Source organism: Acinonyx jubatus, chromosome B2 (genome assembly GCF_027475565.1).
Source record: "Acinonyx jubatus isolate Ajub_Pintada_27869175 chromosome B2, VMU_Ajub_asm_v1.0, whole genome shotgun sequence".
Classification (NCBI taxonomy): domain Eukaryota; kingdom Metazoa; phylum Chordata; class Mammalia; order Carnivora; family Felidae; genus Acinonyx; species Acinonyx jubatus.
In genome coordinates, this window is record NC_069385.1 from 117,269,294 (window position 1) to 117,408,724 (window position 139,431).

General features: G+C 56.1%; 1 protein-coding gene and 1 long non-coding RNA gene across 5 annotated transcripts; one reads left to right on the top strand and one right to left on the bottom strand.

Annotated features, from left to right (window-relative positions):
• Positions 1-206: 206 nt before the first annotated feature.
• GRM4 (glutamate metabotropic receptor 4) lies at positions 207-116,616 on the top strand. Of its 4 annotated transcripts, XM_053222923.1 has the most exons (12): positions 207-969; positions 11,894-12,791; positions 53,773-53,989; positions 79,696-79,831; positions 82,736-82,890; positions 85,098-85,238; positions 98,364-98,564; positions 98,798-98,934; positions 102,250-103,185; positions 109,403-109,435; positions 109,514-109,649; positions 115,643-116,616. In XM_053222923.1, the coding sequence occupies exons 2-12, from the start codon at positions 12,273-12,275 to the stop codon at positions 115,690-115,692; spliced, it is 2,661 nt and encodes an 886-aa protein (XP_053078898.1). In that variant the 5' UTR covers positions 207-969; positions 11,894-12,272; the 3' UTR covers positions 115,693-116,616. The 4 variants fall into 4 exon arrangements, with proteins under 4 accessions (XP_053078898.1, XP_026913766.1, XP_026913765.1 ...); XM_027057965.2 differs by lacking the exon at positions 115,643-116,616 and adding an exon at positions 112,981-113,233 and having other exon boundaries at positions 109,403-109,649; XM_027057964.2 differs by having other exon boundaries at positions 208-969; positions 109,403-109,649.
• On the bottom strand, positions 43,418-45,268 carry LOC113598905 (uncharacterized). Its single transcript, XR_003419666.2, has 3 exons — positions 44,769-45,268; positions 44,160-44,315; positions 43,418-43,668 (listed from the first exon to the last, which is right to left on the bottom strand). It is a non-coding gene; the product is annotated as an uncharacterized LOC113598905 (long non-coding RNA).
• Positions 116,617-139,431: the final 22,815 nt, after the last annotated feature.

Sequence of the window (139,431 nt, forward strand, 5' to 3'; positions counted from 1 at the left end):
CGCCTGCCCCTCGACCTTTGGAGTCAGGAGGGCCCCGCCCGCCACGTCCTGGGGTGGCTGAGCTGACACCCGTAGGGTGGGGGGAGGGGGCAAGGAAGGGGGTTTCCGGGAGAGGGCGCCGGTGGGGCGTGGTGGGAGCGGGGAAAGACCGCGGGGCGGGTGTGGCGGGGTGGAGGCGCGCTTGGAGAGCTCCGGCCTTCCCGCGGCGAAGGTGCGGGGTCGGAGGTGGGCTCCCAGGTGCTCTCTCTTTAAAAGGCCGGCGGAAGCGCCGCGCGCTTGGCCCGCACTTGCAGCGCAAACTTGCCGGGCTGGGCTCGCGCCTTCTCGAGTGCGGCAGCGGCAGTGGGCGCGGGGGCTGAGCGGCTGCGGTCCCCTCGCCCCCTCGTGCTCCCGGGCGCTCCCGCCCCCTCCCGCAGCCTCCCCTCTCAGCGTCTTCCTCGCTCCCCCTGTCTCTCGCTCGCTCTCCAGCGCGCTCTCTCGCTCGCTCTCATTTTTTCCTGCTGCTGCTGCTGCTGCCGCTGCCGCGGCGCCGCCAGGCGCCCGCATCTCGGCCGGCTGCGCTCGCCAGTCGGCTCCCGCTCCACTCCTTTCCCCTCCCGGAGCCCCCGGCTGCACCCCGCTCCCCGGAGCCGCCTCGCCCGCTCCCTTCGGCTCGGACGCCGGGCTCCGCGGAGCCGGAGCAGGGCTGGCCGCCGCTCCCTAGCTCGCTCGCTCGCTCTCGCCGGAGCGGCAGCAGAACGCCGCGCGCTTGGAGGCGGCTCCGGCCGGGCAGCCGCCAGCTCATCCCCGCCGCGTCCGGGACTCCGGGCGGCTCCGCGCCCGGCTCGGTCCGCAGCGTCAGCGCCGTCCGCCGCGGCCCCGGCTCTGGGCAGCGCGAGCAGCAAGCCGCCGCCGCCGCCTCTCTGCGCCCCCGGGGCAGGCGGGAGCGCAACCGACCCCTCGCCGCGGCTCAGACCTCGCCCGCGTGCGGTGAGTTGTGGCCCGCGGGAAACCGGCAGAGGGGACCGTGCCCTCCGGCCTCTGGGGCGCGGGCTGCGGCGGGGACATCGGGGCTCGGGGAGGTGGCCTCTGACGAGCTCCCGCGCTCAGGGCTGCCCGGAGGAGGGCCGGGGGATCTGAGCCCTCAGGGCTAGAGGGCGCGGGACCGAGGCTGGAGGGTCTCCCCGAAGGCCCCCGAGGGAGGGAACGGGGCAGCGGCTTTTTTGCGGGCCTGGGGGAAAGTGTCTCCGTGTAGGGGTGTTCTGTCAGGTTCTACCGGATGGGGGGGGGGGTCGTGCCAGCTCTCAGGTGGGGGCGGCGGCATTAGCGCGCCCCCTCTGCGGAGGGGCAGGGCAGGCGGGGGCGCGGGGCGTTATTTGCACCTCTTCCCCGCCGTCTCCCGGCGGGAGGGCAGCGCCAGCCTCGCGCGCCTCGGCTCCTTTCCCGTGCACCGCGTCCCGCTCCCCTGGCCGCCCCGGCGCCACCTTCGCCACCGGCCGAGTCCCCGCTCGCTCGCGGCCGCGGCGGGTTGGGACGGCGCTCCAGGGTCTGGGGTCTCCCCGTGGCCCCGGGACCTCAGGGTCAGGTTCTCCTCGGATACTCCCCACCGACCCTCTCCAAGACCCCGGTGAACCCCCGGCGGGGGCGGGTGGCCAGGCCCCGTGTGTGTGTGTGTGTGTGTGTGTGTGTTAGGGGGGGTCCCCTCCCGGGTCGGGCTTCCCCGGCGCCCAGGAACTGGAAGCGCCCCCTCCCCGCGCGGGGGCGGGGCTGGGAGGTGGAGGCCCGGACTGAGAGTGGCGCCCCCGCACAGGGGCGGTCTGAGGCTGTTTGTGCTGAAATGGGGCGGCGGTAGCGGCGGCAGGGAGTCCTGAGGCCCGAACGTACGAGCGCCCCCTGCCCCCAGGCCACGAGTGACACCCCTGCCTTCAGACTTAAGGTCCTTTTTAGAGGAGGCTCCTTGCCTCTTTACCCCCTCTCAGCTCCATCCCTGCCCATGGGTGCGGGTAAAGCTGCTTTGCGGGACTGGGCTGGGCTTGCCTAGTGGGGGGTCCGAATCCACGTGTCTGTTAGAGCCGTGGTTAGTCTTTCTGACCTTTGTCATCTGTCAGAAAGCTCTCCGTGATGGCGGGGTGGGGGGTGGGAGTACTGTGTGTGTGTTCCCATCGTAGTCCCCTATTCTGGGGTGACAGTGGGGGCTCAGGGCAGGCAGGGCGGCCAGTGTTCTAAGTCTCCATACTGGACACCCCCTTTCCACAGCCTGGTCCTCAGCCTCACATCCCTGGGGCCAGCTCATGGTGGAAATGAAGGATGTTCTAATTCCCATCTCCCCACTCCCCCAGGACGTGTGCTGGGTCTGCCCCACTGTCCCCCCTGAGATCCATGTGGAAAGCTGGGCCGCAGGCTCTGGGTCTGCGTCCTGAGCGCCCCAGAGGCCTCAGGGCCTGGGTGGGAGAGAACTTCAACGAAGAGGTGAAGAGGTGAGGATCCCCGGGAGGTCTTTCCTGGTGACCTTTCCTGAGGTAGCAGAGAGAATTCCTACAGAAGCTCCTGGGTGTGGTCACCTTTCCTGGGCAGGCTCTGGGGGCCAGTGGTGAGGGCCCCTGAAGAGGGCCTGTCTGCAGGGGAGAGTGGGGGTCAGAGCCCTGGTCTCCCTCCCTGGTGCCCCCAGAGGACCACTTCTGGGAGGGCCTCTCTAGCCTTGAGTCAGAGTCCTGTCCTTGGCATGGAGTGGGGGACTCTTGGTCTGGGTTGGTGCCCCCAAGCCTCTGCTTAGCCTTGGATGGGCATGCCTGCCCACAAATGAATTAAGTGACCACTGTTTTCACCTTCCTCCAACTTTTTGTCTTTTAGCCATAAACTTTCCCCCACCTGTCAACACCTTCAACCTCTCAGAGACAAAAACACCAGAAAGTTATAACCCTCTGAGATGTAGTCACCGCCAAGGGCTACCCCTCCCTGAGACATTTGCATTTAAGAGAGGCCCAGAGAGGGAGTTGGCGGTGCTTAATTCCAAAGAATGCTCTACTGGTGGTGATTCTCCGGAGAGAGATGTCTGGGATGGCTGGGGGGGGGGGGGGGGCGGGCACGCAGCATGGCTTCGAGAACAGGTCCCGAGCAGGCTGAGGGGGAGGAGGGGAGGCGGGAGCACGTCAGGAGTCGAGCTGCTTTCTCGGCCTCAGTGGCCTAGCGTAGGCCGCTCCTGTCTTCCTCCCTTATCCCTCCTCCCCCACCCTGCGTCTGGGCGGCTTCATTCTGTTGGAGGCGTGACGTCCCCAGGAGGAGCGCCTCGCACAGCGGCAGGCAGGCATCCTGAGGTAGGTGAGAGCACAGGGAGCCAGCGAGCGAGCGAGCGTGCTGGCGGGCAGGGTTGGGGATGGGCCCAGGCCAGAAAATCTCTGAAGGGTCCCCAGCCCAGCTTCCAGGATGCTTGGCCACACCCGAACCCACCGTGCTGCAGGGGGACAGCTGGCAGGAAAGGATGGGACCAGGACCCACGGGTTTCTGAGCTTTATAATTACAGCCGTTAGACGCATCCTCTCCCCTAGACGAGTGTGGAGCCGGCAGCCCCTAATTACTACCCACCCCACGACATCTGCCCACCCTGCTGTCCTCCCCTGCTCGGCCGAGAACCTAACTTTGCGGTGGGCAGGCCCCGCTGGCAGCCTGGGCAGATGGGCCCGCTGGCTGCTGGCTGGAAGGTTATCTCACTTCTGCAGAGTGGAAGCTGCCTTTGCTGCCCGGGGAAGGTGTGTGTGTGTGGGGGGGCAGAGCTGGCATCTGGACTCTGGCTCTGCTCACTGGGGCTGGCATAAGAGCTGCTGGCTGTCCAGGCCCACCTGAGGGAGGAGGAGGCCGAGGGGCTTCCCTTGGTGGGCAGCCAGCCTGGAGCCAAGGACGCCAGTGTTCTGTTGCTCCCACCCAGCCTGGTGCCGGCTCCTGGGGAGAGCAAGAAGGGCTTGTTTTCGTGTCAACTGTGCCCTAGTTAGCAGGGGACTATCAAAAATTAATTTAGAGATTTCACTGCCTTTGGCCCTTGCAGAGTGCAGGCTGCCTTTTCCCTGGCTCTTGGGAACTCTGTTTCTTTCTTGGCTGTGCACTGTCTCCGGCCTCCGTCCGTCCTCTCTGCCCTGCCTCTCTCCCAGTGTCCCCCCTGCTGCCTCTGGGCCCAACCGGAGGCTTGTAACTCTGCATTCTAGACAAGCTTCCTTCCTTCTCCCCCCCCCCCCCCCATCTCCCCACCCCCGCCAGTCCTCGAGTCAAGCTCCTGGACTTCTGACTTCTGCCTCAGGTCCTCCCTGCTCCCCCACCCCCGCCCCAGCCTGCTTCTGAGAGGGAAGGGTATCAGCAGAACTGGCTCGGAAAAGACGGGCCTACCCCACAGCCCTGCCCACCCCGCCTCCTAGCCTGGAGGCCTGAGAGAGCCTCTACCGTCCTGTCCATGTTTCTCTTGGCTCCTTGGAAAAACGAGCACCACAAGGATAGTAAAAATCACCCCCTAAATTAAAGCTGATGACTCCCGTCGAAATGTTTTATTATTAACCTCACCGTTTAGCAATCTCGTGGCAGCAGTGAGGCATAAATATATGTGTACACACGTATATTAAATAAATTGGGGAACGCGGTGCATAATGACATTATCTGGACCCCATTCAATTAAGGTAGATATTATCTGCGGTAATTGGGAAATGCCAGCCCATAATGACAACCCATGCCATTCTGGGCTGAGCCACGCTGACGAGCTGGCTGTGGAGTCTGGTTAGGCCTCCCTGTTCTGGAGAAAGCACTGGCTGCCCATTGGCTGTGTTGCTGGGAGTCCTGGGAGAACTCAGGCAGCTGCTGGTCCCAGGCTGGGCCACCCGAATGGGGACCAGGAGGTTGGGTCCTGTGCTGTCCCCTAAGCTTAGCCCTCTCGCCCCTCTGCTTCTTGGGGAGACAGAAACTAACCCCCGGACCTGTTTTCTGGTTGGGGCTGTGACTTCTAGTAAAAACACTGTCATTGCTACAGGGTGAGTTTTAGATTTTGAATATAGAAATAAAGACTGGGGAGTTGACTTGGTTTCTTGTTTCTAGTGAGTGATTACTTCGCGGGTGTCACTGCCCCTTCTCTGTGCCCGGCCTCAGTGTGGCCTAGGGATGGAAGTCTCGCCCACAGCCGTGGTTCATGGCTGTGCAAGACGGTAGGGTTTGGGCTTTGACTTGCTAAGCCAATGGGACCCAGCCTTCCGGGGCAGTGCTGGAGTGGGGTGGGGGGGAGCTCTGATTTAAGGAGGGGGGACAGGAAGAAGGAGGAGAGAGGAAGAAACCGCATTAGCCATGAAACCCACAATAGCAACAGCTGCAAACAAAGACACTTGCCCACTTGGATTGTGCCAGAAGCCTGGGGAGGGTGGTGGCAGGTGGCGGTGGGGCAAGTTGGGGCAGGAAGGAGAGGCCGGGGGTGCTGCATGGAAGTGGGATCTGGTGGGTGGAGGAGATTTGGACTCTGGTTCTGGGAGAGGGGGAAGGTCAGGGTTGGGCATTTCCTGGGCTGAACCGGTGGGACGAAGGTCTGATGAGATAGCCTGGCTTTGCCCTCCAAATGATGTGAGCTGCTGTGGCCTTAGCAGGCGGCTGCCTTTTGAGCCTCAGGTTTCTCTTGTCATGAATCCTTGCCTATCACTGGGCTCACAGCCCTTCAGTGGGCCCCCATTTCTCCATCCCCATGGGTTTTGCTTGATCTTATATTCAGTGCCCTCTCTGACCTCCTCTCTTACCTCTGCCCCTTCCCATTGCCGTCCAGGTAAGCTGGCTTCCTTGCAGTTCCTTGAACAATGAGTGCTAAACACAGGTTCAGGGCCTTTGCACTCTTTGCCTGGGGCAATTTTCTCCTGGAAATGGCTGACACCTTTACTGTTTTTGAGTTTCTGCTCGTGTGCCACCTTCTCAGAGAAGCCTTCCTTGACTCTCTTTTTCTGAAAAAGCCCCTGGGTCTTAACCTCCCCCTTACCTGTCTTAGTTTTCTTCACAACCCCTTGATTCCCTGAAGTGCCACACATTTTTGTGTAGTACGTGTATCGTCTTTCCTGTGCCACTGCCCCCCACGCCCCGTGGGATGTTGGCTCCCCAGGGCAGGTGCTGGTGTCTGTCACTCCCAGGAGTTTCCCCAGAGCCCAGAGCAGGTGCTCAGCACCTGAGTAGGTGCTCAGCACATATCTGAACGTGATGTTGAATAACTGAGGGGTCATGGCACAACAGATTGTATTCTATGCCTGACCACACAAGGGGGTTATAAGAATTCAGTGCAAGGTCTGAGTCCTACTCTGCGTCCACTGCAGCCCCTCTACCCTGGGCTGCCTGCTGGCTCTGGGCAGGGACCCGGCTGTGTCTTGTTGTTTATTGAGAATTTCCTGTGTTCTGAGCCTTGGGCTAGGCACAGGGTATACAGAGATGAGGGTAGTCGTCCATGCAGGCCCTTAAAATCTTCCAGGCTCATCATTGCCAAATAGCAACAGAGAGAGAGAGGTGTTAATGTGGAAGAAGGAAGAAACAGGAACTTGGCTAATCAGGGCAGGCTTCCTGGAGGAGGAAGGGTCTCAGTTGATACCTGAAGGGTGAGAGTCACAGGGAGGGAATCATAGAGTGGGGGAAGCACGGGCAATGGATTTGAAGTTTCCTCCTCCTTAGTTTCTGTCGGCATTAAGCTAAGGAAATGCTTCCTCTTCCGTCCTGTCTTCCCTCCTTTTCTTCTTACCTTCCACATATATTTCTCCACTGTCTCAGTCACTTCTGAATCTGGCCCTTGCTGTTTTGGTGGAACAGGGAAGGGATGGCCTGTGGAATGAGATCTGGGGTTTCTGTACTTGGGAGGGTTCCTGATGCAGGCTGGTGGGCTGGAGCTGCTGGGGGACATGGAAGGAAGGGGGCAGGGGGCCCAGACGCCCACTGTGCCCTCTTCCTTGCTCTTAGAACGCGGCCTGGCTCAGGGAGTATCTAGGAGTAGGGCTGCTGTTTCTATTAATATTGAAATTGATGACCCGGGAGAGGGGGTGGGAAGATCCCAGAATCATTCACTCCCATCACATCATTCCTTCACCTTCCCAAACTTCCACTGTGCCAGGCTGGGGTGCAGAGATGTCAAGACGAGTACAACACGATCCCCTCCAGTTGTGGTCCCTGTGGGGAGAGGGTTGGGCTGCGGGGGTTTGAGGGAGCTCATTGACCATCCACCTTTCCCCACAGACTGGGAGTCACACGGGCGGATATCAAACCACAGGGCCTGTTGCTGGTGCAATTGGGGGCGGGGGGAAGGGGGTTGCAGCTTCCTATTACCTGCTCCTTGGGTCTAAGCCTTGTCCATATGGGAGGGGACCATCCAGCAAAGCACACCTCTGTGTGGCCAGTGCGGGGTCCCAAGGGGGATAGGAGAGAGGTGGCCGCAGAGGTGGCCTGCCGTCCGGTGTCTCGGGTCCTCATGGGCTCCTGTGGGCACGGGGTGGTACAGGAAGGAGCGGGGAGGCCTCTGGTTCCCCCTCACCTTTTCCGGCCGGGGACCAGAGCTGCCAGACCCTCCTGTGGAAATGTGAGATACTCATCCATTCCCAATGCCCCAGCTTTTCTGAGCACCTGGGCTGGGCTGGGCCCTGCTGAGGCAAAGGTGAATTGAGATGAAAAAAACGTGCTGGAGGGACCATGGAAAGGCCGAGGGGAAGGGGCTGCCAGCAGCTCTGGAGGCATGGCTCAGAGGAAGGCACAGGACAGGGGGCCTGGGTCTCCCGGCTGAGCCTGGAGGGGTGAAGAGCCACAGCTTGAGGGTCCCCTCAAAGGCTGAAAGCAGGAATGGGTCGCTCTGGAGGTGTTCCCCCCCCCCCCCAAGCAAAGTGCAGGATCAGTCCCTCTGACTCTGCCCTTTACTTTGGTGTTTGGGAGAATTCTATTTCCTTAGTTTTGGGGGAATAAAAAGCAGCTTCGTGAAAAGTAAATCAGAGTAAATCACGGTGTGTCTCTTTGGATCTGGTCATTGTTCCGTGGTTTGTGGTTCTTCCTGGCTCAGGCCCTGGTTGTGGGAGGAAGGATTTAGGTTAGACATGAGGAAGCATGGGGTCCTGCTTGTTAGGACTTGGAAGGGGTCACTGAGGCAGGTTGGTGGAGTTTCTCCCTGCAGGCCCGCAGATAGCAGAGAGGCCCTCAGATGGTGGGGTGGCTGGGTTGGGGGGGGGGTCCACTGCAGCCACTCCCCGGCTCTCCTCACATCCCCTTTCCCTGAAGAGAATGTTCCGAAAAATGCGGTTGGCCAGTGAACTGTTGTGTGCGGAGATGACCGCGTGTTCTTCCCTCCACTCCTCATCCCTCCCTGCCTGCCTGGGGCCAGAGATCTGGCAGGGGGCAGAGGGGAAGGGAATACAGGGGTTGGCAGAGAGAGGTGGGGAAGGATAGAATAAGAGGCCCCACTGGGAGTGGGTGGGCACACTGGCATAGACCTTCTGCCTTCTTGGTGACTTCATTTGGGGAGTGATAGATCCCCTCCCCCCAAAATGTCTGAGGTGTGAGCTTTCCTGGCTCTTTTAGAATTCGGGGTGTGGTCTGAGGACTCCAAGCCTCCCCTGATGTGGCCCCCCTTCCCCAAGATGGAGCCGCCCTGTGGGGTATGGAAGGACGCCTCGCTCCCCCTCCTGCCCTACCCCCAGCCTCTGCTCTTGGTGGCTCCTTTCACCCTCAGAGTATTTTTACTTTTCCCTTGTTCCTGTTACAGGATCAAAGAAAGGAGGGGAGGCTAAAAGAGGTGGTGGTTTGCCCAGCTCTTTGGAAATGTTCAGAAAAGGCAGACCTGGCAGGGCTGAGGGGTGGAGAGGGGCCCACTAGGCAGGGGCTGGGCCCAGTGCTGGTGGAGGGAAGCCGGAGGGCAGTCTGGCCAGCCTGGGGCAGGGCCTGGGGCCTTGGGGTCTTGATTCTAACCCTGCAAGTATTTGTTTTTCTCCTCGCTGAGGGCTCCTTCCTCCATGCAGCCTCTGCCCTTCCCCATCGTGTATGTGTGTCTGTCTGTGGTTTCCGGTATGTTTGTGTGTGTGTGTGTGTATGTGTGTGTGTGTGTACATGTGCCTGTCTATGCACATCACTCAGTCTGAAGGGGCTGGGGCTTCAAGGAGAAGCCGGTGTTGAGCCCTCACGAAGAATCTGGAAGCCTGAGCAGGGCCTGACCGTCAGAAGCTGCTGTTCATTGGTTTCCCAGCCTGAATCTGCCCTGCTGTGGCCTCGGCACACAGCCTGTCACGATGCCAAAAATCCTTCCACTTTGAATTCAGGCAAACCAAGCCTGAACTTGTAGGCTGTGGGACTGGGCAGGGCCCGAGAGCCCCTCTGGGCCGGCGTGGTGGGGGCTTGGGGGCAGGGGCCTGCGTGGCGCTGTGTGCCTGGGCCGTGGGCCACTGTCTGAGGTTCGGAGCCTCGGCTTCCTCGTCTGTGTGGTGGGGACAGGAATACCGCCCAGCTCCCGGAGGCGTGAGCGTCACCTGGGAAAACGTAAGCGAGGCCCTTAGTGTAGTGCCTGGCACTTGGCAGTATGATGTCATTTGAAGTTATCTCTCCATGGGCATCAGAGAGCACTTGGACAGGACAGTGTTTCATTGTGTGGGCTGTCCCACCCAGGGGATGGATGCAGGCCCGGAGGTGACTCCTTCCCATCATTGTCACAACTGAGAATAGCCTGCAGGCCCGGAGGTGACTCCTTCCCATCATTGTCACAACTGAGAATAGCCTGCAGGGGCAGTATGGCCACTAGACTGCATCGTACTCCAAGCCTTCCATTTTATTTTATTTTATTAAAAAAAAAATTTTTTTTTACACTTATTAATTTTTTGAGAGACATAGAGACACAGAGCACAAGTTGGGGAGGGGCAGAGAGAGAAGGAGACACAGAATCCAAAGCAGGCTCCAGGCTGTCAGCACAGAGCCTGACGTGGGGCTCGAGCTCACAAACCGTGAGATCATGACCTGGGCCAAAGTCGGACGCTTAACGACTGAGCCACCCAGGCGCCCCAAGCCTTCCATTTTAGAGATTTTGAAATTGAGAACCTCTAGGGGATGGCAAGACTGTGGGCGTTCTTGAAGCCTTCTCCAGTTTCTCTTTTCTGAATTGCCCAGTCCTGGCATGAGCAGCTAGTACCCACATGGCCCTCCAGGAAAGCGAGCTGTTAAACTCACCCACATGAAGGTGTAGGTGAGGATGACAGGTCCGTACAGGTGTAGCCGTCCCCTCCCCGCATTTTAACAGCTTTCACTCTTAAGCCTTCCTCCGAGCACTGACCCCCAGTGTTCAGTCACTGGATCCTAGCTTCATGGGTGAGGGTGGTTATTAGGAAGATTTCTTGCAGGCTTCCCCAGGTCTCCCAGTATGACTGGTGCTGGCTTTGAGTCCTGACCCATCTTGCTGTGTGACTTTGGGAGAGTTATGTGATGCCTCTGGGCTATCGGTTCACCTGCAGAGTGAGAATTAATAGTTGTGTTCTTGGCCTCTGAGGAGCTAATGGGTGAGGGAGCATTTTGATGAGGGGTCAGGTGTGAGGTGAGGATCCAGAGGGCGCTTGCCAGAGAAGCCCAGGAATTGAGGCTGGACCCTTGGGTGCTGTACCCTCTTCGCTCCTCTCCTTTCCCCAGAACCGGAACAGTCAGTAATTCCTGTGTGGGGGGAACTACAAGCGGGGGACGGGTGGCTCCGAGACCCCGCCTGGCCTTGATGCAGGGACCACATCGCTAGGAAAACCTGATCCAAACACAAGCCCTTCTTCCAAATGGCTAGGGAAACTGAGGCATAGAAGTGGCTTGCTAGTCTTCATCTGACAAACCCCTTGCGGCTGGGGGGCCTTAGAGTGAGGCCCCCGGCCATTCCCTGACTCAGCTTCTAGCTCTTCTCCCTGTGGCCTTCTCAGTTGAGGGGAGGGAGGTTGCTGGCTTTGAGAGGGAGGCTGGGGCCAAGGAAGGAACCCCAGGGGAAATTAGCCCAAATTAGCAGCGAGAATGAGGAAGAGCTGGTGTTGTCTCTTCTACCCTTGCAGATAAATATTTAATCACAACAACAATAATAATGACAATGATCATGATAATGTGCAGTAGCTCAGGCCGTAACCTGAGCCCCACTCTCAGAGGGAGGAAGTGGGGAGAGAGAAGGAGCAGCAGAGAAATGGGAGAGATAAAGACCAACAGAAAGAGGGTGGGGGAGGGAGGCCAAGCACATGACAAGGAGGCTTGCCTCTTGAACTGGGAGCCCCTGGGGTTGCCCTCAGCCTGGGGTGGCAATGTGAAATTGTCATTGTTCGAGGAGGAGAATCCGGGAACCAACAGCCCCACCTTCTCCCTGGCCCTCAGAGTTAGCAGCTCTCAGCCTGATTTCTTCTGCAGGGGGCCTTACTGGCTTTCCTGGTCTCTCTCCGAGTCCCCAAGGAGCCTGAGTGTCTCTGGTTCCAGAGCTGGCAGCTGGGAAGCTGGGCTCTACACAGTGTTTCACTTCTCACTACCTGTGTGACTTGGGCAAAATGCTCTCTTGCTCTGGGCCTCAGTTTCCTCATCTCTAAAATGGGGTTGGGCCCTGCAAAACTGGTTTCTTGCTACTCCTTCATGTGGGTGAGCAAGACCTCTCTTCCGCCCAAGCCAGTTCCAGGCTGTTCCTGGGAATTGCGCTCTCTGATGCCTAGGTTTCTGATGGCAGTGGGTACAGGCCTTAAGAAGTCTTCAAACATGACCTAATTTCTGCCTCGGGCTCTCCCACTTGAACCAAAGTTGAGCAGCAGCTCCAAGAGCCAAGTTCAGAGTTGTGGAGCCTGTGGTGATAACCTCCAGTGTCTCCTTCTCTCAAACTCCTGATGAGCGATCAGAATAGCTAATGTCTTCTTTGGGCTTCTGTTTGATTCTCTCTCTCTCTCTCTCTCTCTCTCTCCCTTCTAAGGTTGATAGGAGGAGAGCATTGGAGCTGTTTTCTCCTTGATGCCAAGATACATCAAGCTAGGAGCACTCTCCTGTTTTCACATTCATCCATCAAGAACAGGCCTGCAGGACGTGGGGACCAAGACTGGAGCTCTGCTGCTCCCTGGCTACTCCCTGTCGCCCATGGGCATGGCCTGTGTCGGCAACTGAGCACTGCCTGAGTGGCGAGGAGCACCAGCATGGGTTACCCTGTTGGCCGTCCTTGGCCACCCTGCTGCTGAAGCTGCCCCAGAGAGACTTGTGGGGGCTGCCCTGCCCATGCTCACCCAGGCTGCGGGGCTAGGGGCCTGCCAAGGCTAGGAGTGGGGCCCGCCATTCATGGGTCTCTAGGGATTTCCGAGATGCCTGGGAAGACAGGCTGGGGCTGGTGGTGGGCCCGGCTGCCTCTTTGCCTGCTCCTTAGCCTTTATGGCCCCTGGATGCCTTCCTCCCTGGGGAAGCCCAAGGGCCACCCCCACATGAATTCCATCCGCATAGATGGGGACATCACACTGGGAGGCCTGTTCCCTGTGCACGGCCGGGGCTCAGAGGGCAAGGCTTGTGGAGAACTTAAGAAGGAAAAGGGCATCCACCGACTGGAGGCCATGCTCTTTGCCCTGGATCGCATCAACAATGACCCGGACCTGCTGCCCAACATCACGCTGGGCGCCCGCATTCTGGACACCTGCTCGAGGGACACCCATGCCCTCGAGCAGTCGCTGACCTTTGTGCAGGCGCTCATCGAGAAGGATGGCACGGAGGTCCGCTGTGGCAGTGGCGGCCCACCCATCATCACCAAACCTGAACGTGTGGTGGGTGTCATCGGTGCTTCAGGGAGCTCAGTCTCCATCATGGTGGCCAACATCCTCCGTCTCTTCAAGGTTAGTGCCTGGCTGGTTGGCCCCAGATGTGTGTTTGTACCAACAGCCCCAGCCCTCCACACCCAGGGTGCCAGGCCTGGCCAGCTTCTTTCTCCTGTTCCTTCCTGGACTCTGGGGAAGAGAGTATGTTTCCCAGGGAGCAATATATGAGAATTTGGGGGCAGTCCTATGGTTAAAGCCTAGGCTCAGCAGAGTGGAGGTGTCAGGGAGGGACCCAGTGCTGTGGTGCTGACCATGGTGCTGAAACAGCACACGCGGCCTGATCAACTGCACTCCTCAGTGGGGAATGCTGAACCAAGAGGGGAAAAGGAAGTGCTGAACAACAGAAGGGAGGAGGAGCTAGGAGGACAGATATACGTATATATAAAGACAGACAGATGGATACATGGAAATATAGGTAGATAGAAAGGTAAAGAGAGTAAAAGATAGAGAGAGAGATAGATAGAATCGAAATACAAATGTTGGAGATTGCCAGGGAGAAAAAGCAAGACTTTTGTTTTGACATTGTTTTCAAATAATTGCAATTCCCAAGAAAGATATGTTTTTCTTCTAGTAGCTGAGAGAGCCCTGTGTGGCCCTCCTACTCCACCCCAAGATTATGGTTAGAAAATGTGTCTTGATATTTTGGATGGGGCATTGGGCTACGGAACCCATAGAGAATGGATGAGGACAGGGAAAGGGCCTGGAAGGAGCAGGCAGTCTCTGTTTCTGTTGCCCTTGGCCCCGAACTAGGCTTCCCTTGCTCATTTCCTTCCACCTGCCCTTCTTCCTTGCACACCTTTCTCCCTTTTCTTCTGGAATCCTTCCCTGCCCCCTCCTTGCTACCTCCCTTCCTCTCTTCCTGGGGCAAGAGCTGCTGATTTGCAATTCAATTGGAGCCAAGTGCTTCGCTAAGCTGCTAAAACAACTGAAAGCTACCGGGTAGAGAGAAAAACATTACAAGCATTTTACCAATAATTATGAGCCGCTCTGCTCTCGGAGCCTGCCTTGTTTGCTCTGTGTGTTTGTGTGTGCGTGTGCGACTGCGTGTGTGTGTGTGTGTGTGTGTGTGTGTGTGTGTGTGTAAGGGGGGGGAGGAGGGAGAGAGAGAGGGAGGGAGAATGTGAGGAAAGAGGAGGAAGGAAAGCCCAGAGGAAGCTGCTGGGTCCCTCCTTCACCCTGGTGTTAGGCTCTCAGCCTTTGGAGATGGCCCCTTCTCTCCTCAGAGTCTCCAGAGTTAGGTGCAGTGGGCTGAGAGAGGCTGTCTGGGCCCATGCAGAGTGGGAAGTCTGAGGCTGAAGCTCTCTCACCTGGACCTTTTCTGGAGTCCATTTGCCCAGTCCCATGATGCATCCGTACTTGGGGGCATTTTGGGGAGCGTGGATAGAAGTGGGGGTGGATGGTATGGAAGGTCACCATGTTGGGGATGGGGGTGGGGACGAGTGGTAAAGAAAGGAAGCTAGAGTTGTCCCGTCACAGTGTGGAGTGGGGGTTGGAACTTTGTGGGGCCATGTGCTGTGCTGTCTCACCTATAGGCCTTTCTGGAGTGTTGGTTTTACTTGGTGGTTTTATGAAACACTGTCTAGGAACACTATCTTAATTTTCCAACAAATGGATGCATTACGAAGAATGCAGAATTAAGATGAAGGAAACTTTGCAATAGACAATCTGAACAACCTCTGGGGGGCTGTGCTGCCTGAGGTCATTCCTGGTAGATGGTTTGGGAATAGGTGGCCTGGTCCAGCCTTCCCACCTTCCCTGTTTTGCATTGAGGAGTGGAGACCCAGAGCGGAGGAGGAAGCCGGGCTCAGCTGCTCAGGCCAGGGCCTGATGATGGTGATGGCTTGGGCTAGCTGAGTCATCACTTCAGCCTGCCTGCCCCAGGCCTGAGAGGTGAGGCTACTTTGGTCATCAGCAGAGGGGACAAGCCCCAGACTCCTTGTCAGTCTGTCTGGATGGGGCCTAGACCCCCAGCCTTGGAGAAGGCCAGACCACAGATGGGACTGCTGCAGTTTCCTTATTGGAGCTTTTTATTAAACACTTTTGGTGACTCTGGATGTTTTGATTTTTTTTTATGTTTATTTATTTTTGAGAGACAGAGACAGAGTGTGAGTGGCGGAGGGGCAGAGAGAGAGGGAGACACAGAATCAGAAGCAGGCTTCAGGCTCTGAGCTGTCAGCACAGACCCTAACACAGGGTTCGAACCCATGATCCATGAGATCATGATCTGAACTGAAGTCGGATGCTCAACCGACTGAGCCATCCAGGCGCCCCTACTCTGGATGTTTTAGAAAACAGCCTGATGGGGCCCTGGGGGCTATGACCTCGGTGAGTGCCTCCCTGCCATCTCCCAGGGGCAAGCCAGTGCCCACTTTATAGGGAGGTAGAGAGGATCAAAGGAGTGGAGAGGTGTCACGTGACACAGGGTAAAGGCTCCAAGAATGGTGAGCATGTTCTTGGAAACATGGATATTTTGAGATGAGGCATCCAGTGACCCCACATGGGAATGCGCTGTGACCTCTGTGCTCACCCCTCTTTGGTTGGAGAAAGGTCTCTGGTGGGGTGAGGGTGCCTGGGCCAAAGTGCATCACCAGCCAGGGGCTCACAAGTGTTTCATTTTCCCTGCCTATCTGGTCACCTGTGAACATGGCCCAGGCCTCAGTTTTATCTGTGCTTCCTCCAATTACAGAGAGATGAATGGGTTGGGGCAGAGGGTCAGGAGTCTCCCTGGCTGCTCAGAAAGAGAGACGGGACAGGGGCGGGGGTAGAGACCTGGGAGGAGAGAAGGAATGGGGGACAGAAGGGACACGTTGGAAAAGGGAAGGGAGGGGGAGGGCACGGAGATGGGGACCGAGCCAGAAGAAGTCAGTCATCTGTGGTCTGCATTCCCTGGGTTCCTTTTAACAGCGTTAATGTTCCAGGCTGGCGACAAGAGGGCTCCTCAATAATTAAACTGATAGAAATGAGAGGCTGGGTGAGAAACTTAGAAACCATTTACAGAGGCAAAGGGAGCAGAGGCCCCAGGCTGGCGAGCATGAGGGAGGGGCACCCAGGCAGGGACAGCAGCTGTGTCAGGTGTCTATTTCAAAGGGCACCACTGCAGCCCTGCTCTGCCAAGGCCAATAAGTGGGGCCTGCTGGGAGCTTCCACCAGAGTCTGTGATTATAGCTCCCCTTCCTCCAAGAGGTGAATTTCCTGTGCACAGTTCAGAGAGGAGCTCTGGGCTTGGGGACACTAGAGGTGATTTCCTGCCTGGCGAAAAGCTAATGGGGTGCAGTCGGGGCCAGGGGGTGAGCAAACCTCCCAGCTACTGGAGCTGGAAGGGCCAACTCCCCTTCTATAGAGGTGGAATCTGACCCCTGTTAAGTGACAGGGCGGAGCTAGAAGGCAGGTCCCCAGCTCCCAGGCCTGACTCCTTCCAGATTGCTGTCCAAATAAACTGGGTTGGAAGTGAGACTCAGGCCTTTGTGGGGACCAGAAGCCCTGACTCTGAGTAGTCTTGGATCTGACTTGATAGCTTATATCCCTTACTTTCTGTCCCTTCATCCTCGTTTTGGCTCTCTTCCGGAGACAGGGAATACTGATAGGTGTAAAGCATACCTTTTGGAAGACATCCTAAAGCCTGAGGATGTGGCCTATGTAGTGCTATGTTGGGACAGCCCAGGTGTGGGTGCCAGTTAGGCCTGGGTTTGAATCTTCATGCCCCCAGAGTTCGCTCACCATATAGGGCATTTGCACCATAGGGTGAATAAGCCAATAAGATCTTTTCTTGAGAGCAGCCGTTGTTGGGGGGGAGAAGGAACATGTTAAGTGCCTTCAGAAGAAAGCAGTTTTCAAATCGCAGACTTGTGAGGGCTAGAAGGATCCAGAAGTCATTACACGGAGTCCCGCCCTCATTTGCAGCAGGCAAAAAAGCTGAGGCTTGAAGAAGGGGAGGCTAGCCAGTCCTTGCCATCTTGGCTAATTGTTTAGCTTGTTTGTGCCTCTGTGTATTTCCTCGCTTGTTAAATGGGGATGATAATGGTCTCCTAGGCCAGGTGACAGAATTAGGAGTTAATGTCCAGGGAGGGCCTAGCACGGTGCCTGGCACACAGTCAGCCCACAGGAAATGTCATTGCACAGCTTGTGGCTGGACCTGAAACCAGCACGAGAGACTCCATTGATGTGGAAGAGGCTGGAGCGGGTGGGCAGTGACAGACGGTGACCTTTGAGGCCGATCCTGGAGAGGCCCCACCATCTGCTGGGCCTCTTGTGTCTTCCTGAAGACTGAGCAGCCAACTTAACTTTCAGATAACGAGCTTTGTTTCGCTGTCACAACAGTGGCATGTGGGAGGAAGAAGCTGGGCAGAGTGGAGGGAGGGCAGAAGGGGGAAGGCAGGAAAGGGGGTGGAGGGGACACTGGTGAGCAGGGGAGAGGGTGGAGGTGGGCAGGTGCCCCAGGTTCCTAAGAGAGACCGGGCCAGGGCCAGTGGTGAGGCATACTAGCCCTTCTGGGCACCCCCCCACCCCCCCAGCCTGGCTGTGTGATGCTCTTGACCCACGTGGGGCTGTAAGTGCTGTAACGGTTTGTGGCTTGTTTCTGGAGAATGCTGCCTGCTTGGGGCTTGGCTTGTCTAAGCTCCTCCGCGCCTGGCCCAGGACTCCTGGGGAGACTTTGTGGCTTAGATAACGCAAGATGTTCTGTTGGCGATATGGCTTTGTGTCTTCAAAGTGTTTTCATTGCACAACTAGGAGGAGCTTTGGAGACAGTCCATCTACACCGCCCCCCTCCAACCCCCCCCCCCCCCCCGCAGCGTGCCCTTCTCCCTTGAAGACCACTTCATCCTTCCAGCACCCAAGCCAAAAACCTGGCAACAGTTTTGACCACCCTTTTTCTACAAGGAAACCCTACAGGCTTTCCTTTCAGAATGTGTCCTCTGGGGCCTCCCACCTCTGGGGCCTCTCATCCAGACCATTGCAGAAACCTTCTCTTCTTCCCGCTGCTTCTTTTTTTTCCCCCCATGCTTCTAAATGGGCCTACCACAGCCAGACTTCTGCTCAGTGGCCAGGGAGATCTTTCTAAAAGCTGAATTAAATCTACTCACCTCTGTTAAACCTTTTATTGCTTTTAGATTAAAATGCAAACTTCCAAACCCTTGCCTGTCTCAGAAGCTCTGTGCTACTTGGTGCCCAACCACGTCTGTTGTCTCTCCTGGGTGCAATCCACACAGTCACTCTATTTTCCTTATGGTCCGTCATGACACTGTGTTATTTTCCCCACCACAGGGCCTTTGCACCTGCGTTCCCCTCTGTATGGAATGTTCTCTCCTGACTCTATGAGGCTAGATCCTTCTCATTCAACCTTAAGCTTAAATGGACTCCCTCCCCTCTGCCTCTCCCCCCGCCCCAGTTATTCTATCTTGTTTCCTCATCTTTCCCTTTATGGCACTCATCACAGTTTGTACTCATGCCCATATTTGCTTGTTTTCCTTTTTGCCGCTGGCTTCCCCCTCTAGACTAGGGGTTAGCAAACTATGGCCCATGAGCCAAATCTGGCCCACCACTTGTTTTTGTATGACCCATGAACTAAGAATGGTCTTGGTATTTAAGTGGTTGAAGAAAAAGAATCAAAAGAATAATATATCACAACACAGGAAGATCACATGATATTCAAATTTCAGTGCCCAGCGATGAAGTTTTGTGGGTATACATAAGACCTACATTTGTGTATTGTCTAGGGCTATTTTTAAAATTTTTATTTATTTTTTTTTTTATTTTTTGAGGGGGGGCTGCGGTGCAAGTGAGCAAGGGGCAGAGAGAGAGAAAAATCCCATGAGGGGCAGAGAGAGAGAGAAGTGGGGCCCATCTGAAGTGGGGCTCGAATTCACAAACTGTGAGATCATGACCTGAGCTGAAATCAGATGCTTAACTGACTGAGCCACCCAGGTGCCCTACAGGGCTACTTTTTTAAAAAAAAAGATTTTATTTTTTTAAATGTGTATTTCTTTTGGAGACAGAGAGACAGATTGTGAGCTGGGGAAGGGGCAGAGAGAGGGAGACACAGAATCCGAAACAGGCTCCAGGCTCTGAGCTGTGAGCACAGAGCCCGATGTGGGGCTTGAACTCACGAACCGCGAGATCGTGACCTGAGCTGAAGTCGGATGCTTAACCGACTGAGCCGGCCAGGGGCTCCAAAAAGATTTTATTTTTTAAGTAATCTCTGTATCCAACATGGGGCTCGAACTCACAACACTGAGATCAAGAGCTGCACAGTCTACCGACCCAGCCAGCCAGGTATAGGGCTACTCTTGAACTACCGCCTGGGGACTGAGCAGATGAGACCAGTTGACCCTCAGCAGCACCCGTAGGACCCCCGGCTGGTGCCAGGCCCACAGTAGGCTCTCAGGAGTCTTGGCTGAATGGTGTCATGGAGAGTGAAGCGTCTGCTCCCCCATGTCCCCCCAAACTCTGTGATACCAGCAGGGATGCCATGGTCTGCACCACTCTGCAGACGGCCCTGGCCGTGGGGATGAGTGCAGCCCGGCCCATCGAGCCATTGGGTCAAACCAGTGCCAACCAGTGCCCATCACTCTGGTGAACTCCAGGACCACTTGGATCTGTTTCCACCCTCCCAAACACCTCCAGCGTCTCCCTGACTTACGGAATTGGAATTCCCTTCACCTACACCTTTTTCCCTGTTCGAGGGTAACCCCATGCACCATTTTAGGCTGTTATTAGAGATTTGTCCCAACAAAGCTTCCTCAATAGATATTTGGGGGTGAATGAGGGACCCTCCAGAAGAGGTGTCTGAGGTGGAATTATCACAACGTTTGCACGACACATATCCTGTGCCAGGTTTCGTCTTAACCCTCACGGCAGCCCGCGGTGGGCAGTTGTTATCCCCATTGTACAAGTGGGGAACTGAGGCACAGAGAAGCCAAGCAACTTGACCAAGGTCCCACCGCTAGCGTGGTGGAGCCAGCATGCAAACTGTGCGGCCCCGAATCTACCCATTTTGCCACTCTGCTCTCCTAACTCTTGGCCATCCGATAGACTCGGGTTTGAGACCTGGCCTACTACTGCGTGGCTTTTCTGAGACTCAGTTGATCGTCTGCAGCGCGGACACGATGGCACTCACCCGGCAGAGGTGATAATGTGGGCCAAACCCTTCGTAGGTGCTTTGGGGACGCGGGTGTTACCGGAACAATTTTGATATTGGTAGAATAGTTTTGATAGTGTTTGTGAGGGGCTAGGCGGCCGAAGGGGTGGGGAAGGAGGGGAAGAGGTGGGGGAAGTAGGTCTTGCTGAGGGTGACTCCCAGGGGCTGTTCTCAGGTGAGAAGTGCATAGCCCATGCTTTTACAGCGTCCCTCTTTCCCCCAAGCACCAGGTGTCCCTCTGTGGTGAGAGCCTGGGAAGGGGGACGTCAGGACGTCAGGGTCAGGCTGGAGCCTGCAGAGAGAGGGGAGGGAGGTGCGGTGGGGGGGGGGGGAATGTGGCACTGGGCTCAGAGCCCCCCACTGACCACTCCACTGGCTGTTCTCTCTGCCCTCTGTGCTCTGTCCCAACCACCTGGTTACTGTCTACAGTGGAGCGGTGCCCCCCCCCCCCCCCCCCCGCAATATAGTCAGATACCGGGGATGCAAGGCAGGGGGAAGGATGGGAGGGTAGGGCTGCTGGGGGAGACATTGCGTTGCCTCGGTGGTTCTCAAGCCTGGCACCTCATCACAGTCACCTGGGGAGTTTACTAGAGCATCGGATTCCTCAAGCTCCAGCAGGCGGATGAGGCCTGGGGGCCGGGCCTGTGGTTGGACACCTGCCAGGAGCCTTGGTTGGCCACCAGACCGTGTGGTCTGAGTCGGCCTAGTATTCCCATCCCACCAGGCTCTCCAGGGAGCACCCTGCCCCCCTGCTGCAGCCCTCTCAAGCCAGCGGCCTCGCAGGTGCACCCTGGGGTTGCAGACCCAGCTCTGAATACAGGAGGTTTGGGGCTGGAAGCCTGGGTTCAGCTCTGGTGACTGGATTGGCAAACAGGCTCATGATTGTGAAATTTCAAGGAGGCAGAGGGGCCTCTGGGGCCGCTTCCCAGAAATGCCCTGGAGGGAGGCCTGGTGCGCTCCTGGAGTCCAGGTAGGAGATGACAGGGCCCCGGGGCAAGAATTCATTCACTCATTCCACTCACGGACTCCATATCGCACGTCTTCTCTGTGCCTAGCACTGCTAGAGAAGTGTTCTCCATCTGGCTGCACCTTGGGATCACCCAGGGAGTTTAAAAAAATCCTAGTACCCAAGCCCCACCCCAGGAATTCAGATTAGTTGGTCTGAGATGGGGCTTGGGTTCCCCACGTGATACCCCTGTGCCGCCCAGGTGGAGAACCACCGCCCTAAGCAACTTTGTAAAGCAGGAAACAAAACGGAGTAAGGCCTTGTCCCGGTGGGCTTCTATGTTAGGGGGGAAAGCAGGCAGGGAACAGGTAAAATGTATAATACCTAATGGGGGGGGGGCAGTTCCCTGCAGAACAAAGCTGAGGCATGGCGGAGGGGTGCCGGTGTAGACAAGATGGTTGGGGATGGCTTCACTGAAGAGGGATTATTTCTGCATAAGCTCAAATAGAGCAAAGGGACTTGCCCATTGGATATCTGGAGAGTGTTCTAGGTAGAGAGAGGAGCAAGTACAAAGGCCCTGGGGCAGGGCTTTGCTTGATTGTTGACCTAGGGCCTCAAGAGGGAGGACCAAGATAGCTCTGGGGATGGGAGAGGAGGACCAAGGGAGTGCCCAAACCTACATCCTGACCCTTATTGCTGCCAAGGGTGTTGTGGGGGGGGGGTCAGCAGGAGTCTGGGGACCTTGGGCAATCACTGGGCCTCTCAGGACCTCAGTTTCCTCACCTGTTACATATGCAAATGGTCCCTGAACAGTCCTTGTGAAACCACAGAGGTGATGGGTGGGTGGGGGAGGAGATATAAGGGTGGAGCCTGTGGGAGAGGCTCACTCTTTCCCTCTGCTCCCACTCTGCTGGCCTCCTCCCACCCCTGGCCCCTTGGCCCTCTTCCACCCCATCTCCCTGGCCTGAGGAAGGAGAGCTTGAGACAGGAGCGAGGCAGGGCCAGCCAGATGGGGAGCCCCAAGAGGCAGTAGCATGCGATGGTTAAGGCATGGGCTCTGGGGCCAGATGGCCTGGCCTCAAACCCCTGCTCTGCCATTTATCACCTGGGAGTACCTCTCTGTGCCTCAGTTTCCTTGTCTGTAAAATGCTCCCCACCTCACAGGGCACGGTAAAGATTAAGTGAATACACGGAAAGTGCTCAGACCAGCACCTGGCATGTAGACTGGGGATATGTAGACTGGCCGAGTGCCTGGTTGCGGCGGGCAGCCCAGAGCGCTCACTGGCTTTGGAGGCAGCCACATGGTAGGTGGCTCAGATCTTGGCCCCAGATCCCTCACCCTGTCTGGACCTTGCTCATCTCATCTGTGAAATGGGTAGAATCACGTGTACCTCTCAGGGTAAGGATGTGGGATAATGTAGTGAGGAGCTGGTGGTGTGGGTGCACCGTAGGGCTCGGTAATGTTAGTCCACATCGCGTGCAGGCAGAGCATTGAAGGGGGGTTCAAGGGGGGAGGGGGAGTGATCTGAGCCATGCAGGCTGGGGAGCTGGGCAATGCGGAGGGGCAGACCACTGGCTTTTGGCAGAGGGATGATGGGTGAGTGTAGCTGAGTTCCCTGGGGCTCTCCAGGCACTCACTGTGAGGTGTGGGGGATGCTGGGTGATCTCTGGCTCTCCACTCAGGGGAGGGCTGTGGGTCCCCTTACCACTGAAGCCTCCCATAGCTCAGGGACCTGTGTTCTGGGTCTGGCTCTGCTGGCAACGCGCTGTGACCTTGGGTGGGTCGGCTGTTCTGTAAAATGAGGGCATCGGATCAGGTGGGCCAAGCCCACTCCTCTACCTGGTGGCCTCTCCTGGAGAAGGAGCACTGAGCCTACTCCCCAGCGGTCAGGTTACCGCGGTATTGCCATGGCCCCAGTGGCCTTTCTCGTGGCATCTCCAGTGTAGTCCAGCCTGCCTCGACCCTGCATATTCTGAGTGTGTGCTATGCTTTCCAAAACCTGCCTCGGGGATTTTCCTGGCCGTGTGCTCCTCCTGGAACTTCCCTCCTGATGCCCGACTGGCAGAGTCAGACTCCTTCTTCAAACCCTGACTCAAACTCCAAGACTCTCCTGACCCATGAAGGGCTGAGCTGTTCCTGGGGTACGTGGGGTCCTTTGTGTGGCTGTTGTGGGCCTCCCTGACGTCCATGGGCTTGTGGAGGGCAGGACTGGGCCTCCCTGGGACCCAGGGACCTGGGCCTGGGTCTTCCCCTTGCCCTCAGTGCCCCCGGCCCTGTCTGTCAGCCTTGGGAAAACCGAGCAACCCCGCAACCCCCCTCCCCCACCCCAAAGCAACCCCCCCCCCTCGTGGGAGCTGTGCCTGGGGCAGGGGTGTGGCCCATGCCTCCGCCTGTCTCTGTCAGAGGGTTAAGCTCATAGTACCTCCCCCTGCCTAGTCCTAAATGAGCTGTGTGCTTTTCCACTTCCTCCCAGTTTATTAAACTTGCATTTTTATGACCCAGACATGTTGGAAATGAAAAGGCGGCACATTCTGCTTTATATTCCAATTGACCTTTACGCTTGCCACTTACTTGGGGGCCCGGGCTGGGGTGAGGTGAGGAGATGCATGCCCCCGCCTCCAGGCTCTGGGCTGCCGTGGAGAATTGTATCCTGGAGCCACGTTTTGGGGGGCAGGGAAGCGGGGGAATCAGAGCCCCCCTTGGTCCCCAGCCCCTGCCTCCTTCTTTGGGACTTTGTGGATTTCTCTGCTTCCCTCTTCTGTTCTCCCCCCATCTCTCTCCTTCCTGCCTTTTATACCCTCTCTGGCTCTGCCTGGGCCGCTCTCTGGGTCATGTGGGGTGGCCTCATCATGGTTAAGGCCAAGAGGTAGGAGTGGCCCACAAGCTCACCTGTTTCTGGACAGGTGTGCCCCACCTCGTGGCCACTCTGGCCACCTGCCTGCTTCACACCTTGATTAGGGCCATTGGTACCCTAATGTGCTGAGCACTTTCCGGTGGGCACCCAACCCCTCCAGGTCCCCTTTCCGTTCTCAGATGGTCCTCTCCACCCCAACATAGCTCCAGAAATTTCCCCTTGATTGAAGATGTGGCCTGGCTGTGGGCAGATGCTGCTCGGGGCTGTTTTCCTCGCCTGTGGGATGACCGTGAGCGGGCTCTGCACGCGTCCCCGGGGGGTGGAGAGATGGAGTTGGTCTCAGGGGTGTGAAGCTGTTTCAAAAGGGGCCAATCCTGGCCCTGCCACTCCTGCCTGTGTGATCCTTGGGCGGGTCACATGACCTCTGAGCCCAGTTTCCAGATCTATAAGATGGGTAGGATGGTTGTATTAAACGGGACAATGAAAAGTGGCACATGACCCAGTTCGAGGAACAGTAGCTGTTGTAACGCGTGCTCATGTGAGGGGGGGGGGGGGGCTGGATTCTTCTCCCTGTTCCTTTCTTTCTTCGTTCCTTCATTCCTGGGCCTGAGTCCTCCCCAGGCTTCTGTTTTTCCTGGGGCCACCGAGAAGTGCCCTGGGATGACCCAGGAGGCATGAGGCACAGGTACCACGAAGATGGACCGGCCTGGCTGCCGGCTCTCTAGCCATCCCCGGGGGCCTAGGGGAATTTAAAACTCATTAGGGCTGAAATATGCTGGAGGGAGAGAGGGAGGGAGCCTGCTGAGCACCACCCCATGCGGGGCAGGAGCATAGGGGGGCCCTAAGGGTCCTTGGGTGTCTGGGCATCTCTGGCCGGGGCTGAGGAGCAGAGAGGTGACACTTAGCTCATTCTCCTGCCCCTGGGGCTGTGGTTCAGTGGGAGGTCCTGCAGGGTGTGTGTGGGGGGGCGGTATTTGTGTTCAGGGCTGCTGCCTCCCTGTCTCCCTCCAAGTTCAGGCCCTGATTGCTGTCAGGGAGTCCAGTGTGGCCCCCTCGTCAGAGCAGCAGGAAGAGGGCAAAGCTGGACCCTTAGGAACGAATTTGGGTGGCAACTCCCCTCCCCCACCAGGGGGGACATTTGAGGCTTAGGACTGGGGGGCCGGGTGTGTGAGGGGTGTGGCTTCCGGGACCAGGTCTGTTCTGAGGGGGGATGGGGATATGGGGTGCACACAGCTTTCACAAAGGAGCCTTTTATCAATGATGAGTGGTATCTTCCAGGTGGGCTTGACGGAAAAGGGTCTCTCTCTCTCTCTCACTCTCACAAGGCATCATGTATTCTATTACCCTCCAAACTTCAAGCACATGGAGAATTATAGAGACGAATAAACTGTCCTAGACTCATCACCTGGCTTGATCAAATATTGATATTTTGCCCTACTGGTATCAATGTTTGTTTTCATGCTAAGGAAGAAAACATTGCAAATGTCATCAGAGGGCCCGTGTGAGCGTCCTTGTGCTCCGCCCCTTCCTCCTCGGAGGCCGCCACCGCCCTGTCCTGTGCGGATTGTTTTTAGTTCTTTTAATGACTGTGCACATAAAAATAGTTTTGTGTGTTTTATTCATTTTTGAGAGTGAGAGAGACAGAGCATGAGTAGGGGAGGGGCAGAGAGAGAGGGAGACACAGACTCTGAAGCGGGCTCCAGGCTCCGAGCTGTCAGCACAGAGCCCAACGTGGGGTTCGAACTCACGAGCCTTGAGATCATGACCTGAGCTGAAGTCGGACGCTTAACCGACTGAGCCACCCAGGTGCCTCTAGTTTTGTGTGTTTTGAGCTTGATAAAAAATTGGATCATGTTGGGTGTCCTGGGGCTGGCTGCGTTTGCTCAGCTTGTCCCGTTCCTTTCCTTGGCCGTGTGGTTCCTCACTGGAACAGCGCCCTGTGCATTTACTCGTTCATTTCTTGGGGTCACCTGGGCAAGTCCCCTGATGATCTTCCTGGCTCGTCCCAGGGGTGCTGCCCGACCATCCTTGCCCGTGTCTCTTTATGTTCTTGGGAGAGTTTTCTTGTGGGTCACACTCGGGAGTGGAATTGCAGACTCATGGAGAATACACCTCCTGAACTTCCCCAGAGGCTGCCATGTTGCTCTCTACCTTTGATGCAGGGTGCTGGTTTCCAAACCTGTCTCCCCATTGGAACCCCCTGGGGCTTGTTAAAACACAAGTTTTCACCAGATGCCTGGGCCTACGTGGCCCTGCGACGGGGACTCTTTGCATGCGAAGTCTTGTTTCATAAGCTCCTGGGGGCTTCATGGACCTACATTTGGAGGTGCCTTGCCTGGATCTGCCAGTCACTTGCTGTGCAACTTTGAGCAAGTTGCTGGATCTCTCTGAGCCTGAGTGTCCTCCTCTATAAAATGAGGGTGATGATAATGGTGAGGACTCAGTCAGGGTTGGCCCTTGCCTCCTCTGGGGGTTGGCTTGGTGCTTTTGAGGTCTGTGAGGTGCCCAGGGTTGCCACGGCCTGACCGGGCTCTTGTGTCATCCAGAGGAGCAATGTACCTCCTTGACTCTGTCTGTGAAGTCGGTTTTGGATTCGTTGTGTTGGTCAACAAGCATGATGGACGACTGCCCCGTGCAGGCCATGCCATGTTTTAGAGACCTGGAGTATGGGCCAAGGACGCTGATGTCAGAAGTCAACGGTCAGTAATTCCATGACAGTGAGATGAGGGCTTTCACGGAGGTGGACGAGGCCCGGTTGGGGGGTGGGGTGTCAGGGAAGGCTTCCTGTAGGAGGACAACTAGCTGAGATTCAACAGCGAGCATACAGTGAGGTAGGTGGAGGGCTGTGCTGGCCAGTGGGGGAGGGCATTCCAGGTGGAGGGACCCAGGAGGCCAAAGGCCTGGTGGTGAGAGAGGAGAGGGAGAGTGGGAGCGAGCCTGGTGCTTGTGTGGGGGTTGGCCGTCTTGCTTCAGGACTGCTGAGGCTCCCGGTGACACAGGCATCTACCTCCTGGCGGCGGTTGCCTCTGACTGAGGCCTCAGATTGCAGCTGGAAGGGGGTTTATGGGAAGCCTGAAGTGTGAGGAAATGTTAAGTGCCTTATAAGTACTTTGATTATTTTAAATTGCTTAAGTGGTTTCTAAGATGGTCCTAAGTATCCCGGGGACACAGACACAAAATCAATTAGGAAAGTACAACAAACCTAATGAGGGGAGAGTAGCCCCCTCCCCCACGCCCACCTCGGCCTGGCTCCGGCCCTGGCCTGTCAGCCCGCACCAGGACCCCTTCTTTCACCTCCAGCATCGGGCTGGGGAGCCCCCAGCCTCTGCGCTGGGCCCTCCTGGCCTTGAGTCCTGCCTTCTCGCTCAAGTGTTTTGCGGGGTGGAGGGAGAGGAAGGGGTGTCTGGAGGGGTAGGGACGGGAGGCAGAGAGAGGGGTTGTATGTGGAAGTGCCTGAGAGGGTCTCCTTTAAAGATGCTTCTCTCTTCTGAATGTGCCTTTTATCCAGGGGCCCTGGAGCCCCCTAGCCCTGCAGTATTACCGTTAATATTATTATCACCATCATTGCTATTTACAGCATTATTTTTTAAGCGCGTAATACATTCCCATGGGCTTTCAAACATACCAAAGGACATACCCCAGCCCTACCGTGGAGGCAGCCGCTGCTCCCCGTGTGACCTTCCAAAGAGGGCTGTGGTCTGGACTCGGGGCTGTGGCGTTGCAAATTCCGGGGGCGCCATTCACCGTGGACCGTTCGCTGAATCTGGGGTGCGGGGTGGGGCGTGGGGATGTGTGCACGCATACGTTCTCCTCTGCTGTTTTCACGCGCCGCAGCACCTGCCTGGTGGCCGTGGGGATTGCTCATCAGCCAGGAAGGACCTCGGCCTTTGTACGGCCACAGAGTACGCCCTGCTCCCAGTCTCCTTGTGGCAGACACCAGGTGCTTCCCAACCTCGTGTGTTTGAGAACATGCCTTGTGCGGCTGACTTCGTGTCTCGGCCACGTTGCGTGTCTCTGTCCGGTGAATTCCTACAGAGCGCCGGGTCACAGGACCAGTGTATTCCTAATCTCTTGCCCTCCTGCCGGCCAGGGGTGGGGGCCGCACTTCCTGTGGCTGCGCCTCCACCTCTGCTGTCAGCTGGGCGGGGCCGGGAGGAGGCCCTGTGGCTGATGCTGACCCGGGCCCTGTGCCGCCAGCCTCGTGCAGCAGATCGTGGGGAGCAGGGACCCCGGTCCTTGACACAAGAGCTGCCCAGAAGAGTGAGTGGGCCCCGCTTCACTGTGAGTCTGTGTGGGGGGTGGAGGCAGGGGCAGGGGCAGCTCCAGGCCTCTGTGGGGGTCTAGTGGGAGCCGGAGGCCCTGGGCCCCTGGGTCTCCATCCCACACATGCTCTGAGAAGGTGCTGAGAACCGGCAGGGTGGATGACCATCGCTGGCCTGGCTCGGTTGTCTGCCCGCCCTTCCCTCCGCCCCCGCATCATTCAGGTGTGATGCTTCTGTGCCCACGTTCTGCTGTCTTTGGGCCCCATGGCTGCCTTGTGTGTCCATTTAACAGATGCAGCTCTGAGGGGCGGTGACTCCTTGGGTCCTGCAGCGGCTCGGGGGTGGAGTTTGGCTGGTCCCTTGCCTCCCTGGCTCCTCAAGGAGTGCTTCTGTCCCAGGTCCGCAGGTAAGGCTCATCCGTCCGTCCGCATCTCAGTTTAAACACTTCTCACTGCCCGCTGCCGGGAGGGCCCCCCTTCTGTTCTAACCAGCCTTGGGCCCTTGGCAAAATCACTTAGACTGTCTGGCCTCTCCATTTTCCCATCCGCACGATGCATCCAGATCCAATTTTACTGAATACTTTCTGAGGGTAGTGAGGCAGGAGATTCCCCCCTTCTTCCCGGAGGGCCTCAAAACTCTTCTTTTGGGGGACTTGAAACTGTTCTTGTTTTCCATGTGAATTTTCCATGCAATACCTCCTCGGAAGCACCAAGGAATCCGCTGCCTCCTTCCTCCTACCCCAAGGTACACAGTGAGATGAGTAAAGAGCCTTGTCACCTGGAGCACATTGTACATATTTATTATATTAATTTTGCATAATTCACCGAACTCTCTTTGAAAGAGATGTGGCTTCCCTTATTGAAAACTCTCTTTCCCATTCTGCACGTCCAGCTTCAGATGTCCTCCTCCCCTGAGACCCTTCCCGCCCAAACCAGTCCCCGCCTGGACCAATTCCCTTAGTCAGTGCTGGCCCCTGAGCTTTCATTCCCTCTGGTCTCTCCATCGAGAGACCCTGAGGTTAGGGACGATGTCACCCGTTTCTTTTGTGGGTCCCCACAGAATCTGGAGGGATGAGTCAAAAAATATTTTTAACAGAAAGCTGTCAATGTGAAGAACAAAAATCTCTGTTCCTCAAAGGAATCAGGCACAGAGCTTCCTGGAAGTTCGGCAGCTGGTACTTGATTTGACAGTGAACTTTCCCAGGTTCATTTCCCAATGACCTTTCATGAGAGGTCCGATGAGTGGGTGTTGCTACAATCTGTACAGTGGTCTTTGGTAACGTTTTGAAGGAAGAAGTGGAGTTTTCCTTAGCTTTTGTTTGGTTTCCAGTTTAATTAAAAATACGTATGTTTTATGTACAGTTTGCGAGTCAGCGTAGGAGTATGGCCCATGATTTTGGGGACTTTCAGACACCTGCTGTAGGCAGCTTCTGAGCATTTCTTGGAAACCGTGGTACGGCCTTAGGGCCCGGTGATAAATGGGAATAGGGGAAGCAGGGGTCACTCACAACCATCGGCAGGTGACGATCTTTCACATTTGCTTCTTGGTCATTCCACACAACAGCCCTACAAAGTGGTCAGGACAGATGCCCTGACTTTACATGAGGAGATTGAGACCCAGAGAAGTTACTGTGTGGGAGGCCACCTAGCTAGTCAGAATCAGAGCTGGGCTTGGAACAGGGGTCCCAGACTTCCAGCCCAGTGCTTGCCCTCTACACTCACCTGGATGTCACAGGCAGATCCTTTGAGGCCACCAGCTCTTAGTGTGAGTCCATGGGTGGTGGTGAAGGTGACTTGCAGGCTGGAAGCACGTTGGTCTTCCCTCTGCCCCACGGAGCGCGGGAGAGTCAGCCTTGGGCCCCTATGTGTGAGTGTGGCTTATGCCCCCACACTCCTTCCTGTTGGTGTTGTTATAAAAGCCAACATGTTCATTGCAGATCTGGAAGAAAACAGAAGAGCATAAAGAAGCAAATGAAAATTGCCCACTCATCCCACCATCCAGAGTGACAAACCTGAAACGTTTGTGTATTTCCTGCTAGCCTTTCCTGTGTATAATTTATGACGTTGCGACCGTAACATCTATGTGGTTCTGTAGCCAGCTTTTGCCCACCAGGCTGAGGTTGGGAGCATTTTCCACCATCCTTAAATAGTCTCTGAAACATGGTGGGTGATGGCTATGCAACCCCCCATCAGGGGGCCCTATCATCTTTTATGTGTCACATCTCTCTGGTGGCTGGTGGGGTGTGGGGTTTCTGGGCTGCTTCCTCACCATGTCTGGGCATTTGCAGTGGACTCTCCCTCCATGGGGGGATGTGACCGTGAAGGCTTGGGTGCTGGGTGGGTGGGAAGCAGGAGGTGGGAGGGTCCTGCCTAATTGGACCGGTAATCCTGGGAGAGACAGGTGCTCAGGTGAGCTCCCTGAGAGGGCGGACGGGAAGGTGGACATAGCAGGTGGAGTGTGGGAGGCAGAGCCAGGTGTCCTCAGTGATGCTGTGGGCGTGGGACATGGGGGCCTGGAGAGACATGCTCAGCTGAACTACCGGTGTGGGGCTGAGAGATTGTGGTTTCACTTTATTCCTGCCCTGGGTGAAAGCCCCCCCCCTCCCCCACCCCAGTGCTCCAGAAATTAAACTCAGGGATTCCAATCCAGGGCGGTGGCTGAAGGGGAGGTGGTGGGCAGGGGGCCAGGCTTGGCAGGGAGGGGAAATGACCTCATCTATACCATTTGCCGTGGACAGGTGGGACGCATGGCAGGGGGTACCTGGAGAAGGAGTTAGCAGCCCCTGGGTTCCCAGGGTGGCATTGTCTCTACAGGCCATCCGGCCTACCTGCACCCCAGTCCTTCCCTCTGGCTGCTGCCACTTCTCCGGTTTCTCTCCTTCAGCCTCCCAAGATCCCATCTGCTGGTTTCTCTCTCTGGTCTTTCCTTTGTCCACCTTTTCTTTCCTCTACATTAAAAAGAATTGAAGTATAACTTATATGTAGTAACGTGAACACATTTCAGATGTACTACTTGATGAGCATTTATAAATGTGTATATGTGTATGAACATCAAGCCAGAGAACATTTGCAGTACCCTAGAACGTTCCCTTGAGCCTCTCTTAGTCAATATCCTTGCTTCCCCAAGGCTAATCACTAGCCCAACTTCTAACAGCATGGATTATTTGTATCTGGCTTTGAGCTTGTATAAACAGAATCATACAGTAAGCCTTTCGTGGCTGGCATCTTTCACGTGATCTGGGAGATTCATCCATGTGCTTGACTATATTCCGGTTTTTCATTGCTCTGTACTATTCCATCGTGTGCTTAGTTCGTAATTTACGTATCTCCACTCTGCTTCCGTTGGACGTCTGGGCTGAATCTGGTGATTGGCTATTATGGATAAAGCTACTCTGAATATTTGTATACATGTCTTTGAGTGGACACAGGCACCCATTTTGCGTATATGTGAACACACATACCACATACACGCGCGCGTGCACACACACACACACAAATTGCTGGCTCATCGGCTACATGAATGATTACCTTAATGAGGCATCCTCCAAACATTTCCCCAAAAGGGTTATGCCTTCTCGCCTCCTTTTTTTGCTTTGGAAATTCCACCTGGGCTTCTAGGCCCGTCTCAAATGCTACCTTGCCCGTCATCTTGATGGATAACAACACCCATCATTCAGGTGTCAGCTCTACAAGGCAGGATTGTGTCTCGCCTCTTTACTGCTCTGCCTCCTGGCCAGGAACATAGTGGGTGCTTAATAACACCCGTGGTTGAATTTATGTGCCTGGCACTGTGTCAGAGCCTCACACAGATTATCTAAGGTAAGTGACCAGCCGGGAAATTCTACAGGTGAGGAGACAGGCTTGTCCAGGAAGCAGCAGAGGCCCGCAGCACCGCCTTTCCCCGAAGCCTGCGCTCATTCCACAGTTCCTGGCGGCATGTGTTTGCAATTTCTTGCTCTTTTTCAGCTCGCCCACTTTGATTTCACTCGGCCTCATATTCTAGTCCGGGGGTTGTTGAAGTAAATCTCGTGGGTGACCTAGTTAGCTTGTGACCCAGCCAGCTCTTGGAGGATCCGCCAGCTCTGTCTTCATCCTGAGTCTGTGCCCCAGAAGCAGGGAATTTCAGGCTGGGGTATGGGTGGTAAGGCTGCAGAAACCCACTCAAATGAAATCAAAGCCCTCTCTTAGTAGGGCCAACATTCGTATCTCATTTTTACCTTTTCAAAGCCCCTCTTCATTGATTGTGACTCCCTGGAGATCACAGCCTGGGCATCATCATTTGCATTTTCTGACTGAGAAGAACAGAACCCAGGGAGGTGGTGTGATGTGCCCAGAGTTTACCGTGTTGCTTGGAGAAGAGCCGGGGGGAGCCTTGAACTCTTGCCTTCCGGCCATGTGCTGTAAAGTGTGGCAGGGTGTGCTGGGAGCTGATAGAGAATCGGAGTTCAGCTCAAAACCCAGCCAGGCTTGTCCCAGAGCTGCTTTGGGAAACCAGAAAGGCTCTTTTAGGTCATCGATTTACTAAATGGTTTTTTAGAGCCCTGGAAGTTTTGCCAAGTGTCTCAGGGGCAGCTCCGGGTTAAAGGTCACAGCGGAGGCTTAGAGGAGGGGGCACTGTCCGTGGTGCTGAAACAGGACTTGGCTGTGGGGAGGTGAGGGAGGGAAGCAGTGTGGGCCTTAAGGGCGCTTATGGCTTCCCAGGAGGTGCTATCCTGCCAGTTTTGGTGGGAGCTGGGCATGTGGCCGGGCAGACGGTGCGGGTGCCTTGATATTTTAATTGAAGCCTGGAGACACGGTTGCTCTCTCTACTGCGCTAACAATGTGCGGAATAAATAATTCAGCAGTGGTTGTGTTGTGCCTGCTGTCCTCACCCATGGGGGTGGCCACGCTCGTGCTCATACGTGCAGGCTGCCGGGCTGGGCCAGGAGCTGCTATTATGGGCTGGACCATTTTAACAGGGCCCTGGCCACCTCTCAACCCTGGTGAATTGGTTTCCTCCCAGGCACCCCCCCAAGGAGAGGTTAGTGGAACGTGGGGCAACTGCTCCTGTGTGTCACGATTAAGTGGCACTTAAAGGTCCGTTTGTCCTCAGACTGGCCTGAAATGCCAGCAAACTGGAGGAAAGGCCCCTCTTAATGGGCACTCTCCCTGGGCTGTGTTTGAACTGGTTCCATTTGATTCAGCAAATATTTATGGAGCTCCAAGTTTATGCAAGATACTGGAGCAGGTGGTAGGAATGGGAGAGATTGCCAGAGTGAATTAATCTGGGTCCTTCCTGGATGGGGAGGTGTGACATACATGCAATTTTGTCATAGCTCAAGTTGGGGTGTAGGAGGGCTATGGTGGAGGTGCAGGTGAGGGTCTGTGGGGCCTCAGGAGGGAGAACTCGCTTTGGACAGGGCACGCATGCGGTGGCTGCCTGGAGGAGGTGGTCAGTGTCCTGCAGGCAGAAAAGGAGCCATGATAGTGCTCTAAGTGGAAAGAGCAGGCGTAGCTGGAACTTCGGGTGTGTCTGGTATGGAAGCAGTAAGGCTGGTGGCATGATGGCAGGAAGGTTGGGTGGTGGATGAGTGGAGACGGCTCGGATGAACTGGGGGTTTAGGCCAAGGGTGTGGACTTGATCCTGTAGAACAGTGCCCTGGCTAGATTTGGGGATTAGAAATATTCCTTCGGGTGTGGAGTGGAGGGTTGGTTGTAGGCTGAGGACTTAGTCTGAGAGAGTGATTGGGAGACCAATGAAACAGTTCAGATTAGAGGCAATGATGGCCCGAATGGTGGCCTTGGGCATAATGTCATTCATTCATTCATTCATTCATTCATTCATTCATTCATTCACCAATCAGATTAGTGAGCCAGATGTTGGGCTAGGCTGGAATACAGCAGTGAAGGAAAACACATACAGTCCTTGCCCACATGGAGCTGACCTTCTACAGGGGGAGAAAGATAGTAAACAAGATAAGCAATAATTCAAGTGGTGACAGGCGCTGGGGAGGAAAATTGCATAGGGTCGGAGTTTTGAAAGTGACGGAAGAGAGGAAGGGCTCTTTTCTTGTTTTTTTGGTTTTTTTTTTAAATTTATTTATTTATTTTGAGGGAGAGAGCACAAGCAGGGGAGGGGCAGAGAGAGGGAGAGACAGAATCCCAAGCAGGCTCCACGCCGCCAGGGCAGAATTCCGTGCAGGGCTTGACCCCATGAACTGTGAGATCGTGACCTGAGCCAAAATCAAGATGCTTAGCTTGCTGAGCCACCTGGGGGGCGGTGGTGGGGGTGCAGGAAGGGCTCTTTGAAACACGTGGTCAGGGAGAGTGTGTTTGAACATAGACCCAGGAAAGTAAGGAAGGGAGCCAGGTGGCTGGATGGTGTTTGGGTGGAGGGCACAGCCAGTGCAAAGGCTCTGAGGCACTCTCTGGTTGCCCTGTATAGACTGGATTTGCAGCATGGGCAGTGGCAGGCAGGCACGGAGGAGTTTGTAATAACCCTCCACCCTCTTCCGTCCCTCTCTCCTCCGTTCTTCTCCCCCCTCTTCTCCCCTCCTCCCAGGGAGACAATCAACCCCCAGTGTTCCTCCACAGAAAGCCCTGAGGTGGCTTCCCGGGAACCTGGCAATTCCCATGAGCCCTGCCCTGCCCCCCCTGGGCCCCAAATCCCAGCCCACCAGCAGCGAGACCCTCAGCCACAGCTAGATGCGCCCAGGGTCCTCTCTGAGCCTCAGCTTGTCTCCCCCTATAAAAGTGAGCACCAGTGACAAATACCTCCCTCACCCGGTTGATGTGAGGTTTAAATGGGAGAATGTATGTGGAAGCTGTAAATGGAAGGCAATTATTCTTACAGTTTTCAAAGCCAGAGGGAAAGACCAAAGAGAGTGGTCGAGGGAGGTCCCTGAGAGTAGTTATTTAGGAGCCTGTGACTCTAAAAGGTGGCCTGGCACAAGCAGAAGTGAATTCAAAAGCTGCAATGAAGAGAAATCTGGGGAGGCAGCTGCCCAACAAACTGCCGGCGGAAGTCGAGGGCGTGGGGCGCGTTCTTGGCCCAAGGGCAGTGCAGTGACCTGTGGTGCTCCTTCCCCTGCATGGGAAGTCCTTCCTCAGCTTGCCCTGTGCCCTGCGCCCCCTCCAGCTCCTTCCTCCCAAGGCGTTGTGGCCAGGATGGCGTTTCCAGCTGGAACCATGGGTATCAAGGTATCCTCATTTGGGTGAGGGGATGCTCATGGTCCCCACCTTCCACACCGAGGCCCTTCTCTCCCTCTCAGGGAAACTGGGGAGTCTCCCACCCAACCATAGGAACCTCCCTCTGTCCCATCTCTGGAGGGTGGTTGAGTTAGCTGCTGTTCATATTTTTGGCAGAGGGCTGGCAGTGAGACCCAAACTGGGAGTGCTCTAATTGAGGGGTTTCTTCTGGGGAAATCCCTGTGATTGGCATCCGGGAAGCATGGATCTGCTGTGGTCCTCCCAGTCGTCCTCCCAGAGGCACAGCTTATAGAGCTGTAAGCGGGAGACACCTCCTCCCTGGGGCGGGGGAGAGGACGAAAAGAAAAGGCCTGTTTAATTTAATTCCGTGTTTTATTGCTCGTTGGATAAATAACCTTCATTAAGATGGAAGGTGGGGGGATGGACAGGGAGAAGTTTGATTAATTTCGAGCTGGTTTCTCGTTTGTTAATTTTCTCCCAGTTCAGCAGGATTATTAAAACAAATTACAGATACTGCTCTCTCCTCCCTAGGCTGGAGCGGGGCTTGGCTCACAGGGAGTGATCCTGCTTCCCTCACCCCACTTTCCACTACAGTTATACATAAGGTGCAACTTGGGGTGAGGGAAGAGGCCTCCCCACCTCAGGGTCTCTGGGCAAGGCCCCCCTATTTCTTGTTGGGGTTTTCGTGTCCCCACAGCCTCATGGAAGAGCTCGACAATCAGGAAAAGCAGCATGGGGGTGCTGGCCAGGACACCCTCCCCGCAGCAGAGCCAGTGACCCGGGGAATGTTGGTGCCTGGGGCGGGGGGGGGGCTGCCAGCCCCAGGGCCCACCCCTGGTATCTGTGGGAGCAGGCCAGGCAGGCAAGTAGATTAGGCGGGCACACAGCTTCTGGGCTGCCCCACGCTGGTGCCCAGTCTCTCAGTCCTGCTCCACCCCCATGGCCCCCTGGCCACTGCCTGTTCAGACCCTTTCCTGGCCCATCCGCTTTCGCCCACCTTGAGCTCTGCCCCTGCCAGGCTGGATCTCCCACTGGCTCCATCCAGTCCTGCAGAAAAACTGCCACCTGCCGGGTGTTAATGGGGGATAGCAGGTCAGCACTTTTCCTGCTCACCCGTGGGCAGTTAAGAGTTCCAGCTGCTTGATGGGCACCTGGGCAGGGCAGTGACTTTTGGGGGGGTGGTTATCAACACTCTTTTGTGTTCCCCAAATGTACTGTGAATGCTGACTCTGCCAGTTTTGACTGTACCAAAGTGTGTGTGTGTGTGTGTGTGTGTGTACGTGGGTGTATGTGGAGGGGGCGTGGGTGAGTACTTGAGTGTGCATGCGTGTGAATGACTGAGCCTTTCCGGGATATCCCTGCAGCACGCACATATGTGCAGGTCCTTCCATTTGAATGGGCTGACTCTGAGCCCGCTGGGCCCTGGCAGGGCTGAGTTCTGGTGCGTATGCCTGTCTGTATGTGTGTTTCCTCCTTCCTGGCCCCTGCCACCATCAGCTGATACTCTGGAGCATGAGATTGGACTGTCCCGAGCTGTCCACCTGGCCATGGCAGCCCCACGGGTGATTGAAGAGAAGCCTGCCTCTACTTGGCTCCTTGCAGCCTGTGGGGCACAGGGTTCCCCTGGAGAGGGGCCATTTCCTGTGGGCTCCCGACTCTCCACACCCCCAGCCCACCCTGGAGGGCCTTCCTGCTGTCTCCCCCATCTCCAGGTGGGAGCTGGTGGGATGGGCCAGGGGAGGGGCAGCACCTCTGTCTCCAGCCCTGGGGGCCTTGGTTTGTGCGGCTCACAGTCTGTCGGGGCTGCCGATCCTGTGAGGCACAGCCAGAAGATTGAGGCAAAGAGAGATAAGGGCAAAGGGGATAAGGGCCACGGGGGAGGGGACGGGGCACGGGGTGGGGCTGCTTTAGGCGAGCTGTCCGGTGACAGTGTCTCTGAGCAGTGACATTTGGTCGGAGGCGTGGATGGAGTGAAAGAGCATGCTCTGTGGCTCTGTGGAGATAAACCAGCTAGGCAGAGGACACGCTGGTACAATGGCTGAGAGGCTGGGCTGCGCTTGGATGCTCAGGGACTGTTTAAGGAGGGCAGTTGGGGCGGGGGGGGGGGCGGCGGTAAGAGTGGAGGTTAGGGCCCACACAGGGCTTGGGATTTCCTCCCAAGAGGGAGGCCGGGGCTGGGGGAGGGAGTTGGGCAGAGAATGGTGTGGCCTGACTCCTGTGTTAAGTGGTGGTCCTGCCTGGGTGTGCCCCGCTGTGCCTCCTGTGTGTGCGTGTGTGCACAGTGTGTGGACCTAGACCACCAAACGAAGAACGGGCCAGATGGCCAAGCAGGGCTCTGGGTAGGGGTGTAAATGTAGTAGAATCAAGGAGCCCTGGGAGGCCTTCCATCTGGGGGCACAGGCTGGGGCTCTGTGGTTCCAGAGAACCACACAGAAGCACATGAAAGGACAGAGAGACAGATTTCAATTCAGGGTCTCGAGAAGCCTGGCAGATACTGGAGCTGGGATGGGCTACCTTGTGAAGTGGTGAGCTGCCTGTCCTAGGAGGTGGGTAAGCACAGACCCCTGTCAGGGGCACTGGAGGCGACAGTCCCACCCTCCTCATCTAAGAGTCTCTGGTTAAAGGCTCCCTCTTCCAGGTAACATGGGTGGCTTTGAAAGAACTCACTTTGATCCCAGCGATGGGGATTCTGGCCCCCGTAGCAGGTGTTGGGAGATGCTTGGGGAACTCGGGCTGAGCTTTGTGCTCCTCTCAATTTACCCTATGGATGCCCACTGTCTGCTGGCACCGAGGGGGACCCGACGTTCCCTGCTGTGATGGTGGCAGGACCCTCCTCCAGGCTCTGCTACCCGAGGCTCCCCCAGTGGGACCTGCTGAGGCCTGGGTTAATGGGCAGAGCTTTGTCAAGCCTGGGCATTCTGGGGCAGGGGCCTGAGTGGGTGAGACAGAGTGGAAGGGGCCAAGATCCACTCAGGGCTTCCCTTTCAGAGAGCGGTGTCAGCTCAGATTACCAGTTGCTGGAAACTGGATGCATCGGGCTGGGACAGGGAGGGCCTGTGGGCATCTCCTGCCTGTCCCCTCATTGTCTAGACAGGACCCAGACGTGCTGCTGGTTCCTGCCGTGGGCTCTGTCTCTGGCATTGAGGGGCCTGGGTTTCAATCAGTAAGCAGAGCGATTGAGGGAGGATGACTTCTCTCCCAGTCTCCAAGTTTTGCCTAAAAAATTCAGATAATAATGTCTACCTCGAAGGGTTTTGTTAGGAGTAAATGAAGGGAGGTAATGATAGAGAGCACTGTCTGGGGTCGGTCCGCTGGAGGTGACCTCGTGACCAGTGATGGAGGAGGAATGAGAAGAAGGGAAGGAGCCAGTACAGGTATCTTAAAGAACAGGTTTGCTCAGTGGGTGGCCAGGGCCCAGGCCACTGGGGACTGCTGGGACACTGCCTAGAGCAGGCCCTTGGTACCAGGCAGGGACCGTGCTATCCCCCACCGCATCTAATACCTGGCACATTGTGGGCAGGAGGAATGTGGTCGCGGGACTCAATGGCACATTTGGAGGTTTCTGCAGAAGGTGGAAATAGAAGGGTCTGGGGACAGACCCACCCCAAATCGCACCTGCTTTCCTTCTGGAGAAGCTGGGGCCTTCCAGGCTGGAGGCTGAATCTCCGGGCCGAGAATTGCAGGAGGCAGCCACAGCAGAGCTTGGAGGGTCTCCGAGACCGTTCAGTCCAGTCCTTATTTCCATGGGGAGGTAGGACAGCTCAGCTGTAAGGGCGCAAATCCCTGCTTGGCCACCTACCAGATGCCTGTCTTTGGGCAAGTAGTTTGACTTCTCTGGGCCTCAGTTCCCCCATCTGTAAAATGGGTGAAATGCTGGTATCTCTGTCTATGACGGGATTCTGGTGAGGACGAAACAAATTAATGCTAAGAACAGAGCCTGGCACGTAGTAAGTGCTCAGTAGATGTGACCTATTACTGTAGTTATGATTCTTAGATGAGAAACCTGGAGCACAGGATGGAAAAGCGTCTAGTGTGAGGCCGCGTGGTGAGTTGGTGACAGACCAGAATTCAGGTTCTTTCCATCATGGCAAGCTCACAGAGCTGCAGAGGGCAATGGAGGTGAGATGCAGGGGTGGCCTTTTCCTGCTCTGGGCCTCGTCCCTGGCCGCCTCCTCACCCTGCCTATGTCACTGGGACAGCTGGAGAATCCCCTGGGAGCCTGCTTATCTTGAAGGGACGGGCTGGGGTCGGAGGGGAAGCAGGCACCTGGAGACCTTATTTGCCTGTCTTCTGGCTCCTTTGGTTTTTTGGAGAGCTTAGGGTTTAGGGCAGGGCTCACGAAGTGTCACAAGGAAAGAGATACTTGGGAGGGCTTGTGGGGAGGTCATACTTGTCTCCATCTCCACAGGAAGCCCCTGGCCCAGCTGCCCTCACCTCTCACCTGGACTAGTGCAGTGGCCTCCCCACTGCTCTCCTGGGTCCCCATCTTGCCCCCAGGCCTGTTTTCTGTACAGGTGCAGCTCGGGTTCTATTCTCCCATCTTCTGTGTGATTTTTTTGCCTTTCCTTGAAACTGCTGTGGGCTCTTGGCCACAGGGCCTTTGCACTTGCTGCTCCCTCCTGTCCAAGATGCTCTTTCCTTTTCCCTCTTCACCTGGGTATTGTCTGTCCATCTTTCAGGTGTCAGTTTCCTGCCTGTCCTCAGGAAGCCTCCTCAGGTGCCCTGACCAGATCCAGGCCCTTATTCCAGGCTGTCACAGGCCCCTTGCCTCTTCCGGCACATCTGACGTGATTATGTGTGTGTGTTTCTGGTTAGAGACCATTTCTCCTGTTGGACTCAGCTCCATGAGGACAGATATTCGATGTTCACTATGGCATCCCTGGTGTCTGTCATGGTGCCAGACACATCGCGAGTGCTCAGTAAACATATTTTGCATGAATGCATGATGGGGTGGGAGGCCCATATCACCTCCACCTTTGCCAGGGGCCAGAGCCCTCATGTTGCAGGCTGACGTGGGGCTTCCACAACAAACATCCCCCAAGAGGGCACCCTGGGGTGGAACACCACCCAGAGTATACCCGCACGTGGGCCCCTTCCTGAGGGTGCCAATAGAAGATGATGGTTCAGATTGAGGGGCTGCTGGGGACAACGGTGGGGGCATCCAGGGATCAGAGAAGCTGTGGGAGGGTGATGACACCCCCCACAGACTGGGTGCTCAGCAGTCTGTTCACCCCAGGGCCCCACTGGAGGCAGTGCTGGGTCAATGGGGTGGGCAGGGGAGGGATGAGCCCTGTCAGTGGCCAGCCAGCGCCACCCCCTGCCCCCCCGTAGTCTTGGCTAAATCATTGCCACTTGGCCTGTCCATTCTTCAGTTTCCTCATCTGGCCCAGGCCAGTGGTTTTCAAACTCTTTAGAAGCAGATACATTTCACCAACAGAATCATGTAGAGAAACTCACTTATGAAAATTAGGTAGAAGCAGACTGCTGCTCTAGTTCATTTGTTTGTTCATTGGTCATTCATATTTATTTGCAGAGCCTGGAAAATCAGGGCTTTGGTGCCAGGCACGGTCCTAAGTCCTGGGGCTCTGGCAATGAGCGAGGCAGACAAAAACCCCTGTCCCCGTGGGACCGACACTCCAGTGGGGAGGTAGATGATCAGGAGGACGCGTGAATGAAACGTGTAGTGTCACAGGCAGTGGTGAGTGCACACCCTGTGCAAAGGTCCTGGGGCAGGCTCCTGCCTGGTGTGTTGGGAGGAAGAGCGTGTGGCCCAGGTGGCTGGAGCAGAGCAAGTGAGGGAGAGGGTAAGTGGGCGGTGAGGGCAGGAGGCTAAGGGGGCAGATTGCGTAGGGCCTAGTGAGCCATTGAAAGATGTTGGCTTTCACTCTGGCTGAGATGGGAGCCTCTTGAAGAGAGGAGGGACATGATCTAACTTGGGTTTTAGATGGGTCCCTTGGGCTGCCGGCTAGGGACTGGACTCTGTGATGGGAGGCGGCGGTGTGGGAGGTGGGGGGCCAGCGAGGAGGCTGCTGGGATAGTCCAGGCCAGAGATGCTGGAGCCGAGGCCCAGGGTGGTAGTGGTGACGGAGTTGAGCCGTGGTTGGGTTCTGGATTGTTTTTCAAGGTGGAGCCAGCAGCATTTGCTGAGAGAAAGAGGAATCAAGGATGTATTCGGTGCTGTGGCCTGAGCAGTAATTACCTGGCTAGGAAGGACTTCGGGAGGTTCTGGGGGCCCCCCTAGATGGCCATGGGGAGCAGGTAGTGGGCAGGAGCCTGGAGTTTGGGGGTGTGTTATCAGGTTATGGGGTGGCCTGGGGGTGAGTGGAGAGAGAGGGTGGAGGACCGAGTCCAGGGTTGCCAGCGTTCAGGACCAGCCGAGGAGGCTGAAGAGGGGCTGTCTTAGAGGGAGGAGGGCACCAGGGAGTTGCCAGGCAGCCAGGTGGAGGGACTGCACGGTCAGATGTCGCTGTGGGGCCAAGTAGTGTGAGAACTGGCTGGAGGGCTCAGGCCGAGAGCCCCCAAACCACAGCTTGGCACCGTGGCCCGAGGATCGCCTGGCTTTGCCTGCTCGGTCGCACGTTCCTTTTGCTCTGGTCTGGGCCCCCCTCCCCTACCCGGGGCTCTGGCCCCCTGTCCCCAGCGAGAGCCCTAGAGCCTCTGTGGGGCCTCCCCCCGCCCCTGCCAGCCTGGCTGTGGCCCAGGCAGTGATATAAATCACATGGAGTGATGGTGATGTGACTTTTATCGGCCTATGTGTTCAATAATGTTAATACATCCCATTATATCATATTATAGTAATACAGAGCCGTATATTACACATGGGCGCAGCACGTTAACTTGGGAGAACACTTGGGCAGACGCTGTGGTTAATTTTCCCTCCGCCTGGCTGTGCCCCCATCGGCGCTCAGTGTGCATGAGGAGGACAGCAGGTGTAGTTACGGACCCCTCAAGCGTGCCCCACTCACTGAGGTTGTCCCAGCCTTGCCTCCACTTCCCGCAGCTTGGGGGACAGATGTCACTCCTGTGCTGTGGAGGCCCCTCCCTCTGTCCTTACCTCCTGAGTCCAGTAGGCAGAGGTCATTAAACCCCCCCCTCCCCGAACAGATGTGGAAACTGAGGCTCAGACATGGGAAGCGGTGTGCTTACCGGACGTGGAGGGGAGAGACCTGGAGCGGGGACTCTTGACTCCCCATCCTGGCTGTTTCGCGGGGTGGGGGGATGGTGTGGACAAAGGGCAGGAGCCGGAAGTGAACATGGAGCGCGTGCCAGGTGCAGCAGGCCCTCAGGGGCTGGAGTCAGGTAGACCTGGGTTCAAGTCCCACTTTGCCACTTGTTGTGATTTTATTTCTGGATGTTCTAAGGCCTCTGTTTCCTCTTCTAAAAAACAAAGGCAATAAAGAGCATTCACTTCGTGGGGTTACTGTGTGGGGATTAAATGAGATAATCCCTGTGAGGTGCCCATCATGGGCTGGGTGCTCATTAAGCCACAACTACCACGCCTGTTATGATGACGACCAACACCTAAGCAGCCTCTCGCCTGCTGCACCACCGCCCCCCCCCACCCCAGCCCCGGCCCTCATGTCTCGCCCCCGCCAAGCCCGTTATACGTGCCCAGAGCACTTGAAGGTTGGCCCTCTGGGCGAGTCTGGAGCCCTGCCCTTACCTGCTTGGACACTTGGGTGTAGCCTAGCGCCCAGTGCTGCCCAGCTCCCTGGCTCACAGGGAGGAAGCCCAGCTTTGCCATCAGGTGGGCCTGGGTGACCCCGGGGCTCCTCAGCCTTCTGAGCCGCAGCCACAGCTTCTCGTTAAAATAGGCCTACGGTTTCCTGTCTCGGGCCTGCGGTGAGAATTAACACAGGGAGAGCCCGTGTCAGCTGACGGCCGCCCCCGGGGGTGTGTGCCAGGGGTATCGTCACGACTCCTAGCGTCTTGGATGTCCGCTGCTCTCTTTCTAAAATTTAATATCCATCTTCCCGCAGGAGCCTCAAAGTAAGGTTTACACTGTGCCCATTTGACAGATGAGGAGACGGAGGCTCACGGGAGGTGACTTCCCACAGGCCGCACAGCGAGGCAGGGGGCTGCTTCTCACCTCCGGGATCTTGGGCTTTGAGCCCCTCTTGGAAAAAGGGGTGCAGGCCTTGTGGCCGCAGGGCCCCTGCCGGGTCCTTGGCCCATCCTCTCTAGGCCTCTGGGCTCCTTTGTCCCCTAGCCTCCCCCGCCCATAAGTATCACTCTTGACAAGGTTACGGAGTCAGCATGTAAAACCTGCACAAGTGAGTGTAATTTATTGATCTACATTTTGCTTATGAAATAAGACAAGTGCTGATTGAGGATCTTGTTTGCTCTCGCCCTTGCACCGCGCGCTCCCCCGCCTGTGCTCTTATCGGCGGTAATTCCTTGGAGTCTGCATCCGAGCGGCTCCTTTGTCAGCCGGCCGAGGCCCTCCACTCTGCGCCCCCTGTTCTTCTCCAGCCTCCGTGCCTTATCGTGCCCCATTTTTTCCCGGGCTCCTAAGGAAACATATAATGTTTAAAAGAGTGAGACAAGGGACTGAATAAAGCACTTTCTCGGGAAATATTTGTTCAAAGTCCTGTTGCCTCATCTGTCTGGTTCTCTCCTAGAAAACATAATTCAGAACAGTCCTGGAAATTAATCCAAGTGTCCGCTTGCCTCCTGATAAGAGGCTGGGTGGGCCCCGGGGAAGGGGAGACAGAGGTGGGTGTGGGACAGCCCCACAATGATTGCCTTCGAGGGTGCTGCTGTGAACTCGGGGTGGGGGTTGGGAGGGGCGGGCACAGCAGGCCCTGGAGGTGAGGGACACCCCACTGAGCCCTGGGGAGGGAGGGGGGAGACCTCAGAGCAGCGTCTGTGTGCCAGGCACTGCTGTGGAGTGGCCAGCTTCCCCAGGCAAAGCGGCAGACCATGCAAGCATGGGAACTCGGCCACTGACCAGCTCCGTGACCTTGGCAAAGCCTAGGGCTCTGAGCTTTGGTCTCCTCACCTTGTCTGAGGTGCTTACGACCCCATGGAGCGTGTCCTCAGGCTGCTTGTGTGGCAAGAACGAAGTGGCCCCTTTGCTTATTGGGCACCTGCCCTGTGCCAAATCTGTGCCGGGCGTCCTGTGGGGAATGAAGGAAAGGTCCCTGGATTCATGGAGCTGCCGTTTTAGGAGGAGGTGGATATTAAGTGGAAAAGTAAACAAATGTTGAGCACGTCAGAAAGCGATCATTGTTCTGAGGAAAATCAAAGCAAGGAAAGTGGAAATGGGGTGCAGGGCAGGGAAGTAGGATTGGTCCTAAAAGGGGTAGTTGGGGAAGGCCTTCCTTGAGCAGTCTGTCTGTGAGGGAGGGGCCACACACAGATCTGGGGGAAGAGCATTCAGGCAGGGGGGAACAGCCAGTGCGGAGGCCCTGAGGCAGAGTGTGCCTAGAATGTTCAGGGTTCGGCAAGGAGACTGGTGTGACCAGAGCCAGTGAATGCCGTCAAGCTGGGAGTGGCCGGAGGTGAGGTCAGAGGTAATGTGTGGAGATGCTTTGTTACAGTGCCAGGTACTATGGATGATTTTGACAGACTGCCCTGAGCTGAGCTGTAAAAGGCATTTTATTAGCACCTGGCAGGGTCTCCCAAAGGGAAGCTGGCATGCGAATTTTGCATGAGGAGGGGAGGTCTGTTATTTCTCCTGTCTCCTTCCCACCTTAAACACCCCAGTCCTTCCTGCTATGAGATGATGTGAGTTGTCTCCAAGCTGTCTCCCCATTATGATGCCAGGAGAAGGAGGCCACTTGTGACTGTGGGGCCGTGTCACCCTGTGTGGGGTGGGACATGGGTAGTGGTCCCAGCGAGGGACCCCGGCCTGGCCAGTGGAGCTCTGGTGACACTGGAGGTGCCCACACATCCTGGCTCTGCCTGGGGCCTTGGGAAGAGAAGCAGGGGCCAGGGGCCCACTTTCTGGCAGCCTTGGGTGGGGTTGGTGATCCTAATTAAAAGCTTGGATCCAAAAGGCTTGATGGTGGAATTTCTAATTAAATCAATTTCATCTCGTCTGGGAGACAGAGGTTTGCATATGATAAGCATGAAATTAATAATTATGTTTAGAAATTAGCTGTTGCTCAAAGCAGAGCCATTTACACAACCCCTCTGGGGCCTCTGGCCCCCACCCCTGCCTGATCCTTTGTGTTGGAGACAGATGGGCCACTTCACCCCAGAGTGTGACAGCCAGGAGTGGAGGGGGGCACCGAGCTCGGTGGAGGCGGGTGGGAGGGGTAGTAGGGCTGGCTTCCTCTGCTGCTGCCCTAAGGACACTGCCCCACAGGAGATTCAGCGTGTGTGTGCGTGTGTGCCTGCACACGTCCGTGTAGACCCTCTTGTATAAGGGGGAAGCTGGGTTTTATGTGACAGTTAGTAGCATGGGCTCTGGAGCCTGTCCCTCTGGGTTCAAATCCTGCCTCGGCCACTTACTAGCTGTGTGAGCTTGGACAAGTGTCTTCACTTCTCTGTACCTCAGTTTTGGGGAACATGGGAAGAATAAGAGGGTCTACTTCCTATGGTTATTGTAAGATCAAAGGCGTTCAGGCATTTGTAACCACTCAGGACTGTTCTTGGCACATAGTAAACACTCAGTAAATGCTGGTTCTCATGATGATGATGATTGTGTGTGTGTGTGTGTGTGTGTGTGTGTGTGTGTGTGTGTGAATGTGATTCAATTCAGCCCCAACCAGCCTGTGCCGGATGTGAACCTGACACCTCCAGGCTCGTGAGTTGGAGATGAATAATAAGACGCTTTCCTGGCTGTCCCGGAGCTAGAGCGTAATGCTTACGCCTCCTGCGTCCGTCAGCCTTGGTGAAGTTAGATCGTGAGAACGAACCATCCTCAGATCTCCGTGGTCTAAAATACATAAACTAAATGCTTACTACCCCACATGTCTACGCGGGAGGGCTGAGTGTCCTGTCTCATCTCCTAGGCACCCAGGCTGGCCTGGGACATCGCTGGTCACGGTGGCAGAGGGAGCACATACCCTGTAGGGTCTCACAATGGCAATGAAACGCTCTGGCCCCGAAGGAAGGGCATTTTCTGCTCCCGCTTCGTTGGCCAGCGTACGTCACAAGGCCCCAGCCAACCACCGGGGTCAGAGGGTTGAATTTTACCACGTGCCAGGAAGGCAGGGAGCTGCAAGTGTCCCCAGCGCTCTAAGGACAACACCAATTGTGTGCGCCTCCATTTGTTATCAATTATCTCTCTCACTAGAATGTCTGTTCCCTGAAGGCAGGGATTTTTGTCTCTGTGTGTTCACCCCAGTGCCAAAGAGTGTGCAAGGCACCCAGTAAGCACTCCGTGAACCATTACCCAGTGGGTGAATGAACGAACAAATCATCAGAGTCTCCGGGGTGTGGGTGGGTGGGTGGGGGGGGGGTGGTGTGGGAGGGAAAGGCTGGGGGCCTCGGGAGCAGCCGAGGCAAAGGGACCACAGGGGCCTTGTGGGCAACTTTTACTGTGTTTTAAGATAGTATTTGCCTCCTGGGAGAGTCTGCTGTCCACTTCTCAGTCACGGTGAGGAGGTGCTGCAGGCCATGGTGTGAGAAGAAGAGGGGGCCTGTGTGAAGGCAGCAAAGGGCAGGGTCACCCAGTCTCCAGGCCTGGGCGGGGGCGGGGCGGGGGGCGGAGCCAGGGAGGCTGAGTGCCCTGGGCACCTAGACGCAGATTGGAGACTGTGGATGCAGCCCCCAGGCGGGGGCTGAGTGACTGACTGACTGCACTGGGGCACAGGCCAGCCCCGGGCCAGGCAGGGGTGCGTAGCGAGGCCCCCGAGTGATGGGATGCGTGGGGCTGGCGGTTGGTGGTGGATCCATGTCTGTAGAACAGGGTAGTGAGATCTGATTAATGAGGGCGTCCTGAAGTGAGCGGGGAAGTGGCCAGCGGCCCCCAAATGACCTACTGAGTGAGGAGAGGGGAGGCCCTCAGCTTGTGGGCCGAGAGGAGGCCCTGGGGTGGGTGGCAGACAGTCTTCCTACCCGGGGTCTATCCTCGTCCTTCCAAAGACCACCCGGATGCAGGGTCAGCCCCCTGCCCAGGGTGTCTGCCCACCTCCTGCTTCCTAGGCCTTGGGCCTCTGCTTCTCTGTTCCTTAGTAATTGGTGGAGGGGGCATCTCCGTGGGGAATGGGTGTGTGAGGCCTCCTCGTGGCTGTCCTAAGCTGTAGGGTCACTCTTATCCTCTGCTCTTAAACCCCGGGGTCCTTGTCAGAGGTGGGCCTGGTCAGGGTCAAGGGCAGGGGCCATCCGTGCCCCCTCCATGTGCTGGGTCCCCCCCCGTACTGCTCCTCTCGTGTGTCCCTGCACCCCCCCTGCCGTATCCCTGCTCTCTCGGTGTCACGACCCTGCCCAGCTGCTTTGAACCCCCCTTGACCCTGCACCCCTGTCTTTGTACCCCTTCAGTCTGTCCAAGCCCTCGTCCCCACACTGCCAGCATTTTCCCTCTCCACAGCCCCCCCTGCGAGACCCCCAGTGAATCTCTTGTCGCCCCAAACCTGGCTTGTCAGCCCGGATGCATGTTACCCCGAGACCGCCTTTCCCAGCCCCCACCAGGCTAGTTCTCTGAAGGTGGGTTATTTAAATGGGCCCTGAGCACCTGGCTGAGAGGAGGGGCTTGGTGCCACATGAGAGAGTGTGAAGTGCCTACTGTGTGCCCAGCGCTGAGTGAGACACCTCCTCCCCGCCCCTCCCGAGGCCCCATCGAGGGAGGAAGGGGAGGCTGGCAGTGTCTCCTCCGCTGGGCACTGTGTCTGCAGCAGGAGCCCCCTGGGAGATGACGGTGCACGGCTCAGGTGGCTGAAGGGGGCGGGGGCGGGGGACAGGGTCCCTCAGCCCTGACCGTGCAGGCCAGGCCTTTGGAAGCTGGCGTTCTCTCCTCTCACAGGCCCTCTGAACTACACATTCCTCCCCGTGCTGCTTTCATGTCCCTAAAAGCCTGGCTGCCTTTCATCTGTGAGGAAAATAGCTGATGCTGAGAGCCGGGCTGTCGAGGCCTCAAGCAGCCAGGATCAGAAGGGCGGGGAGCAGGCAGCCAATCCGGGGTCTGCCTGGCCCAATGCGGGGTCTCCCTGCTTCCCTGGTGAGAGGGGCTGCATCCAGCCACGTGGGGGCCCCGAGGTCTGCCTGGGGCCTGGCCTGGCCGGCGGCCGGAGGTGGCCCCAGGGTCCCAGCTTCAATCTGTGGCTGCCTGGTCTGGCTTGTGGGTGGGGCAGAAAGAGCAGAGTCAGCTGGGACGGTGGGCAGGGCTTGAGGCCAGGACTCGGGGATAGTGAACAGGAGGCAGAGCAGCTCAGTCGGTGCCTTCTTTCTGATGTCTCCTGGCTGTGATGTTCAGAGGGTACTTTCCTCTCCCCGAGCCTCGGTTTTGTCATCTGCAAAATGGGCACGTTGGTCCTACCCTTGCCTCCTTCTCCAAGGATAATACCCAGCAGTGCCCACGTGTTTGAAGCACTTTGCAAGTACTTGCTCGTGCAGTCCCTTCTGTTGTTACTGTGACTTCTTTATAGGGGAGGAAACTGAGGCCCAGAGAGGCTGCTCGCTTGCCTAAGGTCACAAAGCTGGATGACAAGGCTGGGTCATAGCACAGCTCTGCGCATGCGCAGACTGGCTCCGTAGTGTGCTAGAGCCAAAGCTGGAGCCGATGCTGTGCTGCGCAAAGCATTAGGGAAGAGGCAGAAAGGGGAGGTGACTTTAAACACTAAAGCTCACAGGAAGAGGGTTGGGGTTATTGTGGTGTGGCCCTGGGATATCCATGGTGATGGCCATGGGCCCCTGGCTACGTGACTCAGGGTGCTGCAGGCCTTGCTGAGGTCAAGGTAGAGGCTTCATCCCTGACTGTTCTATAAACAGCCTTGAATGAAGTATCGGCTTTCAGGGGACTGTGCTCTGGTTGGCTGTTACGCGCTGGGGGTGTCCCACCTCCTACCCCCTTCTCCTCCTCTGGACGGTGTGGGACGTGGACCAGCCACTCTCAGGGAGTCCCTAGATTCTGCTAGACTGGGAGCCAGTGACCCCGAGTCTGCTCTGTGGGCACCCTGGGGCACTGCCTGCGTGTCTGGCTGTTTTGCTACCTGTAGGTAGGTATGCGGGGCTGCTGACCTGGCCCGGGGCAGCCTGAGAGCAAGTTCAGGCTCTCAGCACACATATGCGCACGGGGCTTTGCACTGGCTCTTCCCTCTGCCTGAAATGCCCTCCCTCCAATTACCCACATGGCTCCTTCCTTCACCTCCTTGGGGTCTTGGCTCAGATGTCACCTTAACAGAGAGACTTCCTCTGGCCCCTCTAACAGTCCCCTGCCCTGTTCTTCCTTTTTCTCATGGGCCCTTATTCCCGTCTAACAGCTTGGTATCCCCTTTCCATTGCCTGCCTGTGTCTCGACTGGGAGCCCCACGAGGACAGATTGTCCACCTGTCCATCGCCAGCACTCAGAACTATGCCTGGCAGGCGGGCGGTGCTCAGTGACTATTGGCGGGAGGAATGAATGAATGTACTGTGCGCTCGTGTGCTCGGGGCACATGCCCCAGCACGTGCATGCACACGTGGGTGCACACGCGCACATACACACACACACAGACAGATGCACTTGGCATTCATCTTCATTGTTGCTCAAGCCCGGAAGCAGCTTTTGTCTTTCCCCACGTGGCGTGGACCTCCTTGTCACTCTAGAAGCCTGAGAGAGAGAGAGAGAGACAGACAGAGAGAGAGGGAGAGAGAGATTTTTTTCACCGCCTCCCTCTCTCCCCTCAGTCACTCATCCCTTCTGCAAGCAGGAGGTTCTGCCGGGTGCCAGCTCCAGACACACTGTGCGTCACTCTGGGGTGCCCCCACCTGCTCCTTCCAGGGGTGCAGTGGGTGTTGGGAGCAGTCCATTTTTCTCTGATGTTTCCACAAGTAGCCCTGCCCAGCATGATGGGGGCATCTTAAAATGCCTGCTGAGTTGACAAGACCAGGCATCCTCACCCCAGGAGGACGTGCCTGTTGCCCCTGGAGCAGCCCTACTCTGTGCTGGGGGACATCTGAGCAGGCTCTCTGGAGCTCAGGGAGGGCTGCCTGGAAGAGGTGACAGGGGCCCTGTGGGCAGAAGGAGCTAGGCAGATGGACCAAGAGTAGGCCAGCCGTGGTTGGTCAGGGGCTGCTGGAATCCAGGTTGTGGCTGACCCTTGTGCTGGCATTGGCAGGGGCGTGGCCGCCCCCTCCCCTGTCGTGCTGCTGTTGGGAGAGGAGAGGACTTCTCTGAGGAGAATGTTAATCAAATGCCCCTCTGGCTTCAGCAGTGCTGCTGAGACAGAGCTGAGGAGGCATCAGTCAGAGCGCCCTTGGGCCAGGTTGTCCCAGTCACCCTGTCCCGGGTGTCCGGTGATGGGGGGGGGTGGGGGGTGGGGGTGGGGGGGGTCCCTGCGTCTCCCCATGCACTGCAGGCCTGGGTGGGGCCAGGGGGGAGGAGGGCCTTGGAGAGCCTGCGGGTCAGCATTCCAGGAGGAGGCCCCCCACCGCCAGGAGCACAGTAGTAACAGCACTGGGAGAGAGCTGGGGGAGGGACCTAGAGGGGGGGCATGGGGATAGAGGGCTAAGGGAGGTGTAGCGGGAGGGATCATAGCCCACCTTTGGGCTAACCTTTTGAGTGCTTACTGCCTGCCCGCAGTTCCCGAAAATTCCCTCGTGTGACCCTCACGACCTCCCATTTGGCAGCTGAGAAAACTGAGGCCTGAGAGGTGAAGCAACTTGCTGGAGGCTTCCCAGTTGGTGGGTGGCTGAGCTGGGATTTGAACCTGAGCAGTTTAGCTTCCAAATCTCTGCTGAAACCACCCCGCTAGGAAACTCGGGTGGCCTGGAACTGAGGAGCCGTCAGACGGGGAGGAGGAGCTGGCCAGGGATTATCCCCTGACCCTGCTCAGGAAGCTGTCCCCTCCCTCCCAGCCACCTCAGGGCTGGATCCCTGTTCCAGGGTCTCAGGAATTGTTGGGGGCAGATCAGGGGCCCCTCCTGGGCTCCCAAAATCCGAGACCAGGGCACCCCTGCAGGCTGACTAACATGTACCCCGTGGGAACCCCATGCTTGGCCCTCCCACCCTTTGTGGGAATGGGGGCTCGTGGTGGGATAGGGGCCTGGGTCCTGCTCCCCGGACGTCCGTCTGTCTGGCTGCCATCCCTGCCCATGCAGAGTGCCTGAACCGGAGGGGAGGTGGCTTGGAAGGAGGAATGAAGGATGAGTGAGAAGTTGCCTGTGGGAGGGACCCCGAGACCTCCCTGGGCTTCGTGCCCCTCTGCTGGGCGCAGTCCCTTTTGACACAAGCGCTGTGTTGGGTGGAAACATCAGAAGCAGGAGACAAGCTTCTTCTAATTAGGAAGAGAGTGGGTTCCTGGGCCTGTGATTAGCACTCCTCGCTGAGGCCCAGGCCCAGGCGGAAGCTGACAAACACCCCGGAAGCTGACAGACAACCTGTCTTCTCTCAGGGACCTGCTGGGACGGCAGGCTGGTAGGGCAGGCCCTGGCCCCACAGTCCCCACCACCTGCTCCAGCTCCAAATTCAGGGCACTTCTGTTCAGGGGGATGATTCAGGGGTGCTGTCTGTTTTGTTTTATTGTTAAAAATTGATTAAATATGGACATTACAGATATGTTCAAAACAAATAGGGTGGTGAGCCCCCACGTACATGTGACTCAGAGTTGTCCGTTCTTGGCCATTATTCTTTCTTCTTGGATGTGCTCTCACTGCGATGCTTTGGAAACAAACCCCAGACCTCCTCAGATCCCTGCATCCTTCAATATTTCAGTACATATCTCTAAAACCGCAGGTCTCAACTGGGGACAGTTCTGCTCTGCTCCCCGGGAGGCACTTGGCTGCGTCTAGAGACGTTTTTGATTGTTACAACTGCGGAAGGCAGGGGCTTCTGGGATCTAGTGGGTAGAGGTTGGGGTTGCTGCTCAACATCCCTCAGTGCACAGAACAGCCCCCCAACAAAGAATTATACCCCCAAAGCATTAATAGTGCTGAAGCTGGGAGACTGCTCCGAATGACAGACTCTTAAACACCCAACCAACCCCTGCGGCTGTGATACCCTTAGCGGGCCTTAAACATAACAGACGTTTACAATTAACCATCAGCTATCTGGCCAGAGTCCACATTCTTGGGGGTGTTGTTTTCGTGCTCCGTGCTCTCCAAGGCAAGGAGGACCGGGCTAGTTTTCAGAGGCTGTTGACACAGGTAGGAAAGGGGGCGGATGCTTCGGCTCGGGAAGATTCTAGGCGGGAGGTATGTTTGCATGATTCTACATGCAAAACATACACGGGGTATGAGGGGGAAGGTGTCCTCCCAACCCTGTCCCCTAGCCACCTGGTTCCCTCTCTGGAGGCAACTTAGCTGTTTCGTTTCAGGGCGGCGAGAGTCTGTCCTGCCCCCTCACGTGATAATGGGGATGCTGTTCACACGCAGAACTGTGCCTCGTTTCTTTCTTTCCTCTGTGGGTCTTGGAGAACTGTGCAGAGCAGTGCATGGAAAGCTGCCTGGTTCTTTTTCACGGCCAAATAGTATTCCTGTGTGGCCGTAGCCTCCAGAGATTTGCTATTAGAAACAGTGCCACAGTGGTTAACGTAGCATATGCCATCTTATAAAGATCACAAGAACTACAATGAGAGGGTTTGGGGGTTAACCCTTAGTTGCTCAGCAAATCCAGACAACCAAACATCTGTTTTTCCCACCTCATCCTTTCCTTTTTCATGGATGAGCTCAGTGAGGGGAGGCAATGAGGGGCTTGCTGGGGCCCGCCTTGGGGGGGCATCACAGGGCATAGGCTGGGCCATGTTCTTTTCCTAATGGGCATCCTCAGTGGAAGGCAGACCTCCAGTGTCCCCGGGGATAGGGACACCCAAAGCACAGTCCAAGTGGGCAACCTCTTGTCCAGGGTGTGCCCCAAATCCTGCTGCCCCCGGAACATTCCCCACTCTCAGTTGCCACAGGCTGGCTGTGAGGTTTTTGTCCTTTGGGAATGGTCGGATGTCAACCACAGGAAGAAGGACAGCTTAAGGGCTCTGCATCTCACTTTTGCCTGGGGAGGGTCCAGGTGGGGGTCTGTGGGTGCGGAAAGGTGCTCTGTGGAGAGCTGGGGCAGGAGTCTGCTGTTGGGCCCTGTATCCCAGCCTGCAGAGAGAGGGACTTCCCCGGGGTGGGGTCCCTGTTCACTCTGTCCTCCTGCAATTCTATCTGTGGGGTGGTGGGGCCCTGTCTTCTCTGACGTGGGCAGGACAAAGGAGCCATGGGGACAGGGTCTGCTGGGTGGTGACATGAGCGGCTGCCTGGGGGGAGTTGATGAGCGAAAGGACTCTCAGTCTTTATGTAACTGGAGGCACCCAGAGGCTCTGCTGTGTGTTTATGTATGTAATCCTGTATGATTCCAGGGTGTGTGTGTGTGTGTGTGTGTGTGTGTGGTCCAACCCGTATCACAGGGTCTCGCCCAAGACAAGAGGAGGCAGTGCCCTGACCCTTCCCAAGGCGGTGGGGACGAAAGGAGGTGGTGAGTAGTGGTGTGGTGCTGGCTGGGCATGGTGGGGGTGCCAGCAGCCCCCATCAGCGGCCCCTCTCGCCTCCAGATCCCCCAGATCAGCTACGCCTCCACAGCCCCCGACCTGAGTGACAACAGCCGCTACGACTTCTTCTCCCGAGTGGTGCCCTCGGACACATACCAGGCCCAGGCCATGGTGGACATCGTTCGCGCCCTCAAGTGGAACTACGTGTCCACGCTGGCCTCGGAGGGCAGCTACGGCGAGAGCGGTGTGGAGGCCTTCATCCAGAAGTCTCGGGAGGATGGTGAGTCATGCTTGGGAACAGGGGGATGTCAGGGCACAGTGGCCAAGCGCCGCCTGAGAGCCACTCTCTGGGTCCTGCCCCAGGCCATTCCCTCGTGGGCCTCAGTCTCTCCCGGGAGCACTGGGGCACAGTCTGTGGCCTTGCCGGCCTGCTGGGTGACTCCCAGGGGGCAGGGGGTGGACGGAATGACTTCTGCAGACGTGGCCAGGCAGACAGAGGGACCGCCAGTATTCCCGGCGCGGGATCCAGTGGGACAGCTGCTGTTCTCAGACAGAGAGAGAAGGGGAAGGGGGTGGGGACGGAGGTGGTCTTGTTTAAGGGCGGGTCTCAGGGACCCAGGAGCTGGGAGATCAGCCAGCAGGTTCTTGGAGAAAGAATTGTTTGAGGAATTGAGCTGTGTGTGTGGAGGGGGGGTGTGGGGTGAGAGAAGGGGCCGTGTCTTACATGGGGCAGGCGGGGCTGTGCTTCTTCCTTGTGGCTGCAGGGAAGGAGGTGCCCCTGGGTGGGATGTGAGGACCTGCGAAGGTGATGTGCTCTCCTGGAGGTCTCCCCCATTCACCACCGGGCACCCTTCTCCCCATTAAGCTTGCTGCATTCCCTTAATTGTCCTCAAAAGCTCCAGGGATAAAGCTTTTAGGTATCAGCAAGCAGTAAGAGGCAGGCACAGCAAGGGTTAACGCTCTGCCAAGTCTGAAGCCTGGGCCACTTGGTTCCGATGGCCCCATGGCCCGGCTGAGGGAGGGTGGCCTGCATGGGGCTGTGGTGGTGGGGATCCGGATCAGCAGTCAGGCCCCTGGGCTGAGGGCTCCAGCTGGGTTGGGTGAGCCTTGATAAGAGGGATAGTTCAGAGAGGATGGGGTGTGGGGGAAGCAGAGAGGCTCTTCCCCCTCCTGACAGACCCAGCTCCTGGCAGAGGGGCCCCTGGCCTCTCCCAAGGCTCTTTCTCTAAATAGCTCACTGTGGCGCCCTCGACCTTGGAGGATGGCATCTGTATATTTATACCCGTATAACCCCAGGACTCTAATTGCTTTTCCTAAGGACCACAGAGTATCCAGAGGCTGGCGTTGGTAACACCCTGCGGGCATAATCCTGCTATAAATCTCAGATAAGCCCCTTTAATTGTACAGCCAGCACAGCTCGGGTGCCTGTAACCTGGTGGAGAGGACGGAAGTGGGGCGGCGCTGACCGATGGCTGTGGCTCCGGGCCACTCCCCGCTCTGGCAGCTGGCCAGGCAGAGGGGGGCATGGGGTAGATGGGCCCTGCTCTCACCTCTAGGCAGGTGGGCGGCAGCTCCCTGGGGGCCCCCTGGTAGCATCAGGCCCCTGGTGCCCCAGCCCCCTGCCTCTGGCTGCCCACATGTGCTTCCCTGCTTTGCTCAGACACAGGTGCCTCTCTCTGGTCTGGCCCTGCCCACCCTGCTCTGGCGGTGCCTGTCCCCAGTGGCTTGAATCCTTTCCCACACTAGCCCACCGCCTGTCTCTTTAAGGTGGGCAGCAGGATTTGGGGACAGAGGCGCTAGATGGGGGCAGGGACAGAAGGTCTAGAATTTTCATATTCGGTTGTGTTCAGTCCCTGCCGTAAGGTTCTAGAAGCCACTCCTGGTGCTCACAAAGCTCTCCCTATGTGCCTGGCACACGCCGAGCACCTGTTGTCCTGGGTGATCCTCCCTACCCCATGAGGTAGGCACCCCTCTTTTATAGGGAAGGAAACTGAGGCTTGGAGGGGCCAAATAATAGCTGGCACCAGGTCATGCAAGTGAGAGGTGGAGAAAGGATTTGAACCCAGGCTGTCTGGCTCCAGGACCAGACGTCGTAACTGCTTTTGTATTCATCACTCCATCTTCTGCCCCTGTTTCCCATGGATGGGGGCATGACAGACAGTCACATACACGTGCGTGCATGCACACACACAGATCCCACTGGGGTGAAGTCTAGGTGTTGTGTTTTGGCTGAAACTCAGACTACTGTTTGAATTTTCCATAAGCATATAATCAGTCATTTGGTAGTTAGAAAATACGAAGTCTGCTCAAGATTTTCAAAAAGGAATTCTAGAAAAATAAGAGAACTAGCTGTTCTGCCAGGGCCTGCGGCTCAGGGGCCCTCCTGGCCTGGCACAGGTGCCCGTCACACACCCCTGTGCCCCATCCCGTCGCCAAGGGCCTGACCTCCTGCCTGGCCTGACCTCCCACATCCTCAGACCCTCCTGCTGTCTCCCCTTGTAGCCCCAGGGCCCTGGCTGGGCCTGCCCTCGTGTTCGGGCAGCTAGGTCTCCCCTCATCCTGCTAAATGAAATTTGATTTGGAGGAACGTCTTTAGGTGGGTGAAAAGAAAAGGAGAGAGAAAGCCATGCTCCGGCTGGCCAAATTGAAATCAGAATTGAGCGGCCCGTAGAAAGAGGCCGCTGTACCTTGTAGCCTAATCCCTGTGAAAGATTAAAGATGTCTTTGGCCGTATATTGTATTGATTCGTCCTCTGAAGTATAAATCATCTGTGAGTTGCTCAGAGAAGTGTCAGCGGTGTAGAGGGGAGGGCATGCCTGCCAGGCTGAGGATGCACATCAGAGCTGAGGGGAGCTTGGCCAGCAAGTCCTGGGTGCCTGCTCTATGGACTTGGGGTCCTACAGGGGAACATAACTGTGTCCAATTTAGAGATGAAGAAACTGAGGCCAGAGAGAGTAGGTCATTTTCCCAAGGCCACGTAGCCAGGATGTGGAGGACCAGGGATGGAACCCAGCTCTGTCCTCTGGGTGGGGAGCTCTCGCATAGCACCCAGCGCTGACTGGGCCATTGGCACAGGGCATAAAGAAAGCCCTGGCCCCGAATTTCCCAGCCCCCATTAGCACCGTGCTCTCCCTGGGCCATCCTGTGGCCCTTGACTGAGCCCTGCCCCGTGCCAGGCACCCTCCCTCCACAATCATGAATCCTGGTGATGACCCTGAGGGCCTGGTATTTGTGTTCCCATTCTACAGATGGGGGAACTAAGGCTCAAAGGGGTGAGGTGGCTTGCCCAGGCTCACACAGTGAGGTGCTGGAGCAGGACTTGGAGACAGGTGGTCAGACCCATGACCTTCAACCCCATGCTGTCCGTCTCTCCCAGCCTGGATCACAGGGGTGGCAGCATGTGGTTAACGGGTCAGTTCTGGCGGACGGACCCAGGCTCCGGCTTGGCCACTTATTGGCCGTGAGAGCCCTGGAAAGTCATTCCGCTGCTCAGTTTTGGTTTTCTCATCTGTGAAATGGGGGTAAACCAGAACGAAATGTGCTTCTGGCCCATGGCTGTGGGAGCTCTGGGACACACATCAGAGGTTCATTATCAGGGGTCTGGCTGCCTGGGCTATGGCCCTCCCTGCTCCCTGACCGTTCCTAGGGAGGCCTGGGGCGAGCTGGAAGGTCTGTGGGGGCCCTGACTGAAGCTGCAGGCCACGTTCCGGGATAGGGCTAATGACAAAACCACAGGAGCCCAGGCCAGCCTGGGCCTTACAGGACAGCAGGTCTCGTGGTGACAGGGCAGCGAGGTGAGCTCCCAAGGCAGCTAGGGCAGGACACGTGTGGGAGTGAGGGGCGCACATACGTGATTTTCTGGGCACGTGACCGGCAGGCCTGCCTCAGTAGGGGTGTCCGGGGACAGGCCCGTGTGCGTGTGCACTCTTGTGCATTTCCCCCGCTTTGAATGCCAGGGCTCCCTCCTCCTTGCCAGGCTGCGGCTGCGGAGGGGAAGGCCGAAAGGCAGAGTACAACCAGTGCTGGGATTAGGCATGCAGCGCAGGCCCCACCTGGGCTCCGGAGATAATGCCGAGTGAGTCACCTAGGGAGGGAGAGACAGGCTTGAGGGGGTGGTACAGACAGACGTGGCCCTGCCCTCGGTGCCTCCCACCACCGTCCTGGGCCCTCTCAGGGTGGGGCTCTGGGGTGTAAGCTTTTATAGCCTCACAGCCTTTCTCTGCCCCTGGGCCCCCCTGTGAGCCTCGGTTTACTTGCAGCAGTGCTGTTTCACGGATGAGGAAGAGGAAGGCTCAGGGAAGTTAAGGGGCCTGCTTAAGGTCAAACGGAAGTGTGGAGTAGCAGCCCAGGCTCCCCGTGTGGGCGACAGGAGAATGGATGATATTAGTAGGCAGTATTTATGGAGTCCTCCCGTGGACCAGGTCTTGTTTTACACACTTGGTTGGTGTTAACTCATCTAGCCCTCAAGACAGCTCCATTATATGGATGGCAAAACTGAGGCTCAGAGAGGTTAAGTAACTCCCCTGAGGCCACCCAGCTGGGAAATAGCAGGAGTGGAATTTGAATCCAGCAGAAGGCTCCCCCACTTCTGGTGAATGTGGCAGGAAGGACACAGGTCAGTTCCTGGCAGCGATCTCTCCAGGGGGTCACCTGGGGAATTTGGTTCTGGTCCTCTCCGGTAGGTGGCTCCAGCACGCTGGGCACATCCAGGCCCGTGCCTCTAGGGTGGGAACGCCATGGCCTCTCTGGTGGTGACAAGAAGGGGTGGGGGCGGGTGGGTCAGGCCTGCTCCTTGGAGGACGTCCTGTCCCTTGCACGGCGAGAAGTTCCAAAGCCTCATCTCCCCGCTGTGTCCCTGTGTCCCCTATTGATATTCCAGAGATGCTGGTGAGTCAAGCTGTTGCTGGTCTGACCTCCAGCTCCAACTCCCAGGGCTGAGCATCAGACTTGCATTTAGATGGCCTCAGTCAGTGCAGCGGCAAGGGTGGTGACCGGCAGCCAAGGCTCAAGGCCGGGGCGCCTCCTCATCCCACGGCTCTGTGACATCTCTGGACTCAGCTTCTCTTGCTGTGAGGGAACACTTGCCTTCTGGAGGCTCCGAGGTGAAGGGGGAAGAGCTTGGCCAGCCAGAAAGCTTTGTGCCACAGGGGTCGGGGGATGCTGACGCTCCTCATATATCTGGGAAACCAGAGAGGTTTGCCCCAGGCCCCCCCCCCCCGAGATCCAGAGACCCCCTAAGAGAGGGCCACTTCCTTTCCTGCTGCCCCCCTGGTCTTTACTCCTTCCACTCTCCTCTCCATTTCTCTGCTGCAGCCACACCAGCCTCTTCACTGCTCCTCTAACACTCCAGACATAAGCCCACCTCAGGGCCTTTGCACTGGTGGGTCCCTCTGCCTGGAACTGTCTTTCCCTGAGTATCCACGTGGCCCACATCCTCGGTGCATTTGGGTGTCTTCTCAGCTGTCCCCTCTTCAGAGAGACCTTTCTGACCACAGTATCTGAAATAGACCCTCCCCCAGCTCTCTGTTCCCTGTTCCCCGCTCTGTTTTTCTTACAGCACTTGACAAGTAAATGTGTATTTGTTTATGGTCCACAAGGGCAGAGATTTTTTGCCCGTTTTGTTCTCCGCTATGTGTCTCCCTGGCACATAGTAGCTGCTTAGTAAATGTTTGTGGAATGGGTCACAAAATCCAGCCCCCAGTGACTCACTTCTTTGGCCCTTCTCCCACTCAGGGGCCTGAGGCTGCTCTCCTGACCTGCAGAAGGGCAGACTGAGGCACGGAGGGCTAGGTTGAGCTGTCCCGGGACCCCAGCTTCCTCCCCGCACCAAACTCGCTGGCTGGCCCCGACCCTCTCGAGACTCACTGAGGACAGCATCCTTTCCCGGAGGTAGAGCAGGGGTATGAGAACGCAGGGCTGCTCTGCAGCTGCACCAGGCTGGGATGTAGGGCTCAGGCTCCTGTCATTCTTCGCCACAGTGCCTGTCTTGGGATGCTTCCTCCTGAGATGCAGCCTGCGCTGGAGGGCAGGAAGGGGAAGAGGCTCGGTCTTCCGGACTCACTTGAGTTTCCCAGCTGGCCTGGGCTTCACACTCTCTGTGTATGCAGCCCCTGTGTGAGGAGAGGAAGGAGCCAGCTCTCGGTGCGCACGGGAGGATCAGTGCACCACCAGACCCAGCACCCCGCCCTGCCTGCAGCAGGTGCTTAGCAGAGTGTGCCTGAATGAGAACCAAGGGCTGGGATGATGCGTCTGTTAAAGTAAGAGATACACTGCGGGGGACTCGGCCCAGCCAGACCGGCTTAGACACGTGAAGAGGAAGGGAAGGGCATGCCAGGTGGGGGAACAGCATGAGAAAGAGGCTGAAGGGAGGAGTGAGTCAGGCAGAAGGGACCTGGCTGAGGGGCCTGGCCGTGGGATGGGGACCGATGCGAGATGGAGCTGAGCAGAGTTTTTTAAAGCCAGTCTTGTGTTTTAAAATTTTCTGGCAGTTGGGGTCATGTCTGCTTACCCAAGGGAGTGTATTAGCACAACCCAGCTCTACCTGCTCAGAGCCCTGAGTGGCGGGGGTGGGGTGGGGGGGGTGGGGTGGGGGTGGGGTTCTGCCCTTAAGGCTCAGGCCAAGGCTCCGCCTCTCTGCGGGCTTCCCTCCCTAAACTGCTCTCCTCCCAGGTGGAGATGCTCACCTGAAGGGAGGAAGACCTTCCCCAGGGCTCACCACCTGGGAGACCTCAAGCACACCTGCCCCAGTGCCTATCCAACTTTCCCTGGGCCTCTGCCGTTTGACTCTGGCTGGGTTCCTTGAGGCTGGGGAGGGATAGGGCTCTCTTGGCTCTGTGCTCCTCACGCTCCCTTGCACCCAGCAGGGCCTCAGTGGATGTTTATAGAACGAACACGTGAGCAAACAGATGACCAGCCCTGTGTCCTTGGGTCCATCACTGCCCTTCTGGGGCCTCCTTCTTGTTCATCCGTAACAGGTGCAGGAACATCAGCTCATCTCCTGCATCTAGCTCTGCCCCCTACAGGCTGTGTCCTCACCGTCCATGGCCCCTGGCTCCAGGCATTTTTCTCCATAAGCGAAGGCTCTCCGAGGAGCGCTGGAAAAGAAGACATCTCTCAAGACCTAAAGGCGTGAATGTCAAATGATGACACTTCAGAGTTTGGTCTTTTGGCTCAGGGATTACTGGGGCCAATTCCATGGGGACGGAGCCTGGAGCATGCAAATCTTCTCACCCCTAATCAGATGAAATGTGGTTGAAATTAGCCAAGGAGCTGGGGAGCTGGAAGCAGGAGGGGCCCTGCCACTGGATTTAGCTTGGTGTATGTGAGAGTGAGGTACTTTGTAGCATCTTCTTCGGGGGAGACCTCTGGACCCTCCCCCCCGGCTGCTTCTGGGAGCCACAGCACAGGCCCAGTATGCCCTGGCCATTGGCCACACATTCTCCAAGGATGTGGAGGGGGAAGTGGGCCCTACCTCGCAGCCGGTCCCCACCATTCTAGCTTAGGAGCCAGGCCGCCAAAAACTTGAGACCCATCACGTCTCCTGCTCCCTTGTTCTGCTGCCCATCACTCCACCGTAGGTGGAGATTAAGTGGACCTGGCACGGGCACCGCCTCCCGAGCCACGAGGCCTACCACGCGCCAGCTGGGTCTCCTGGACAGCGCTTGGAGATTGGCAAGGTGTTGGCATCGATGTGACTGCTTGGTGATTGCCAGGTCAATCTTCGTACTGCTGTGAAGATGAACCCCGAGCTTGCCCGGCCCGCCTTGGGGACTTAGCCTGTCCACTCTGATTTCTCTGCCACTCTGGCCTTTGGCAGGGCGCTGACACCTCTTGATTTTGTGAGTCCCCTGGGTTGGGTGTCATTGGGTCACTTTTCCTGCTCTCTCCAATTCGTCTCTGATGTGCTTCCCCTGACCTATCACAGCAGGGACGTGCACCGATCTGGGTTTGCCTCTAAGCTTGACGGGGATGACAGGAAGAAGAAGATATTAGATGCCGAGCCCTTCTTGCCCTGAATTTGCATCCCTTGCCTCCTGGACAGGAAGCAGCATTTTCTTTCACTGGTCTTCTTTGTGGAACGCGTTTGAAGATTTCTTTGGGGTTTAAAAAAACTTCCCTTTGTTGGTTGCAGCCCCTTTGTGGCTTTGACCTTCTGAACCCTGTCCTCTGGATGCCGTGGTAGAGTGGAGTGGGTAAGAGCCCAGATGCTGGCTCTGTCACCATGAGCTGCACCACATCGAGCAGTCCCTTATGGTCTCTGGGCCTCAGTTTCCACCTTGTGAAAGGAGGATATTAATAGTAGCCTCCCCTCACCGCCTTTTAGGTTGCTGTGAGCAGTAAGCGAGTTAATGTGTATGAAGTGCTTAGGATAGTCTGGGCCCTGTAAAAACACCAGGCTGCCAAAGGTGTCAGTTGTCACCATTACTAATCAGAGTGGGGGAGCTGGGCCCACTTCTAGTTCTGCTTCAGTCTCTGGGTGGCTGTGTAACCCTGGGCTGTTCACTTTCCCTCTCTGAGTGTCAGCTTGATGACCAAGATGAAGGCAATGGGTTAGGGGACTTCGGAGGTCCCCCAACGTGCATCTTTGCATGCTCACCCACCGCTCTTGGCTTTTCTATCTGTCCTCACCACATGGAAGTCCAGATACCATAGGGTTGGCTCCAGCTTCCGGTGTGTCTGTCGTTCTTGGGCCCAGACTTAAGCCCACAGAGTAGCCATGCACAGAGCAACCTGATCCTTCTGATTTTTTCCCCTTTGTTAAAGAGCGATTGGAGAAGGCCAGTGACCTTCCCCTGCTCAGGTTTGGGACCTCCAGGAACCCTCTACACCTGTTTGCTGACTATTGGACTTCAGCCTGTTTTCCTATCTGAGGTAGGGTCCTCAGTACCCCCACTCTGAGCTCCTTGGAGATGTAGCTAGCTAAAGCATGCCCCATACTGCCTTTTCTCTGAAGCTCTGGAAAGATCCTGTGAGCTCACCATTTTCTTTCCTCTGCACTCTGAGGCTTCCTGCTTCAGGCCTGTATGAGGCTGCTGAGTGTCCTGGGTGGGGTCTCAGCCTCATCCTCTACTCCTGTGTGACCTTAGGCAAGTCACTTCCCCCCCCGCCCCCCCGAGCCTCCAGTTCTTCATCAGTAAGACCAGCAAGGGGCTGGGTACCTTCTCTGATGGGCTCATGCATGTGGACACAACTGAGGGCTGCTCGTAGCCATTTTTGCCTTGTTATTCTGTGTCCACCAGCCCTCTTCCCAGTGTCTTTGAGCCCCAACAGGCCCTGTCTAAAAGGCCCCAGAGTGGGGTGCCTGGGTGGCTCAGTCACTTAAGCAACTGACTTCGGCTCAGGTCATGATCTCACCGTTCGTGAGTTTGAGCCCTGCATCAGGCTCTGTGCTGACAGTTCAGAGCCAGGAGCCTGCTTTGGATTCTGTGTCTCCCTCTCTCTCTGTACCTCCCCCACTCATGCTCTGTCTCTCTGTCTCTCAAAAATAAATACACATTAAAAAAAATTTAAAAGAAAAGGCCCCAGAGGTAGGGAGGGTCATATTCCTTGGTGGTCACTTCTTCAGTGCTTGCTCCCTTCATGCTCCTGGGGCTTTCAGGGACTCAGAAAGATGGAGTCCAGGCCTCTAAGTCACATAGAGCCTGCTCCATAGGATGCAGCTGGTGAGGAGGAGAGTGGGGCATTTCTTTTCCTCTTTAGCCCCTCATCCATCGCCTCTGCATGGTAAGTCATTCATTTGCTGAATAAATATTTATTGAGCACCTACCGTGTGCCAGGCATTGAACCAGGACACTAGGGACATGGCAATGGACCAAACAGATGAAGATCCTTGGCCTTGTGAACTCACATTTGGGGAGAGGGCCAGAGGCAGCTTACAGTAAACAAGTAAATGCATCACTATATAATACAATTTCAGGTATCTCCCTCCTACAATTTCAGGGAGGAGCTGATGGCATGCTATGGAGAAGAATAAAGCAGCTGGCAGAGAGGGCCAGGTAGGGGAGACAATCTCATATAAGGTGGTCAGAGAAGGTGCAGAGGTGGCATTTGGGCAGGGCCCCAAATGCAGTAAGGGAGTAAGGTTTGTGATCTCTGGGAAGAGTGCCCCAGGCAGAGGAACGAGCAAGTGCAAAGGCCCTGAGGTGGGAGCCTGCCTGGCATTTCTTGGAGAATAGCCAAGAGGAGGCAGGAGCAGAGTGAGTCAGGTGGAAGGATGTAGAAGAGGAGGGGCTGATCACATGGGGGCTTAGTTGGCCACTGGGAGGACTTTAGCTTCTAAATGAGATGGGAACTATTGGAGTGTTGTGAGCAGAGAAGGGACGTTAACGGACTTGGGTTTAATAGGATCTTTCTGGCTGTTGTGTAGGGAACAGACTGTGAAGGCTGAGGTGACTGAGGCAGGAATGCCACTGAGGAGGCCACTGCCATCATCCAGGTGAAAAGCAATGATGGCTTAGACTAGGAGTGGGGATGATGAGAACGGACTGATTTAGGGTCTTAATTTTTTTTTTTTTTTTTTTTAATTTTAGACAGACAGAACAGGAGCAGGGAGAGGGGCAGAGGGGGAGAGAGAGAATCTTAAGTGTGGATCCTGATGCAGGGCTTGATCCCACGGCCCTGGAATCATGACGTGAGCCGAAATCAAGAGTCAGATGCTCAACTGACTGAGCCACTCAGGCGTCCTGAGGGTGTATTTTGAAGCTCAAGCCCGCAGGACTTGCTCCTAGATCGCATGTGGACTGGAGGTCGCTCAGGCAACTCCTGGGTTCAGCACCACGGATAGCGGCAACCACCCCAAGGCCAGACCTTTGGGGAATCCCTGGTTGGCTTTGGTCCCAACAAACTGCCAGTTCTCTGCCAGTCTTTGGCTGCTGAGCAAAGCCTCATCTTTAAAGTGCAGGTCTCTTCCCCTCAATTCTGTCATTAATTTTTTTTTTTTTTTTTTTTTTTTAGCCAAACATATTTATTTCTGGGCACTGCTGCGAATTCTTTTTGGGATGAGGCAGGTGTAAATGCAATTACAGTTGATCTTTGAACAGCCCCGGGGGGTGGGGGTGCCAACCTCTGTGCAGTTGAAAATCTACATATAAGTTTTGACTCTCTCAGAACTTAACTATGAATAGTCAGGTTGACTAGAAACTTCACTGATAACATAAATAGTTGATTAACACTTATTTTGTATGTTACATGTATTATATAGTGTTATAAAAAAGGAAGCTAAGAAAAAGGAAATATTATTCATAAAATCACAAGGAAGAGAAAATACATTTACAGGACTGTACTGTATCGAGAAAAATCCACATATAAGTGGACCTGCACAGTTCAAACCAGTGTTGTTCAAGGGTCAACTGTATATAGCTGAGAGAAGAGGTCTGGAAGCATTTGTCTCCAAAAATCCCTGCATCTGGCTAAACAGTTGTTTGGGGAGGGGGAACCTCCTTGAGGAGGGGTGATGGGAGGAGAGCCTTAAAGAGTGGGTGGGCCTGTCCCAGAAGAGCAGAAGGGTATTCTGGGTAGAAGAACTGCCTGACTCATGCAGTACTTGGTGACGTCTTCCTTCCGAGAGTGAGGAGTGAGGAGGGACAGCATTCCTGGGAGAACAGCAGGCCTATGTGGGTTTGGGGGAGTCTGGCCCATGGCAGAGACCACTGCCCCACCCCCAGGAATGCCACAGACTTGCTGTGTGTCTTTGGACAGGCCACCATTCCTCTTTGGCTCTCAGTTTCTCCATCTGTAAAATGGGGATAATCGCAATCCCTACTTTGCTGGTTATTGTAAGAATGACAAAAACAGGTGAATTAGCCATCGGAAAGGCCAAGAAAGGGCTGAAGGGCTTGAGGGGGGCGGCTGTCTTTGAGGTCTGAGCCCCCAGTGGTGAGCACTTGGTCTCTTCCTGGTGGGGTTTCTCCCCCTTGCATTGTGACTGTCCTCCCTTTCTCCCCAACTTACATTATATCCGTGCCTTATATCCGTGTCCCATTTTCCTGTAGACAGAATGATCATATGGATATTCTATGCAAATTCTCATTTTTAATGAGCCAGAAGGAAAGCTAACGACCATTTGGTAGACATCTTGGGACCCAAGGGAGGCTTTGGGATGGGGGGAGGAAGCAGGACAAAGTGACAAGCGAGAGGAGAGGGGAGGGAGGGAGAAGAACAAAGATGGAGAGGGACACAGTTGGGCTGCCGTGGGGGGAATGGGAGGGGTGCCTTGCCTGCCCCATTTTACAGATAGGGAAATGGGCTTAGAGAGAGGAGGCAACTTGCCAGTCACCCCAGAAGGTGGGAGAGAGAGGTAGAAAGGCGGAAGAGAGGGGGAAGATCAGCTGGAGAAAGGAAAGGGGGAGGCAGCCAGACCGAGGCTCTGGCTCGTGGGACTTGGTTTCTTTATCTGTAAAATGGTCACCTAAGCCATGGGTTGATTGGGAGGAATTAATGAGAGAATGTGTGAGCACTGCATGAACTTGAGGGCTGTGGAATAATGGAGGAGTGTGTGTGTGTGCAGGAGAGAGAAGGAGAGAGAGAGAGGGAGGGAGGGAGAGCCCGATTTGGGGCTGGTTCTCACCAACCGTGACATCTGGGCCAAAATCAAGAGTCAGACGCTTAACCGAATGAACCACACAGGCGCCCCTAGGCCAACTCTTCATTAATTAGTTCATTCTTTCATTCCTCAGCATCTGTTATCTACTTCGTAGATGGCTATCAGCTCCGTGAGGGCAGGACTCTGGTTTGTCCTATGAATAGCTGTGCCCACAGTGTCAAGGACAGTGCCTGGTACTGGGCGGGGGGGGGGGGGGGGGGGTGGGTGGGTGGGTAGGTGCTTCATAAGTTGTTGCTGAATCAGTGAATGCTCGAGCCTGGCAGTGGCCATCTCCCATAATTTTCATTCACTGTGCTAAGCGCAGTGATTGAGATGTTGGGATCGTTAAGGGCGCCCAAGGGAGAAGGAGCCTGGGGATACCCACGAAGGCTTCCTGGAGGAGTGGGCCATGCGCTGAACCCTTAAGAGTGGACAGGTGCTGACTTGAAGGAGGAGTCTGGGGAGGGGAGTTGGGCACAAAGGCAGAGGAACAGTCTGAGCAAAGGCAGGAAGAGAGGGACACCTTGGTGTGTGTTGGCAACTGTAGGTGCTGTTGGAGGTGGATGATGGGGGTGCAGGGCCTCAGGACTTGGACTTGGCCCTGAGAGAGGTGAGAGCCACTGAGGGAAGGGAGTGGTGGAGTGGGATTGGAGTTTTGGTGGAGAGTTAGGGGGCCAGGCCGGGCTGTGTAGGTGTGGGACTCTGGTCTGGTAAGACGGTGTTGATGGGAGTCGGGGTGCACAGCGGATAAGAGCTGAGGGGTCAGCTGGCTGCTTCCGGGTGAGGCTGGACCTGCCCTGGGAGCGCTGAGCCAGCCTGGAGAGGGGCCGGGGCAGCATGTGTGTGAATAGCACATGCTGGGCTGCCTTGGGCCGATCACGGCCCTTCTCTGGGCCCTGGTTTCAGTCAGAAAGGAGTGCTGCCTCCCCCAGTTCTGGTGTGCAGGATGAGGGTCAGCTGAGTATCCGTTCCCAGCTCCCTTGCTCCAGGATGCCCTCCGGAGACCCACTCAAGGCTGTTCCCAGGGTTTAGGCCTGGAGCCCCTGTCCAGGTCTCTGTCTCTGTGCTCCTAGCTGTGGCCCAACAGTGTTGGGAGAGCCTGGGGAAGCTTGTTGGGGTTAGGTGAGCACCGGGCAGCTCAGGGCCCACATCTGGACCTCAGCCCCAGACCTTTGTCCATCATTTCCTACTCACCTGAGTCCTGGGCAGCCCATTACCTCCAGAAAGCCTCTCATGGCGTGCTGGGTCAGGCTGGTGTCCGCCCCTGTCCTCACTGCTGTCCTTGCCACCGTCCTCTGCCAATGCCAGTTAATGAAGCACGCGCACATTCACCGTCTGGGTCCTCCCTCCCTGGCGTGGGTCAACAGCCCCATTTTCTGGCCGAGGTAGCTGAGGCCCAGTGGGGTGAGGGGATTGCCTGCATAGATCGGTGCCGGGGCTGGGCCCCCCGTTTGCTGCGTGCTCTGCTCTTGTGCCACCTCTCCCCCTGGCCTGGCCTGAAGAGGAGGGGGCGAGGACTGGTGCCAGAAAGGGTCCGGGAGGACTTCATTACCCACTGCCTGCTTGTGGCGGGGGTGGGGTGGGGGGGGGAGCGGGTGCTGAGCCCGCCGCCGGCGGGGAGACATGCTTGGCCTGCCTGGGTAATTACATCTCAACATTTCATTTTGCTTGTCAGTTTCCACTTCCTGGGGATGTGGGCTCCTAAATATTTCATCCCGGCCTGCAGCTGCCTGTTCCTCCCTGGCCAAACCACAGGCCCAGCGGCTGGCCCCCAACCCCGACCCCTCCCTGCCCAACTGAGCTTTGTCAGTTCCTGCTATGGGGTAGAGCTGGCCAGAGGTCAGATTCTTCACGCCCCTGCCCCATGCAAGGTCCCCGCCACCAGCCCATCACTGGCCCCTCTCCTCAAGGGGTCAGGGGTGAAGAGGCCAGGCAGACCACACTGCTGGCAGTTAGGCTCAGTTCAGCCGATGTTGATTAGCACCTACTGTGTGCCTGGCACTCCGCTGGAAACTGGGGAGTTAGAAACGAGAAAGACACGGTCTTCACATAAATGGGCTTATGGACCGATGGAGGAAGCCGACAATCACATTATAATAGCAAACGCTTACTGAGTGCTTCTGTGCCAGGCCGTGCACAGAGCGCCTTATGTGTATATTAACTTAAGGCCCAGAGAGGGAAGTAACGTGTCCAAAGTCACCCAGCTAAGAAGTGGCTGGGAGCCCTCACGCCTCAAAGCACGAGAGCTACAAAATGGGTCACAGCACAGGCAGAGGATGGCACGTGCCTGTGGAGAGGGTGTAACGAGAGCCCAAGTAGACAGTGATGAGTTCCGGCTGGGGCAGAGATCTGGGATGTTTCCAAGGGGAAGAGGAGGAGAAAATGAGCCCCTGTGGGGTGTTGGGCGGATAAAGAGCAGGAAGGGTATTTCTGGCAAAGGGACCAGCAGAGGCTGAGGGTGGGAAAGGCTGAGTTGAGTTGGAGAAAGAGGTCCTCTTGTGGTAGAGTGTGGAGTTTGAGGCTGAGGAAGCGGGTGTCAAGGGACACGGGGGTCCTGTTGTGTGAGGGGCCCCTCGGCAGAGGACTCTGAGCTCACACTCGGCGATCCTGTGTTCGGCTGCCCCCTGACTCGCTGTGTGAGCCTTGGGCAGACTCTTCCCTACTCTGAGCCAAATCTGAGAAATGGGTGGGGATTCCCTCAATCAAAGGATGCCGGCATGGCCACTGAGGGGGGGGGGGGAAGGCGGGGCCTGGGGGCTGGGTTGGGGCAGGGGTCTCCTGCGGGGGGGGGGGGTGGGCAGTGGGCAGGGACAGGTAGGAACCAGCCATCTCTCTGTGCCTTGCACCCCGTCGCCACCACCTGCCTCCGAACCTCTTTGCTTCCTTTTTTATTTATTTTTTTCTGCCTATCTCGCTTCAAAGGTGTTTTGCCTAAATGGGTTTGTGTTAAGATATTAGGTCGATCACTCAGCAAATTTCCCTCTGCTCAGAGCTGAGCACCATGAATAATGCAGCTCTGAACAACGCTGCCACTGCCCAGCAGCCTCTGGGGAGGGGACAGCCACGCTCGGCTCAGAGGCACTGAGCCCCACAGCCGCCTTGATTAGTCCCCCCATGGACCTGCCCCTCCCCTCCCCCACCTGTCCCCTCTGAGGCCCGGCCTGTCCACAGGTGATCCCTGCAATCTTCACAACGACCCTGCGTGTCTGGGGTGGGGGTAATGCCATCCTGTTTTACAGATGCAGAAATGGATGTTCAGAGAGGTTGGGCAAAGTAGCTTTTATCACAAAGCAAGTAGCTGGTTGAAATGGGACATGGGCCCTGCTGTGCCCAGACTCAGCCTCCTGTGTCACACCAGGCCAGCTCTCTGATGCCCGTGTCCCCTGCACCCCCAGAGCCAGCCAGGTTCTCCACACGGGCAGGGCTGGATGAGAGTGGAGGCAGAGGGAGAGGGTTTCAGAAGAAAGACAGGATTTGCCTCACTGGAGGGGCCACCGAAGCTGCTTGGTGAGTTGCCATGAATGCATGTGTGTGTGTAGGGGGGTGGCTGGGAGTGGTGGCAGGGGCTGAGATTGTTCAGGAAAGGAAGCATGTATGTTCTGCCCTGGACAGTCCCTGGGCCTCTAAGCTTTGGTCCTGGGTTCTTCCAGCACCCTGTGTCTGGGGACAGTTCTTGCTTTATCACGGTGCCCCTGGTCCCCAGGGCTTTGCTCACTAGCCCTGGGTCCTGGCCCAAGCTGGGTGATGAGGTCTCTGCCTTCCCTGCTCCTGCCCTCCTCCTGGGGCAGCCCCTACCCCCACCAGACTCACCGACTCCCCGGAGGCATTGGCTCCAGGAGGAAGACGCAGGCCTTCACAAACTCCATCGCATTTGAGCCTTCCTCCCACTCCACCGGGTACAGTTTCTTTAAGTCCTTTCCCATTTTGCAGATGGAAAGTCTGATGCTCAGAGAGGCTGAGTAACTTGTCCAAAGTCACACAGTGAGTAAGCTGTGGAGCCTGCATCCTTTGCCTCGAGCTGGAGGGGCGGAGGAAGCTGAATGCAGGTGCAGTGTTCATCCTTTGCACAAACCTTGGGGGTACGTTAAGGAGGCACCTCCAGGCGGGATACTGGATGACTGTCTTATCCTCATTGTCCCTTGGTACCTGGTCCCTTTCTGGCTCCAGCCAAATATCTCACTACCTCCCTAGGGCTGGAGTCATCCTGGCCACAGTGGGGAGGGTAGATACTCTATTTCATGCCCTTCTCTACTGGCCCTGCTGTCTTCCAGAATCTGAGGACCTGCCAGTTTGCATGGCTATCTTATACTTTTCTTCCCTCCTTCTTCTCCTCCTCCTCCTTCTTCTTCTAATGTCAACTCTACCCCCAGTGTGGGACTTGAACTCACGACCCCAAGATCAAGAATCTCATGCTCTACCAACTGAGCCAGCCAGGTGCCCCTTTGCTTGTTCTTTTTTTGCCTGTGTGTTTCCTAAGCGTCCATAGCAAGGAATTTGCATTTAGGTGGAGAAATAAAATCTCAAGACAAGGCAGGACTGAGAGAGATGTCCAGGTGTGTGTGAGGTGTGTGCATGGAGCTCATGAGTGAATCCTACAAGGGCAGATGCTGTGCACAGCTTATCTTTGTAGCCTGGCATGAAGTAGGTCCAGGCACAGAGTGGGTGCCCAGTGCCTGTGCGCACAGATGTCCGGGCGCTCGGCCTGACCAGGTGGTGGCTCAGAGGGGAGGTCACAGTGGGCTGCAGGGGTCAGGAGCTCCCAGAGGAGCTAGAAGGGTTTGTGCAGGTACAGGTGCTCACCTTGGATTCCTGCAGAGCCTCTGCCCCTACACCCGTGTTGGTGGCTCCTGCCCCCCTGTCCCTTCCGTTCCCATCAGTCCGGCACTCAGTGGCTCATTCATCCGGCAAGCGTGAATCAGTGCCTGTCTCCCGAGCAGGTGCAGCATGAGTGCGGGACCCCTTGGGGCTCTGACTAGAGATGCAGGTAACCAAGGCCCAGTAAGGGAAGGGCTGCAAGGGTGGGAGCCCCCTGGCTGAGGGCGCAGAGGCCTGTGGGGGCAGCAGTTGTGGTCGGATGGCAGATTCTGGTAGGGACCTGTGTAAGGCTGGATGTTGCAGATCTGAGGAGGAGGTGAGACCTCAAGTCTCTGTCTCTGTCTCTGTCTCTGTCTCTGTCTCTGTCTCTCTCTCTCTCACACACACACACACACACACACACGCACGCATGGAGCCACCGAGGGTTGTAGGGAAGGAGCCATGTGTCAGATGGAGGCTAGAGTGGAGGCTAGAGGGTGGGGAGTAGGTCTGGGAACAGGAGCAGAAAGAGCCAGTGGCCGTGAACCTGGCCTGAGCTGCTGCCCACCCCCCCCCTCCCCGCCCCCCCCCCCCCCCACCCCCCCCCCGCAGAGGCCTCGAGCCCCCTGTGGAGCCCCAGGCCCAGCTGGAGCCAGAGCTGGTCAGACTGGGCTCAGTGCGGGCCCACCCCTCACCGTCTCCCACAGCCCTACTCGCCCTGGAACAGCCACGGGCCAGGGGCCTTCTCCCAGGGCCTGGGCATCTTCCTGACCTCAAAACACCCTCCAGGCCCGGCCCTGCTGCCTGAAAACAAAAGTACCTCTGGATTCATCACTGACCCTCTGAGTACCTTCCTTTCCTGAAAGCGCATTTGGGGAGAGGGCCTGGCTCTTGGAGTGGGAGGAAGGAGAGCAGGGCCACACGCGCGTGCGTGTGTGCGTCTGTATGGTTCGGGGTGACTCCCAGCCTCCCTCATGCCTTCCCCCACCTCCCTCTCTGCTAGGAACCTCCAGGAACCTGGGGGCCCCCCTCGGGTTGTGCAACTCCCCCCACCTTTCTCTCCATGTTGCAATTTGCTGCCTTCACATTTTGCCATAATGTAGATTCTTCCACTTGATTTCCTAGGATTTGTCTTTTCATTGTTTTTCTCTCTCTTTAAATTTAAAAGGGGGGAAAAAAGCAAGGAAAAGAGAAAGAGGAGAGGAGCTCATGTCTGTGCTGGCCTCTTCAGCGGCCGGCTTGTACCATGAGGGGAAGGGTGGGTTCAGCCGTGGGGAAATTTCTCCTCCCTAGTCTGGAGCCCAGCCCCCCAGTGCTGTTTAGGCCAAGTGGACATCCTGGGTTGCAGAGTGTGATCCCAGGGCTCTGGGCGCTGGAGAAAGACGGAGTGGATGTGGAGTCCTCCCAGGACAGGGAGTGCTATGGATTGGGGTGCCCCATCCTGGCCACTCTGCCCACCCCTCTGCCTGTGTGCTGGCCGCTTAGCTCCTTTCTCAGGGCCTGGTGAGGGAGGGAATGAGATTTGGAGGAAGAGACAGATGCCCAAGCCTGGAGGATGTGGCTGAGGCCTCTGGGGAGGAACCAGGGAGCCTAGGTCCCCTGACTGTCCCACCTTGTGGGCTTGGGGAAAAGCAGGCTGCTTTGGTGGGAGGGCCTTTGCTCTCTGCCTGCCCTGGCTTCCAGGGTGGGCCCAGCCCATAAGTGGGGGTGCTGCGGAGGGAGGAGATCTGGGGGTTGCTTGGGGGGTGGCAGGATCACGGGGATGCTTATTCAGACAAGTCGAGTGGGGAGAGCCATGTGGCAGGGGACAGGGAGGTGTGGGGAGGAGGAAAAAGTGGGCACAGGTGCAGTGTGTGTGAACCTAAGTCCACGGGGGCATTAGGGAGACCCCTCCAGGCAGGAAATCTGGCTGGCTGACTCCCCCTGGGCATCCCTTAGTGCCCGTGGGTTTCCACGTCCCCGGCCTCAAACAAGCGCGTACAACCCCAGGCAGTGGAGGACAGAGAAATGAGGTCATTTTAACAGCGAGCTCTCACTTGAGGATGGGATCTACAAGTCCAAAGTGTTTTGAGTTCCTGGCTGTCAGGCAAGGCAGCAGCTCCTAGGGAAAAGTCAAAGCAGAGTCCAAATCTGTGCCTCTTAAGCTGCACGGCCTGGCCTGAACTTCCCCGTCCTCTAGGACAAAACCGGGTGGAATGAGGGGATGCGGCCCCCACTTCCCGCCCTCACATCACCCTACTTACTCGTCTCTTCCCCTGCCCTGCCTCTGAGATGTTTTCTGCCACTGTGAGTGGGCTGTATGAGGGTGGGGGGCTCTGTCCTCCTCACGGCTGTCCTAGCCTCGAAAACCTCCCCGGTACCTAACAAGCTCGGTAAACATCTGTAGACTCAGTGAAGGGAAAATCGTGGTAGCATGTGGGCACAGTGTGTTGTTGAACGCAGCGTGAAGCGTGGACGAGCCGGCAGCGGGCCGGGCACCGGTGGGCCTTCTGCCATGTGCTCCTGCTGGCCCGGAGGGCCGGTCCTTTTGCATGTTCCCTCGGGCTCATTGCTGTCTTTGCTGGTCTTGCTTTCTTTCCCAGCTAGACCGTGAGCTCCAAGGTAGGAATTTTACTTCTTATCACTTCTCAACATCTGATTGATTGTGCCAGGAACGGAGCAGGGCAATTCTCGAGTGAATGCATGCATGCGTGAATGAATGTGGATGGATGGATGAGTGAATGAACAAACGAACAAATGCACAGGCCCGGCCTCGCCCTTGGGGAGTGTAGTTGGAGGCAGACGCCGACACAGATACCTTGGCTGGGCCTGGAGAACACCGGGAAAGGTCACCAGGCCGCAAATGGAAAGGGCTCAGAGACCACAAAATACAACAGGCAACCGATATCAAGTTTTCTAGTGGAGTCTCTATGTCACATTCAAGTCGGGGCAGGTGCCTGGAGCCCGGGGGAGTCACGGGGGACAGCTGGCCAGCTCATGGCCTGTTCTCAGGGGAAGAGCGGATTTCGGGAGCCAGAAGGCTGGCAGGAGAAGGGAGGTCCCAGACAGGCACCCCCCACCCCTCCCCTCCCGTGCACTGTGGATGCCACTGGGCTGCGAGTGCTGAGTAGCTCCATTTCACCGATGAAATAGGGAGGCTGGGGTGTGCCCTGGCATGTTCTCCATCAGGCTGCACACGTGAGGACTGGAGCGCCCTCACTGCCACTTGTGCCTGGAAGGTTTGTCTCGCTTGGGTCCTGGGGTCCACGTTTACCAAGCACGCGACGAATCTAGCAGACAGAAGCTCCTGCCTTCACACAGCTTTTGCTCAGAGGTATGTGCGTCTCCATACAGACCGCATCTTGTTTTATTATATGTGGTCTTTAAATCCCTCACAAATGGGACAGATCAGGTTGCGATTTGCCTTTTCGACCGACTTTGTGTCCTCCCAGGATTTTGTGGGGCCGACACACGAGAGCTGTTTTCTTTCCATCGGGCAAACACCCATTTCTCCGATCTTCTGTTGTAAAATATTTAGGTCATTTCCGTTTGTTTGCTATTGCGAATGGCGCTGTGGTACATGTCTGGCCGGCTCCCCCTCCCCATGTGTGCGTTTCTGGGGAGGAACGCAGAAGGGGGCGGGCCGGCTTGTAGGCAATCCGCACACTTCACTTCACCGGATGTCGCCCTGTGGTCTCCAAAGTGTTCCTTGGATACTCCCTCATGGAACTGTTCAGCTTTCTCAGAGTAGAGGCAGGGCCTGGAGGGACGGGACCAAGGACAAGTCCGTTTTGGCAGGTGGGACGGCACAGGACGAGGGGAAGGTGTGGAGATAGGGCAGGCTCTGTGCTACCGTAGCTGGGGGTGCGCTGGGCACTCACTGCAGGAGGGAGCTTGGAGGGGTGAGGGGGCTGGTGGGGGCCCAGGGAAGTGAGGGGATGCCCCAGCCTTCACTGTGGGTTTAGTCTGGGCTGTTACGCTGTGACAAAGCAGGCGGGAAGCAGTGAGAGGGCTGGCCTGGGTTTTAACCCCCTTGGTGCAGTGGTGAGAGCCTCATCGGGAGGTGGGGTCTGCCCCAGCTGCTGTGTGCCCCTGGGCAAAGTGCTGCTCCTCTCTGGCCTCATCCTCCTCGCTCCCTGTCCAGCTTGGGCCGGGAGGTCTCTGAGGTCCCCACGCCCGCATGTGCTCAGATGTTCTTGGCAAGTGCTTGTGGCTTCCTGCCCCTGGCCCTGTGAGCGGAGGCACTGACTTGGCGGGTATCAGAGCCTGTAGCTGGCAGCTGGGGTGTTTGCCGGGGGCTGGGAGGTTGCGGTGTGGAGTGAGGGGCTTGCCAAGGGGGGCTTAAGGGGCCACACCCAGACTCCTGCGTGTCCCCTTCCTTCTTATGATCCTACGCCTGGAGTCTGGGAGAGGTAGGAGGCTCCAGCCTCTGATCAGAGAGTGTTCTTTGCCACTTAGGTTTAATTCAATTATATGTGCTCTCCGTATGGACCCTTGGATTATTACTTTATCCATTGAGAGAGGCCATGGGGAGAGGAGCAGGGGGTGCAGACAAGGGCACCGTCCCCGGTAGAGAGGTTTGAAGAGGGCATCCCAGGGAGCGTTGGCCATGGTCCCCATGGTGATGGTGATGGAGCTGCAGCCTCGGGGACAGCACAGGCGACAGAGGGGACAGAGGGCTGGCGGGCTTGGTGTCTGACTTGGAGTCTTTCCGGAGCCGGGGAGGGGTGGCAGGAGGTAGGGGTCAAGAGAGACCCAGTGACCCAGGCCTTTTCTTTCTCGGCCTAAGAGAGGGTTTGGACACAGACCCAGATTGCAGTCCCACTTACTGGCCGTGTCAGCTCCGTCAGCTACCTAGCACCTCCGAGCCTCAGTCCTCCTCTGTAAGATGGGGCTATGAGCACCCGCCCCAGGGTGTGTGAGGACTCGTTGCACGCCCGGCCTGCAGTGCACGTTTCAGTAAATGCTGGTCCCTCTGAGGCTACTCTGGTCCTCGGTGCCACTCACTACTGACAGCTTGCGTCATGTCAGCAGAGCCCCTGGTGAGCCAGCCACTTAATCCCCCATTCGGGGGTCCCCGGAGCAGCCGTGCGGACAATTGGGCAGCCACGCAAAGGGACCCTGTGGGTACTTGGTTTCTCACCTTGGGACAGGGACACCAGAGGGCACTTACTCCAGAGCAGGCAGTGTGCTCAGACATGCCCATGTCTGTGGCCCGCAGGATGTACCCTTGACCTTGTACCCCAACCCATTGTCCACGTGGCCCAAGCCATGACACGTTGGAATGGCAGAAGGGGCGGTTGCCGGAGACAGATGGCTTGCGTTTCAACCCCTACCTCGCCACTGACTGTCTGTGTGACCTTGGGAAGCCACTTAACCTCTCTGTGCTTCAGTTTCTTCATCTAGAAATTGGCGATGTGCCGACGACACCCCAGATGAATGAATCCTTGTAAAATTTGCAGAATAATATTCACCGCGCGTCAGACGCTTCATAAATGTTCACGGTTGTTGTTGAGCTCTGCGTAACCCCCCAAACTTCCCCTCCAATCCCCTCCCTCCCTTGGGGTTGTAAGAGTATCCTGCTCAGGCCATACTCCCATCTCAGGCACCTTGTGGCTCACATTCTAGCTGACGGAGCTGTGGTCACTTAACTCTTCTCTCACCAGCAAAATGAAGCGTGCAAGATATGCCCTGGGGTGTCAGGTAGGACCATCCCATGGATCCTCCTGGGAAGGGGCGGGCATGGCCCAGAAAGACCGCCTTATCTGTGAGTTCCTCCCTGTTTGAGAACAATTCGCTCCCATTCCCTGCTTCCCTCCCTTCTGCCCTGACCCCCCCTCCTCCCTCCTGGAGCCAGGTGGCTCTTTCTTACCCCCCCGTCCAGCCGCCTCCCCTTGTCCATCTGTCTCTCCAGATGGGGGGGAAATGTCACAATTGGCCCACTTTCTAACTGGAAAGGAACCATATGGAGGGTTTAGCTGGGAGCAGAGGGTCTACCCAGCCGCCATTAGTGCAGGGCCAGCGCTGTGGGCAGCAGATTGGCTCCCTTTGGCTCTCTCTGCAGGACCCGGGACTGGAGGGACCAGTCCTACCCAGGCACCCTCCTTCCTTCTCTCCTCCTCTCTCTTTCCCATGAGCTCTGATGACCATGGTCTTCTGTAGCGCTTGGGATTTCTTTGGTGCCTAAGGAGAGACCTGAGGAGCTCCGCCTGCCCCAAAGAGGCAGAAAGCAAGGGAGGGGGGTTCTGGTCAGTGGGTAGGGGCAGAGGGCTGCTTTGCCTGCTGCGGAGAACCAGGGGGTCTACTTCCTGGGGACAGGGATGTGAGAGTGCCCGTGTGTCGTGCGGCCCCAGGCCTGGCAGGTGCCTGGCGCAGAGCAACCCCTCTTGTAGTGAGGGTACCTTGTTTTTCCCCAGATTGTCCCACATCTGGCTGCTTACGCCTCCTCCCACAGACTCAGCTCAGGTCACTGCCTTTGGGCAGCCCTTCCTGGTTGCCACCTCCCTCCCTGCCCAAGGGTAGAAGCCCTTCCTGGGTGGTGGGGCTTGGGTTTTGATACTTTTCCTGGTGGGGTAGGGTGTGTGTCCCAGGACTGTGGGCCCCTCGCAGCGCAGGCCCCCACACAAAGGTGCGTGGAACCTGTGCAGAAGCATCCGGTGGCCTCAGCATGGGCAGAGAGGCCATTTGGAAGCCCAGGGGTAGCAGCAGCCGGGTGCCCAACCAAGGTAGATGGTTTGAGGCATTGCTGGGTCCCCAAGGGATCCTGTTTGGGGTGGAGCTGGGCTGAGACCCTTGAGCAGAACCCAGAGGAGGCCGACAGTCTTCGATAAAGGATCTGCTTCATTAAGAATAAGCCCCCACACTTTTCTATCCGCCGAGCCCTGACTCTGCCACCTGGGGCCCTGGGGTTCTTAATCCCTGGGGGCTCCCCTGCTCTGTATCCCAGTAGGAGCAGGGAACCGTGTGGCCCTGGGCAAGCTACTTCTTTTCTCTGAGCCTTAGGTTCCTCGTCTGTCAGGTGCCGTTGATACTAGAAACAGTGGTCCACAAGTGCTTTTGTGCCAGATCAGGTGGGATTTGGATGCATGAATGACACCTGTCTCCCGCCAGCCCTGGAGAGACATGTCGAAGGCTGGGGACTGGCTGGGGAAAGTCTAAAGTGCTCCCAGGGTTTCTGTGAGCCTCACAGATTCTGTGAACCTGGCCCTCAGATTGATGCTGCCTCCCGGATGCTCCCACAGGCATGGGGCTGGGCTTCTTGTAGGGGAATGAGCTCAGGAGATAGGCAAGCCCTGGCCTCTTGTCTCCCCCACGCCCCCCCCCCCACCTCACCGAGGACCCAGGCAGGCAGTGGGCCAGGGAAGAAGGAGAGACAGGGGGGCTCCCAAAGACTCCCTGACCCCTTCCGAGCGAGCGCCTCCTGAAGCACTCTGTTAGAATGGCTCTTGAACTCCCAGCTGGGAATTTGCTCACGAATACGATGAGGAGAGGCACCCTGCAGGGCCAAGGAGTGGAGTGGGAGCTGGGGAGCCTACCTACGGAGGAGTCTGTGAGTGCCCGGAGAGGAGCTTGGGAAGACTTGGATGGCCGGCCGGCGCAGGATGTGCCCGGGATGTACCCGGTTGTCCCGGCTTGTACATACGCAGGATGTATGGGTACGAGCCAGCAGCCACACGGTGCTCTTGCCGAAGGGGCCTGTTGATGAGCACACGGCCCGGGGACGAGAGCCCTGGGAGGTGCGCGTGGATGTGGATGTGGGGGGCGGCAATGGCCCAGGGTGGGCAACTTGCTGTCTTCTCAGGTTTACGGCTCCACGACGCCTTAGGAGGTGGCCTCAATGAAAATAACCAACGTCTACTAAGCACTCTCTCTACGTGCCAAACATTATTGCATTTATGTGCACTAACTCACTTAGCTTTGTAACAACCCTGTAAAGTAAGTAGTAGTAGTATCTTCACTTTGTAGATGATGTATTTGAGGCACAGAGAGGTTCAGTAACCACCCTGAGGTCACACAGTAAGTAGTAAGTAGCAGAGCTGAGGTTGACACCTAGGCGGCCCAGCTCCTCAACACTGCTGTATTCGTCTCTTGCTAGCAGCCTGTTTATATATGGGGGAACTGAGGCACAGAGAACTTAAGTGACATGTCCAGGGTCATCCAGCTGGTGAGTGGTGGAACTGAACTTTGTAGTGTGGCCGTTGTAAAAAAATTTTTTAACACCGTATTTATTTTTTGAAAGAGCACTAGTGGGGGAGGGGCAGACACACACACACACACACACACACACACACACACACACAGAATCTGAAGCAGGCTCTAGGCTCCGAGCTGTCAGCACAGAGCCGGCTGTAGGGCTCGAACCCGTGAATCGGGAGATTATGACCTGAGCCGCAGTTGGATGCTTAACCAACTGAACCACCCAGGTCCCCTGTACTGTGGCTGTTCTAATCACACAGCCTGTGCCTAGAAATCAGGACTTTGGAGTTAGGGGTCCAGCTGGGGGACCAAGGGCAGCCCCTGGCCTCCGTCTCCTGGAGTGAGTGTGTGTCCGAGGGGGCGGGGTGAAGAAGGGACAGACCTATGCTGCCTTGCCCCCCCTCCCCCACCCAGGCTGACTGGTGCCCTTCCCACAGGGGGCGTGTGCATTGCTCAGTCGGTGAAGATACCACGGGAGCCCAAGCCTGGGGAATTTGACAAGATCATCCGGCGCCTCCTGGAGACCTCAAATGCCAGAGCGGTCATCATCTTTGCCAATGAGGATGACATCAGGTGAGGGCAGGCGGCCGTGGGGTGGGGGTCGGGAGCCAGTCATGGGGAGAGCGGCAGGTCCTGCTGGAGACCTTGCTAGACAAGCCTGACCCCACCTAGGATCCGGAGAGGTGGGGTGGGTAAGTGTGTGAGCTGGGAGACCCCTCAGGCTGGGGCGCAGGCTACTGCTAATGGGCACCCCTCCCGCCTCCCCTACTCCGTTTCCTACATCCGTTCTGCCAACCGGGGTAAGCCGGTACTTTAACAGAGGAGTTAAGGTCCTGGGCTTTGAGCCAAAGCACTTAGGTTCTAATCCTGCTCTCCCTCCTCCTAGCAGTGTGACCTGAGGCAAACTTCTCCACCTCTCTGTGCCTCTTTATTGCTTAAAAGACGGTGGGGGGTTAATGATGCCTGCCTGAGGTTTGAGAACTGAATGCAAGAATGTGCATAAAGGGCTTAGAGCAGAGTCCTGCGTAGCAGGTGCCCAGTGTGTGGGGAGCCCCTGCCTCCTTTCCTGGACAAAGCTTGGAGCAGTGGGAAGAGGCCTGGGCTGCGGTTCTAGTCCTGCTTGGGTACGCACTCACCCCTGAGCCTCAGTCCCCTCCCTGAGCATTTGCAGAGGAAATGGGTGGGCTTTGGGTGCGACGACCACACAGTATAAATGCTGGGCCAGCTCACCTGTCTGCACGTCTGCCTCTCGTCCTGAGTCAGAATCTCGGGAGCACTTCAAAGATGACCCCTGAGCATCCACCCCTATTAACCCACTTCCCTTCTTCCTGCCCTTCCCCCTGCTACTACCTCTCAGACTGATATGAAGGCCAAGGCGGGGGGCCAGACCTCCAAGATTCTCCTGAGGGGGAGAGACACAAGCTCTGAGCTCCGGGAGCCCCAGTCTGGGGAGGGGAGACACAGCCCTGCCCTCAGGGAACCTCAGCCTGAGGGGGAGACGCAGCTCAGAGTCTGGTGGGGGAGGCATGGCCCTGCATTTGTAGAGGAGGATGAGATGGTAGGTGTGATTCTCCCCAGACGTCCTCCCTCAGATAGCTGGCCTGAGGCGTCATAGCGTGCTGTGCCCTCAGGCCTCCCCTGCCCTCCAGCCCGGCCAAGGCCCCCGGTCCGCCCCTGCCCCCATGCGCCTCCTTCCCTGTTGCTAACCAGTGTCCATCTGGGTCCTGTTCCCTCCGACACTTTCCCCACTCGGTAAGGACCCCATCCTGGACTCCTGAGTTGCAGCAAAACAGACTTCCCCGAGGAGTCACTGCCAGGTCCCTGCAAGGAAGGAGGGGGAAGTTCTGGAAGATCATTAAGGCCTCAAAAGCCAAAAGACCAGCTCTAAGGGGGAGGTATCTCAGGCAGTGAAAGGCTGGGAAGGGGGAGTCAGGCTGCTGAGCCCGGAAGTTGCTCCTGCCCCCGTCAAGGCTTTCAGGCCCCTTAAATTCTGCCCCAGGACATTCCTGTTACCCACAGGTCTGCCAGCTCCTGGGGCAGGAGGGTCCCTTCAGAGGCTCTTTGCCTCACTTAAATCACTGGTCCCTGCATTCCTGTCCCCGCCCCCACCCCAAAGCCTGGCGCTCAGATCCCATACCCCACCCAGGGGTGCACCCCGCTCTAGGCCCCCTGCTTAGCTCAGATGGACCCATGTGCTGGGAGGGAGAGATGAAGGCACTGGGCCATGTATCCCACAGAGGAGAGGGCTGACTCCAGAAGGACCGGTAGCAGGAAGTGTGGGGTGGGGGGTGCAGAGGCATTTCTGGAAATCCACATGTATTTTCAGAAGCAAACAGAAGTAAAAATAAACCCAGGTGACTTTGCAGGGATGGAGGCCTGGGAGCTCTGGTCATCTCTGGCTGGCCAAATGCAAGTGGGTATTAATAGGGCTGTGGGTGTGGCTTCTGAGCAGCCCCCCGCTAGATTAATGTGCCCTGGTGGGTGGGGGGCTGCAGCAAATTTGGGGGACCAGGAATATCGAGAGTTGGGAGATGCTGACGGAGGGAAGGTATGGGCTCTGTGGCCTGGAAACATGTTTGTCCCTGGCAGCCCCAGGCTGTCCCACCCCAGCTGGCTGCCTCCTGCACAGGCCCAGCAGCCACTCTCAAGCCCTGGTGGCTGTGTCCCAGTTTCCAGCATCACAGACTCTTACTTGCTGTGCAATCCTGAGCAAGTTGCTTGCCTCCTCTGTGCTCCAGTTTCCCCGTCCCACCCCACCCCCCCGCCCCCCATGGGAAGCCCTGGGTTGGGGGAATTCTTCCCAGTCCTTCTTGGTTTTCTCATCCCTGAGCGTCTCCTGTGGGCCACGCCCTGTGCTGGGCTCTAGGGTCCCTGATTTGATTTCAACCAATGTCACAGTAGGACTGTGACACCCTCCATCCAGGAGGGTGTGGAAAGCAGCTCTTTGGAGGCCCTGGGCTTTTGGCACCGGAAGAGGTGGGGTGGAGAGGGCTCTGCTGGCCCAAATGCAGAGGAGTAAGGGTGTAAAGTGATGTGTGTGTGTGTGTGTGTGTGTGTGTGTGTTCGCATGTGCACACATATACATGTGAAAAGGATCCAAGAGTGTGGTCGTGGGATTAGGGCCGGGTGACACGAACCCGAGAAGATCCAGGCTGGGTAGATGTAGTTCCAGGGGCCTGAGTCAGATACGGGGCACGTACGGTGCAAGGACAGACGTGGCCCTGGGGGCAGGAGTGGGTCTGGGGGAGCATGCTGGGCCTGTGGGCAGGGGTGGGCAGGGGCTACAGGAACAGGTATGGGTTGAGAGGGGGGCGGCCATGGGCCTGTAGGCAGGTGTGGGGCAGGGGGAACGATGGGCCTGGGGGGACAGGTGTGTGTCTGGGCAGGGTCAGCCAAGGGCCCCCAAGCAGGTGTGGCCAGGGTGGGGCAGTTGCACGGGCAGACACGGCTGGGCTGGGCTGGCGTGTGTTCCCACAGGCATGTGCTGGAGGCAGCACGGAAGGCTAATCAGACAGGCCACTTCTTCTGGATGGGCTCGGACAGCTGGGGCTCCAAGAGCGCACCTGTGCTGCACCTGGAGGAGGTGGCGGAGGGCGCTGTCACCATCCTCCCCAAGAGGATGTCTGTGCGAGGTAGGCCCGGCAGCCCCGGGGCCCGCGTGCCCGCCGCTCTTGCCTGCCACCACTGTCGGGGTCATCCCCAGCTGTTCCTCCTTCCGTCCCCCTCCTCCATTCCTCGCCCAATCCTCATCTTCCCGCGTCCCACCTCTTTCCTCCACCTTGGCCCACACCTTCTTTGTGCTGATGTTCTAGGCTGCGCGGCCTTTCTGGCTACACTCAGCCCCGCTGGGATTCAAATCCAGATTCAGCACCTTTCTTCTCCCTTCTCAGATATTTTTGGGCGTGGGGAACATGGGGCACGTGTGGCACATACAGGAAGCTTATTTATCAAGGACTTTCCTTCATCCCCAAACACTTCTCTCATCTGGGACGAAGAGGCAAGGCCCTCGCCCTGCCTGGGGCAAGTCCTCTGTCAGAAGGGGCTGGGAGCTCCCAGCAGGTGACAAGAAGAGGGTGCTGTGCCGGGGGGGGGGGGGGGCAGGGTTCTCCCTGCAGGGCTGCCTGGGTCTGGCAAGCCCTGGGTGGTGTTGGGGTTGGGCCTGTCCTGCCCGGCATCCCTTCTTCTTGGGGCAGAACCCACAATCACCCTGGGCAGGGACGGGCTGCCCTGGCTAGAACCTCGCTGTGAGTGAGGTGTGAAGTTCCCATTAATGGCCCAATTTGGCAGGGATCTCACTGTCCTCACCACAGGGGAGGCAGGCTCCCAGAGCCTTCTCCCCTGCTCTTGCTTCATTAAATAGAATCCAGCACTGATGGAGCTGGGAAGGCCTGCAGACATCCGTCTCCACCGAACTTTCCAAGACACCAAGGCCGGAGCATGGGAGGCACTTGCTCAAGGTCACGCAGCAGTGTTCTCTCTTTGCCCTGAGGCAGAGGAAGTACAGGCCACAGAAGTTTCCACATTACCCTTCTCAGCCTCGAGCCATAGTAAATACAAAATAACAGTAACTCTGGCTATTGGTAGACATCTCATTTAGTCTTCTCAGCAACCCCACAGGACACTTTTATCCACATTTAGTAAATGAATGCATTAAGGCTCAGAGAGATTAAGTGACATATAGTGGCTATTAAGTCGCATAGCTGGGATTAGAACCCCAGAACTTGCTTGACAAAGTCCCTTTCCTCTCTGGGATATTAGAGAAGACTTTGAGCAGTGCTTCTCACCTGGGGGTGATTTGACCCCCAAATGCCCTTTGGCAATATCTGGAGACATTTTTGGTTGTCACAACTGGGTGGGGGGAAGGCAGTGATGCTACGGGCATCGAGTGGGTGGAGTCTAGGGATGCTGTTCACATCCTGCACTGCACAGGACAGTTCCCCACAACAGAGAATGATGGGGCCCCAAGTGTCCAGAGCACCAAGGCTGGGAGACCCTGCCCTAGCCCAGTCCCTCACCGATGTCAGCTTTTCTCCTGCGGCTGGCTCCTACAGCCACTGAGCCTCCACTTGAACCCGGCCCTAGACAGGAAGCTCACCACATGGTGTGGACCCTACTGAACTTCTGGAACTTTTGGCCCACCCCAAAGAGCCCAGTCAACTGGGCACATTACCTGGAACAGTCATCAATACAGAAGGGGCAACTGGGAGGAGAGCCGAGGCATTCTCCACCCGCCAGCCTGCCCACCCCGGGGGCGCGGGGGCTGGTTCTGGGCTTAGAGCTGTGTTGGTGAGTCCTCTTTGGAACATCTGAAGGAGGAAGCCATGTCTGTCAATGATGGGGCAGTTCTGGACTTGAAGGCAGAAGATCTAGGCCCTGGTCTTGCTGTGTGACCTAGGTCATCCCCTCCCCTCCCTTGTCTGGTCTTTTCAGAACCAGAGAGGTTAGGTGCTCCCAGCTTTGGTCAGCCCCCACCAGACTCTCTGTTCTGATCGCAGGACGCCCAGGTGGCTCCTTCTCACAGAGGCCCGATATTAGCATTCTGGTGGTTAAAAGGCAAAGCACCTCACCGGGCACTTCTCTTCCATAAAGGCAGCAGTTGTAAGATTACACGTGCTCCCCCTGGGACTTAATACAGCTCTTTTCATCTTGAATGAAATGAAAAGCTCCACATTTTGTTTTTTTCCCCGGCCGGGCCCTGGATCAGAGGCTATGCTCTTCCCTTCCTCCCTCCCTCTGCTTGGGCCATCCCTAAATCTCTGGGTAGTGGAGGCGGCAAGGGCTGGGGGCAGGTGGGGAAGGGGGGCGCGAGGCCCTGACGTCTTGGTGGGTTCCCTGCCAGGCTTCGACCGCTACTTCTCCAGCCGCACGCTGGACAACAACCGGCGCAACATCTGGTTTGCCGAGTTCTGGGAGGACAACTTCCATTGCAAGCTCAGCCGCCACGCGCTCAAAAAGGGCAGCCACGTCAAGAAGTGCACCAGTGAGCACGCGCGGGGCGGGGCCAGGCTGGGCCTGGGGGGTGGGGGGCTGGCCCTACCGCAGGAGTGGGGCGGGCCGTGGGGGGGGTGGAGCCTGGGGGCGGGGTCTGAGGGGGCGGTTCAGGGCCACTCTGGATGGAGGCCTTGGGTGTGGGAGGGCTCAGAATCCGAGAAACTCAAAGTGCTCTCATGCATCCTTGATGTTGCTGGGGATGGTGGGGAGAAGGGGCTCCTGGATCTCGGCAGAGTTTCCCTCCGGCCTGTGGCCACCTCGGGGTCCATCTGGATGTCCCTAGGACGAGCCCACAGAATTGACCCCAGCTGCCCTGTGTGGGAGTCCAGAAGCTCACCGGTGTGAGCATTGTGCAGAAACCTCTCGGTTCCATCAGCCATTCAACGAACGCCAGTTTGATTCTCAGGGTGTGCCTGGCCCTGTTCTAAGCGCTGTGGATATAGCACCGAATGAAAGAGTCAAAAATCTCTTGGAATTTTTATCCTAGTAGGAAAACGTTTAATCGAGATAAATAAACTATAGAATATGTCAGAAAGCAAATGTGCAGTAGAAACAAAACAAAACAAACCAAAAAAAGAGAGATGGCCTTCCTGTAAAGGTAGCTTTCGGGCATAGTCCTGAAAAGGATAGGGAATGAGCCCCGGGAGGATCCGTTTTACAGATTGGAAAAGAGGCTAGGAGAAGGTAAGTAAAGGGACCTGAGTTCTCATAGATGGAGGGTGGTTGAGCAGGATTTGAACTCAGGTCTGAGCTCCAGGCCCTAAGTCCCCTAGGGTAGCCATCATGGTGTGTTCACGTTTGTATACATTCAGGTGTGGGTCCTTATGTGCTCTTGGTCTGGGCAGTCCTGCAGCAGGATCCTGCCTCAGTGACTTTGAGGGGGCTCCGGGTGTCTTCAACATGAGTGGTACCTATGTGAGGGTGGTGAAGTCCCTCTTGTACCCTTCTGGGCTATTCTGTGTAGCTTGGGAGGAGGGCCAGATGAGCACAGGGCCACCTGACTGGGTGCAGGGACATGCTGCATGGAATGTTAGGCAGTGGGGAGACCCCCAGGGCTGGGGGAGGAGGAAGTGGGATTAGGTTGGTGGGCAGGTGAGGTGGATGCTGCCCTCTGGTGGCCAGGGCTCTCTGGGAATCAGGAATATTGGCCACCTAGGAAGGACCATGGGTATCCCCCGGGGCCCAGCAGGCAAGCTCATGTGTGGGTGTATGTGGCAGTGTGTGTGTGCACACACGGGTGTGTGTGATTGTGTATGTGCATGAGTTGGTATGTCTAAGGGAGAAGGCGTATGTGTGTATTTGTCTTACGTGGGGGCTTATGTTCCTGGATGAGCTAATAACCATAAATACCACTGTGTGTTAAGTATCTGTTGTGTTCCAGATACTTTACAGACATTATCTCATTTCACTCTTAAAACATCTCTAGGGACTTTTGTGGTCCCCGTATTATACAGGATACTATGGGGAGTCAGAGAGGCCAAGCAACTTGCTGAAGGCTGCACAGCAAATGCCTTCATCAGGCAGTAATCACAGAGGAGGTTTAAGAAGTACAAACATGCCTGAGCACAGCAGACTGAACCTTCATGGGTAGGGTGACCGAGCTTCTTGTTCACTCCTTTTCTCCTGGCATAATTTTTGAACACATCCCTTTTATTCTTAAAAGCGCCTAAGTGGCGTTGGAAAATGGTGAGTTCACCCTGATCATAGGTCACCAGGCCTGACTCGAGGATGGGAATAGGTGAGACTGGAGCTGGGGGCAAGATGGGTATCTGGGGCCTCCCGTGTCTAGCCTGCCAAAGGCGAGGGGCTTTCTGGAGTCACCTCTTGGTCTGGGAGGGGCGGGAGGGAGAGGGCCTTGGTCAGCCCCCGTAGGCTCTACCCAGACGCCCAGGTCTCGGGTCAGGATTCGCAAACGTCTCCCGCCGCCGCGCTGGTGAACTGGGGAGAGGGGTACATCTCCGCAGCCCCGAGGGAGATGTTTGGGCTGTAGGAGCAGGTGGAGGAAGGAGGCCTAGAGCAGAATCCAGAAGAGTGTAGAGCTTCCCTGCGAGCCTGAGGCACGCTCTGTGACCTCTCTGGGCCTTTGCTTTCTTATCTGAGAAATGGGATTGATGGTGAACCAGGCCAGAGGATATCTCGGGGTGGAAGTGACAAAGTATTAATGGAAGCACTTGATGAATTGGGAAATGGTGGCTCTCAGGCCCGGCTGTGCATCAGAATCACCTGGGAGCTTTTAAAACTATACCAGCACCACCCCAGACCCGTTACATCAGAACCTGAGGGGTGGGGCCTGGCCTACAGGTTTTGGGAAAGCTCCCCCAGGTGATTTTATGTGTACCTAGGGTTGGGAACCGGGGTGGGGACAGCCTTGTTCACGGTGAATTTCCGTGGGAGCTTTTAAAGCTACTGATGCCTGACTCCCACCCCCAGACATTCTGAGGGAGTTGGTTCTGGGTGCAACCTGGGCATCGGGATTTTTTTAAAAAGTCCCCCAGGTGGTTCTACTGTGCAGTAAAATGTGGTAGCCCTGGCTCAGAGGGAGAGGCGGTGATGGGAGGGAGGACGGCTTGTACCCCAGACCTGCAGACTGGGGGAAGGCATGAACAAAAGAGCTGAGGCTTGCATGAACACAGGTGGTGAGGAGAAGGACAGCATAATACAGCTGACCCTGAGCCCTCCTGCTGCAGCTGAAGCCCCAGGAGAGGCTGGCAAGAGTCCCGGCGTGGCCCCAGGTCAGGCACGGTGAGCCCGTCTATCTCGGGCTAACGTGAGGAGCAGGGCTACAGCCAGGAATGTTCACTCGTTGGCCTGAGACCCACCCTGGGTGAGGGGGAGGCGGCTCTGGCTTCCCATGGCCCTGCCCAGGTTTGAGCTGAGCCGCTCCCTTAGGAGAATGTCTTAGGCCCGGGGGCCCGGGTGACACCCACGGAGTGCTGCTCTGCCCCGGGACAGCTGGTGGTGGGGGCGGGGAGGGCAGGGGAAGGACTCATCCCCGGGTCTGGATCTGAACTCTGTGTCCTCCCTGCTGTGAGACCTTGGACAGGTCATTTCACCTCTCCGATTGTCAGAGAAGGCAGGGGAGTCACAGCCCATCTCCGTGGGCTGTGGTGAGGATGGGGGGCGGGGGGATACCGTGCACGAAGAGGCTGGCTGCAAAATGATGTGTATGATCAGTGTTGGTACAGTGGTTGTTGATGTGGAGGGTGAGTGGGAGAGGGGGATTTCCAAGTCTGTTGGTACCAATTCCGTCAGCTGTAGGATCCCGGATGCGAGAGGACAGTTGGTAAAGGCGCAGGTGCAGAACCCATTTTACGGAAGAGGCTACTGAGGCCATTTGAGAACATCATAGCACTAGAAAATTGGCGGAACTGGATTTATACCCAGGCAGCCCGGCCCTAGGGCTGGTGCTGCTGTCTCTCCTTCCTTCCCACTTCTCCAGGCCCCCTCAGTCTTGCCGCTCCCCCCACCCCCCCCGCCCCCCCTCCCCGCCCCCGCCAGCCCAGGCAGGCTCTCTGTTCTCTACATACCCCCAGGCTGTCTCCAGAGTCTGGCTTCCCACTTACTTCTTCCAGGACGCCTGCCCCTCAGCACTGGTGGCCTCCTATTGGCCCACTCTGGTCCCCTTGATGCAAACAGATTCTGCAGTTGGCCTCTGCCTGTTTCAGTCCCACATGCCGCTCCTGGAGGGCGCCACTTCCCCAGCACCTGCAGCCTGCGTGCCGAATGGCTGGGGAGAGAACGGCTGTGACCGGACATAGTCTCAAAAGAGCAGCAGATATTGGCATTTGGAGATCGGGCTGGTATGTCTCCAAATGGTAAGGGTGAGAGCACACCTGGGTGTGAGACCTGGTGCGGCCGCTTCCTAGCGGTGGGACCTTGGCGGGGCGTTTTACCTCTTGAGGCCTCGGTTTCCTCACCTGTAAAACGGGAATCACGGTACCCATGGCCATCCCCGTCCCAGCAGAGCTGTCTCGCTCCCCTTTTCCAAGGGAAAGGATGGAAGTGATCTGTGGGGAGCGCTTGCAAATTGCCCAGGGACCACCCTGCACCTGAGCCAGGTAGGGGTCCCTGAGTGGGGAGTCTTTGCAGCTGTCAAGGCCCAGGGGAGCCCTCCCCATCTCCCGGGCCCCTCCCTGGGAGCACGCAGAGAGGGTTCGGGAATTAAAGCCGTAAACAAGGCAGATGTAGCATCTATCTTTTTGACAGCCTGCCAGCCAGGTGATGGCTGAGCAGAGGAAGGCCCGGTTTATGAGGAAACAGGAGAAATTTACTGCCTGCTGTTCCCAGGGGCTGGGAACTCCGAGAGGGAGGGTGGCCTCATGGCAGCTGGGATGTGTGGGGAGACTCCTGTCATGCAGACCACGCTAACAGCCACACCACCACCACCAATGGTAACAACAGCTAGTCGTTAGATGGCATTTGTTACTTGTCAAGCTCTGTTCTAGTGGTTTGCTTTTAATCTTCCCGGCAACCTCTTTTACAGATGAGGAAACTGAGGCACAGAGAGGCTAAAGACTTGCCCAAAGTCACAAGATCATGCGTAGCAGAGGCTGGGATTTGAACCTGGCCGGTCTAGCTCCACAAATATCCCGCCTCAGAGCAGCTGATGTCCTAGCCCTGGGGCCTTCCTGGGTATTCCAAGCCTGGCTTTGAAGGATCTTCCTATTCGCACATTCCCAAAGGAACCTGAGAAAGCCTCCTTCCTGGGGGAAGGAGGGAAGACCAATATTTGGGATTACCCATTATCTCCAGTGGGAGCCAACCTGTGCCACCCATTAGAGCAATTCGTCTTTACTCAAGCCATCAGCCACTTGGTGGCCGGAGGGCTCCCTGCCAGCCCCCGGCCCCCAGTGCCACTTCTCACTGGTTCCAGAGGCTTTCACGGAGGCTGATTGCATGCAACCCCCGAGCTGGGCTCTGTAAGGGGCACTGGCCTGCCCGGGGAGCTCCCACTGCAGCTGGGAGACAATACAGCTTTTCAGACAAGGTGACGGTGGGTAGGATAGCCTCAGCAGTCAGTGTCACGGGTCTCCAGGGAGGGCTGAACCGTGAGCCTGGAGAGAGCAGACTCAGGAAGTCACTTGGAAGGAAATGGAAAGTTCTGGGGGATCAGGAAGGTTGTGCTTTGAAATCGTGAGGTCAGACGTTCTTGCAGAGAAGGTGATGCTTGAGCCAAGACCCAAAGGTAGTGAGAGAGCCAGCCGTGTGGAGACCCGGGAACGAGCTTGCCAGGCGGAGGGCACAGTGCGTGCAAAGGTCTGGAGGCAGGCTCACACCTGGCAGGCCTGGGGAGCAGTGAGGAGGGCCCAATGGTTGAAGCGGAGAGTATTAACAGGAAGGAGGTGAGGTTAGAGAGGCGGGGCTGGCTGGCCCATCCCAGTGGGCCTTGTAGGCAGTTTGTCGGGATTTGGTCTTTTATGCAGAATGAGACAAAGCCATTGCGGGGTTTGAAAAGAGGATTGATGTGATCCGATTCCTGTTCTCACAAGCTCACTCTGCGGCCTGGAGAGGAGGTGGGGTGAGGGTAGAGTGGGAGACCAGTTCAGAGGCCGGTGCTGTAGCCTGGGCAGGAGGTAATGGGGCCTGGAGCAGGTGGTGGCCCTGGAGGTGGAAAAGGGTCAGATTTCTTTGTCCGTTTGGCAGAGTGGCCGTGGAGTTTGCTGAAGGATTCGAGGTGAGAGAAAGAGGACAGTAAATCAAGGGTGGCTGCATGGTTCTTGGGCATGCACGAGATGGGTGGAGGAAGGTTGGGCTGGGGTGGGTGGGGGGAGCCAGGAGCTCAGTTTAGGCCTGAGATGCCTGTTGGATGTGGGTGTAGAAGCCTGGCTGGCCTTGGGATTTGGGGAGTTGTCAGTACATGGATGGGGCTGGCTGGGGACACCAAGGGAGGGAGTATCGTTGGGGTCCCTGCACTGAGCCCTGGACACTGAGATGTCAAGGGGTGGGGAGAGGAGCTGGCACAGGAGTGGAGACCAGAGCTCGGTCCCCATCATGCATGGTCACGCTGCAGGTGAGATGGGATGGAGAATGGGTGAGGGGATTTGGCAGCGTGGGGAGACTCCTTGGAGAGATGGGTGCCAGACCAGGATTGGAGTTGATCAGGAAGACAAGGGAGAGAAATTGACGATGGTGGGTAGGAACAATGCTTTCGAGAAGTTCCATTGTACACAGAGAAAGAGGGATGCTAGCTGGGGGCGGGGTGTGTGTGTCAAGAGAGGGGTTTTGTTTGTTTAAATGGGGGGAATGACAGCATATTTCCACGCCAATGGGAAAGATCCACTGGAGGGAAAGCCAGGTTCTGCCGGAAGAGGAAGGAACATGACTGGGTGATGGGGGAAAGGAGGCAACCATGTGGGGCGACTGTGTTTCCCGTCCCTGGAGCTGCCTCCCCTTTGCCCCCAGGTCCCGTCCTACCCTGTCCAGGAGAGTTAAGCCCAGGCTCTCCTCCTGGGCAGAGGTGCACAGGCCTTAGAATCGGTAAGGGGCAGAGAACAGCCTTGCTTGCTCTTCTCCAGGTATTACTCTTGTCTAGTGGTCCTGGGTGCCGGGTGCCTTTCACAGACCAGGGGACCAGAACTCAGAGATGCTAAGCAACTTGCCAGGTCTGCAAGAGGCCGAACGGGGGGGGGGGGGGGAGGTTCAGGCTGCTCCCATCTGGCCCCGACACACATATCCTGTTTCTCGAACTGGGGATCTGTGAACATCTGGAGACACGTGCTTGAAGTCAGACTCTCAGGGACCTAGGCGTTCCAGGATGAGACTTGAACTTTGCTTTTTCATGCAGCGACCTTCCGGAAGGTATCTTTACCAATTTCAGAGACAGAGCTTCTCCGCTGCTGTGGTCATTTGCAATTGGAAGTCTCTGTCACAGCGGGACCACCAACTTCCAAGGTCAATATTTTCATCCTGGGGTCATATTCTCGCGGGTCCGCAAGAATTGTTTACCTTCGAAAGGGGCCTGCAGCTGGAATGTACCACCACAGAGCCAGAGAGAACAGCTGGGAGACAGGAGTCCGCCTCGACTGGCCAGGTCACCTTACCTCGTGCCACGGAGGTGGTGATCCCCATCTGCCCCAACCGGTAATCCCGGAGACACCTGAGGTGGTTCCCTGGGACAGAGAGGAGAGAGTGGATGCTGGGTTTGGGGAAACAGGCTGAGGGACAGAGGGGACCAGGCTGAGTTAGAGATACCTCAGACTGGAAAGCAGGTGTCTTGATGGAGGGCAGGGCTCAGCAGGAACCAGGGTATGAGGCTGAAGAATAGGAATGGGACCCTGGACAAGGGACAGCCTGTCATGTGATTTTGGGGCATGACGGGCAGGACTGGGGAGCGTGGAGCCCAGCCTCAGGAGCAGGACTCAGCGGACCCTCAGAGAAACCTGTGTGTTTCAGGGAGGTGACAGGGAGAATGCCTCAACCACAGGCGGTCAGGAAAGAGGGGGATGGCCAGAAAGCAGCTTTGTCCCCCCATCTGCGTATCAGCGGGCGGGCTGACCTGGGCCCCTGTCTGCCTGGGGTGGGCACCCCACGCTTATCTCAACTGGAGAGAAGGAGAGCCAGCCTATGCCAGGCCGTAGGCAGGACAGAAGGGGTGCCCGGGCTTGGGGAGAGGTCCCTGGCTGTGGGATGCTGCCCAGGGGAGGAGGGCCCGGGAGGACAGGAAACAGGTTTACAAAGCCCTTCTGTATATAAGGTATGATGCTGTGTGTTATGTCTGTGCCTCCTTCATCCTCCCGCTGGCCCCTCAAGGTCAGTATGAGTACCTCGAATTTATATTTGAGGAATGGAGATCTTACTTGACCTAGGTCATAGAGCTGGTCCGTGGCAGAGCCAGGAGACAGGCCCAGCTGGGCGGATCCTGGGACCCTCTTATGCTTCTCCCTGGAAGTCTGCCCAAGGGATGAACACTGGTGTGTATGTTTGCATATTTGTATGTAAATTCAGGCTTCTACGTGTAGATGTGTGTGTTGTGCCCACGCACCTTGCTGGATTACACGTGGCTGTGACTGTGGACATGCCAGCCACTCTCCCCCCAGTCCCCTCCATGCTCCCCCACCCTGTCTCTGCCAGTGGAGTTAATTAATGCCCCTGGGAGCAGCCCTTGGCCCAAGATTGGCAGGAGCTAGAGTGTTTGTCTCCTCCGACGGGCAACACTGGGTCTGTGACGCAGTGTCCCGAAGGTCCCCAGCGGTGTTGAGCCCACCCGGTATCAGCTGCCTCCCTTCCCCATTTCTGGTTCCTACCCGCTGCTGGTGCTTCCGGGTGTCACCTCCCAAAGAAAACACTTGCGGGCTTCTTGGCCCAACAGTGGGTGAATCTGTTGGTGACTCTGGATGAGTGCCACGCGATATATATGTTACCTGTGTTTATATGTGTTTGAACACGGGTGTGTGTATAGACCTTGTGTATCAGTGCATGCAGGTGCACGCGTAGACGTGTACATGCGCGAGTATACACATAACTGATTTTGTATTCCTTTACGTGAGGGAGCCGCTTCAAGAATGCGTGGCGCGCGAGCGAGGGAGGAACTCAGGAGGGTTGCAGTTAGGTGGGGTGAGTTGTGGGGAGGTGATGGGGGAGATGAGGAGGAACTCTGATTATTTCAACCTTGAAAACTCATTTCAATTACAATTTACAACCTGCAGACAAAGGCTGCAGTCACCGTAGTAACCATCGCTGCAGGGTTTTGACGGAGAAAATCCTCTCCCGATGCTTTCCCGGCTGGCTGTCACCCGTGGCAGAGCCAAACGCATCTCTGGCTCACTGTACCCGGGGACACAATTAGGACATCTTCAGACTGTTGCTGCTGTCATTGCCACCATGTGTCTGGGATTTGTCTCTTCCGATAGCTCTCAGAAATGTGTGTCATGCTTCCTTCTGGAACTGCCTGGGCCTGGGGGTCCCGCCCATCCGTGAGGGGATTTCCCGACTCCCCCTTCTCTCCACGGCCACCACCTCCTCTAGCCCTGGAGACAGGGATCCTTGACCCCTGGGCCCCAGAGGGAGGGAAGGAGGCAGACCAGGGACTGGATGGAGGGAGAAGAAGGGGAGGCACTGTTCAGGGTGGAGGAAACTCCTATGGAGCTAGAGAGATCCAGGTTCAAATCCCAGCTCTGCCGCTTACCAGCCAGGCCAGTCCCCAGGTGTGTATGCCCATGTGCTAGTTACCAGGATTCCTGTAAGATTCTGGACACATCGCTTGACCACTTGCAAGCCTCAGTTACGTCCTCTGTGAGGGGGCCAGTTCCGCCTGCCTCCCTCGGGGAAGAGAAAATGCCAGGCGTGTGAAGGCTCTCGGTGAGCACCAGCCATGCCGTAGGGTTATTTGCTGAGGAATCAGGAGGTGTGCGGGGAGCCGTGCTGGTTATGGGCACAGCGTCAAACATTCAGGACAGAGCACTTGTCCTTGTTTAACTTGTGTTTATGATTCCTGTCCACCCCCCGCCCCCAGCACTGTGAGCCACTTAAGCTCTGTCATTGTTGCTTCCTGAGGAGCTCAGAAGGGCCCTTGGGGTTCGAGAGGTGTCGTAGAGGGTGCGCTCAAGACCTGGTGTACCCTTGTGAATAAAGGTCCTTGCCGGACCTGTTTTCTCATCTGTAATTGGGGCTGGATTTGAGATAAAAGTCAAGGATGTGACGAAAGTGTGTGGAGAAGTCTCTGGAAGTGCATGGCTGGCCCTTTGACAACTCTGGGGTGGAGATTCTGGAGGGGCAGCACTGATGGGCTCCTGAGAGCCCACAGGATCCCAGACCCCTTCCCGCAGAAGCTTCCCCAGGCAGGGGCGGACTCTCCTGGGGAGGGTCTTCCCCAGTCTGGTGTCCGTGCAGGTGGCTCGTGATCCCAGCGAGAGCACTTGGTCCTGGACCCAAGAGGCCCAGGAATGGATACTTCATTCCTCCCCTGCCCCAGTGAGGAGGGACCCCTGGAGGAGGAGAGAGGAGAGGCTGAGGGTAGCTCAGGTGGGGAGGTGCAGCCGGGGTCCCTCAGCCCAGTGTGTCCTTGGCTTTGGCAGAGAGCTGCCTGCTCTCTGCAGCGGCCACAGCCTCCCCTCCATCGTGGTTGATAATTCAGTCTCTCACCCATAAGAAATGAGGGTGTGATGGGAGTGCGGGTTTGTTGAGTGGTGTTTTATATTTTCCATTCCTCAGGCCGAGGGGAACAGGACCTGGGGCTGGGTGGGGTCCAGGGCTGGGGCTTTCCATGCAACCCTGCCCCAGCCCCCTCCCTCTATTGCCCTTTCGGGACAGGATTGTCCCTTCTGCGTCTCTCCTGGTCTTCAGAACTTTGTGATCAGACACTCAGACAAGAGGGCAGGCTGGTGAAGCTGGAGAATTTGTCTTTCGTGTGTATTCCCGTCTGTTTGTGCCTTGGCCTAGAAATAATGCCGTCTATTAGCAAAACTCTGCTGGCCCAGGAGCTCCGAGGCAGGGATGGACTTACACCTCTTTGTGTCCTCCGGTGTTTGGCAAACCTCTGTAGCACTTGGCAGAACACCAGGCCTCTCTTTAGGTCTTGTGAGTATTAACCTGCTAATTCTCATAGGGACCCTATCCTGACCCTCTGAGGTAAGTACCATCATTATCCTCATTTTGCAGATGAGGGAACTGAAGTCTGAGAGCTAGGGTTCTAGCCCAGATGGTCTGGACTTCGAGTCCAGTCTCCTGCAAATGCAGGGCAGTGACAGTGGATAGTAGTGAGGGCCTTAGCTGACCAGGAGAGAGCCAGGGAGGCAGCTTCGAGGTCCACCCTGCCCCCAGTCCTGAGGCCACACAGTAGGAGCTGTGGGCCTGTCAGGACTGAACAGTGTCCCCAGAGTCAACTGGGCATCTGCCCTCAAACTGTCCAGTCTGAGTACTGGTGACTCTTGATCTCTGACCCTGTGGTTGGGGTAACTGGAATCAGGTTCTGCCCTTGGTCACAGGGTCATGGTGGCTGAGGCAGGGATATGAAATGTGCCACCAGCTCTGTGGGAGCCCTGGGCAGGTAGGGCACAGTGACCGTCTACTGGCTAAAAACGCAGGAACCCAAGGGGTTAGCTGGGGACTCCTGAGGCCTCAGGTCGAATACAGTCTGGAATGGGGGGGGGCGGGGAGAGGGGCTATAGCTGGGGACACTCATCTTATCATCAAGAGGCCTGGCCCACTGGCCATGTGACCTGGGCCTTTCCTCTCAAGGCCTCAGTTTTCTCATCTGTAAAATGACAGAATTGGAGCAGATGACCCCTTTGGTCCTGCCATTCCTAGCATTGGGATCCCATGATTTCTGTCATCCACTCAGCAGGTGGGGAGTATCAGCCCTGAGCTAGGCTGAGGATGGGGTGGGGTCCCAGCCACCTGGTCCGGCCAATTGAGGGGACACAGAAGCGCAGCCCGGTCATCCCCACATCCTGGTGGGGCAGCAACCGTCCTCCGGGTGGGAGGGGATTAGATGGTGGAGAGCCCACGGGGACAGCAGTGGGTTTCTCTGTACCCTGTGTCTGTCTCTGAGGTGTCCAAGGCGGAGGGATGGGCGTGGGGACCCCTGGAGTTCCCAGGGGAGCAGGGCCCGGCGCTGCCCCAGCCCTACCTGGCCCCCCGCACAATAGACATGGGAGGCCCAAGCTGTGGCCCGTGGGGCTAGGCTGGGGTGCAGCCACTTCTGCCCCTGGGGAATCACCTCTGCAAGTGATGCCCATGGGAGGCCCGCTAGCAGGGAGGCAGAGGTGTATGTGGCAGGGGATGGGAGGCGTGGCTTGCGAGGGTTAATGTCTCTGTCCTGGTCTCCAGGGAGGAAGTCTCAGGCCGTGATGCGGCAGGGGCTGTGGCCTCAGGAGCGGAAGCCAGCCTTCTCTAGCATTCTGCCCATCCCCTCCCTGCCTCCACTCTGCATCCTCCAGCCCCCTCCTCTCCCCTCCCTGCTTTCCTGTCCCCCTGATGCCGCTCTTAAAATCCGTCAGGCCGAGAGTGGTGCGCAGGCTTGGAGCTGGAGTAACTGAGTTCAGGTTCAGCACTTTGTGGTTCTGGGACGTTGCTGGGCTTTCCTGTGGGGAACCATGGGGATAATTACTCACCTCATAGCCCCCTTGTGAGAATTCGGTGAGTTATTATGCATAAAGAGCTTAGAACAATGCCTAGCACAGAGCAGGTGCTCACTAGAAGTGATTCGGATCGTCTGATTGTTACCCTGGCCCAAGCTAGGAAGAGCCTCCTCCTCCAGAAAGCCTTCTTGGCCTGCTCTGGCCTAAGGTCCTCTGTTGCCCACCTCAGAACCCCTCCGCCCCCCATTCTGACAATTTAGCACAATGATAATGTGGATTAGTCACCTACTCAGTGCCAAGTGTTTTCCGTGCCTCATCTCATATAAGCCTCTGTGGGGCAGGATTATGATCCCCTTTGTACTGAAAGGACACTGAAGCCTCAGGCAGCCAAGGAGCTTGCACAGGGCCCAGGGCCTAGGGGGTGAGGATGGGAGACCGGACCCGTAAGGCCACGGTGCCCTAGGGAGGGATGATGGTGACTTCTGGTGTCTGGGGCCACTGGAAACCATCGAGGGGGCACCAGGTGGCCTGGGTCCCAAACCCTGAGGGATCCGTAGCCAGGCTCTCATGTTTTCTGGGCTTCAGTTTTCCCATCTGTATCCTGTGCCGGGGGCAGCATCCCCTGGCTGGAGTGGCTGCCCATGGGTGAGCTGCCCTCACTGTCATAGCTCTTGTTCTGGCGATCCCCAGCCTGGGCGAGGGCCAGCCGCTGGCGTGATTAGTCTAGGCCAGGCTGAGGGATGTCAGGCAGGCTCCGCAGCCACAGGGAGACCCCCTGGCTGACTGCCTTCTGAGGGCGATCAGGACGTGCGGGCCTGTCCTGGCTGTCCTGGGGTGTCAGGGCGCACGGTCTGGCAGTAGGGTGGCGAGGGCAGTGGACCCTCCCCTTCACTTTTTGGGATGGTCCCTCAGGTGCTTCCATAAGACCATCTCTTGGGTGATAGAGCAAGCGCTGGGCTAGGAGCCAGGAGGCCTAGGTGTGCAGGGAAGGGCTGCGTCACCTCTGTTGGCCCTGGGGAGCCGCTCTGGTTCCCACCACATGGTCTGTGAGGATGGTGGGCCTCACGGACGCCCCCACTCTGGCTGTCCCGTTGCAGACCGAGAGCGCATTGGGCAGGACTCGGCATATGAGCAGGAGGGGAAGGTGCAATTTGTGATTGATGCTGTGTATGCCATGGGCCACGCGCTGCACGCCATGCACCGTGACCTGTGTCCGGGCCGCGTGGGGCTCTGCCCACGCATGGATCCCGTGGACGGCACCCAGCTGCTCAAGTACATCCGCAACGTCAACTTCTCAGGTGGGTGTCCTGGGCCATGCAGCCAGGGGATGGGCTCCCAGGGTTCTGTGGGGGTAGGAGAGTGGCGGGGGGGGGGGTGTCTCCTCAGATGTTTCCAGGGGGTGTAACCTCTCAAGATGTTCCACACAGGGGCCTCCCCGGAGGTGTCTCTGCCCTAGGCTTGTGATCCTCCCTGCTTCTTAGTAAAAGCTCAGCCAAGACACTGAGTGCGTAACACTCCCCGGCCCCTACAGGCATCGCCGGGAACCCCGTGACCTTCAATGAGAATGGAGATGCCCCCGGGCGCTACGACATTTACCAGTACCAGTTGCGCAATGGCTCAGCTGAGTACAAGGTCATCGGCTCCTGGACCGACCACCTACACCTCAGAGTAAGTGCCTGGCAAGGGCAGGGAGGGGCCCCAGGAGGGAAGAGCAGGGGGAGGCAGCCACTGTGGAGCCCCGACCAGTCCTGACCCTGGGGTTGGCTGCTGCCAAGTGGGGACTTCCTTCTGTGCCCCTTTCCAGGCCTCAGAGGGCCCTGAGTGCCACCCCAGCCTGAAGTGGAGGAACAGGACAGCTGGACTTCTGGTGGCTGGATCCCTGTCCTTTCCCTTGGCCTCGGGCCGTCCTGCCTTCCACCTGCTGGCAGAGAAAGACCCCGGAGTGAAATGGCTCAAGGGCTGGGCTGGTGTGGGGAAGGGAGATGAGGAGGGGGAGGGCTGCGTTGGGACAAAGGAGGACAGTGGCGTAAGGCAGAGGGCGAAGTCAGATGGGGTTTCTGGTGGTGGGTAGAAAGCTGTTTGAGAGCATTTCCTACGGCCATCATACTGCACTAGAAGGTCGTCATTTTTCTGGGTGTTATGGGCGACTGGGGGTGGGGGTCTTCTCCTGGGTCCTCCTAGATACATTTTCCCGGCTCGTGATTGTCCCAGGGATTTGGTGGCTTTCCCCCTCTGGCCTTCAGTGTACCTGGCTGAGAATGGAGCCATGTTTTTGGAGAGAGAGGACTTGTGGTTCATCCCCCAAGGAAATGCCTGTAGACTTGGCCCCTCCCTTGCAGGATGAGGGGTGAGACGTGCTCAGGGTGGGCACGGTGTGACAGCCAGATGGACCAGAGAGGCTCAGGAAGCCCATGTCTGGCCTCAGCTATCTTTGCACCAGACCCTTGGGCAAGTTGCATCGTGCCCCTGCTGTCCCCTCTTGTAAGAATCTTCCAGCGATGAGCCCCTTGAGCTCCTCAAAGCACTTTCTGCCTGTGATTCCATTTAGCTCTGACAATCTTCTAAGCCAGAGGAAATATCTCTGGAAACCCAGCCTGAGGGATGTTCCAAAGGCCACACAGCAGGGCGGGGGGCAGAGCCCATTCCTACAGCAATGCTCCTTGGGTTGGTGAATGGAGACAGACAGAACAGGGCAGGTGGGGGCACTTGGCAAAGTGGGACAATACCCCAAATGGGGGCGTGTCTCATTTGGGTGCAGTGGGAGGAGCAGTGGGGGTCAGTGATTCAGTTCAGCAGCAGCAGCGGCAGGAGCTAATCCTTGCTGAGCACCTGCTGTGTACAGCTCCTGTTGTAAACCCGCGACCCGGCTGTGCGGATGGCAGCCCGGTGAGGCGGGTACTATTTTTATCCTATTCCACAAATGTGGTAAGTGAAGGCAGGGCCGCGGTGTGGGGGGGTCCGTGGACTCGTCCCGGATGATACAGGGCCCCTCCACCAGCAAGGAGTTGGGGCTGGGGTTGGGGGGGAAAGGCTAGGGGGAAGGGGACCTCAACCGTCTCATCTTCCCCACTTTGTCCAGTGCTCAGTTTGGTCTGTGCTGTGGGGAAAGGAAAAGGAGGAAAAGACTTCACCCTGCCTGCCACTGTCTTCCCCCCCAGGGTCTGAAAGTGAGGCAGCCTCTCGTGGCCAGTGCCCGGACCTCACTTCTTCTGTGACAGAGTCTGCAGAGATTCCCTGCCCCCCCCACCCCCCCCACCCCCCCCCCCACCGTGTGCCAGCTCCGTGCTGGGGGCTGGCTGTGCCGCAGGGAACAGACGCAAAGCCCATGGCACTGACGTTCTGGGGAGATTTAAGAATTTCATTATGACTCCCAGATGGAAGCCACAATAAGTAACAAAGGGCAAAGTGGCCTCATATTTGCTATCATTGGATCAGGGGGGGAAGCAAAGGCTCCAAGAGGTTGAGGTGTTTGCTGCAGGGCTCATGACTGGCTAGCAATACACCTGTGGTCCCAGGATTCACCCGTGTTCGTTGCTCTTTCCACTGGAGCCAGAGTTTTTTGGCACAGCCGCTGTTGCCCTGTGTCCCCCTGCAGTCTCACAGCTCCAGTGCACAGGGGTTGTCCTGCCTCATTGTTCCTGCGGGACGGTGGCACACTGGGTTGTTGCTATGCTCTTGGGCTTTTAGGACCACGTGGCCCTGTCATGCCCGGAGCCACAGGACAAGCTGCTCCCCTGAGGTTTCCTTCTCGCCTCCCATGAGGCCGTCTTTGGACACCCCCCCCCGCCCCCACCTTTTCCTCAACTCTGAAACCCTCCCTTCGCCCGACCAACCAGTTAATCTTTCCCTGGGAGCGAGTACCCAGCCCAAAGGAGCACCTATCTGGCCAGGAGTGCTGCTCTCCAAGTGTGAACTCTTCCTAAGGGCCACTTTATTTGGAATAGAGGCTTTTTTTTTAGAGAAAAAGAGAGAGTGCAAGTGGGCGAGAGGGGCAGAGGGAGAGAGAGAGAGACAGATAATCTTAAGCAGGCTCCACGCTCAGCACGGAGCCCAATGCGGGGCACGATCCCACAACCCTGGGATCTCCTTGATCCCACAACCCTGGGAGCTCTTCCATCATGACCTGAGCTGAAATCAAGTATTGGGTGCTCAACTGTCTTAGCCACCCAGGCGCCCCTGGAACAGATGCTTTGAATATGGCTCCCAAGTGTAGTCAGACTCCCTCTGCTCAGGGCCTAGGGTTCTTCTGGGCCTCTCCCCTACTTTCCAGACTTTTGTAACCCTGAATTCAGTAGGGTGTGCCAACACGCCTGTGGCTCCTTTGCTCACAGCAATTGTGTCTTCAGGGACATATGACAGTGACTTGCATGAATTTAGAGCAAGATGTAAAGAAACGCTAACCCCTGGGCACATATTACGCATCCTCTGCGGAAACTTCTGTTCATTGCTCTCTGCTGAACTCAGCTTCCTGAACCGCCCGGAGGAGGCCGCTTGGGCTAAGCCATGAGGCAGCGCATCTCTCAGCATGCACATAAGTCACCTGCGGGGTCTGGCTAAAACTCAGATCCTAAGACAGTAGGTCTGGGGTGGGCCAAGATGTCACATTTCCAGCAAGCTCCTGGGTGATGCTGCTGCTGCTGGTCTGGGGACCAGCAAGGGCATAAGGGCCTGGGGTTCAGAGCTCTTGAGCTCTCTCTGCTTCCCCGGGTGACTCTAGGTTGTCACTGCTGTTCTCTGGGCTCCGTGTCTCCATACGGTCCTTGAGAGTTTAGGATTCCCCATAGGTCAGCTATGTCTGAATCACGCAGTGAGGGTGGGGGGGGACTTATTTAAACCGAGCTGTTGGATCCGGCGGGCCCTGGTGGGGCTGGGCGGCTGCATTGTCCCCATTTAACTGGGTGATTGAGGCGTGGGGCCAGTGGGGTGGCCCGGGGCACCGGGCGGCATATCCTGAGGCCGGCTCCCCTGTGCTGTCGTTGGCAGATAGAGCGGATGCAGTGGCCGGGGAGTGGGCAGCAGCTGCCCCGCTCCATCTGCAGCCTGCCCTGCCAGCCGGGCGAGCGGAAGAAGACCGTGAAGGGCATGCCCTGCTGCTGGCACTGTGAGCCCTGCACGGGGTACCAGTACCAGGTGGATCGCTACACCTGTAAGACCTGTCCGTATGACATGCGGCCCACAGAGAACCGCACAGGCTGCCGACCCATCCCCATCATCAAGCTCGAGTGGGACTCGCCCTGGGCCGTGCTGCCCCTTTTCCTGGCCGTGGTGGGCATCGCTGCCACGCTGTTTGTGGTGGTCACCTTCGTGCGCTACAACGACACGCCCATCGTCAAGGCCTCGGGCCGCGAGCTGAGCTACGTGCTGCTGGCTGGCATCTTCCTGTGCTACGCCACCACCTTCCTCATGATTGCCGAGCCTGACCTGGGGACCTGCTCTCTGCGCCGAATCTTCCTGGGGCTGGGCATGAGCATCAGCTACGCGGCCCTGCTCACCAAGACCAACCGCATCTACCGCATCTTCGAGCAGGGCAAGCGGTCGGTCAGCGCCCCGCGCTTCATCAGCCCGGCCTCGCAGCTGGCCATCACCTTCAGCCTCATCTCGCTGCAGCTGCTTGGCATCTGCGTGTGGTTTGTGGTGGACCCCTCCCACTCGGTGGTGGACTTCCAGGACCAGCGGACGCTCGACCCCCGCTTCGCCAGGGGCGTGCTCAAGTGCGACATCTCGGACCTGTCGCTCATCTGCCTGCTGGGCTACAGCATGCTGCTCATGGTCACGTGCACCGTGTACGCCATCAAGACACGCGGTGTCCCGGAGACCTTCAACGAGGCCAAGCCCATTGGCTTCACCATGTACACCACCTGCATCGTCTGGCTCGCCTTCATCCCCATCTTCTTTGGCACCTCGCAGTCGGCAGACAAGGTGAGTGGCGGAGCCCCCCGGGGGTGGGGGGTGCGGGTAGGTGAGAGGCCGTGAGCCCGGAGGCAGCCTCCGGGGGCTCCCCGGCCTCTCACCCTGCTCTGGAGATGCCTTCTTCCACTCCCCGCTGCCTTCTCTGTCTCCAGTCTGTTCTCCAGCCTTCAGGTTGTCTCTCCTGTCTCCCACCCTTTCTCTTCTCCTGCTTCGCCTTCCCTCCTATCTCCTCTCCCTCTTGTCTTCCTCAGCTCTTTCCCTCTTTCCTCTCTCCCTCCCATCACCTCCCTCTCTCCTCTCTGTCAGCCCTGGACGCTGACCCTCTGTCAGCCTCCGTTCTCTTCTAGACTCTCCCTCACCTCTGTCCCTACCCAGCCCCATCTTCCCTGCCTTCCACTCCTCTCTTCCTCCTCCTCTGTCTGCCCCTCTCTCTGCCTTCATGGGATCCCAACGGATCCCTAGGTGAGGGAGGGAGGGATCAGGCACTCACTCCTTCTTTCCTGGTCCCCAAGCCTCCGATGCCCCGGGAGCCGGGGATGTCATCCCCTCCAACATCCAGAGCTGCAGAGAGGTTGTGTCCTGCTGGCTCTGTCATGCCATCCTGTGAGCCTGGACTCACCCCAGGACCCTGTGTACTCTGCCCACAACCCGGCCCCAGCACTGCCTGGCTTCTGTGGGGTTTTATCTTAAAGGATTGGGAGTCCCGGAAGCCAGAGGCCAGAGACAGGGGGGATTGTGGGGACTGAGGACCCCAGCTCCTGGTCCGAGCTCCATGTCTGGGATCCTGGGCAAGCCAGCTGGCCTCTCCGCCTCAGTTTCTTCATCAGTAGATTGGGGCCATGATCCTTCTCTTGCGGTCCTTAAGGTGTTGTAAGTCACATGGCATGATGGGTGTGAAGGCAGTTTACCCACTGTGGGGGGGGGGGGAGGCTGGGGCTGAGGAACCCGGAGGAGGGTGATGGGGACAGGGTCAGAAAGATGACAGGGCAGATGGTGGAGGACGCGGAGGCTGTGGGAAGGATGCTGGCTTCTACCGTCAGCGAGAAGGGAGCCACAGTGGGGTTCTGAGCGGTGAGGAATGGAACATAGTTCAGATTTAGAAGGATCCCTCCTGCTGCTGGGCGGAGCCCTGAGGAAGCGAGCCAGGAACGGGGCCAACGTGGGGGTAACTGCAGTGATCTCAACAAGGGGCTGCTGGCAGCAGGGGTGATGGGAAGCGGGGGCTCCTGCAGGTGGAGCTGGCTGGATTTTGGATGGACTGCATGTGGGGCAAGAAGTGCAGAGGAGAATCAAGGATGGCTCTGTAGTTTTCGGTGTGCGGATCATCGGAAGGAAGGGATGTCCGGCCCTAAGGTGGGGAATCTGACGGCAGAGGAGCCTGCTTGGGGGCAGAGATCGGGCAGTCCTTTGGATGTGCTAAGTTTGGGATGCCTGTTAGAGGGCCAAGTGCCGCCGTTGAGCCAAAAGTTGAATATGCTACAAGTCCGGGGTTCGGGGCTGAGGGCCGGGCTGGAGATGTAGCCGGGGGAGTCGTCAGCCCATGGATGGCGTTTGAAGCCATGAGCCCACCCAGGTGTGAACTCCTAGGGATGCTTGGCTTTCGGTGAGGCTGCTGCGAAAGCTGCCATGGATGGGGTGCTTGTCATGTGCCAAACACTCTGCCTAATGGCCAGCAGGCTCCACAGCAGCAGGCTAGGGTAGATGTCACCATCCCAATTTACAGATGAGGACGCAAAGGCACAGAGACGTGAAGTGATTTGTCTGAGATCACACAGCCAGTAAGTGGCATGGCTGAACTTGACCCTGTTCCGCCTAACTCAGGAGCCCAGTCCACGCTGCCCCCTGCAGCCCCGGGACACCTCCCTGCCCTGGGGCTTCTTTGGCAGGTACCACTTCTCCTCCAACAGTTCCTCGAGGGCAGGAGCTGTGCCCTCCATTCTGAAACCCGTGGCCTGGCCCAGGGAGGCCTGTGGGCTGTCTTCCAATGGCGGCTGTGGGCTGAGGGGTCCTGAGAAGCAGACGTCAGTGCCCTGAGGTCAGAGCCCTCCGGTTTGGCTCCAGGTCACCCTGCACTCTGACCTGAGTCAAAGCGGCCACTGGGCCCAGCTCATGCTGTGAGCCAGGTCTCCAGCCCCCCCACTGGCCTGCGGGGTGCAGGTGCAGACAGAAGCCCCTTGCCCCGCAGTGCCCAAGGGGCCTCCAGAGCCAGCAGGGGAAGCCACGCCCCAGTCCAGGAAGCTGGCGGCTTGAGAAATGACCTTCGGCATTACCAGGAGGCTCCTTCCCTTGCCTCCTCAGGGAGTAACGGTACAGGGCTGGAAGGCAGACAACACGGTGGGTGAGCCCCTTACTCTGACTTCCCGTAGGTTCCTCTGGCTGCTTGCCAGCACAGTGCTCCCCCGTGGGGTCCACACCCTCCCAGGGTGTCAGACCCTCCAGCGGCCGAGGCCCAGCCCCCTCTCTCAGCTCCCACATCTTTCTAGGCCACCCTGCCTGCCTCTCTTTTTTCCCTTTTTAGGAGGCTCCCTTCAGTATTGATTATGAAAAGGAGCCTCTGAAATGATCTTTTCTGAGGCCCAGAGAGGGGCAGGGACTTACTTGCCTGGGGTCACACAGCAGGCTGGCCTCACACCAACTTGTGGCCTAAGACCCTGCTCTGCACCTGAGGGGTGGGACAGGGGACACGACCCTCCCCTCTGGGCTGCTGAATGAGGAAGGGGAGGGGAGCTCTGAAGTCCCTGCGGGTTCAGACCGCCAGACCTCCTAGAGGCATAGGCAGTCCTGGGGCTGTATCTGTGCTGTGTTTTGTCAGCACTACAAGGTGCCCCAGTGGAAGCTGTAGGCCTGGCTGCTGTGTGTGTGTGTGTGTGTGTGTGTGTGTGTGTGTGTGTGTGTGTATGTGCCCAGGCAGGGGTCTGAGTCAGGCATGAGTGTACAGGGGTGAGTTCAGGTGTGTGTGCGTGTGAATGCAGAGATGCGTGTGTGTATGGGTGTGTACGTTTGCGGGCACGGGCGTGTGCCCAGGTGCGTGTGCACACACGTCTGCAGGTGCCCAGCAGGTGCCCGTTTCCCCCCGCGTGCAGGTGCGGGCGCAGAGTGAAGCTGTCAGTGCTGCTCCGATGAGCAGGCGGACGGATTTCCCAGCATTAGCCCGGATTTCCAGGGGTTATCACTGCAGCCGTGTGGCATGACTGAGCCGTCTGGAGTGTGTGCTTTCTCTACCGCGTGGGGTTACTGCTCAGTCAGCCTTGGGCGGGACCTGGCCCCAGGGGCTGGCCAGGTTGTGGGGAAGTTCATTGATCTGGCTTGAACAGATCCTGGGGATCTCAGTAGCCACTAGGGTCGGCCTGGGCAGAAGCACAGAGCAGGCAGAACTCCTCAGTGCCCCCAGCAGGGCCCCCTGTACCGTATGCCCCCCAGGCCTAGCACAGAAACAGGAAAACGCATCGTCGACCTCCAGGCAGCTCCTTTCTGTGTCCTTCGCCCCACCCCCAGGGTGACCTCTGTCCACACCCATCAAACCCAGCCTGCACTCTGGGGAGCGGTCACTTGTGAGGCTAAGGCAGGACTTCTTGCAGAGGACAGAGTGTGGCAAGGGCCCGACCAGAGAGGGGAGCAGGAGTTCAGGTACCTCTGTCTGGGAGATGGGCGAGTGGGAGAAGAAAGCACATCCTGGAGGTTGCCTCTCACCCCATCTGCCTTTGAGAGCTGCATCCGTGCCTGGGCCCCTGCCCTCTGGGGGTGCCTGCTGGGTTCTAGAAGTTCTAGAGGACCACTGCTTCTTTGAGAGAATCAGCATGCTACGTGCACCTTCACACAGGAGGCCCCAGAATGGTGCCTGATCTGGGGGTGGGGTGGGCATTCCAGACCCTGGGGCAAGGAAAGGGACTGGGGGCGTGCAGCCCCCCTTCTGCTTACACAGAGGGGGCCACTCCCAGCCTGCATGGCCAGAAGAGCCCCCAGGGCCCAGGCTGGGAGGGTGGGCCCCCAGCAGATGGGAGCAGCTTTGCTTAGCTTTGATCTGTTTACACTGCATCTTGTATTTTGTTTGCAGAAAGGCTCCTAGGCTGAAAAGCAAAATAGAAAATAAAACACCAAGGATTGTGCTCTTCCCCCCCACAACCCCCCCTCCCTCCGCCTGCTCAGGGCTGGCTCCATGGTTTTCAGGGCTCTGTGAAAAAAGAAGGGGAAAGCCCCTTGTTCAAAAATGATTCAGCATTCAAGATGGTGGCAGTAGGGCATGAAACCAAGTGTGTATACCCACGGAGCTGACTCTGCCTGGGATACTGGAGGGGCCTAGCATCCCATAGTGGGTCAGGGCAGAGTGCAGTCTGGCCCCCAGGCCTCTGGTCCCCAACACAGGGCTGTGTCCACTGCAGGGCTCAGAGAGGGGCTTCTGTCCCTGGTCCCACCAACTCCACATGGGCCCAACTGCACCCTCCTAACCCCACCCAATCAACAAGGTGGAGCAGAGGGTGTATCTGACTTGGAAACATGACCCTTATACCCAAGAACCCCCAGTGTGAGAGGCAAGACTGCCCTTGCTCTCAGGGAGCCCCCAAGCTAATGAGGGAGACATAGCCTCATCCAGTCCAATGGTGAAGATGTTGATTAGCCCAGACCTTCATTGCTGTCTCCCGTGGTGTGGAGCCTGTCCCCTTCCCTCCCCCTCCCCCGCCCCAGCCACCAGGCCCACCTCAGCAGGTAGAAGAGGTAGCCAGCACCCTCCCACTAGCTAGTCATGCTTGGAGGTAACGCTGTCACCGGAGGGTGGGAGTGTAAGGGCTGGGGTGGGGTAGAGTGGGGATGACTGTGTCCAGAGGGGTGTGTGCTCCCTGGGGACTAGGCTCTTATTCCCCTGGGCCTGTGACATTTCCTGAACAGTGACAATGAAACAGCTTCTCCACACTCCCATCCTCCTTCCCCACGCTGCTGTGCAAAATCACTCAGCTTCGGTCTGTGTTTGGGTGGCCCCATGTGTTGGGAGAGGTAGGTGCTCTCATCCCATGGCACTGATGAGAAAACTGACGCCCAGAGAGGGGTTGAGACTTCCTCAGGGTCACACCCCTCCCTCCTTTCAGACCCTAGAGCTTCTCCAGCCTCTCTCCCTAGGGGAGCTGGAACAATAGCCTTCAGACCCAGGTCATGAGGCATTTCTGGAGAAGGGCAGGAGATGGGGTGGGATATGAGAATGGGTGTCGTGGGGGGGGGGGTCGGATAAAACCGGGGGTCAGGGAGAGCTTCCTAGAGGAGGTGGCACATCAGCCAGGCCCTAGGGGAGGGGACCCAGACCTAGAAACAGCCGATGTAGGGGGCAGAACATTTCCTGCCTTCCCTATGCCCAGACCTGGGGGCCACAGCCTCGGCCTCCTCTGGCCCCACCCAGGCTGAGGGGGAGGCTAGAGGGGCACCTGAGGCTTAGAGGACTGGGAAGGAAGGAGGAGGCGGGGAGGGGACCCCAGGCGGGGGGGGGGGGAATTGTCAGGCCCTGCCTGGAAGGCCCCACTATTGAAGAATGGATTAGCCGACACCCAGATTAATGGACTTTCATTTTGCTAAACATCTGTCACCGTTAGTGCTAGCGAGTGAGCGTGAAATGAGCTTTGACCAATGCTGCCATCGCCATATCTTGCCAGGCGCTGTGGCTCCCGTGCCAGTGCTCTGCACAGGGTGGCGTGTGTGTGTGTGTGGGGGGGGGGGGCGCGTCACTGAATGGATGCTTGGTCAAAGGGCTGTGGCACACCCACTGGGAGTTACTGCACCAACAGATGTTCCTCTCCTTCCCAGCCCCGCGCAGGGGACTGCTCCTGGGAGGCTCAGCTGTGGTCCCCTGAGGGACCTACCTCCCTATAGCACGTAGGAGTGGGGAGCCCTTCCGTGTACGTAGCACGTGCCGGGCATTGTTCTACGTCCATTCACCGTTTGTCAAGTTGTTTCACCCTTACAGCCACCCTATGAAGTAAGTGCTATCATATCATGCCAGTGTTATACGTGAGGAAACTGAGGCACAAGGTGGGACTTGTCCAAGGTCACATAGCTAGAAGTGGTAAAGCCAGGATTTGGTCTGGTCTAAAGTCCTGGCTCTATACCTTGACTCCCTTTTGCCCAAAGTCAGTGGGACACAGGGCTCCCGGGGTCTGTCCTCTGTGTGTCTGTCTCTGGGGTCAGGGCCCCTGCGGCACCAGGCGGAGCCTTCTCTGACGCTGTCCCCCTGGCCCCCCTCCAGCTGTACATCCAGACAACGACGCTGACCGTCTCGGTGAGTCTGAGCGCCTCGGTGTCCCTGGGGATGCTCTACATGCCCAAGGTCTACATCATCCTCTTCCACCCGGAGCAGAATGTGCCCAAGCGCAAGCGCAGCCTCAAAGCCGTCGTCACCGCCGCCACCATGTCCAACAAGTTCACGCAGAAGGGCAGCTTCCGGCCCAATGGTGAGGCCAAGTCTGAGCTCTGCGAGAACCTGGAGACCCCAGGTGAGTGCCCAGCCCTGCTCCTTTCCCTCTGGGCCCGCCCAGGCCAGTCTCCTCCTTCAACAAGGCCCGCCCCCCACCCCCCCACCTCCCTGGGGACCCAGGCCACGCCCCTCCCAGAGCTGGGTCCTCAGTGGGTACTGGGAGAGCCCCGAAGCCACAGGTGAGTGGGAACTCCGGGAGAACCCTGATGCACCAGGTTAGTGCCCCTCTGCCCCGCCCCATCCTAGTAACCAGGAGAGAACCTCAAGGTCCCCCCCACCACCTAGCCCTGGCTACACCCTTCCAGGGATATCTGCCCACCTGTGGTGAGGCCATGGGGGAATGTGGTTCATGCAGAACGATGGGGGACTCTGGGATTTCTCTGGTCAAGGGGTTGTCTCGAGGGCCCTTGCCTTCTGGCCCTTAAGTAACCTGGGCACAGAGGCTCTGGTGCCAGCCTGGCCACCTTCTACCAGGGCCCTGAGGGTATGGGGCCTCAGGATGTGGGTCCCCAGGATGGGTAAGGGAAGGAGTGAGTTGGACAGAGGGCCTTCAGAGGCCTCAGTTCTCAGGTAGCAGGGTGTTCCCAAGGGATTGTCCAAGGCGACCTCAGCAGTAGAGGGGGATGGGGAGACAGAAGGACACAGGGACCTTGGCATCTAAGGGGCAGGCCCAAGGTCTCGGCCTGGGCAGGAATGTACATGGGAGGGAGCAAGGCCACCATCTTTGCCAACTTTTCTGGTCCCCCTGCAGCCAGCCCTCTGTGAGAAGAGATTGAGAGGAGAGAGAGGCAGAGCATGTGAGGGACAGGTTAGACCTTGGGGGCACCTGTAATAGTGGTGACCATTTCCTAAACCCTGATTGTGTATTACACCTACCATGTACCAGTTTTCGTCTTCACAGCAGCCTTGAAAGGCAGGTATTTTTATCATCTGTGTAATACAGAAGAGTAAAGGGAGGCTCAGAAAGATTAGGGACTCACCCAAGTCACGCAGCCAGCAGGCACCCGGCCTGGACTTGACCTCCACGGTAGTATCACTGCTCCCTTCTCAGAAGGACGGAGGCCTCTGCCCTGGGAGGTGAGCCATGGGGTCTCCCACCTGTGGGGTGAGAGATAGAGGGGTTGCTATGGTCACCCTGCCCCCTCTGAGATGCTGGCTCCCTCCCCGGACATCTTGCAAGTGCCCAAATAGTTTAAATGGCAGCATCTCCTGCCTCCCCTGCTCTCTGAGAGTCCTGGGGGGCTCCCGTTGGTGGGGAAGGAGGAGCAGAGCCCCCCCCCGCCCAGGAGACTTTCAGTCCCAGAGGGACCTGGGAGTTAACACTCAGCTTCTTGCCTCTAGTCCTGGGGCAGAGGCCCCAAATGGACATCGGCCATGGCAGCAGGAGGGATATGAGCTAGACTCCAGGAGGGTCTGGAGCACAGGCTCCGGAGAGGAGGCCCTTTGTCATCCGCAAGTAGGTCAGGAGAAATAGGAGACCTGGCCTCCCTGGTGTGTTTTGGCTGGGGCAGCGCCTCTCACAGGCTCCCCACCTGTGGCTCCGGGTGAAGCATCCTCCCTTCCTTTCTGGGCACGGCTTCCGCCTGTTGAGTGACTGCCACCTGTGGAAAGAAGGAGAGTCCCTTCCTACATCCAAACAGGACATTTTACTCCCAAAGCCCTCTCCCCTGTTCCGTGATCTCGACAGGAGGCCCATGAGGCCTGGGTAGGGCTAGAGGTTTGATTTGCAGCCGAGGCCCAGAGAGGGTGAGGGATTCTCCTGAGGTCACACAGCAAGGTGGTGGCTGGCTGGCCCCACAGTGTCTTTCCCTTGACCCTGACTTCACATGGCCTCCCTATCTCTGGGTCTCCATTCTCCGGGCAGAGCAGTATACCTGGCTTCTGGCACACCCCTTTCACTGACATCCTGATGACTCTGTGTTGCCCACCACCCCCCCCCCCCTCGCCGTCTTTTGCCAAATGACCTCTGGTTCTTTTCAATCTTGCTCTTCCTCCCAGAGCACCAGCTTCCCTGGGACCTACAGCCCTCCCTTCAGGTGCCACGTGGGCCCTCCACTCTGAGATGGGAAGGGGCACTGTCCTCCTAGAACTCCCCACCTCTGGCCTTTTGTGTCTAGATCTGCAGAAACCCCACGTGCGGCCCCTAGCCAGGCCCTTCTGTCCCGAGCAGGGACCCCTCACTGCTCCCCACCCCCCACTCCTGACTTCTGTTTTCCTCCTTCCCATGGAGATTTACCCTTCCCGGGTTCCACCCCTCATACCTTACTCTGCTGGGGCAGGAGCAGGTCTGTCAAACGAGCTCCGGCCCCCAGGCTCATCAGAGTGGGGCATTAACCCTCCAGGGACCATGGGCGGCTAACTAGAGCTAACACCCCGACTCCAAAGGAGGGAAGCAGAGTGTGGGACCTTCCCTGACAGTTGTGATAGACATTGTTTCTTCTGACTCTCTTCAGGTTGGTCACATGGGGACAGGGTACAATTACTACCCCTTCCCACCCCACCCCCCACCAGACAAGGAGGGGAGTGGAGGCTTGGCGAGGGGACATACAGTGTTCCCAGCCCCCTGCTTCCTGCAGGGGAAGGGTGAGAGCTGCCGTAGAAGCCAGAGGCCAGGGCCCCTTGCCCCCACTGCCCCTTAGCTCGGTGACAGCAGGGGCTGTAGATGTGTTGGGTGGGAGCCAGGTGATTAATTCTGGGGATGCCAGACCGAGGGGGCGTGAGCGGGAAAAGTGGGGAGATGTCACTCCTGTGAAACAGGGACATTTTTCACTCTGTCACTGGCAGGCCACGTATCTTTAAACAAACAACAGAATAAATAATTCAGGGGCCTGATTGCGGGCAGATTGGGCACAGAGACATGGGGCAACAAATGGGGGCTGTCAGCTCGTGCTTGCCATTGCCCAGCTAATTGTTATCTGAGGTGGCAGGGACTGAAAACCAGCAGCAACAGCCTGTCATCAGCAAGGGATGGGTTTGGGGACCTTTGTACACACCCCTCACCCCGTCCCTCCCTTCATGCTGAGGATGCCCCTGGAGTGTCGCTCTCCCCGCCCTGTCCTCATTGCTATAGTTATTTCAGCCCTGTCCCTTTGCAGGGTTTAAAGAGGATTTCCATCCACCCTGTGGCTGAGAGCCAGCCAAGGGTTTATTATCCCATTTTACAGATGAGGGACTTGAGACTCGAGAGGTTCAAGTTGTTGGAAGGGCTCCTTGGCAGGTGCTGAGATCCCCTGTCCTGGGGAGGGCAGGACTGGACCCAAAGTCTCCTGACTCCTGGCCAGAGCGCTTCCCTTTGAGCCTCACAGTTAGCTCCCGGGAGCCCGGGCAGACTCACTGCTCCCATTTTCCAGATGGTGAGACCGAAGCTCCGCTGAAGGACTCTGGGGCCCCTGGCTTGTAGCTGAGGGCCGAATGCGCTTCCAGGTTCTGGAACCCAAGGACTGGATTTTCTATTGGAGACAGCTCTGGTCTTAGAGGGACAGCAGGGCCCAACTGTCCCTCACCTCCCCCACCACCTGCTCCCCTCTCACCCGCCTCGGTGCCCCCACGGCCGCCCTCAGGCGCCCATTTCCCTACAGTTGGTGGTTTTGCTGCTGCTGCTGCTGCTGCTGCTGCTGCTGCTGCTGCAGTTTTCCTTCACCCCTGAGCCATGGCTGCTGACGGGTTTACAGGTTTGGAAACTCAATTTTATCAGTTCACCCAGGGGGTGATGGAGCCCTGGGGAACTGATTCTCATCGGCCTGGCCTGCAGCTCGTGATTAAGCTGCCGGCTCACTTTCTGACAGTGCTGGATAGCGGAGGGTGGAGACTGGGGCTGGGGGAGCCCCTCAGGACAAGCAGTTGGGGCAAAAGGGCCACCGCTCTCATGTAACAGGTAGGGAAACTGAGGCCTAGCAGGGTGGGGGAAGAGCTTCCGGAAGTTACAGAGTGGGGGTTAGAGGCTCCTGTCCCTAGATCTGTGCACCCTCATACCTCCCTCTCAGCACCTCTGGCCTCATGGCGGGTTCCTTCCCCAAGTATGCCCAGCCAGGCGCCTCACGGGTGCTGTCCATGGTCCTTCTACTCTCATAGTCAGACGGCGCCCTGGAGGCATATGGGTCATTTTAGAAATGAAGGTGGCAAGTCTTGGCACACTGTAAGGTGCTGTGTTCTTACTCTCTTCCTGAAGTCATGGGCCCCGTCACCTGTCCTGGTGGCACCTAAAACTCAAAACTTCCCGGCTACTGCCCAGCCAAGTGATTGTTCATGTTCTGCTTGAATATTTCCACGACCACATCAGGCCATCCTCTCCGCTCAGCTCTGGCCGGGAGAAAGTTCTTCCTTTCCTTTCGTTCACCTGCCCTCCACCCCGCGTGCCTCCCCACTGGTCCTGCAGTGCTGTCCTCTGCTCACCCCACCCCCAACGAGTTTGCTTCTTGCCACACTTGATGGGCCCTCTGAGAGTTGGACCCAGCAATCTGGCCCGTGTCAGTGGGCTTCCAGCTACACTGGTGTGGTAGATGGGCAGGAATGGGGACCCGGGTTTCTTCCATCTGGCTCCGTTGGCTCCCAGAGGGCTGTGCTGAGGCTAGTTGCCCTCAGTGTCTGTTCTGTCCGTGGAAAGCAGAAGAGAGGAAGTACAGGAGAAACCATCTGTTTTAATCAAATGACACGCAAGTCACACACAGCCCTCACGACCCTCACATGTCATTCGCAGGAACGCCATCAAGCAGGGAGCTCGGGAAATGTAGTCTTTACTTGGCAGTCATGGGCCCTGGGAAAACGGGGTAGAGAGGATTGGGGGGTACCGTGGGCAGCCCACCGCACTGCTCCCCTCAGTGCCCTCTGCCCCAGGCCAGATGCCTTGGCCACGCACTCCTTTCCCGAGAAGACAGGACCCTGATGGGGTGTCAGGGCAGCTTTGCGAACAAGGGCCCCCTGATTGTCTCCCATCCAGCCTCCTCTGGGCACCAGCATACAACTCCCACCCCAAGCGGCAAGGCTGACCTTGATTACTCTCCACTGAGCTGTCCCAGGCCGTGGAGGGAGACCCTGGATCCGGACAGGACAGAACCAAGGACCTGGCCAGGGTCCTCACCCCAGTGCCTCATTTTTCACATGAGGGTGGCATTTACCTAGCCTCCTCACTAGGCTGCCGTGAGGTCTGAACCCCGGCCGGGTAGAGGCAGGGGGAGGCTCGTGCTGCCCCGAAAAGCTGATGTTGTCACCCAGCTGTGAGTGGTGCGGAGGGCCCCAGGAGTGGCTGAAGGAGGGCCAGAGCCATGGGTGCGGATAAGGAGGCCTCGAGGCTGAGGTGAGACAGGGACACCTAGAAATGGGAAGGGTAGCCGGACCAAGGCCCAAGGGGACCTGGAGGCCTTCCACTTCCCTTGGGTGTGGCACGGGGGCCAACTGGTCAGCTCGTCAGTTTCTAGCCTCATGAGCCCCCCCTGCTCCGGTTCCATCTTTTATTTCCTCCGTCCCAACTCACCACTCCCGTCCCCTAGGCTGCCAGGCTATGTCTAATGTCTGTTCTTTGCATGTGTTCTTCTAGAACGTGTGCTGTTGACCTGAAAACTTCTGTTGATAATACTTTAAGGCTATACAATTATATTACAAATAAAAACAATTCTCTTCAAGTGTGGTGGAGTCGGGAGGTGGCTGGGGCTTCGTCGGGGGGGGGGTGGGGTTGGGCGGGAGTGTTCTAAGGAGGGGTCCTAACTAAAACAACTGTGGGGAGGGCAGGGCACTCCAGGCAAGCAGCCTGGCCCCAGCAAAGATGTGGAGGTGGGAAGGATGTTCAGAGACTGGGCGAGTCCAGTGAGGTGGGGGGGGGGGTGCACGGTGGTGGAAGGAAAGGGGGGGCAAGCGATGGGATGGGTGGGGTGGGGCCACCATGCGGTTTGGGGGCTGTGAACTGCTTGGTTCAGGGGTCTGGACTTGATGCCGTGGGCAGGGCAATGCCTGAGCGGAAGGGGGGTTTGAAGAAGCCAGCCCCTGATGCCTGGGTACCCCCGGTCTCTCTCCTTCCAGCACTGGCCACCAAACAGACCTACGTCACCTACACCAACCATGCAATCTAGCTAGGCCGCCAGAGCCGAACAAGAGGAGGATCCAAGACCCTTGTGGCTGATGCGTCGGGCCAGGGCCACTCCCAGGGGCCCAGCTGATGTCTTGCCTGCCCGTGGGCGCCCACGGACGTGGCTTGGTGCTGAGGACAGCAGAGCCCCCGGCGGTCACTGCTGGGCAGCCTGGGCAAGCCGGGCAGGTGACAGGAGGAGGACAAGGGGCTGGGGAAGCTTCAGGCCACCCCAAGAGCCTGCATCTTGGACCATGGCCCCTCCTGGCCCCAAATCACAGGGGCCTAGGCTGTGTGGGCCCCAGTGTTGGTTTTCTCTCTCTCCCTTCGTCTCTGCCTGTCCCACTGGTGACCGTCCGAGTCCGTCTCCATCCCTGTCTTTATTTTATCACTGCCTTTTCTCTCTGTGTCTTCACCTGTGTGCTCTACTCTTCTTTCTTTCTGCCTCTGCCTCCTCTCCCTGATGCATTCTCTGTCTCCAGATCTCTCCAGTTTTTTCTCTTGTGCTCCACCCAGGTCTCATGCATTTTTCTTCCCTGTCCTCGCCCCCTCCTCACCTTCATCGCATCCCGCCTTTGCTCTCTCCCCGTCACCACCTCCCAATTCACCAAACCGTACGTGTCGCAAAAGAGAAAAAGCTCAAAAAAATTCCAAACACAAAAAAGCCAAAACAAAAACGAATCTCGCGTGTGTTGCAAAGTGCCGCGTCCTCCTGGTGGCCTCTGTGTGTGTCCCTGTGGCCCGCAGCCTGCCCGCCTGCCCCCTCCCGTCTGCTGTGTGTCCTGCCCGCCTGCCCGCCTGCCCGTCCTGCTGATGACACGGAGTTCAGTGCCTGGGTGTTTGGTGATGGTTATTGATGACAATGTGTAGCGCATGATTGTTTTTATACCAAGAACATTTCTAATAAAAATAAACACATGGTTTTGCACCCTGGCTCCACATCCACTGAGGGCCCTGCAGGGGGACCCCAGTCTCAACCTGCAGCCGGAGAGCCTAGAATTAGAGGCAAGGAGCAAGTGGGTCATGGACCCTAGGGCTTGCGGGCGATGGAGGCTGCCTCCGGGGCTGGCATCGAGTGGGAACATGTGGCATCGAGTGGGAACATGGAGAGGCCTTGGGCAGGGAGGGACCAGGACTTTGCAGCACATTCCAGAAATCAGCATCTGGTGGTCCCCTAAGGGGGATGTTCTATTCCTGTCCCTGGCCCTGCAGCCCCTAAGGAAGGTACCGTTTTGGCCCTTCCTCTCCTCTCACAGTCCTTACACCTGGGCCTCCGATCCCCGCCCCGTAACGAGCTTCTTCTTCTCCTCCATCTAGCCCGGAAACTCTCCTCTTGAGAAATTGGCTTCCAGGGCTCCCAGCACCCACAGCCCTGCCCTCCCGCCTGTCCTGTCTCCAGGTGACAGGTGCTAGGATGATGTGTGTCTCTGTCCTAGAGATTGGAGTGTGGCGTGTGTCCGCGTGGGCCAGGTGTGTGGCACAGGTATATGCGTGTGGCTCCCCCAGCCCTGTGTGTGTGTCTGTTTTGGCTGCACGTCTGTGTGTGCTCTTGGTACCTCCATATGCATGCTTGTCTGTCTAGTGTGTCTGTTTAGGCCCAAGTGGGGGTAAAACCACATTGCACCCACATCGTGACGATGCTTGTCCCTGGCCAGCGGCAAGTGTGCAAGTGTGTGTTCACAGCAGCTGGCTTCGTTGGCAGGCTGGGCGGGAGGGAGCGGGAAGCAGCTTAGGGGCTGGGCTCTGCCGGGGGTAAATTACAGAGCCAGCGACACAATGAGGCCACAGCGGCAGCTGAAGCCCAGGCTTCCTGTGCCGCCCCTTTCTGGCCCACCCCAGGCCCCACAGCCCCTCCTACCTCCTTGGCTGGCTGAAGTGTGGGGCGCAAGGGCCAAGGGCCTGGAAGGACCCCAGTGGGGGCCAGGCAGGGACCGGGTGTGTAGAGGTGAGGCTGGTGCATTAAATGGTGCCCTGGGCAGTGCCCCCTATGTAGGCCCGTCTAACTCCTTCGGGAGGGCTGGTGTCACGCCCACCTCTGCTCAGGCAATCTGTTCCCTTGGAGGGCCTGGGAGAGAGAGAGAGAGAGTGTGTGTGTGTGTAGAGCACCTACTTTATGCTCGGTATGCTCTGCCTGTCCCTCAGAGAGCTTCCCGTCTGATGGGGAAGATCTAGGCCTCAGCATTTCTACAGCCTAGAAATGCCGAATATCCCAAAGGAACATAGTTATAGGAATAGGGTGGGGTAGGTAGGGGAAGCCTTGGGTGGGGTGTGAATTCCAAGGAGCCGTGTCTGGGAAATGGAGAAGTGTGCGGCTCCATGGGTCAGGGGTGGAGAGGAGGGACTAGTCTCCCCAGCACTTCCGGGAGGCAGACCCGGCGCAGGGGTGTGGGAGGGTGGGTGCCACGCATCACCTGGAAGGCACAGCCGGTGAAGCCGGGCCTGGGATCCCACAGGTGGGCCCCACTGGGATGTGCTCTGATGCACGGGTGGGAAAGCCCCGTGGCTGCTCACCTTTGCTCCCTCTGCCATGCTGTTAATTCCCCGGGCTCATGTGGGACACCCAAGAGAGGCAGACAGATGAGCAGTGCCTTTGGAATTTTATACTTCAAAAAGATGGGGGCTGGCTTTGCAGTGTCCCTGGTTCCCTGGAGAGAGGGATGGTGGCCCCCAGAGACCTTTGCTCGGTAAGCAGGGTGATGGGGTGTCCACAAGCTCCCAGGGAGAGGCCCAGAGGCCCCAGGGCTGCAGCCTCCTCCTTTGTGGGTGGGGCCGGTGACAATACATTTTACAATCTCCCCAGGTGTCTGCTATGCAGCCCAGTGGGCCAGGGAACTCGGTGGTTTTCAAGCTGTTCCAATGGCAGAACCTTTCCTTTAAATCAGCAGCAGCATCCCCGGGAACTTGTTAGAAAAGCAAATTATGGGCCCCACCCAGACTTGGTTCTTTACACATCCAATCCACAGGTATTAAGTACCTAGTATGGGCCAGGCTGAGGGTGTGAAGTAATGAACGAGGTGGATGTGGCACTGGACTTTGGGGTTCTGCAGACAAGAGGGAACAACGCCCACTCGAGAGCTCGTGGAGGCCCAAAGCCAAGGCTAGGCTACTACTAGCCCGGGGCAGAAGCCCACCAAGCTACCAAGCCAGCGGGGCACACAGGACACCTTTGTGGAACTCCTAGGTCCCTGGGGACTCAGCTTCAGAGGCAGTATACAAGCTTGGGTCCCTTCCAGCTCAGATGCGAAGTTCCAGTGTCTCCTAGTCTGTTTCTCCTGTCCTGCCTTCTCAGGCCCTGGTGGCAGAGGCAAAAAGGACCAGGAAGTGGCCTGTGAACACCATGCCAGGTGCCCCCACACCATCTCAGCCTCCAGGCCCAGGGAGGGGTCCTCGGGAGCCCACAGAAAGATGCTGACCTTTCAGGAGGCCACGTGGCTCCTCTCTGGCCAAAGGACAGGCCACAGGCCCTTTGTTTTAGAGGCTCTTACTAAGGCCTGCAGCTTCCTCCTCCCAGCCTGGGGTTTCCATCTGCCCACTCAACAGCGAGGGGAGACTGAGGCACTCTCCCTGACATCTGAGCTTCTCTCTGCCCCCACCGCCTGCCCTGCACTGCCCTGGGTGCCCAGCAGAGCTTGGCCCTGGCACTCGGAGCCTCCCAGGGCTTGGACCTCCCTGAAGACAGCCTGGCACTGAATGGCACATGGTGCCCAAATCTCACTTCAGTTGGCAAAAGCAGCAATTAGCATTTAATGAGGCTTCTTGCTTTATTTTTAGGTAACCTCCAAGGCCCTGCCTGTGTAATTCAGCCCGCCATTGCTCGGCAGATAATTAAAGCATGTCACCATAATTTGCCTTTTTTTTTTTTTTTATAAAGCCCATAATTATGTTTTTATTGCAAGGGGGGGGGGAGAGAGGAGGGAAAGAAAACAAAGAGGTGAAATTGGGGCAGGAAATGGGGCTTGGCTCCCTTAGCCAGGCTCCTCTACCCCATCAGCTGACCCAGGAGCCCCCATCCTGGCTGTGGCTCCCCAGGGCTCCCTCAGCTTCAGGGTCTGCCCTGGGCACTCCCTGCCCAAGAATGCCTCTTTGTTGGCTTGCCTTATTGGAACTTCTGGAGAGCCCTCCTCTTCCAGGTTGGGGTGGGAGGGCCTTCCTGCTCTTCCCTTTCCTTATAAAACCAGTCCCAGTTTGCTGTTCCAGTGGGCAGGAAGGGGGTCGGGTGAAAACCCGAGTAGCCTCGAGTTGCTGTTTCTTGAGCTGCACACAGGCACCTGGGAGTTTCTTTATACTACTCTCCACTCACACGTTTGAAGATTTCCACAGGAAGTGGAATAAAACCCCCCTCCCAGGGAGGGGTCTGCTAACAGAGCCTGACATCTGGAGTCCGCTTCCAGGGGCACTTGTGAGTTGCTGTTCTTTCTCACTATGAGGTGAAGGGCCGTCTTTCTGCAGGAACTATACTGCAGTCTAGTATTTTGATGCTGGAGCGTGGTGGTAGGTGATCTTTGCTGGGCCTCTGATAGATTTTTTTTGAGCCTGCAGGCCATGCTAGGAACAGGAAGGGCAGCTGCCCGCAGCGTTTCAGGGAGGCCGCTGCCCCCAAACATCTTCCCAGCTGCCACCTGTGCTACTTAAAATTCTACCGGTAAAGCCTCAGTCTCCTGGGCCAAGGTGCGTTCGCCCAAAACACATCAATTGCTTGGCAATCATATCGGAGTCTGGTATGAAGATACCAGCTCCCCTGGGGTGTGGGACAGGGGACAGGTAAGTTGTGAAAGAACACGCAGATTACTTTAACTCGAGTAGCAAGTGGCCCTCTGCCCCTTTCTGAACACCACCTCACCCCAACATCATATTACGTCCACGTGGTTTGCACATCATCTTCCTGCTCCCACAAGGATGTCAGCCCCGTAGGGCAGGGGGTTTCGTCACTTTGATCACAGCTGAAACCCGGGGGCCTAGAACAGCACCTGACATACAGCAGGCATATAATAAATATTTGTGGAATGAGTGAGTTGTGGGGGAGGGGCTGGGCTGGAGACCCAGAGGGGCCTATTTAGCTGTATCCGCACCTCCACAATGCCCCGTGCTTGGCTCTGACCCTGAGTCTCTGCCCAAAGCCCAGTGGTCATTTCTTCATTGTAGCTGCCCAAGGTCTTCCCTAGAGGCCCGAGGTGAGCCTGAATGTAGCAAGCTGATGATTGGAAAGGGAGCTGATCCCCCCGCCCCAGGGTGAGAGACACCCTGGAGTTGGTATCAGGGGGCCCGGATTCTAGGTAAGGACCTGCTGCTGACTCGCCGTGTGCCCTTGGGCAAGTTGCTTTCCCTCTCTGGGCCTCAGTTTCTTCATCCGTAAAGTGAGGGATTGAGTTCTGAGCCCTCGCAGCCTGGGTAGGGAGCCAGCATTCCAAGCAGTACAGGAAGGGGAGGTGACTGGGAAGAAGAGTCTTTGGGGGCATGTTGCTATGGCAACTGTGCACACATCAAGGGGTGGGGGAGGAGCTTGCCTATGCAAATGAGGCCCTTGCTTTGGCATCCCCAGTCCCGGTTGTCTGTCTGTGATCTGTGACCGGAGGAGGTTTTGTTAATACTGTGGGGCAGGGGGAGAAGACAGAGAAGGGGTGCGGGTTGTTTGGGGGGCAGGACCAGTCCAGGTGGGCCGGCCAGCCCTGCACTCTTACCACAGTGTGGTGCTCGGGGTGCAGGTCAACGGAGGTGGTGGAGGAACCTGAGGTCCGGGGGGCCGAGAAGCTGGTGAGGATTTGAGAGGCCCCAGAAAGACCCTCCCCACCACCATCCCGATCAACCTAGAAAATCAGAGAAGCACGGTTTTCAGAGGATCCCAGTAAAAGCTCTCCCTGGTAAGCACTGTCCCTTCCAAGGGTGCACTTGGGAAAGCAGGGAGCAGAGCTTGGGGGGAAGAACGCTGGCTTTGGTCTCTGCCAGGTCACTGTGACTCAGGCACCTGAGTCACTCAGCCCTCGGAACCTCGCTTTCTGCATCTGTGAAACAGAGATAATACTATCTCCTGAAGACCATGTCAAGACTCCAAAGGACACACGGGCAGGTCAGGATGGGTCTTGCACCTGCCCTGGAGCCCTACCCTCCAGGACAGTGTGTGTGTGCCCTTCTCTTCTTCCTTCACCCGGCTCGCCCTCCTCTGTGGTTTCGGACTTTTCTTCCCCCCCACTCCTCAAAGGCTAGAGCTCCCTCTGGGGCTCCTGGCCCATGCCCTTTAGTTCTTTTCTTCTACCTCAAAAGTTCCGTGGGCTCTCTCCCACCTAAACTCACGGCCTCAGCGCTTTCCCAAACTTCCGCGTCCTCCCCCTTCGTTTCCCAGCCTCCCTTGCAGGCGGCTAGAGGCCACGTGACATTTCTGGCCAATGAGCTGTGGGGAGCGGCCACGCCCATCACTTCCCGCAGGGGCCTATGGTGTTCCTCTGCCAGGCCCCTCCTCTGGCGGGTTTAGTTGGCATAGAAGATGGAGGGCCGGTGGGTCCCCGAGTCACTGGCCCGAGCACCTCCTCTGCCAACCCGCTGTGAACTTTGTGTGAATAAGGAGCTTTTTTGTTAAGATGCTGAGATTTCAGGATTTATTTGTTTCTGAGTTACAGCTTTTCCTATTCTGACTAATCTATCATCAGACAAGTGCCAAATTTATGTATCTCTCCCAGCCTCCAAACCTCCTTCCGTGCACCCTGCTAGTTACTCAGAATCATCCGTGGTGGAAGCCACAGCGTCTCCTAAATGTGTTCCTCTCCCACGTCCCCCGTCTTGGTGATCAGCAGCCACCTGAGCCAGAACCCACAGCTTCCCCTACACCGCTCTTCGCACCCCAGGGCGGTGGCTAAGTCTCCGCCGCTCTCTCTGGCATCCCTGGATTTCATGCCGTCACCACCTGTCGCCCTGGACGGTGGGCTCTGCCCCGCCCTTCCCCCAAGCTTCCAGTCTTCATCTCGGTTCCTTAAACATGCTGCTCCCTGCCTTCTGGCTTGTGTCTTTCCCGCGAGAAATCTGTCGTCATCCTGATCTTTGTCCTAATGTATATAACCTCCCTTTTCTCTGGCTGCTTTTAAGGTTTTCTCTTTATCGCCGGTTTTAAGCAATTTGATTATGACGTGCCTCGGTGTGACATTTCTTCATGTTTCTTGCACTTGGGTTTTGTGGAGCTTGTGGGATCTGGAGGTTTACTGTTCTCATATTTGGAAAGCTTTTGGCCATTATTTCTTCGAAACTGTTTCTGTCCTCCCCTCTATCTTCTCTCCTTCAGGGACCTCATGTAACTGGCCTCAAAGTTGCCCAATAACTCAGTGATGCTCTACTCTTTCATTTTGGGTCTGTTTCCTCTTTGTGTTTCATTTTGTGTACGTTTTATTACTATGTTTTGAGGTTCCCTAACCTTTTTTCCCCCTCTGTGGTTTCCAACTGCTGTTAATTGTTTCCAGTGCATTTTTCATCTCAGCACCCTAACTTTCGTCTCTAGAGGCTCAAGTGGGTCTTTCTCATACCTTCCATGTCTCTAGTTAAGCATTTGTTTTCCTCCAGCTTCTTGAACGTGTGGAATACAGTTACAATAACTGTTTGAATATCCTCGCTCACTCATGCCATGTCATTTCCCGGCTGGTTTCAATTGATTGATTGATCTTCTCATTATGAGCTGCATATCCTTCCTCTGCGTGACCTGATCATTTCTTATTGGATGCCTGATATTGTGAATTTCACTGCACAGGGTGCTGGTTATTTTTGTATACATATAAAGGTTCTTGAGCTTTGTCTGGAATGTGGTTAAGTTACTTGGAAACGGTTCAATCCTTTCAGGTCTTGCTTTCAAGCTTTGTAAGGTGGGGCCAGAGCAGCATTTAGTGAGGGCTCATTTCGCCCCACTGGCAAAGCGAAACCTCTAGGCTTTCTCCTCTGGTTGGTGGGTCATGTGTAATCCTGGTGATCCGTGCCCTCTAAGCAGCTTCCGCTTGCTTCCTGCTGGAACCTGATTGCTATGCAGCTGGGCTCTTGAGGGAAGATTCCTTGGGATTCTCTCTGTGTAGCTGTCTCTTCTCTGGCCTCTGACTGGCAAACTCTACCCGCTTTGGTGTCTCTGGACCCCAGCTCTGTCTGCCCTAGCATGGGAGACTCCAGGCTCTTGGCTGGGTCCCCTCTCTTGTGCCAGAGCCTGGAAGCTGTCTCTGGGCATACGCATGACAATTGTAGGGCTCCCCTCCTTTGTTTCTCATGTCTCGGGAAGCACTGTCATTTGTTGCTTAATGTCCAGTGTTGGAGAATCCTGGGTTCATGTATTTCATGCATTTTGTTGTTGTTTCAGACAGGAAGGTAAATCTGGTCCCTGCTACTTCATTTTGGCCGGAAGTGGAAGTGTCTTCCTGTCTTTCCAAGCTGCAACCACGCTCAGGCTGTTTCCTGCTCATTTTTATCAGAGGTTCCCCCGTGAGGTTGGCCTCATAACGAGAAGGGCTAACTTAGGGCCAGGCACCACTCCAAGTTCAACATGTATTGGCTTGTTTCATCTTTACCACAACTGGATGAAGGGAGTACTAGCTTTAGTCTCATTTTACAGATGGAGACACTGAACCCCAGAGAGGTTAAGTAACTTGCTCAGGTGTGCACAGCCAGGAAGCAGTGGAGCTGGGATTTGAACCCAGGCGGTTAGCTCCTGTGCTCGCCCTTAGCCCCCGTGCTCGCCCTTAGCCCCCAATCTGCATTGCCTCTCCAAGATGCCCCAACTAGCCCACCATTCATTTCTCCATTCAGTTGCTTCTCAAGCACTGCTATGTGCCCAGGTTCACTGCTGGTTACTAAGAGGCAGAGCAACTGAAGAAACAACTGTGAAATAATGGGGAAGTGGAGACTAGGTCCACGGCCCGGAGCTCAGGGGCTCTGAGTCCATTTCCTGAAGGAGTAATACCTGAGCCCCCCCCCCCCCCCAGAAGGATGTGAGATCTGCAAGCTGGAAACAGGAAAGGCTATTTCAGGGATGAACAAAGAGACAGAGGTGATAAATAACATGATATTTGGGAGGAGGAGCCAAGGAGGGGCATTGGGAAGATGGAGATGAACACTCCAGGGATGAGAGAGGAATCTGGAGAGGTGGGCAAGGGTGAGGGGAGGAGGGCCTTGTAGGGTCTGCCGAGTGGCCTGGTCAGAACTGCAAATTGGGATGGCCATTTTAGGGGTGATGATTTGGAGGGCCTGGCCTGGAGCCTGGGAGACCTGTTAGGAGGCCACTGCCTTGGGCCTGACAAGAGATGAGGACCTGGAGAAAGGCGAGGAGCTGGAGAGGAGAGACTTGGTTAGATGCAGAGGGGAAAGAGTTGGGGCTGAGGCTGGCTGGGATGACTGGTTGGTGGAGCTGCTGGAAGGGAAGAATGACGACTTGTGTTTCCTAGTTATATCTCTAGAAGGAGTGGGCATGCGCTCCATGTAATGCTTTCCTCTTCCCTATGGCTGGGAGGCAGATGTGATGGCAGGAGCTGGAGCAGCCACTCTGAACTCCGAGATTGGAGTCAAGTTTAAGGGATGGCAGAACCACATTGTAGCCTAGGGGCACCCAGCTCTGGACTCTTAGGCACGGGAGAACTCAACTTCTATTTTCAAACCATTATGTTTTGCTGTTTCTATAACAGCAGCTTACATATTCTTGAATGAGTGCACCTATATTCCGCTGACTCTCCAGCATGCTGTTTTGACTTTTCTACCCTTGTCTTAACCTTTGCCTAAGTTGGTCCCTATAACCAGGGATGCCATCCCTTCTGCTACCTCTGCCTGCACTTGCTTGGACAATGGGCATGATCAGATCAAGATTCTAGCTTGTATTTCTTCCTCTGGGACAAGTCCTGCTGTGCCTCCACTCCGCTCCACTTGTATTTTCTTGACTACTTCTATATCTAAGGCCACAGGTTTCTCAGGGGCTGGCCATGTCTCATTCCTCTGCATGTGGCCAACGCCCTCTTCCAGTGGGGACTCAACCAATACGTGATGGTTGAATGATTCTGAGGAGTGGGCGTAGAGAGCACATGGTGGGGCTCTTAGGAGAATTCAGTGATCTCACTGTATTAGTCAGGTGGGCTAGGTTATGCTGTGTAACAAATGACCACAATTTCTCAGGGGCTTAAAACCACAAAGATTTTGTACCTTGCTTGCAGGTCAGGGCAAATGGGCACTGCTCATATCATAGTTACTTGGGGACTGCAGATGATGGAGGTTCCCCATCTTATGATGCCATCACCTCCACACAAGTTTTTCTTGGCAGGGGAAGAGCACGGGCAGAATTGCGTGACAGCCCTTAAGTGCTTCCATCTGAAAGTGACACAATCCTTTCCGCTCATATTGCATTGGCCACAGCAGGGTCTCTAACCCCTATAACTGGTGCCTGACTGGTTCAGTTGGTAGAGCATGTGACTCCAAATTTTTTTTTTAACATTTATTCATTATTGAGAGACAGAGAGACACAGAGCATGATCAGGGGAGGGGCCGAGGGACGGAGACACACAGATTCTGAAGCAGGCTCCAGGCTCCGAGCTGTCAGCCCAGAGCCCAACGCAGGGCTCGAACCCACAAACCGTGAGATCATGACCTGAGCCGAAGTCGGATGCTCAACCGACTGAGCCACCCAGGTGCCCCTAGAGCATGTGACTCTAGACCTCATGGTTATGAGTTCAAGACCCATGTTGGGCATGGAGCCTACTTAAAATTTAAGAAAAAGATGCTATAGGGGCCCCCGGGTGGCTCAGTTGGCCAAGCGACTGACTCTTGGTTTCAGCTCAGGTCATGATCTCATGGTTTCATGGGTTTGAGCCCCACATCCAGCTCTGCATGCTGACCACACGTGGAGCCTGCTTGAGATTCTCTCACTCCTCTCTCTGCCCCTTCCCTGCTTGCACTCTCTCTCAAAATAAATAAACTAAAAAAAAAAAAAAATGCTACAAACCCATATGACTCCAAGGGGATGAGGATTTGTAACCCTGTGCCTAGAAGAAGAGAACTGGAAATATTGCTTAGCAGTGGTGACGTCTGCCACAGTCAGTGATGTAAAAGGTCTGGTTCAGTATTGAGAATGTAGTCCAATGATCGACCAGTGTTTGTTTTTACTCCTTAGCCATTCATCATTCAGCACGTATTTCACTTTACACAGTGGCAAAAGACAGGTAATGTTCCTTGTCTCATGGAGTTATGATCAAGTGGGGGAAGAGGGACAGACATTTCTCTAATCAACACCCTCATATATAAATAATTACAGTTTGTAGTAAGTGCTCTCCCAGCAAAGAACGGGATCCCACGAAAGAGAATAATGGTGTGTGTGTGTGTGTGTCTGTCTGTCTGTCTATATGAGAATGGGGAGTCAGGGAAGTCCTCTCTGAGGGGGCTGACTTTGAGATGAGACCCAAAGAAAGAGGAAGTCAGGGGATGAGGGCAGGGGAAGAACTTCTTAGGCAAAGGGAACGGCATGTGCAAAGACACAGAGGTGGGAAAGGGTCTAGCAGGTTTAAGACACTAAGGAGGCCGAGTCTGGTGTAGTGATTTGCGGGGACTGTGAGGGAGGTGGGGACAGAGAGGCCCAAAGGCGTCATCACCCCGGACCTGGTAGCATGCACTCAGCAGGCCTCTGGAAAGCTTTAAGCACGATGGGGCCTGACCTGTGCCTTTAATGACTTCTGAAATGTTTGTACACCCAGTGCTCAGGTGCTCCCTTCCTTCCTCCTTTGCTTCTCCAACTGTTTTCACGCCAGAGGTTCCCATCAGGTCCTGTAGCTTGGACTCCCAGATGTGTATCTTTAGCCCTGTTCTTGCGCCAGAACTCAATCCATGTGGCCCCCTGGGTACTCCTCAGCTCTGCCAGCATAGGGGACAGCAGGTTTCCTTCACCCTCTTAGGATCCCTGGCTGGGTCTGAAAATTAAGCCAGAGACGTATTAACAGAAGAAAAGCATACAGGTTGATTTAATGCGAGTTTTACACGATACAGGAGCCTTCATAAGGAAATGGAGACCCAAAGAAACAGAACTGGGTATTTTTATGCTAGGTTTGATGAAGTAGGCAGTCCTGTAGAAATACGGGTTAGAGACTGCCAGGGGAACCATGGGAACTTAGCTGATCTATTTGTTGGCGTTCTTCTGGTCACTGCTTTGTCTTCAGAGATAAGGAGGCTCCTTTCCTCTGGGTATGGGGAAGGTATCTCTCTCACAAGAGTTTTATGACTTGTTTCAGGGGAGAAAGCCGTTTTCTCAAACACATTCAAGTTTAAAATATTCAATATGCCAAGGTGCCATATTTGGGGGTAGCGTGTCCTGAACCCCGTTACTGGGTACCTCCACCTTAGCGTGAGCAGATCCAGACTTTTGCATACTCATCACCCTGTTCCTCTTTCCTCTTCCCTCTCAATAAAAGACCCCCCCCTCCTCACAGTCAGAAACTTTGGGCTCAACCTTGACCCCTAACCCCTACCCTTCACACAACGTGTCAGCAAATCCTGTTGGCTGGCCTTGAGGATGTCTCAGAATCCAACTGCTTCTTCTTGCTGGGTGCAAACCACCATTATCCTTAGCTTGGGTTATTTAGATGCCCTCCTAAGCAGCCCTCAGCTTCAGCTCCTGCCCTCTTACTCAGTTCCCCAAACCTCAGTCAGAGGGCTTTGGGGAAAACATACATCGGATTCTTTTACACGCCTGCTTAAAACCCTCTGGGTTTCCCCCTCAGATCTCTAGCTAAGTCGGGGGATATTCGGGGTGGGCCCTCGGTATCTCCTGCCTCATTTCCTTCCTTCTTTCCTTCCTTCCTTCCTTCCTCCTTCCTTTCTCCTTCCTTCCTTCCTTCCTTCCTTCCTCCTTCCTTTCTCCTTCCTTCCTTCCTTCCTTCCTTCCTTCCTTCCTTCCTTCCTTCCTTCCTTCCTCCTTCCTTTCTCCTTCCTTCCTTCCTTCCTTCCTTCCTTCCTTCCTTCCTTCCTCCTTCCTTTCTCCTTCCTTCCTTCCTTCCTTCTTTCCTTCCTTCCTTACTTCCTCCTTCCTTCCTCCTTCCTTCCTTCCTTCCTTCCTTCCTTCCTTCCTTCCTCCCTCACTCCCTCCCTCCCTCCTTCTCTCTCACAGTCACCTGGTGGGGCTCCCCGATCTTGCCCATGATTCAGGTACTGCTGTTCCACCATGGAACCTTCTCTCTCCTAATGCTGGTGAGCTTCACTGAACTAAGTTGTCCTCACAGAGAAGTGTTTCTGGATTGCCCCTCAACAGCACACCCATCACTACTCACCACCCCCACTTTATTTCTCCTCATGGACCTCATCACACTCTGGCATCACATAACACATTTAATTGTGTCTCTCCCTGGGAGAACAAAAGCGCTGAGTGGGCAGGGACTTTATTCTGTGGTCTACTAAACTTATTTATTTATTTATTTATGTTTATTTTTGAGAAAGAGAGAGAGAGAGAGAGAATGAGTGGGGGAGGGGCAGAGAGAGAGGGAGAGGGAGACACAGAATCTGAAACAGGCTCCAGGCTCTGAGCTGTCAGCACAGAGCCCGACACGGGGCTTGAACCCACGAACCACGAGCTCATGACCTGAGCCGAAGTGGGATACTTAACCGACTGAGCCACCCAGGTGCCCCTTTTTTTCTGCTAAACATCTAATGCCAAAAACAGTGCCCAGCACATGGAAGACGTTCTAGAAATATTTACTGAGTGAATGAATGGAGTGAATGACTTTGAAATTCCAGGGACTGCTAGGGCAACAGAGACCTCGTTTTGTTTTATCCAGGATGAGGCCGGTTGGGGGCAGTTTGGGTTTCGGGAGGTAAAGACTAACAGCTTTGGTCTGCCTTTGCTTTCTCCTCGTCCCAGGCTGGGCTCTGTGCTGACAAACAAGCAAGAGCTCACCCATATTTGTTCTCGAAGGAAACAATAATGTCACCACAAATTGGGGTGTGGCTGTTGCAGTTTACGAGGTTAAGTGTGCTAAGTTGTATAAATTGGGAGCGTTTCTAGCCTGGCTGTGCCCTTGAAGCATTAGAGACACCTTTTCCCTAAATGTGTGTTTAGGGAACTAGGCTGAACGATGGTTGTCCCAACACAGTGTCACTTTGAAGTAGAATAATCCAAACTATGGGAAATCTATGCTCAGTTGCTATGATGGCGCTGGTGGGCCCCAAAACCGGGCCTCATCCATTATTCATTCATTCATTCATTCATTCATCCATCCATTTGAGGAGTCCATGCCGAGCATCTCCTGTGGGCCAGACACCAGAGTGGACAAGACCAACACAGACTCCAAGGACAGGATGAATATTCCTTCTGTGGCAATCGCTTGGGCCTTGGGCTGGGGGGAGGAAAGGACACTCTCTGAGGCTGTGGGTCAGGGAGGTGAAGAGATCTGGAGATCTGAGTGCGGGGGGGGGGGGTTGTAGGAATCGGGCCTCGGCCTCACGGAGTCAGGCCACGAGGGTAGGATTTAGGGGTCTGTGAACCCCAATCATCACTGCTGCTGGTGGGCATGTCACGCCTTCTCATGACTCTTTTGATTGTCTCCCAAGCCAAGTGCACACAGGAGCAGGGAAAAAGAGTGAAACAGAGAGGTGGCTAACAGACAATGAAAGGTGAGCCAGAGCAGCAGATGTTAGAGAGGTGGATGCAGGCAGGAGTGACAAGTGAATATATGAGACACCCAGAGATGCTCCATAAAATAGACAAACTATTCTTTGAAATGCATGGTCGTGCGTATAGAATGAGTGAATAAATGCAAGGAAAATCTTTAGAATGTCAAACATAAAGAGAATGCTGGAAGCCTGGGTGTTAGGGAGCTCCAAAGCTGCAGGGAGACCTCAGGTCATTTGCACACACATCTCCATGACCTAGATCAGTGTTTCTCAATAGCAGCGCTGTTGACATTTTGGGCTGTATTAATTTTTGTTGGGGTGGGAGCTGTCCTATAGGATGTAGGATGTTGGGCATTCTGTAGGATGTTTGGCAGCAACCTTGGCCTCTACCCAACAGATACCAATAGCAACTCCCTCTTCCAGTTGTGACAACCAGAAATGTCTCCTGGGAAACAAAGTTGTCCAAGTCCAGAAATAAAGGCTTAGAGGAGGAAGGAAATGGAATGTGAGCACTCATGATGGGGAGTTGTAATTGAGACCCTCTACAAAAACCAGGGCTTTGAAAGACTGCACTTTTGGTGAAAGGATAGAGGAGAAAAAATCCATCCTGTGGCAAAGAGAAAGGGTAAGAAAAGTTGTCTATTTCAGCATGAGCTCAGGTAGAAAGAAAAGCCTTTAAATTTGTAACCACATGGCTATCCACACAGGGGTTTAGGGTAAACATTTGCATTACCTATGGGTTGCAGGAAACTCCAAGTGGTGAAATTAACTCCAAGTATGTTAGTAGTACCCAGAGCACCTAGCAGAAGCAAAAGCAAAGTCTCCTGGGAGGGACATACCCTCAACTCCCGCTGTACAGGATTCTGATGGATAGAGCTCAACCGAGCTTGGGTTTACAATACAAAATTACAGAGTACACAAGGAAATAATCATGAGTGAGTTAGAAAACAGCAAATGGTAGAATTAGTCCTCGAGAGTTAAGATATTGGGATGATCAGATGCAGAATATTAAAAAAAAATAGCTTGTGTAAAATGTTTAGAGAAATAAAGATGCTACCAGGAAAACCAGGCAAATATGCACGTGAATAAAGACCAAAAAAATGAAAATAAAAATGATGAAATTTAAAACTCAATGGATGGGTTAAACAACAGATTAGATATAGTTGAAGAGATGGTTAGTGAACTGGAAAATAGATTTGAAGAAATCACTAGCCATAATGCAGCACACAGAAAACTATTAACAAGAGGGAAAAAGACATGGGAGACAGAATGAGGAATTTAACAAATGTCATCTAGGAATTCCTGAGGAGATAGTTGAGAGAATTGGGGGAGGCGATATTTAACAATATGGTGATAAGGAATTTTCCAGAAATGATAAAGAAAGACACATGCTGGGAAGGAAGCATGAAGAATTCAAGCAGAGTAAGGAGATCCACCTAGAAACATTGTAATGAAACTGCAGAAATCCAAAGAGAAGTCCTTAACAGCAGCCAGATGGGAGAAGTCAGATCACAGATGGCCCCAGGATGGAACGATGGAACTGTGGCACGTGAACACTTGTCCTTGGGATGCCCAGGGATTACCTAGGAAAGGGTACCTCAGGAGGAATGCCTGAGTGCTGCCCCAGGATCTGGTAGGGGTTAAAATATTAAAAGAAATATAATCTCAATGGCCCCTTAGCCAGGGGTTTGTGGTTGCACAGCCCAATGTGTGGGTGTATGTGGGGGGTGCACTCAGTAACCTCTGGGCAGAAGCTTGGAGGTTACCTCTGCCTTGAGAGGGGAAAGGGCCACTTTTGGAACACTGCTGGGGCAGGTCTGGGGAGGGCAGTGAACAGGAGAGTATGTATGAGTTGGGAGTATCTGGAGGGGCTCTGGGAACTGACTGCCCACCTCTAGGCCTATTTTGGGGCCAGTGTCCTTAAAGGACTCTGGAGGACACTGGGACCATCTTCCCAAACCACAAAGGTTTGGTGAAGGAAGAGGGAGAATGGAGACATGGGGGAGGAGTGGGTCTTCGGTGTGTGCAGGCCCCCCCCCCCCTCCACTGAGCGCAGGAGAGAGGCTGAGAAGGTTGAGGGGAAACCCAGGGACTGCCTCTATTCCTGGAAAAATGCAATGTCTCCTACCCCTACACACACACACACACACACACACACACACCCTTCTCTATTCTTGCTATGAATTTCTCACCAAACAAGCTTCATTAATCGTCTAATAACCAGATTAAGTAAGGACGCTGAAAGTAAACAGCAAGAAGGTAATTTGCTCGGAGGATGAACTCATTTACATATGCAAAGAAGGCTGCCTAAACAGCAAATGACAACGGAGAGAAGTAATTGTGTACCTGAACCCCCCCCCCCCCCCCCCAATCTCTCCCTACTGCTTCTGCCTCCTCCAGCCCCATACTTAGCCTTCTCTAGGAAGCTGATCACCTGCCTTCGGGCAGCCCAGCCAATCCGGATCCCTGCCCTGCAAGTCCCCTGGCCCAGGCCAGCTCCTGCAGCTCCTTTCCCTCCCAGAGAGGTACGTCTCACAAAACAAGTCTGGCTTTGGCCCTGCTTGAATGGTCTTGGCAACGTGCTTCCCAAACCCAGAGTTCCTTAACTTCAAAATGCTGTCTGCAGTCTTTAATACGACTCCACTAAAAGACAGTGAGGGAGCGCTTTATACGTTGCAAAGCGCTGGGTCAAAGCTTGCTGGGCATTATTTTTTTACCTGAGCAGGGATATGCTGAATGTGCCTCTTCAAAGGCCCCTTAGAATCCTGCCTCATCCAGGAAGCCTTCCTGGATTGTGCCCTTCCCAGAAACTGGCTTTCCTCCGGGGCCGCAATTTGCTAGTTTCTAGAGAAGCGCTGGCCCCACAGCTCCCGCTAAATCCCCGTGTCACGCTGGGGGCTGGAGAGGAGTAAAAAACCCAAAGTACCCCCTCCCCCATCGAGGCTAAGCTCAGGCTTGGGGGGACCCCATGCTGGGGCGCTCCTGGTCTCCCAGGGCCTCGGAGGCCAAATTGTTTTCTGATGGCGGCCTCCATCTCTCCTGAACTCAATTTGCGTTTTCAAAGCAGCTAATAGACGCATTAAAAAATCCATTTTCACCGGGGATTGAATCTGACTGGAGCGAGATCAATGCGCAGAGGCCCCCCTCCTCCTCCCCCACTCTGCCCCCGCATCGCCATGGAGACCAGGGAAGCCGCCGCGCCCAGCTGGGCTCCAGCTGGCCTCTCTGCTCCCCTACCTTCCAGCGCCCAGGCCCCACCCCAGTTGTTGTCGTGGCCCTCGTCCACACTCAGCGCTGGTTAGCTCACCTACACCTGCCACGCAACCTCGCGCGCACGCGCGCGTGTGTGTGTGTGTGTGTGTGTGCGCGTGTGTGTGAGGGAGGCGGCTGATTTATAGATTGAACTGCACCTCCAAACTTGATTTCAACCCACCACCACCTGCTCAGCCGGCTGTGATCGTTGCACAGCCTTCGGAACCCCACAGCCTGGCCTCTGAGAGGCTGCATCCTGCGTGGGGTTCAAATTCCGCTTGTCCCCTCTGGCCCTGAGACCTTGGGCAGATCACTTCTCCCTCTGGTCCTCCTTCATTTCCTCCTCTGTAAGGGCAATGCTCATACCTTCCGTGCAAGATTGGGGTGAGGGTGAGGAGGAGGAGGAACCATGCTGGTGATGGCAGAGAAATACATTTTCAACCTTGAGCTGCTTTGGGGAGACATGCTGTGCATGTTTATACACATGATGGGAGACAGCCCCCCGCCCCAGCATTGGGGAGCCCCCTGTACTGTGATCTATGTAAGGGCAGGAGCTTCGTCTGCTGTATACTGTGGCCTGATGCCCGGCTGACACTGGTGTGCCTTTTAATATTTGTTGACTATTCAACGATGAAAGAGGGACCCACCCACTACCATGCTGGAAATTGGAGAATAGACTGGTTTGGCAACTTGGGTCTGAGTCCTGTCTTCTCCACGTAACTACTGTGTGGTCTTGGGAATGTTAGCCAACACCTCTGTGCCTCAGTTAATCTGTTAAATGAAGATAATAATTGTACTGACCTCATAGCGCTGTTGTAGGGGTTAAATGACTCAAATATAGGAAGTTTTAGAACAGGGGTGGCACCCAGTGAGTCTTCAAGAAGTGTCAGCTTTTATTCTTCAAACCTTATGCCACGGTTTTATGGGGGGGGGGGGGGCTGCCCCCAGCCCTGTCTCTCCTTTCCCCTGGGTCCTCTGCCCCAGTCCCTGAGTACCTGGCCTCCTGCAAAAGTCCCTCATGGTTTCCTTCTGTGTTCTAGTCTTTGGGGATTAGGACACCTGGGTGGGCACAGAGGTCACCTCTTGTTACCAAGTCCATAGCTACTCACCAGCCTCTGGTCTCCCTGAACTTCAGCTGCTGTGTTCCCTCATTTCTTTTTTTTTCTTTTTAAGTTTATTTATTTATTTATTTATTTATTTATTTATTTATTTATTTATTTTTTGAGAGAGAGAGAGAGAGAGAGAGAGAGAGAGAGACAGCGAGCATACCTGTGGGTGGGGCAGAGAGAGAGGGAGAGAGAGAATCCCAAGCAGCCTCCTCATTGTCAGCATAGAGCCCGATGCGGGGCTCAAACTCATGCACCATGAAATCATGGCCTGAGCCTAACTCAAGAGTTGGACCCTTAACCGACTGAGCCACTCAGGTGTCCCCGTTCCCTCATTTCTGCCCTCAAGCCCTCTTGCTGCCTCTGAAGCCTCTTGCTTTGCTTTGGTCTCCAAAGAGAGCCTTAGTGGGTGGGTGAGATTAGGAGGCAGGATCGGGGGGCTGGCCTGGGTTTTGGACAAAACAGATTCTGGAACTGGGGGGATCTGTGGTGCTCAGGTCAGGACCCCTGGTGGCACTGGCTCCTTATTAGCAAGCACCACTGATTTTGTGTGGCTCAGCCTGGCATGGTAACAACCTGGTTTCCTTTCGGGAAGAAAAGTGCCTTTGAAGGGTCAGAAAGCTGTTCAGGTCTCAGGGGCCCCCCAAGCTGGCTAGAGCTCCCTCAGGCTTTTAACTCAGCGAGTGGGCCCTCTGGACCTAGCCTCAACAGGAAGGTCAGCCCCTTTACACACACACACACACACACACACACACACACACACACAGCCCTTCTCACCAAAATCTGGGTGAGTGCCCCCAGCCCCTGCCCTGGTCACCCCCTCTCCAGCTCTCTTCTTCCCTCTGGTGCCCATCATGGGACCATGCTGTTTGGAGGGACAAAGGTATTGAGGTGGGCAGAGGGGCAGAGGGCTCTCAGTGGTTTCCAGTGGAGGACTGGGGAGTTGCTGGCCTATGTGAAATAGATATTTAAGTACTCAGTGGTTCCAATGGAATTTGAGGTCCTGGCTTTGAGTCCTGGGTCCACCCTTGAGTGAGCTGGTTCACTTCTCTGTGTCTCAGTTTTTCTACCAGTAAAGTGGAGATGTGAATAGCAACTTTAGTAATAACGATCGCTGCCTTGAAAGGTCATTACAAGGATCAAATGAGACCCAGGAAACTCGTAAACTGGTTAGGTCTTCCCTCCTGGCCTGGGAAGGTAGAACTGGGTATCCCTCCCTTCCATGTCTGCAGAGCCCAGCAAACACCAAGTGCTTAATAAATGTGGATGGATTTGAAAAACCAGAGGTTCCAGGGAGCCCAGGCCTGAACTTATGTGGGAGACAGAGAGAAACCAGGATGTTTCACCAAGAGGAGAGGGTGGTAGAGAGGGAATTGGGGCAAGAGGACATTAAAACATCACGGCTTTCAGGGCCGCCTAGGTGGCTTAGTCAGTTGAGTGTCTGACTTGATTCGTCGTTCAGGTCGTGATCCCAGGGCCGTGGGATCCAGGCCTGCATCAGGCTCCACACTGAGCGTGAAGCCTGCTTAAGATTCTCTCTTTCTCTCCCTCTGCCCCTCTCCCCTGCTCTCTCTCTCTCTCTCTCTCTCAAACAAAATTTAAAAATAAGCAAATAAATAAATGAATCACAGCTTTCATATAAATAAAAAATAAACACGTATGAAAGATTTAGTAGAAATCAGTAAGATGTTACCAGTGCTTCCAAGGAGGGTCCAAAGAGCAGATCCATATATGGGACACCAGGAAATGAGTTTACAAATAGTTGAGAAACTGGCCAATAGCCATAGATTAGTAATCATTGGTACCCCTACCAGACAAAAGTCACTTGCATTTCTATGGAACAGAATCATTTGCTTTACCATCAGTTTTGTACAACTTACAGAGTTGTACAAACTGCCCCAGGGTGGGTGTAGGTCAGAGGGCCCGGGCTGTGCAGTAGACAGGACACTGAGGGGTCTTCCTCTCATTTCAAAGTTTTTCACCATTTTTTATGGGTCGGGCATGAGAGGTGGCCTGAAGAAGGCCCAGCGGCGGGGCCAAGGACTCAGCTCATCAAAGGCATACGCTTCACCCCCTTTTGGATTTCCTGGGGTCTCTAGCCTTCCTGGGCGTTGAGGCCCTGGTGGGGAGACAGCCTGAGCCCCAGATAGCCCCAGCATCCTTGGCTTTTCTTTTTATTATTTTTTTAAATTGCCATAAAACAAACTTACAGTCAAGCGCACAAAGATTAAGTCTACAGCCTGATGAATTTTTACACACGTATATGCCCATGTCACCATTATTCAAATCGAGATATAGAACATTTCCAGAACTTCAGAGGGGTCCCTCACATGCCCTCCTAGCCAATAACTAACCTCTATTATTCTGTTACCCTAGATTGGTTTTGTTTGGCTTTGAACTTCAAATGAATGGAATCGTACAGTAGATGTACTCTTTTGTGTCTGCGTTATTTCAGCCGTACGATATCTGAGAGCTCCATCCGAGTTGTCATAGAGAGCAGTTTGTTCCTTTTCATTGCCAAGTAGTACTCCATCAAATGGTTATACCACAACTGTTTATTCTTCCGCTCTTGGATGCCCATGTAAGTTCTTTCCAGATTTGGGTCGTTCTGGATAAAGCTGCCATGAACATTCTTGCAGGTGTCTTTTGGGAAACATGTTTTTATTTTTCTCCAGTAAATGCTTCAGAATGGAACTGTTGGGTCTTAGGTTTGATACATGCGTAGGTTTAGGAGATGGGGCCAAATGGTTTTCCAAAGTGGCTGTACTGATTTCCATTCTTCCCAGCGGTGTACTGGGAAGTGTAAGTGTTCCAGTTGTTCCGCGGCCTCACCAATGCTTGTATTGTCAGGTGTGTTGGGTTTTTTTTTTTTTCCCCTTCATCTTAGCCATTCTGGTGGGTTATGGTGGCATCTCGTTTTGTCTTTGTTTTTATTTTTTTTTACTTTAGAAAGAGAGAGTGAGAGAGCGTGAGTGGGGGAGAGGGTCAGAGGGAGAGAGAGGGAATCGTAAGCAGGCTCCATACTCAGTGCAGAGCTCTATGCAGGGTTGATCCCATGACCCCAGAATCACGACCTGAGCCAAAATCAAGAGTTGGATACTCAATTGACTGAGCCACGCAGGCTCCCCTTGCGTGTTTTTTAAAAAGCTTTTTAATGTTTATTTACTTTGAGAGAGAGAGTTAAGCAGTGGAGGGGTAGAGAGAGAGAGGAAGACACAGAATCTGAAGCAGGTTCCAGGCTCCAAGGTGTCCGCACAGAGCCCAACGTGGGCTCGAACTTGTGAACCGTGAGATCATGACCTGAGCCAAAGTCAGATGCTTAATGGATTGAGCCACCCAGGCGCCCCTCGTTTTGGTTTTAATTCACATTTTCCTGGTGATTCATGATGTTGAACATTTTGTTGTAGTTTACTGAATATTTGGGATAGCTTGTTTGTGAAGTATCTAGTAAAGTCTTTTGCCCATTTTTAATTGGGTTGTCTTTTTTTTTTTTTATTTGTAGGAACTCTTGATACATTCTGGGATGTGAGTTCTTTGTCAGATATATGTGTGCATAGGTAGCTTATTTCACTCTGCAGCTTGCCTTTTCACTCTCCTAATGGTTGTCTTTTGATGAACAGATGTTTCAAATTTCAATGAAACCCATTGTTTCTTTTCTAGTTAGTGTTTTTGTGTTATGTGTAAGAAATCTTTGCCTATCCCAAGGTCATGCAAATATTCTCATATTTTTGCCTAGAAGCTTTATTGTTTTGCTGTTCACATTTAGATCTATGATCCATTTAGAATTAATTTTTGCTTAGTATGAGGTAGGAGTCGAGCTTCCCCCACAACCCCGTTGATCCAATTGATCCAACTGGTCTATCACTTATTGAAAAGACAGTCCTTTCTCCACTGAATTGCAATGGTGTTATTGGGGAGGAAGAATTTTCTTTCTACCCTTGTAGAGTCTTTAGCTAGTCTAAAGAATTTTTTTTTTCAACAGAGAGAATGTAAAGAACGGTCAATTAAAAAGGTATTGTGGGTTAATAATGACACAGAGTAGCTACCACGCCCAGAGCTAGAGGAACAAAGGAAGCAGCCCGGTTATGAAAATTTGGAAGGTGAGGGAGGCCAGTGCTAGGTTCCAGGCCTCTGAGGGGCTGGCCAGCCTAAACATCACCTCCTGGGAGAGGGGGTCCTGATTCTGGTAACGCCCCTGGAGACCACGCCACCCTTCCCTTCAGGACACTGTCCACAGGTGGTAGTGCGGTGTTTATGTGTGCTGGTGTCTATCTGCCCTCAGTCTCTCCCCCGGACCCCCAACAGCAGTGATTAGGCCACGCTGTACATCATTGTGCTAAGTGCCCCTCAGATACCTCGTTGACAGAATCATTTCTCAGGGGCAGTACCTTGGGAGTTTCTGCTCTGGCTGGGCTGGGACTCCGTCACGCATCTAAATTCTACTTGACTTTGAACCTGCTCTTTGCCCAGGACTTTGCTGGGACTAGAGTGACCCAGAGGGGCTCAGATAGACTCCTGGGCACAGGACTGAAGGTGGCGCTCCCTCTTGAGGCTGTGCAGGTGCGGGGTGAACCCCGAGATGAAGCTCCCTCCAAGCTCCTCACTGCTTCACGTTCGAACACGAAATTGACATAGGACAGATTAACAAGAGAAAAAACAAATTAAATCTTGTACAGGCAGGAGGCTTATAAAAATTTGAGACCCAAGGACAAGTCGAGCATTTGAGGCTTATATGCCATCCTAAGCTGAGGAATGGGATTGGGGCCTGAGGCTTCAGAGGAGGGGAGGGTAGTAAG

Coding starts and splice junctions, on each gene's coding strand:
- GRM4 (XM_027057965.2), top strand. CDS start 12,273: ATGCCTGGGAAGACAGGCTGGGGCTGGTGGTGGGCCCGGCTGCCTCTT. Junction 85,239..98,363: donor CCACGTCAAGAAGTGCACCA/GTGAGCACGCGC, acceptor GTCCCGTTGCAG/ACCGAGAGCGCATTGGGCAG. Junction 98,935..102,249: donor CCGACCACCTACACCTCAGA/GTAAGTGCCTGG, acceptor TGTCGTTGGCAG/ATAGAGCGGATGCAGTGGCC.